The sequence below is a fragment of the Chiloscyllium plagiosum genome, unplaced genomic scaffold (genome assembly GCF_037043375.1).
Source record: "Chiloscyllium plagiosum isolate Xiang-an unplaced genomic scaffold, Cpla_swu_hap1 HiC_scaffold_38, whole genome shotgun sequence".
Taxonomy (NCBI): Eukaryota; Metazoa; Chordata; class Chondrichthyes; order Orectolobiformes; family Hemiscylliidae; genus Chiloscyllium; species Chiloscyllium plagiosum.
In genome coordinates, this window is record NW_028270176.1 from 86,144,165 (window position 1) to 86,288,343 (window position 144,179).

A 144,179-nucleotide genomic window follows, 5' to 3' on the forward strand; every position below is an offset into this window, starting at 1 on the left:
ATTTTATTGCACTGTATTTTCTTTATCAAACTCACGATATCACTTGATCAGCATTCGCTAGACTTGCTGTCTGTGTCATTTCATCTTCATGAACACACTGGCCATGAATTCTCGCTGTATCTTTAAAATACTGCACTTTCCAAATATAGCCTAACTGCAGGTAGTTCATGCCAGTCTCTGTTTGCCACATCCTGTCTAATTATCGGAGACTCAGTTGTGAGGGGGACAGACATGAGACTATGTGGCTGCAGGAGTGACACCAGGATGGTGTGCTGCCTGCTGGGTACCAGGGTCAAGGGTTTCTCTGAGTCGTTACAGAACATTCTGAAGGTGGAGGGTGAATAGCCAGAGGTCAATGTGCACATCAATCCACAAGGCAGAGGTACACAATGGGATGGTATCCTGTGAAATGAGTATCGGGCGTTAGGTAAGAAGTTAAAAAGCAGGACCTCCAGGGTAGTGATCTCCAGATTACTCCCAGTGCCACATACCAGTGAGGATTAAAATAGAAAGATAGGCTGGACTGATGTGTGGCTGAGGAACAAGCGTAGGGGGGCAGGGTTTTCAGTTCTTGGGTCATTGGGATCTCTTCTGGGGTAGAGGTGACCTGAACAAGCGGGAACGGGTTGGACTTGAACCAGAGGGGCACCAGTATCCCCAGTATCCCTTGGGGGGGTTGGGTGGGAGGGGTTGCGTAGTGGGCTGACTGACAATGCACAAGGCCTGACTGGTAAGGCAAATGAGCTCAGACCATGGATTCGCTCTGCGAACTGCGATATTCCAGCCATAACAGAAACATGGCTGAGATAAGGGCAGAGCTGAAAATGTATTGCTGGAAAAGCGCAGCAGGTCAGGCAGCATCCAATGAGCAGGGGAATCGACGTTTCGGGCATGAGGCCTTCTTCAGGAATCCTTCTTCAGGATAAGGGCAGGACCGGCAGATTCGTGTTCCAGGATATAGCAGAATAAGGGCAGGACCGGCAGCTTAGTGTTCCAGGATACAGAAACTATCGGCGGGAGAGAAGGACAAGTAAGTGAGGGGGGTGGAGTTGTCCTTTTGATTTGGGAGGACAAGACAACAGTGTTTAGTGAGGATACACTTAAAGGATCATCAAATGCGGCCATATATTTAGACGTTAGAAACAAAAAGGGGGATGGTAAGTCTGCTGGAATGGTGTTTTTGACCCCTAAATAGCCAGCAGATATGTGCAGAGCAGATATGTAGAGAGGTTGCAGTGACCGATAGGAATATTTAATAGAGTTGTATTGGTTTGAGTTTAATTTTCCCTGGATTTACTGGGCCACCCATAGTATAAAAAGGCCTGGATGGGGTGTAATTTGTCAAATGTGGCCAAGAACGTTTCTCAAATCAATATGTCGAAGGTTGAACTCGACTCAGGCGGGTCGAGGTCTAGCAAGTGAATGAAGTGTCAGTCAGAAAACACTTTGGGTCCAGTGACCACAACTGTCTACGTTTTAACATAGCTATGAAAAAATATCAGACAGGTCGATAGATTAAAGTGTTTAACTGGAGCAGGGCCAGTTTTGGGATAATTAGGCAGGATCGAGCAGTTGTTGATTGTGCGAATTAAAAATTACACAACACCAGGTTATCGTAAAACAGGTTTATTTCGAAGCACTAGCTTTCGAAGCGCAGGTGATCATTCTAAAAGATGAAAGGCTTAAACTAAATTTGTTGATATTACATTCCATTACATTGCTTTCCTGTTTCTATAAATTCTGTGTCTTATGATTGTGCTGCACAACCACCTGATGAACGAGCAGCGCTCTGAAACCTAGTGCCTCCAAATGAACCTGCTGGACTCCAAGCTGGTGTTGTGTCTTTTAACTTTGTACACCCCTGTTCAACACAAGCTCGTCCACGTCATGACTGTCGTCGATTGGGTGAGTCTGTTTGAAGGAAAAGCAACAACTGGCAAAAGCGTGATCTCAAAGTTCTAGGGCCAATATGTCACTGTTAGAGTGAAGGAAAAAGCGGGCAGGTTTAGAGATGTCTGGCTGATGAGGGACATTGAGGCTTTGTCCGGAAAATGAAGAAGCATACAGTGGATCTCAGCTATCCGTATCTTCTTCCAGCCCAAAAGACACGATCAATCTGTGGAGAACTTATAATCTCTCAGGTCCTTGCAGCACTCCCGATCTGCAGAACTCACTCCAATGCCTGTTACTCTCCTGCTCCCGTTCTGAAAAGACTCGCTATCTGTGTAACATCCTCCCGTGGCTATCAACCCCCCTGTCAATGTAAACTCCTCCAGTTTCTCCATCTATCTCCTCATTTCCATAACTTTCTCCAGCTCTTACACTCCATCTGTGGAAACGTCACACTCCCTACAACCCTTCCCACTTTGACCAAACTGGAGGAGGTTACAAATGCTCCCTTACCTATGAAACTGTCTTCAACCTAAATTGCTGTGCTTATATCCTGAAATATCTGCCCAATTCCACACCCTCCATATGTAAATCATCTCCAAAACCTAAGCCTTTCTATATCTATAAACATCTTCAGCCACAACTGCTCTTCATATATCTATTTTTCTTCCAATCTATCTAACCGTCTTGATCGCCATAATCAGCTTAATTCACCTAGAACAATGCTGTCTGTGTAAACCGCTCCATCCTACCAACATCCCTATCTATGCAAGCAACTCCATCCCTCCCAACCTCCCCATCTCCACGAACTCCTGAAGGCCCTACAGCTCTCCGCATTTCTGTAACACCCGGTGGCTCTCTGGTCCTCCCTTCCTGTGAAACCACCTCCAGTCCCCACATCTCATCCAATCTGGGTCCTCTGCTCCAGATCAGACCATTGCTGTCTCTGTTACCTCCGACAATCATCGCAAACCCTTCCTGTTTGTATATCTTCATTCGGATCCCTTCCTATTTGGAACATAGAACACTTCTACACAGTAAAGGCCCTTCGGCCCTCAAAGTTGTGCTGACCTTTTATGCTACTATAAGATCAAACCAACCAACATACCCTACATTTAACTATCATCCAGGTGCCTATCCAAGTCTGACTTAAATGTCCCTAATGCATCTGACTCTATTACCACTGTTGGCAGTGCATTCCACGCACCCACCATCCTCTGTGTACAGCACTACCTCTGAAATTTCCATGAAACATCCTCCAACCACCTTCAATTTATTCCCCGTTATATAGCCATTTTTCACAATGGGAAAGGTCTCTGTCTATCCACTCTATCTATGCCTGTCATCATCTCGTGCACCTCCAACAAGTCACCTCTCATCCTTTTTCATTCCAATGAGAAAAGCCTGATCTCGCACACGCTGTCTTCGAAAGACATGCCCTCCAGTACAGGCAGCATCCTGATAAATCTCCTCTGTAACCTCACTAAAACTTCCACAACTTTCTGATAATGAGGGAACCAGAACTGAACACAGTATACCAAGTGTTGTCTAACTAGGACTCGATAGAGTTGCAGCTAACCTCATGGCTCTTAAACTCAATCACCCTTCTAATGAAAGCCAATACATCATATACATTCTCAACAAGGCTATCAAATTGAATGGCAACTTTGAGAGATCTATGGTCTTTGAATTCAATATTCTTCTGTTCCTCCACACTGTCAAGAATCCTGATGTTTTCCTGTAAAGTTTGTCTGTGGAATCCTTCAATCTTAAACCCTCCCTATCTTGGCAACATCCTCCAAACCCTACAGCACTTATAAACTGTGAAACCTTTTCAAGTCATGATAATCCACCTCAGCTCTGAAAATTTCTTTTATTAGCATGCAACCCTCAGAATTACTGAAGTTTCTTTTTGCTATTGCAATATTCCTAATATCTGCAAAATTCTTCTGTCCTGATATCCCTCACTATCTCTATAACTGCCACCGTCCTTCAGTACCTTTCTGGGGAACATTGCAGAGGAAGGAAGGGTTGTAGAGCCCGAGTCATGTTACGGAGGTAGGAAGGGCTGTAGAACCTGTAGGATGGTACAAATGTAGGAATGGACGTGAATCCTACAGGAGGTTAGAGGGAACGGGATTCTTAGAGCCTGCAGGAGTAACCGGGAATGGGTTGTTGAACCTGCAGGATGTTTAAATTTGAATGTCTTACTGTTTTTGATCGGACTATTGGGCTGATCTCGCTGTCCTATTTATATAAATATTGGCCAGAATGGCTGAGCACAGCTTTAGGTTCCCAGGCTGGGAGATGTGATCTCAGATGTGAATCTATTTGCTGTTCTGACTGTGTCCCTGACAGTGACCTGGTGCTGCTCTGGTACAAAGCACTCTACGTGAATGTGGTAACCTCCAGGTCTATGTGACTGAGCAGAGTTCACCTCATCAAAGTCTTCATTTGGAATGTTCTTTTTCCCCCATTCTTTTCAAGTGGCAGTTTTGCGAGATGCAGAAATCGGGGATTTTCCATTTTGAGAGAATGAAAGCTTTATCATTGGGAATTGAGAAGCCCTCCGAAATAGGATAACTGCAGTCCCAAGACAGGAGACGTATGACTGTTAGGGAAAAAAAGAAAGGTTGGTAGGTATGGAGAACGCTGAATGATTAGAGAAACTGAGGTTTTAGTTAGAAAAAGGAGCATATGTCAGGTATAGACAGGAGAGATAGTGTGAATCCTTAGAGTGGAAAGGCAGTATGAGTATAATAAAGAGGTAAATCAAGACGGCAAAAAAGGGACATAAAATAGCTTTGGCAAATAGAGTTAAGGAGAATCCAAAGGGTTTTTATAAATACATAAAGGGAAAAATGGTAACTAGGGAGAGAATAGGGTCCTCGAAGTTCAGTAAGGCACGTCGAGCTGCAGGAGATGGGGAAATACTAAACAAGCATTTTACATCAGTATTTACTGCAGGGAAGGACATGGAAGATATAGAATGTTGGGAAATAAATGGTGACATCTTGAAAAGTGTCCACATTACAGAGGAGTAGGTACTGGATGTCTTGAAGTGTAGAAAGGTTGATAAATCCCCAGGACCTTATCAGGTGTACCATGGAACTCTGTGGGAAGCTAGGGAAGTGATTGGTGGGCCTCTTGCTGAGATATTTGTGTCATCGATAATCACAGATGAGATGCCAGAAGGCTGGAAGTTGGCTAACGTGGAGCCACTATTTAAGAAAGGTGGTAAGGAAAAGCCAGGGAACGGCAGACCGGTTCGCCTAACGTCAGTGTTGGGCAAGTTGAAGGAGGGAATCCTGAGGGATAGGATTTGTATGTGTTTGGAAAGGCAGTTCTAATTATGGATGGTCGCCATAGCTTTGTACGCGGGAAATCATGTCTCAAGAAATTGATTGATTTGTTTGAAGAAGTAACAAAAAGGATTGATGGGGGCAAAGCGGTGGATGTGACCGATATGGTCTTCACGAAGGTGTTTGAAAAGCTTCCCCATGGGAGATTGGGGAGCAAGCTTACATCGCATGGAATAAAGGGAGAACTGGCTATTTGGAAACAGAATGGCTCGAAGATGGTGGTGGGGGGTTGTTTTTCAGACTGGAGATCTGTGAAGTGGTGTGCCACAACGATCAATGCTGGAGCTACTATTTTCATTATATATACAAATTATTTGGATGTGAACATAGGAGGTATAGTTAGTAAGTTTACAGTTGACACCAAAATTGCAGGTGTTGTGCACAGTGAAAAACGTTACCTCAGATTACATTGGGTTCGTGATCAGATGGGCCAATTGGCTGAGGAGTGGCAGACAGAGTTTAGATAAATGTGAGATGCTGCATTTTGGAAAAATACATCTTAACAGGACTTATGCACTTAATGGTAAGGTCCTCGGAACAAAGGCAGGTTCATAGTTGCTTGAAAGGAGAACCGCAGGTAGATAGCATAGTGAGAAGGTGTTTGGTATGCTTACATTTACTGATCAGAGCATTGAGTAGTGGAGTTGGGAGGTCATGTTGCGACTGTCCAGGACATTGGATAAGCCACTTTTGGAATATTGCGTGCAATTCTTGGCTCCCCCTATCGGAAGGATGTTGTGTAAATTGAAAGGGTTCAGAAAAGCTTTACAAGGATGTTGCCAGGATTGGAAGATTTGAGCTACATGGAGAGGTTGAATGGGCTGGGGCTATTTTCCCTGTGATGTCTGACGCTGACGGGTGGCCATGTAAAGGTTTATAAAATCAAGAGAGACATGGGTAGATACAACGACAAGGGCTTTTCCCTGAAGTACTAGAATCCAGAACTGGAGGGCCTAGGTTCAGAGTGAGAGGGGAAAGATATAAAAGGAACCTAAGGGACAACTTTTTCAGGCAGAAGGTGGTGCATGTATGGAATGAACTGCCAGAGGAAGTGGTGGAGCATGGTACAATTACTGCATTTAAAAGGCATGTGGATGGGTATGCGAACAGGAAGGACTGAAAGGGATTTGGGCCAAGTGCTGACAAATGAGATGAGATTGAGTTAGGATATGTGAGTGGCACGGACAGTTGGACCGAAGGGTCTGTTTCTGTGCAGTCCATCTCTATTACTGTAAATGCTTTCCACTGTCCATTTCCAGCCATACACTTCAATGCTTCCCCTCTTTACCTTGGTCAGTTCTCCTCTCAAACACACGTAAATGCCTTTGGTTGTGATTGTAGGGTGTGCTTAATGGTCACTTTAAAAATCCATCGCTGAATTCCACTGCACTACAATTTCCCAGAGGACATCTCACTGTGACATTACTCCTTCACTCAGCGTCATCACCCAATGGTCGATCTGAGATAGTCGCATCCCTGGCCATTTGCACAACGTGTTCTTCAAAGAAACACTGACACAAACATTCAAACAGGATTTTGGAGAACATCACCTTTGCCAATGTGACTGTCCCAGATTACACAAAGACTGAAGTCTCCCAAAATTATTACAGTGCCTTTGCATTACACAGGAAATCCGTTGATAACAGATTTCCTTCCTTAAAGGATATTGAGCAGTCAGATTAGTATATCGGACACTAACATTAAATTCTGGGTGAACAGTCTGGTGAGAATAACACGAGGCCATCACCTCTCCCACTCGTAGCTCAACCATCACTGAGTACTGATCAATTAATCAAAGCCCTTTCATCATGACCATTGATTGATTCTGAAACTTTCCAGCAGTCTGATGATATCACTCAGTCTCTCTCCATGTGGTATCCCTCACTGTGTGGGTCTAATTGCTGCCTCTGTCAGCGCCTCTCGCTGTTGCAGCTACTCCAGATCCTGAGCCAACAGAATTCTCCACGACAGAGAGACGAGGCAGCACATGCCTGGGATGAAGACTGGGGTTTTCCAGATAACTGTGGGACTCCATGCCAGTCTCCATGTGAATCCCTCACGGCATCAAACTAATTTCCCATTTTGTCTATTTCTCGGTCTCCTGGAGGCAATCAGGATGTTCTTGTCTTAGCCGAATTCCTAACTCCTGTCTCATTTATGACCACATCAAACATGGTTGGTCAACCAGAGACACATAGAGAGGGAGACCTGGAGTCGTCAGTAAATCCTGCAGCCGTCAGTAAATCCTGCAGCCAGTAAGATTACAGTAATTAGATTACAGTAAACAGCACAAGGAGGAGTTAGTGGCCTACTGTATTTACAGCTGGTAGACAGGACATAGGTACAAAACTGGGCAAGGTGCATCTACATTCTAGGTGTCATTTCCGCCATCTTGTGAGCATCCTACTCTCACCTCTGCTGTACTGGTCCTCCCTGAGACATCTCTCACTCACTCTCTCTCTCTCTCTCTCTGTCTCTTTGTCTCTGTCTCTCTCCGTCTCTCTATCTTTGTCTCTCTATCTCTGTCTCTCTATCAGTTTCTCTATCTCTTTCTTGGTCTCTCTCTGTCTCTCCGTCTCTCTCTGACTGTCTCTTTCTCTCTACACCTCTTTTCTTACACACTCACTTTCATTTTCTTCCTCTCATCCCCTCACTCTCATTCTCTCTTTCTCCCACTCACTCTCATTCTCTCTCACACCCCACACTCTCTCTTCCCCTCACTCATTCTCTCACACCCCCCACTCACTCTCAACCTCATCCCTCTATCTCACCGGACTCTCACTCTGCCTCGCTTACCTCTTCCATAACTCTGTCTACGGCTCGCCCTCTATCTCTCCCTGTCTTGCTCTCCCTCCTCTCTATCTATCTATTTTTCTCTCCCTCACTCTCTCTTTAGTCCCTTTCTGGCACTCTCTCTTGCTCTCTCAGTCTCTCTCTCTCTCTCACATTTCCATATCCTTTCCCTCACTCTCACTTGCACCTCTCCCTCTCTCATACACACCCCTCTCGCTCTCTCATCCCTCTCTCTTGCTCGCAACTCTCTCCACTCTCTCTCATCCCCATTCTCTCTCATTCCCATTCTCTCTCTCCCCTCTCTCACTCTCACCCCCTCTCTCTCCACTTTGTCTCTCTCCCCTTTCTCTCTCTCCCCCTTTCCCTCTCTCTCCACTTTCTCTTTCCTCTCCCTCCCCAATCACACCACCCTCTCTCTACCCTCCCTCTCGCCCCTATCACGACACCCACATGCTCGCCCCACTCTGTCTGTCTGTCTCTCTCTCTCAAGACACCTCTCTCTCACGCGCCCTGTCTCTCGACCCGCTCTCTCCCGCCTCTACCTCTCTCTCGCCCCCGCTCTTTCGCCCCTTCTCTTGCCTCCTCTCTCTTACCCCCCTCTCTTGCCCCTTCTTGCCCCACTCTCGCCCCCTCTCTCTTGCCCCCTCACTCTCACCCCGCACTCTTGCCCCCTCACTTTTGCCCCCTCACTCTCGCCCCCTCACACTCGCCCCCTGTCTCCCGCGCCTCTCTCTCGCCCCATCTCTCTCGCCCCTATCTCTCTCACCCCTAACTCTCACGTCTTTATCGCTTGCGTCCCTATCTCTCGCGGCCCTCTCTCTTGCGCCCCTCTCTCTCACGCCTCTCTCTCTCGCGTGCCGCTCTCTCTCTCACGCCGCGCTCTCTCACCCGACTCTCTCTCGCCCCTCTCTCTCGCGCCCCTCTCTCTCGCCCCCTTTCACCCTTCTCTCTCACCCTTCTCTCTCACCCATCTCTCACCCCCGTCTCTCTCACCCGTCTCTATCCGTCTCACCCCGGTCTCCAGCCGTCTCTGCCCTCCGTGTCTCACCCTATCTCTCACCCCCGTCTCTCACCCCCGTCTCTCACCCTCTCTCCCCTCTCTCCCCCGTGTCACACCGTCTCTCTCCCCATCTCTACCCCGTCTCTCCCCCTCTCTCTCCCCCATGTCATCCCCGTCTCTCACCCCCCGTCTCTCCCCTGCCTTTTCCTCCGTCTCTCCCCTCGTCTGTCCCCCTCTCTCTCCCCTGTCGCTTCCCCTCTCTCTAACCCCCTCTCTCTACCCCCTCTCTCTACCCCAATCTCTCTACCCCCTGTCTCTACACCCCTCTCGCAACCCCCTCTCTCTTCATCCGTCTCTCTTCCTCCGTCTCTCTTCCTCTTCCCGCTTTCCACTCCCCCGCTCTCCTCTCTCCCCTCTCCCCCTCTCCCCTCTGCCCCTCTCCCCTCTCCACGCTCCCCGCTCTCCCCTCTCCCCTCTCACCCGCTCCCCTCTTCCCGCCCTCCCCTCCCCCCGCTCTCCCCTCTCCCTCTTTCCCCCTCTCTCTCCCCCTCTCTCTCTCCCCTCCCTCTTTCGCCCCCTCTCTCTCGCCCCCTCTCTCTCGTCACCCTCTCTCTCTGCCCCCTCTGTCTCTCGCCTCCTTCTCTCTCCCTCCCCTCTCTCTCCCCTCTCTCTTTCCTCTCTCTCACTCCCCTCTTTCTCTCCCTCCCCCGCTCTCTCCCTTCCCTCTCTCTCCCTCCCCTCTCCCTCCCTCCTCTCTCCCTCTCTACCTCGCCTCTTTCTCTCCCTCACGCCTCGCTCTCCCTCCACATTATATCTCCCTCCCCTCTCTCTCCCCCTCTCTCTCTCCCACCTCTCTCTCTCTCACCCTTCCCTCTCTCTCTCCCCTCTCTCTCGCTCCCCTCTCTCTCCCTCCCCTCTCTCTCCCCGTTCTCTCTCCCTCTCCTCTCTCTCCCTCCCCTCTGTCTCCCTCCCCTCTCTCTCACCCTTCCCTCTCTCTCTCCCCCTCTCTCTCGCTCCCCTCTCTCTCCCTCCCCTCTCTGTTCCTCCTCACTCTCTCAACCTCCCCTCTCTCTTGCCACCCTCTCTCTCTCCCCACTCTCTCCCTCCTTCTCTCTGTCCCTCACCCCTCTCACTCCCGAACCTCTCTCTCCCTCCACTCTCTCGCCCTCCACTCTCTCCCCTTTCCTTCTATCTCACCCTACCCTCCCCCGCCCTCCCCTCTCTCCCTCACCTCCCTCGCCTTTCCCCCTCTCTCACCATTCCCCTCTCGCCGACCCCTCTCTCTCGCCCTCCCCCCTCTCCCGCGCTCTCTCTCTCTGCGCTCTCTCCCTGCTCTCTCCACCCGGTCTCCCCCCGCTCTCCCCCCCGCTCTCTACCCCCACTGTCTCTTCCCCCACTGTCTCTTCACCCCGCTCTCTCTTCGTCCCGCTCTCTCTTCGTCCCGCTTTCTCTTCGCCCCGCTCTCTCTTCGTCCCGCTTTCTCTTCACTCCGCTCTTTCTTCCCTCGCTCTCTCTTCCTCGCGCTCTCTTCCCCCCACTCTCTCTTCCCCTGCTCTCTCTTCCTGCCGCTCTCTTCCCCGCTCTTTCTTCCCCCGCTCTCCCTTCCGCGCTCTCCCTTCCCCCCTCCCTGTTCCCCCTGCTCTCTCTTCCCCCAGCTGTCTTCATCGCTCCTTCCCCGCGCTCTCTCCCCGCCGCTCTCTCTTCCGCCCGTGCTCTCTTTCCCCCGTGCTCTCTTCCCCGCGCTCTCTTCCCCGCTCTCTCTTCCCCCGCTCTCTCTTTCCCCACGCTCTCTTCCCCGCTCTCTCTTCCCCCGCTCTCTTCCCCCGCGCTCTCTTCCCCCCACTCTATCTTCCCCCGATCACTCTTCCCCCGCGCTCTCTTCCCCCGATCATTCTTCCCACAATCTATTTACCCCCCGATCTCTCTCCCCTGTTCTCTCGTCCCCCTGGTCTCTCTTCTCCCAATCTCTCTTCCCTCGCTCTCTCTTCCCCGCTCTCTCTTCCCTCCGCGCTCTCTTCCCCGATCTCTTCCCCCGCCCTCTCCCCCTCGCTCTGTTCCCGGTGCTCTCTTCCCCACGCTCTTCCTCCCGCTCGCTCTTCCCCCGATCTCTCTTCCCCGATCTCTCTTCCTCCCACTTTCTCTTCCCACCTCTTTCTCTTCCCCTCGATCTCTCTTCTCCGATCTATCTTCCCCCCGTCTCTCTTCCGCCGCTTTCTTCCCCCGCTCCCCTGCTCTCTTCTCCCCACTCTTCCTTCCCCACCCTGTCTTCTCCCGCTCTCTCTTCCCCACGTTCTCTCTTGCCCCCTACTCTCTCTTCACCCCGCTCTTTTTTGCCTCCGCTCTCTTTTCTCTCCACTCTTTCTTCCATGCTCTCTCTTCCCCATGCTCTCTCTTCCCCACGTTCTCCCTTACCTCCGCTCTCCCTTCCCCCGCGCTCTCTTCCGCCCGCACTCTCTTCCCCCGATCTCTTCCCCCGCTCTCTTTTCCTCGCTGTCTTACCCCGCTCTCTTCCCCGCGCTCTCTTCTCCCACTCTCTTTCCCGCTTAGTCTTCCCTCCGCGCTCTCTTCTCCCCGCTCTCTCTTCTCCTCGCTCTCTCTTCCCCAGCTCTCTCTTCTTCCCGCTCTCTCTTCACCCCCCTCTCTCTTTCCCCCGCTCTCTCTTTTCCCCCCGCTCTCTCGCCCCCGCTCTCTACGCCCCCTCCGGTCTCTTCCCCCCGCTTTCCTCCCCCCCGCTCTCTTTCCTCAACTCTCTCCCCACCCACTCTTACCCCAGGTCTCTCTCCCACTCTCTCTCTCTCACACCTCTCTTTCTCCCTTCCCTCTTGCCTCCCATCTTTCGTGCCCCTCTCTGTTGCTTCCTCTCATGCTCCCCTCTGTACTTTTCGTCCTTTCTCTCTCTCTTCTCTTTCACCATCTCTTCTCTCTCGCGCACGCGACCCCCAACCTCTCTCTCTCTCTCTCTCGCTCTCCCTCTCTCCATCTCCCCTCTCTCTTGTGGGAAGTGAGAAATGTAGTTTCTGCAGGCGATATAGAAGTGTAGTTGTTGTAGGTGGTAGTGGAATGTAGTTTCTGTAGATGGGGGTGGGGTGTTGCGGGGGTGAGCGGGATTCTTGTAACATGTAACATACTTAAGACTAAGACTTTAGTCTGATTTGTGAGTGAGTTCTGTTTCGCACAATTGGGAGCTCGTCCTGGATCCAAACCTCCGACCGCCCAACATTCATTGGACGACGGGAAAGGTACACCTCGCCGATTTCGGCCATCTCCAACTCCCTTGTTTGCCGTTCGCGGTTTGGGCGAGTATAATCCGGACTAGGAGACCCTGGAAACAAGGCGGGCACACGCGGCGGGTTCGGTCGGGCAACTCTTGTGTGGTATTTGCTGCAGGAATTGCCGCGGGATGGGGCGCGCCGAAACGACCAGGTAACTCGGTGCACAGACCAAGGTAAGAAAAGAGACCTTTAAGTATCGCCTAAGTGGTCGGGACGTACAAAAGTACGGGGAATTGGCGATATTAAATTAAGCATATATCAATGGAAAACAGCCCGTGTCATAAGGGCGAGTAGCTGAAGGGCTACTGAGGGTGCACTTCGTAACTAACTTATGGCCAGACGTCCAGAAAAACATTCAAAAGCTAGAGGAGTCGTTGTGGGAAGCTCAAAGTATCTGTGAGACACAGTGTCTGTCTGTGTGTGTGAGTGAGAGAGAGAGAGCGAAAAGAGCTGTGAAGCTAGTAGAAAGTTTAACCCTTTGTGATTTGGATTGAATGCACATTTGTTTGTTGGTGATTGAATGTTAACAGTTTAAGTCTCAAAAAGCATATAGAACATAGAACATAGAACATAGAAGAATACAGCGCAGTACAGGCCCTTGGGCCCTCGATGTTGCGCCGATCCAAGCCCACCTAAACTACACTAACCCACTATCCTCCATATACCTATCCAATGCCCTCTTAAATGCCCATAAAGAGGGAGAGTCCACCACTGTTACTGGCAGGGCATTCCATGAACTAACGACTCGCTGAGTGAAGAACCTACCCCTAACATCAGTCCTATATCTACCCCCCCTTAATTTAAAGCTATGCCCCCTTGTAATACCCGACTCAATACGCGGGAAAAGGTTCATACTGTCGACCCTATCTAACCCCCTAATCATCTTGTACACCTCAATCAAGTCACCCCTAAACCTTCTTTTCTCTAGTGAAAACAGCCCCAAGTGCCTCAGTCTTTCCTCATACGATTTTCCTTCCATACCAGGCAACATCCTGGTAAACCTCCTCTGCACCCGTTCCAATGCCTCCACATCCTTCCTATAGTATGGCGACCAAAACTGCACACAATATTCCAGATGCGGCCGTACCAGAGTCTTATACAACTGCATCATGACCTCAGGACTCCGGAACTCAATTCCTCTACCAATAAAAGCCAGTATGCCATATGCCTTCCTCACCGCACTATTTACCTGGGTGGCAACTTTCAGAGATCTGTGTACATGGACACCAAGATCCCTCTGCTCATCCACACTACCAAGTATCCGACCATTAGCCCAGTACCCCATCTTTTTGTTATTCTTCCCAAAGTGAATCACCTCGCACTTAGCTACATTGAATTCCATCTGCCACCTTTCTGCCCAGCTCTGCAGCTTCTCTATATCCTGCTGTAACCTGCCACATGCTTCCTCACTGTCAACAACTCCTCCGACTTTCGTGTCATCCGCAAACTTGCTCACCCAACCTTCTAACCCCTCTTCCAGGTCATTTATAAAAATGACAAACAGCAATGGTCCCAAAACAGATCCTTGCGGAACACCGCTAGTGACGGCACTCCATGAAGAAACTTTGCCATCAACTACTACCCTCTGTCTTCTTCCATCCAGCCAATTCCTAATCCAAACCTCCAACTCACCCTCAATGCCATATCTCCGTATTTTCTGCAGTAGCCTACCATGGGGAACCTTATCAAACGCCTTACTAAAATCCATATATACCACATCTACCGCTTTCCCCTCATCAACCTCCTTCGTCACCTTTTCAAAGAATTCAATAAGGTTTGTGAGGCACGACTTGCCCTTCACAAAACCATGCTGACTATCCTTGATCACATTATTCCTATCTAGATGTGCATAAATCCTATCCCTTACAATTCTCTCTAAGACTTTGCCCACAACAGAAGTGAGACTCACCGGCCTATAGTTACTCGGGCTATCCCTACTCCCCTTTTTGAACAAGGGAACCACATTTGCTATCCTCCAGTCTTCTGGGACTACTCCTGTAGACAAAGAGGACATAAAAATCAAGGCCAATGGCTCTGCAATCTCCTCCCTTGCTTCCCAGAGAATCCTAGGATAAATGCCATCAGGCCCAGGGTTCTTATCTATTTTCACCTTTTCTAGGATTTCCAACACCTCTTCTCTACATACCTCAAAGCCATCCATTCTACTTATTTGTGCCTCAGTATTCTCATCGACAACAATGCCCTGTTCCTGAGTGAATACTGAAGAAAAGTATTCATTCAGTGTCTCCCCAATCCCTTCCGCCTCCACACGCAACTTCCCCCTACTATCCTTGACTGGACCTATTCCTACCCTAGTCATTCTTTTATTCCTAACATACCTATAGAAAGCCTTAGGGTTTTCCCTAATCCTATCTACTAAGGACCTTTCATGTCCCCTCCTTGCTGCTTTTAGCTCTCTCTTCAGGTCCTTCCTGGCTACCCTATAACTCTCAATCGCCCCAATTGAACCTTCACGTCTCATCTTGAGATAGGCCGCCCTCTTCCATTTAACAAGGGATTCCAATTCCTTATTAAACCACGGCTCCCTCGCACGACCCTTTCCTACCTGCCTGACAGGTACATAATTATCAAGGACACTCAATAGTTGCCCCTTGAACAAGTTCCACATATCATTTACACTCTTGCCTTGGAGTCTACTTTTCCAAGCCACACATCCTAAGTCATGCCTCACCGCATCATAATTTCCCTTACCCCAGCTATAATTCTTGCCCTGTAGTACACACTTATCCCTCTCCATCACGAGTGTAAAAATCACCGAATTATGGTCACTATCCCCAAAGTGCTCACCTACCTCTAATTCTAACACCTGGCCTGGTTCGTTACCCAGAACCAAATCCAGTATGGCCTCACCTCTTGTTGGCCTGTCTACATATTGTGTCAGGAAACTCTCCTGCACACATTGAACAAACACTGACCCATCTAACGAACTTGAGCTATAGCTTTCCCAATCAATATCAGGAAAGTTAAAGTCCCCCATAACAACCACCCTATTACTGTCACTCATCTCCTGAATCACCTTCCCAATCCTTTCTTCAATGATTCTAGGACTATTAGGAGGCCTGTAAAAGACTCCTAACAGGGTGACCTCACCTTTCCTATTCCTAACCTCAGCCCAAACTACCTCAGATGGCAAGTCCTCATCCATCGTCCTTTCCACCGCTGTAATACTATCTTTGACAAGCAATGCCACACCTCCCCCTCTTTTACCCCCACCTCTAAACCTACTAAAACATTTAAATCCCGGAACCTGCAACAGCCAATCCTGTCCCTGTTCTAGCCATGTCTCCGTAATAGCCACAACATCGAAGTCCCAGGTACCAATTGGCCAGATTAATAAAATTTGCAATAATGGGAGGCAAGGGGAGTTGCCTGTGTAATGATCGATCTACAATTAACGATAAAGGGGGATATATCCCGCCCGACAGTCGTTTGGGGAAAATGTTGGGTAATTGGGAACACAACTCCCAGACACGGGAGAAAGATAAGGCTACAATGATAAACTGTTGTTGTTTCGTTTGGACTCGAGAAAGTATTAAGGCGCCTGTTTTTTTTTTTTTGGCCCAAATATGGGTCCGATGAGGATTGGCTGTGTCAAGATCTTAATACATATGTCAATCGAAAAGAACCGTACAGTCAAAAAAGGGCCGATTATGCGGCTTGTTGGGTAGGGAGCGCGGGAGTAAAATTATGTCCCATGAATACGGAGGAATCAGGGAAAGAACAGAAAAAGAATAAACAAGGGAATCCACAATGGGATCCCTTAACGTTTTTGCCGCCCCCATATACTACACCCTGGAACGAGCCTACAGCTCCCGAAGTAGAACCGAGTCCAGACACAGAAAGGGGAACGGACTCTGAACTAGAAGATGCAGAATCTAGGGGGCTCAGACTCACTCGAGCCACCACACATAAAGGAGGGGCAGAGATATTGGAAAATGCAAAATTATGCCCCTTATGAGAGGTTCCGTTTGGTGAAGGTGCAATCGGATATGTAAATGCTCCCTTAACGAGCAGTGAATTTAGGGTCTTTGAAAAGGAAATGAAAAGTTTAATAGAGGATCCAGTTGGACTAGCCGAACAATTAGATCAATTCCCAGGGCCTAATTTATATACCTGGGGAGGTTATTTTCAGGGGAAGAACGAGGTATGATTAGGAGAGCGGCTTTACAGGAATTGGAAAAGAAGCACCCAGTTGGGGAAGAAGGGGCCCCAGCAGAACAGAAATTCCCAAATGTTGACCCTCATTGGGAAAATAATGAAATAGAAGATAGGGAGTCAATGCGGGATCTATGAGAAATGGTAATATTAGGAATTAAAGAGGCGGCACCTCGATCACAAAACTTTGTTAAGGCCTTTGCAGTACGACAAGAGAAGGATGAAACCCCTTCTGCATTTCTTAAAAGGCTCAAGGAAGTATTCGGGAATGGACCGCAGTAATCCGGTAGCACAGGGACTCTTAAATATCCAGTTTGTAACTAACTGATGGCCGGACATATAAAAGAAATTACAGAAGTTAGATGGATGGAGTAAAAGACAGATGGAAGAACTGTTACGTGAGGCACAGAAAGTGTAAGTGAAAAGGGAAGACAAGAAGCAGAAACAGAAAGCCAAAATGGCGGCAGTAGAAGAAATAACAAAGAGAATGGGATCAAGGGATAACAGGAATGGTAGGGGAGGACACGAAAGACAAGGATCGGATACCTGGGAAAGGAGGCAACAGGCAGGGTTGTTACCATTGCGGCAAAGTGGGGCATTTTAAACAGGAATACCCGGAATTAGCACGAGAAAGGGAAGCCATTTCCCTAATGACTTTAGAGAAGATTAGGGGAGTCAGGGGTTCCTTCCTCCTGAGACCCACCGGGAAACCTTGATAAATTTAAAGGTGGGACCTGAAGGGGAGGAGGCAGTATTTTTGATGGACACGGAAACGGCACGGTCATCCCTAAGTTTTAGATCTACCGGTGTTAAGTTGACTAAGGGGTATCTTAAGGTTTCTGGAGTAAAAGGCGAAGAATTCTTGGTTTGAAAATTTGTTGCTGGAAAAGCGCAGCAGGTCAGGCAGCATCAAAGGAGAAGGAGAATCGACCTTTCGGGCATAAGCCCTTCTTCAGGAATGAGGATGGTATGCCAAGCAGACTAAAATAAAAAGTAGGGAGGAGGGACTTGGGGGAAGGGCGTTGGGAATGCGTTAGGTGGAAGGTTAAGGTGAGGGTGATAGGCCGGAGAGGGGGGGAGGGCGGAGAGGTCGGGAAAAAAGATTGCAGGTCAAGAAGGCGGTGCTTAGGCTGAGGGTTGGGACTGAGAAAAGGTGGAGGGAGGGGAAATTAGGAAATCAACACGGACGTATATTATAAACCGACTGACTCCCACAGCTCCTAGATTACACCTCTTCCCACCCGGCTCCCTTTAAAAAAGGCCATCCCATATTCCCAATTCCTTCACCTTCGCCGCATCTGCTCCCAGGGGCACCAATTACAATACCGAACAACCCAGATGGCCTCCTTCTTCAAAGACCGCAATTTCCCCTCAGACGTGGTTGACGATGCTCTCCACCTCATCTCCTCCACTTCCCGCTCCTCCGCCCTTGAACCCCGCCCCTCCAATCGCCACCAGGACAGAACCCGACTAGTCCTCACCTACCACCCCACCAACCTCCAGATACATCAGATCATCCTTCGTCATTTCCGCCACTTCCAAACGGACCCCACCACCAAGGATATATTTCCCTTCCTACTCCTATCAGCGTTCCGGAAAGACCACTCCCTCTGCGACTCCCTTGTCAGATCCACATCCCCCACAAACCCAACCTCCATTCCCAGCACCTTCCCCTGCAACCACAAAAAATGCAAAACTTGCGCCCACACCTCCCCCCTCACTTCCCTCCAAGGCCTCAAGTGATCCTTCTTATCCATCAGAAATTCACCTGCACCTCCACACACATCATTTACTGAATCCACTGGACTCGATGTGGCCTGCTATGCATTGGGGAGACAGGCCGCCTACTTGCGGAACGTTTCAGAGAACACCTCTGGGACACCCGCACCAAAAAACCCAACCGCCCCGTGGCTGAACACTTTAATTCCCCCTCCCACTCCGCCAAGGACATGCAGGTCCTTGGCCTCCTCCATCGCCAGACCATGGCAACACGACGCCTGGAGGAAGAGCGACTCATCTTCTGCCTAGGAACCCTCCAACCACATGGGATGAATACAGATTTCTCCAGCTTCCTAATTTCCCCTCCCTCCAACTTTTCTCAGTCCCAACCCTCAGCGTAAGCACCGCCTTCTTGACCTGCAATCTTCTTCCCGACCTCTCCGCCCACACCCCCTCTCCGGCCTATCACCCTCACTTAACCTCCTTCCACCTAATGCATTCCCAACGCCCCGTCCCCAAGTCCCTCCTCCATACCTTTTATCTTAGCCTGCTTGGCATACCCTCCTCATTCCTGAAGAAGGGCTTATGCCCGAAAGGTCGATTCTCCTTCTCCTTTGATGCTGGCTAACCTGCTGCGCTTTTCCAGCAACACATTTTAAGCTCTGATCCCCAGCATCTGCAGTCCTCACTTTGTCCTAGAAGAATTCTTGGTGCCTATTTTTGAACCAACCCTTATCAAAAGAAATGATGAGGAAGTGACAGGACAATTAGTATATATTCCCGAAATAGGAAGTAATCTATAAGGTAGGGATTTGATTATATGGTTAGAGAAAGAGTTGAAATACTTAGGACACCTTATTAATGAGGGCTCTTGGTGCATTAACCCCGAGAGAATTAAAGGGATAGTATAACTGCCCCTTCTAATCACCAAACGAGAATTACGGAAGTTCTTGGGGCTGGTGGGCTATTGTAGATTATGGATAGAAGCATACGCCCAGAAAAGGAAAGGGTTGTATTACAAATTGACAGAATCTGAACATTAAAGACTGTGATGGACAGAAGAGGAAAATGAAAGGTTACATGAGTTGAAGCGTAGTTTACTACAAGCTCTGGTGTTGGCCCTTCCCTCCCTAGATAAACCATTCCACCTTTTTGTGACAGTAAATGATGGAGCAGCCTTAGGAGTGTTAACCCAGAAAGGAGGGCGGAAGAGACAGCCCATAGCTTTCCTGTCTCGAGAGGATGGCCTGAATATATACAGGCAGTAGCAGCCACTGCCATACTGATACAGGAAAGCAGTAAACTTACTTTTGGAGTGCCGCTAATCGTTAGTACCGCCCATCAAGTTAGAATTGTGTTAAACCAAAAGGCAGGGAGATGGTTGACATATTCACGAATCCTAAAATACGAAACCATCCTGATGGAGAGAGATGACCTTGTGTTAGCAACAGACACCTGTCTAAATCCAGCTACCTTCCTATGGAAGGGAAAACCTGTGGACAAACGAGAATTAGAACATGACTGTCTGGATATCATAGAGTATCAAACCAAAGTTAGACAGGACCTAAAGGATATCCCCTTACATGGCGGGGTCAGACTGTTTATAGACGGGTCATCAAAAGTAGTACAAGGAAAAAGACACACTGAATATGGAGTGGTGGAAAGTATAGATTCAGACCACGGTATCCATTTTACTTCTAAGATCCTACAAGAAGTAATGGCGGGATTAGAAATCCCTTGGGAATTCCACACTCCTTGATATCTGCCTTCCTCTGGACGGGTGGAACGAATGAATCAAACCTTAAAGAAGCAATTGTCTAAGCTAGTCCTACAGACTCGGATTACCATGAACAAAATGTTTACCTATCTCGTTGCTACGCATCAGGACTGCGCCTAGACGTGATATAGGCCTCTCTCCTTATAAGATGATGTTTGGATTACCTTTCTCGGGTGGAAGAGGGGAATTACCAACTGTAGAGTTCAATGATAAGTTTTTAAAGAACTATATTGTGGTGCTTGGCTCTTCTTTGTCTGTTCTTAGGAAGAAGGGTCTGTTGACCCAGATACCTCCACTTGAGTTCGCCGTACATCGAATACAGCAAGGTGATTGGGTCCTGATCAAAACTTTGAAAGATACCAAACTGCACCCAAGCTGGTAATGCAGACCGCTCCTAACCGTCCTGACTACTGAAACAGCGGTCCGAACTGCTGAAAAAATGGTGGAGTCATCACACTCGTGTTAAGGGCCCGGTGGATGCTCCTTCCCCTCCAGCAGAGTGGCAAGCTCATCCTACGGACAACCCTCTGAAAATCAAGCTGATCAAGAAGAATGGACTGATATAAGAGACTATTGATATTGGTTGAAAAACTGTATCCCAACACAATTGTAAGTGTTGCATGGACTCACTCCTCCCTGGTAGTTAAAGTATTAGGGAATAGACAGATAAGGGTTGTGAGCTAAAATCAGTGGTCAGCTTTATATTGTCACGATAATATTGGCGTTAGCTGCCGGGGTGGGGGGGGGGGGGGGGGGTGGGCGGCGGGAAAAAATCATTTTACCGCTTTATGTCAGAATTATGCTAAATTAAAGGGACATGTTGACTGTTGGGTATGTGCGGAGTTCCCACACCATGGGGAATCCGGAATTCCTCTCACGGTAATACCCTTACCAAAGAAGAAGTGTACAATGCACAACAATTTGACTCAGGCTCAAATGATACAAAATGGGAATTTGAGAGGGGTAATTATAACTTTGAGGGCTGGTTCCCTCGACCAGCCCCGAAAACGCCGGGTGCTATTGATAGCCTTAAAGTCTCCCCACCGAAAGGAGCAGTAAATACCACTTGTTTCTGTATTCAGAATGATACCGCACCCTTCCGATTAGGAAAATCATCTTGTGTCTGTACCAGCCAAGTCATTGCCACAACCATTCCCCGAATATTAAACGGAACATATTGGGAATGAGGCCTGGACACCTATCTATTTATTCCGGGGGAAAAATACATTCGCGTGACTGAATGTACAGGAATGCATGCATGTTATGATGTTGATAAAACACTGTCTCAAAGCCAGAAAGGCTGGAATGGCTGCTGCTACCTCGCGTATATAATTCCCCACTTGAGGCTGTTAAAAGGAGCCCCAAAAATACCTCGGAATAAATAGGAAAGAAGGCAGGAAACCCGGGAAGTAACCAATGGGATCGGCTCCTCTGGGCTTTGATACCTTTGTATGGGACCGCTCGAGCAGGAGTAGAAATACAAAAGTTGGCAGCTTCCCTGGAATAGTTAGCCAACAATACTGCTGATGCGTTAACCGAACCCCAATCACAAGTAGCAGCCATAACGACTGAAATGATTGCCACCAGACTAACGACCCTTCAGAACAGGATGGCTCTGGATTATATTCGAGCAGAGAAGGCTGGTACCTGTGCAGTAATTGGAGAGGAATGTTGTACGTACATACCTGAGGTCTCCTCTAACATTACTTATATCTCCAAACATGTGCGAGACAAAATCGCCAAGATAAGGCAGGCTGGTAATTGGTACCAGAACGAAAAATGATGGGAATGGGGCAATTGGGGATTGACTGGTTGGGGAAGGTGGTTAGTCAATCTCGCTATCTATGGAATATTGATATTAGTGACTCTGGTAGTAGGGTGCAGTGTACTAAAATGGGTAATGAGCCGACTGATGACATCCCTTGGGGAAAGAACTCAAATAAATCATCAGATGCTTGTACAATCAGCAGGTGATATGCAACAAAGAGAAAGCCAAAGAATGCTTCTAGAGTTCAAGGGACGAACAACACAAAAGTAAAAGGTAAGATTGTGAACCTCATCGCCCAAAAGGCGTACGAGGGCAGACCGTGAGAAATGAATTAAAGGAGACTTAATAAGCCCAGAAACAACAGATATTAAAAAAGAAAAGGGAAGTGAAAAATTTAGTTTCTGCAGGCGATATAGAAATGTAGTTGCTGTGGCTGGTAATGGAATGTAGTTTCTATAGATGGGGGGTGTTGCGGGGGTGAGCGGAATTCGTACAACATGTAGCATACTTAAGGCTAAGACTTTAATAAATATAGAGGGTCTTTTAAAGAATTAATTTTAAAGAAATAGTTTGAAGCTGGGAAATAACTATGGAGTGTTGTAGCTGACAACAAAAGAAGCAGTAGGGGTATTTCACTTATCGTATGATAAGGAAACTGGACAAAAATAACAAGGAACAGAGAATGCAGACATACAATGACAGCCGGATAGCCAGATAAGAAAAACTGAAGAAAAACAAGTGAGGTAACCGACTTATGATAGGATGAAATTAGAAAAGGGAGTCGTGATTCAGAAACTTGAAAACTGAATAAAGAAAGTACACATGTTCTGTGACATACGCATTTCTGCTGGACTGCAGAGGCGTCCGGTACTTGTAAGACTGTAATGAATTGTTCTTGTTTCCAAGGCTTTGTCTCAGGCTGATTTATGAGTGAGTTCTGTTTCTCACGTTCTCTCCCTCCTTCTCTCTCTACCACCCTCTCTCTCCCCTCTATCTCTCTTCCCCTCTCTTTCCCACCCCTGTCTCTCTCCCCTCTCTCTCACCACGCGTTCTCACCCTGCGCTCTCACCCGCCCTCTCTCCCTCCGTCTCTCACCCTCTCTCTCACCCTCCCCTCTCTAGCCCTCCCCTCTCTCGTGCTCCCCTCTCTCTCGCCCTCCCTCTCTCCCGCCCTCCCCTCTCTCCCGCCCTCCCTCTCTCGCCGCCCTCCCTCTCTCACCGCTCTCTCTCTCTCGCCGCCCTCTCTCTCTCTCTCGCAGCCCTCTCTCTCTCACCGCTCTCACTCTCTCGACGCCCTCTCTCTCTCTCACCACCCTCTCTCTCTTTTGCCACCCTCTCTATCGTTCCTCCTCTCTCTATCGTTCCTTCTCTCTCTGTTACTCTCTCGCACCCCACTCTTTCTCTCTTGCTCCCTCACCCTCTCTTGCCCTCTCCCTCACTTACCACCTATTCTCTCTCTCTCTCTCTGTCCTCTCTCTCTTTCTGTTACTCTCTCCTCCCGATCTCTCTTGCCCCCTTCCTCTCTCTCTCTCTCTCTCGAGGTCTTGCCTCCTTTCTCGCTCTCACTTGCTCTGTCTGTCTCTATCTCTGTCTCTCTCTCTCCGTCTCTTTCTCTCTCTTTCCCCCTCCCTCGCCGCTCTCTCAGTCTCACTCTTTCTCTCGCCCACTCTCTCCCGACCCTCCCTCTCATTATCTCCACCCACGTCTTTCTCTCTCTCTCCCTTACCCTATCTGTCTCTTGTTCCCCCAACACCCCCCCCTCCCCCGCTCCTTCACTCTCTCTCCACCTTCTCTCACTCTCACTCCCGCTCCCTCAGTATCTCTCTCTTTCTCTGCCCACTTCCGTCCATTTCTCTTTGGCTCAATCTCTCTCCCTCCCTCTCTATCTGACACACTCTGTCTCGCTGGTTCTTCCCTCTCCCTCTGAACGAGAGACTGTGTGTGTGTGTGTTGGTGGTGAAGCTGCGTGTGGGATGGTGGGGCTGGAATGCGGGAGGTGGGAGGAACGGGAAAATGGAGTAGAGACGGAATTACGGGCGGGAGACAGAGCCGGCAGGAGAGTGAGTGAGGGGGAGAGGGAAGAGTTTAGAAAGTGGGGTTGAGGGTGTGTGTGAAAGAGAGAGGGGGACGAGGGAGATGTGGTGAGAAGGAGAGAGTGTGCAGAGATAGAGAGGGACATCAATAAGGAGAAAGGGTGGGGGGAGGAAATGGGGAGGCCAGGTTGGAGTGGTGGGGACAGAGGGAGTTGAACCCAGTTCCTGAGCTCAGGGTGCAGTGCCCTCCCCTTCCCTTAGGACCAGGACTTGGGGCTGAGTCTGTCTCTCCCAGGTCAGCGTCTCTAACACAAAGACACACAACAACATTGGTCACTCAGCTGCTCGGCACGCTTTAATCAACATTTTTCGTGTTTACAAATGGAAGTGATGGATACAGTCAGTGGGATGGTGTCTTTTCTCACTGGCCCATGAGTTGTGAGAAACATTGAAATGTGCCCTGTAACCCCTGAGGGATAAGGATGGACAAACCAGCGCTACCCTCAGTCTGTTACAATAGCGACAGGCTGCTCCATCACGGAAACACTGAACTGAAATGAGAAAATCCCGGATGGATTGATTAATGAGGAAATTTGATTGATGGATGGATCTGGGTGAAGGGATATTTCAGCACATTCTTCAGCTGCAGCCTAAACTTAGTCTGGGTCACGGCAAAAATCACGGTGTTTGTGCAGCAACTGAGGAGCTGCAGCATGAAGCCCAATTCCCGAACAAAGTAATCGAGATACACAGATCGATACCCAATCAAATACATCCGTCTCCATATAGAATAAATCGTTAACGTTGACCATAACAGGATGAAATTGGCCGAGATCAAAAACAGTAAAATTATGTTTTCTTTCGGTTTCTCATTTCAGTGTCAGACTGAGCGTCCCCATTGGTGTGAGCGCGGAGTCTCCTGCGGGCTCTGCTGGTCACTACAATGTGTCTGACGGTGAGAACATTGAGCAGCAGAATCAGGAGAAATGGGACACACGGGGTTAGAATGTGGTGGAGGAACTCGATTGTGACCCAGACACTGGAGAATAGAACAGCGTTTGTTACATCACAAAACCAGGGGGCGTTCCGCATCTGATACCGAGCCGTGAGCATAAAATACCAGAAAATGTTCTTTAAAAAGCTCAGCACAGTCACTGCTCCCAGAACCACAGCCGCCGTCTTCTCACTGCAATATTTACTTTTCAGCTTCTGGCAACAAATGGCCACAAACCGATCAAAGGTGAAAGTGACGGTGAACCAGACAGAGCAGTCAGCGGCTGCATAAAGCAGGACGGCGTGGATATTACACACGGGGACGGAGTCCCTCAGGAAATAAAATTGTTCCCGATAAACAATGGGAATGTGTCTCAGTATCAGGTCGAGGATAATGATCAGGAGATCAGCCGCAGCCATGGCCCCCAGGTAACGTCTGACACATGGAGACAATCCACAGTCTTTATAAAGCAGGACGGAGATGGTCACTACGTTAACTGTGAGGAAGGAAAACAAACCCATTATCCATCAGCCTGGAGGCAAAGGGACTCGTTTTATTGGGGACCCAGTGAGATTTTCAAATGTGCCCCTGTATTCAGGGATTTATTAAAATAATTCGAGCTGGAATAACAAATGGAAAGGTCAGAATTACTGACAAAAATGTGACATAAACCACACGAAACCCTCCCTCCCCAAACACACAGAGACACATCCATAAGGACAGATGGTTTCTAGGACATTCCCACACACTGGGTCACTCCAGAGCAGATACAGGTCACTCCTTCCCAATTCCTAATACGGAGGGATGAAACGTTGCTGTCCTGAAGGATTCTCTTCCAGTTTCCTGAAGACAAACGGAGTTTGGGAATTTCTGTATTTTGGTCTAAATTGTTGTCGACCCTGTGTCGTGGAGAAATGTAAACGCAGGGAAAACGTATTCAACCCTTTAACTGCCTGAGGGGCCTTCGGAACAGTGTCTCCTTCTTCCTGGAACGGGATCTCTTCCCTTGGGATCTTTTCGTTTGTTCAATTCACTGACGTCCGGCCGCTTACAAACAATGTCAGGGACAGAACGTTCCGTGGAATGTCAGTTATAGAATGTCGGGGATAGAATGTTCCGGGGAATGTCAGTTAAAGAATGTTGGGGACAGAACGTTCCGGGGAGTGTCAGTTATTTAATGTCGGGGACCGAACGTTCCGGCGAATGTCAGCTTTAGAATGTCGGGGACAGAATGTTCCGGGTAATTCCTTGACCTGTCCATGACCTTCCACCCATCCACCCCACCCTCCTCTCTGACTTATCATCTCTCCCCCACCTCCGTCTACCGATCACATTCCCAGCTCCCTTCCCTCCAGCCCCAGCCCCAACCCAACCCCAACCCCAGTCCTAGCCCTAGCCCCAGCCCCAGCCCCCTCACATTTATCTCTCAGTTCCCCAGCTCACAAGTCTCATTCCTGATGAAGGGTTTATGCCTGAAACGTTCATTCTCCTGTTCCTCGGATGCTGCCTGACCTGCTGTGCTTTTTCAGCACCACACTCCCAGTCAGGAAACAGTCCGACACCGTCATACTCACAGGATCACGCCTGATGGGTAATTTAGATTAGATTAGATTACGTACAGTGTGGAAACAGACCCTTTTGCCCAACAAGTCCACACCAATCCTCTGAAGAGCAACCCTCCGAGAACCATTCCCCTACAATTCACCCTTCACCTAATACCTCGGGCAATTTCCCATGGCCAATTCACCTAACCTGCACATGTTTGGACTGTGGGAGGAAACCGGAGCACCCGGAGGCGACCCACGCAGACACGGGGAGAATGTGCAAACTCCGCACAGTCAGTCACCTGAGGCGGGAATTGAACCCGGAACTCTGGCGCTGTGACGCAGCAGTGGTAACCACTGTGCCATCGTGCTCACCCAGAATGTTTCATGAAGCCCCATCCCCATCCCTGGTATATGGGTATATCCTGTCCCACCGGCACAGACCCACCAGTGGTGGGCACACCCTTGGATACAGTCAGGGAAGGAGTTACCCTGCAATTCCCCACCATTGATTCCAGAACCCAGGAAATCTCATGGTAACAGATCATGGTCTAAGAAATTGCCTGAGGATGGTTATCTCCTGCCCCTTCCCCCCATCCCTCCTCTCGGTGATAACTCAGTTCCCCTCAATGTTGGAAACAAATCAGAGGCAGCACTGAGGGAGACAACGACACAGACCGTCCTCTGGGTGTGGGACTTCAATGTCCATCACCAGGACTGTCTCCACAGGCCCACCACTGCCTGAGCAGGGACAGGCTTCAATACACAACAGCCAGGGGAAAAATTCTCATCAAACTCCTTGTCCCAGATGGATCTGTCCCTGACAGTATCTGTAGGAGCAGCCAGCACACAGTCGTGGTGGAGGGAAAGTCTCAGCCTCAAATAGGCATACTGAAGATTTGTGTGTTGCTGAAAAGCACAGCAGGTCGGGCAGCATCCGAGGAGCAGGAAAATCACCATTTCGGGCAGCAGACCTTCATCATGAATGAGGCTGAGAGCCTCCGGGATGGAGGGATAAATCATATTCGGCGTACTGCTCACTGTGTGATGTGGCTCTCCCTCCTGTGAAGTAGGACATACTTCTAAAGGACTGAGCACATGGAAACTGGCCATCCATGAGGCACTGTGGGCTAGTAACAGCTGCAGCATCAATGGCCTTCCCTCCATCATAAAGTCAGAAGTGGCCTATTCACTGATGGTTTCAAAATAAGAAGCAATTCACAACTGCACCGATACTGAAACAGACTATTGAGCCCATCAACAGTTTTAAACAGGAACAGAATGAGGCCATTCGGCCATTGGAGGCTGTTACTCAGCAACTGAAGCAGATCGTTTAATATATCCCACCTGTTACACAGGAAATGGAAGGGAACATTCGGCATTTCAAAGCTGCTACACAGGAATACGGGGCGTTGTGCAGACCACAGCAGTGCATTGATATATAAACCCAGACTAGATATCTGTCCAGAACGGGGAGCTGTGCAGAACACAGCAGTGCACTAATGTGCGAACCTGAAAGAAATATCCATCAGCACGGGGAGCTGCACACACTACACAATTATCTCCAAATCTCTACCAGTTAGTCTGACCAGCACAGCGACCTGTTCAGTAATCACCGTGATTTAATCGGTAAAACAGGAGCAGTTACCCTCCCAGCATGTAGGACTGTGTACACCACCCCAGTGCATTCCTCAGTAACACTGTGTTAGATCACTGCCCAGTGTGGGGAAACTTGCAGCCCATGCTGGAAGTGACTGGATGTGCAACTCCTATCCATTTACAGCTCCATATCTCCATTGTGCCATGACAAGGGGTTGCTGTGGGTGTGAACTTCACTGCCACAGAGAGATGGCGGGGGAATCAGTTTAAATATCCCCACATGGGAGGGGTTTGAGAAATAGAGAGAGATGGGGGAGACTGAGATACAGTGTCATGGAAGGATGTGTTCCCAGGTTTCAGAATGCTGAAATGTAGACACTTCGATAGCATCCTGTAACATGAGCCAATCTTCCCAGGAAAGATGTGAAAAAGGAATATTGGTGTAAGGTGAGATGATGGAGAGTTTTGGATGAGCATTTGTTCTACAGCTTTGTAAATAGGAGTGGTTTCACAGAACCTATGACTCATTGGCCAGATTCTAACAATAATTTGTCTCAGTTCCATTTTCATTGACTGCGACAGAGGGATTGTCTGCACGAGGCTGAGCTAGTTTTCCCCAGTGCTATCTTATCAAACTCAACTCGTTAACTACCCAGCCCACCCCATGGTGTCCCTCTCATTCAATACCAGCCCGATTCCCACACCCATCATGGTTGGAGGTATTTACCATCGCCCGGGTGCCCCTGGATATTCCGTGTCTCTGGCACTGGTCCCATCTTTAAAAGGCCAAGGGGCACAAGGTTGAGCTTTCTTAGTTTGGAACTGCCCTGCGCAGTTTACCCCGAGCATGGGGAATAAGGGGCAATTACACCACAGTTTGTCGACAGGGGCACAGAGGTCCTGGTGGATGGGCTAGTACAGAGGGGTACCATTCTCTTCCCAGAGGGTGCCACACCACCAGACCCACCGAGCATGGTCTGAGCTCCCCACCCAGCTCAGTGCAGTATCTGCGGTCTGCAGAAATGTCCAGCAATACAGGACAAGCATTAATGTCCTTCCCCGCTCTGTCAGGGTAAGGGCCACTGTATTCTCTCTGCTCAATCACACTCACTGTATATCTGTTATAGCACCGACCTCCAAACAAGGCTCCACCACTCCCACTGCTGCATGCAGCACCTTCCCTCACTCTCTCCGTCTCTGTCCCGGTCTCTCTGTCTCACTTACTCTCTCTCTGTCACCCCGTCCAATTTACCCCCCACGTTAATAACACTGCATGGATACAACACTGTCAACAAACTCCCTCACCATATGCCACTATCCCCAGCTACACCAGCACCATCAATAGGGCAACCCATCCCCACCCTACCTCCCTCCCTTGCTCCCAATCCAGGAGAAACAGCCTGGAATAGGACAGTAATCGCCAAGCCGGGTGTTGGAGTGCCCGATATCCGTTCCCTCACACCCCCTCCCCCTGCCATGTGGGGTGGACCCTCGTCCGAGTCGGAGAGGACCAGGACACCTCGTGTGGAGATTCTGAAACATCCACGTCCCACCGACCGAATAAGGAGCAATGTTCAGTGAAGGGCAATTCTCACTTTAAACCCACTGGCAGCTCCGTTTCCCGCCGGCACAACTTAGAAGCCGTGGCCCTGATGCCATCTCCCTTTTGTGTTGAGCTGGTACAAATGGAATCCCCACGGTCTCGGTGGGCAGGAGGGTGGGATCACAGTACATCGTCACCACCACCTCCCAGGAAGGGAGCATGGAGACTCCCTCCTACACCTCCTCCTGTAAACAGCTCAGATACTGAAACCAGTCTGTGATATTTACTGCTCTCCCCTTGTCCTGACATCTTCAATAATCTGCGCGTATATACACGCAGTGCTCTCTGTTCTTGCACTCGCTTTATAACGGCACAGCCTGTTTTAAATCGTCTTTCATTGTCTTTCCTACTATAGTGCATCACCTCAAACTGCTCTGCATTGATCCCCATCTGCCTTACACCTGAATACGACACCAACGTGTCACTGTCCTGTTAGAGTTCTACACTGGCCTCCATAGACTTTACAATTCTTCCAGGTTTGTTGCCATGTACAATCATTGAAATTGTCATCGTGTCACACTCCCCATGAAACAACTGAAATCCTGCCTCACTCACGAGTGTGAGCAAGTGAAATACTGATATATTCCACAGACGGAGCCCAATAATTAGATGTTGTTAATGGAGCAACAAAAGTCCTGATACAAACCAGACTGAGTGAATGAAATATTGACAAACCATAGAGCAATAGAAATCCGGATTGGCTCCAAGTATCTGTAATGACATCAGGGTATTCATGTAATGAAGTTGAAAGTGTGTACCGTACCTTTAAGATAGAGGGAAAGCTGTTCTGAACGGAGAGCTTACAAGTGCCTGTGTATATGACAGGATGGCAGACCCAGAGTGTCAAAGGCAACTGAAAATATGTCACATTTGGCTGTGAAATAGATCCCTCAGATGGTTGCTGTTTGGACAACAATTTGAATCAGTTTAAATAATACACCAGGATTCTAAAACAAAATCAAGTTTGAATTTATTGTTTTTCAAAAATCGAACCAATGAGATAATCCTATGTTATGGATATTACGAATGCAGGAATTTTGAAAATTGAGGACAGAGCAACACAGATTCAAGAGATTAGGAAACACTCTCTATCAAAGGTACCTTTTCCTATGAAACATATCCGCAGTAAAAAGAAAGAAGATGACCCAGGGAGATCTTCTCACAGAAGAAGAGACAAAAACTACAGCTGCTGTGTGGCTTTGAAATTAACATGATGAAATTTTACTAAGCATCTTATTGAAAGAGTATACTGTTATAGATTTGGAATTGGGGAATAAACGGTTAAGAGAAAGGGGGTCCCAGAGTTGTGAATAGTTGATGTAAAATGTTCACTTTCAGAGTTAAAAAAATAAATTGATGTTTTTATTTAAACAGTGGAAGTTGGGAGTTCTCTGTCACACATGTTTTAACAGTTTACGAGGTGAATTGAGCATTTCTTTACGTTTCATTTAAGTTACCAGATGAGCTCAATGCCGTGTCCTAACAATTGCTGTGTGTGTCTCTGTGTGGGGCAGGTGTGGCTGTCTCTGTAGTGCTTAAAGTGATGCAATGCTACCCTCTGCTGGTCTCCACACGCCACTGCACAGGCATTACCAGAGGGTGAAAACCAACAGGGATTCATTCAGAGTGGGTGAGGGAGAGGAGGGCTGCTCACAGCACCATCCAAACTGATGTCTTATCCATGTACTGATCTAAATGTCCTTTAAACGTTGTAACTGTCCCTGCTTTTACCACTTCATCTGGAAGTTCATTCCACGCAGATGCCAGCCTATGTGTAAAATAATTACCTCTCATGACTTCTGTAAATCTTTTTCCTTGCACCTTAAAATATCCCTCAGTTTGAAATCCAACTCGAGGGTAAAGACTTCAGCTTATCTGTACCCCTCATTATTTTATAAACCACCGTAAAGTTACCCCTAAATCCCATCCTCTCCAGTGAAAAATGTCCCACCCTACCCAGCCTCTCCTTTTAGCTCACTTCCTCCATTCTCAACAACGTCCAGGTTAATCTGTACTCAACCTTTCCAGCTTAATAATATCAAGGTCAATAATATCGAAGTGAAGAGTCAAGGTATTTTATGAGAGTAGGGGAGACCAAAACTAGAGAGCATAGTTTAAAGGTGAGAGGTGAAACATTTAAAAGTGAACTCAGGGGCAGCTTTTTCACCCAGAGGGTGGTGTACCTATGGAATGAGCGGGCAGGGTGACCAGACTGGACACAGTATTCCAGAAGATGTCTCACCAATGTCCTGTACAACCTCAACATGACGTCCCAATTCCGATACTCAAAGGTCTGACCGATGAAGACAAGTGTGTTAAACACCTTCTTAACCACACTATCTATTTGAGATGCAAATTTTAAAGAATTATACCTGACGGCCTAGGTCTCTGTTCTACAACACCGCCAAAGACCCTGCTTCTGAGGGTATTGGTCATGCTCTTGTTTGATTTACCAAATCCAATACCTCGCATTAATCCAAACTAAACTCCATCCGCCACTCCTCAGCCCAGTGTGTGATATTGCCACCCCCTCACCTTCCCCGTTTAATTTAAAAATTCCCTCCCCCTCTCCAGGATGCCTGCACACTCCGGGCTTGATTTTCACAAAACCCAGAGTTTGGTTTGCCTCGTGTGGTTAGGGGGAGGTGCGACAGATTGCAGACACAGTCAGTGGGGAGGAGAGGCTGGACAGTAATCATTTAATGCTTTCAGGAAGAGGACAATGACACATGAGAGTTGGGTAAAACCGATCTGTGTTTTGGAGCCAGAAATTATGCTCTTCCTTCGTCTCGAGTGTTCAGTAATAAATATCTATTCGAGACCCTTCTTTGGGGGATTTCTTTCCCTAATATTGCAGACTACAGATAATAGTAATTAAAGATGTTTATAGTTAATTGCGATAGCACAGCACGTGCACTCAACATCCTACAGTTGAGACAAATATCTTGCATTTGTTTAACAATACAAAGTGTTTTTTGTGTAGCTCAGTAATGGTAACCTGATTATAATAAATCCACACCGAGCTGAAAGCTGGCACTTACAATATGACCCAAAATCTGGGAATGGTAGTGTAGTGGGTAGTGTCCCTGCCTCTCAGTCAGAGCTCTGTATTTGATTCCAATTCCTGAATGTATGCAGTAGTGTTCCTAGCTCTGGACTAGAAGGCCTGGATTCAACTCCTGCCTGTTGCAGAGGTATGTCACAGCATGTCAGAACAGGCTGATGAGCAAACACACAGGAGAATACTGTTACAGCTCTATGGGTATTGCTGAGTGATGCTAGTGTCCCTACCTCCGGGCAAAAAGGTCTGGGTGTATATCTCAGAGAGGTGTCTCATGATACATCTGAACAAACTGATTAAAACGGATTTAGAATAGTGATTTGATGGAGAAAGAAGAGGTGTCAGTATTGCATTTCAGAATTTAGGCCCAGAATGATTTGAAACGCAGCCATTCGTGTTGATTGGGGTCACATTTCGCAGCAGTAAAGATTTATAAAATCAGAATGGTCACGGGTAGGGTGAGTAGTCAGGGTTTTTCCCCAGGTTAGGGGCGTCCAAAATTAGAGGGCATTGGTTGAGAGTGAGAGAGGAAAGTTTTTGATGAGGCCTGAAGGGCACCTTTTCATGCACAGGATGGTGTGCATATGGAATGAGCTGCCAGAGGAAGTGGTGGAGGCTGGTACAAATACAGCAAGTAAAAGGCATCTGGATGCTAACAGACCTGCCGAGCCTTTCCATCAATTTCTGCATTTGTAAAAAAATATATTCGTTTTAACACAGGTATTCTGAATACATTAAATATTTTATTTTTTTAATGACGCAGGGCCATGTAAACATATTTCAAATCGGCCGAGACCATTTTCTGCTAAGGGTATGGCTCTGTGCATGACAGCAGCAATGATGCACCTATATGGAGCAGGGAGTGTCATGGAGACATAGTTTAGACAATGTACAAGGAGACCTCACATGTTCCACTTTGGGAGAGGAAAACATTATTGTGTGTTTCAGCTCAGGGAGGGAGAAAATGTAATCTGCTGAGAAGGAACGGCCTATTGCACTCTCTCTCCTTCAATGTTCCTCATCACATCAATATGTGCGAGCTAAAAAAATCTCTACAGTCATCGTTACCATTCTTATTTTTATAGAATCCCTGCAGTGTTGAAGAAGGCCCTTCAGCCCAACAAGTCCATACCAACTTTCCCAACCCATTCCCCTATATTTAACCCAGTCTAATTCCCCTAACCTAGAAATCCCTGGACACTAGAGACAATTTAGCATGACCAATCCACCGAAACTACACAGTTTGTCGTAGGAAACTGGATCAAAAATTAGAAGCTCACACAGAAAAGTGGAGCACGTGCAAACTCCACACAGGCAGTCACCCAAGGCTGGAATCCAACCCAAGTCCCTGGTGCTGTGAGGCAGAAGTTTTAACCAGAGTACTACCCTTCGCGTGATCCCTGACCAGAATTCACTGCAATCTACTCACTGCCTAAAGCAAAGGGAATTCAGCCAAATCCAAATCTGCCGGGGTGAAATCACATTGCTAGCAGCTGTATGAGTACAATATCTTCAGAAGCAGAATAACGTTTTGGACAATCTCGCAATTTTTCCTTCTGTCATGAGTTCCAATAATATCCGGACAAAGTTCTTTCAAGTTAAAATTGCAGTGTGTGTGTGTGTGTGTGTGTGTGTGTGTGTGTGTGTGTGTGTGTGTGTGTGTGTGTGTGTGTGTGTGTGTGTGTGTGTGTGTGTGTGTGTGTGTGTGTGTGTGTGTGTGTGTATGTGTGTGTGTGTGTGTGTGTGTGTGTGTGTGTGTGTGTGTGTGTGTGTGTTTGTGACTGCTTTTAGAAACGGAAATATTGATTATATATTTGAAATACTCAAACAGTTTGCCATTCATCTTTCCACCATAGTTTGAGTAACATTGCTCTGGTTCATAAACGTGCTGTTTTAGCAGATTAAAGAAACTAGCCTGACTTGTTCCTAAAACTGACCCTGACCCAGTCTGAGACCAATATCATCGGCCATATCACAAACCTGGTTAAAGTTAACATTTGTTGTGAGCAGTGGAGGAGTGGGACTAGAAAAGGAAACAGTGACCTAAAAAGCCGGGGAACTATAGACTGCTGAGCCTGATGTCAGTGGTGGGTAAGTTGTTGGAGGAGATTCTGAGGGATAGCATTTACATACATTTGGGAAGGTAAGGGCTGATCGGGGTAGACAACGTGGCTTTCTGCATGGGAAATCATGTCTCATTAATTTGGTTAAGTTTTTTGAAGAGATGACAAAGATTGATGAAGGCAGTTTGGTAGACATTGTCTGTATGGACTTCAGCAAGGTGTTCATTTAAAGAACAAAGAGCAACGAAAATTTACAGCCCAGGAACAGGCCCTTCGCCCTCCAAACCTGAGCCGATCCAAATGTACTGTCTAAACCTGTCGGTCAATTCCTAAGTATCTGAATCCCGCTGCTCCCCACCTACTCATGCATCTGTCCAGATGCATCTTAAATTAATCTACCGTGCTTGCCTCTACCACCTCTGCTGGCAACGCATTCCAAACGCTCACCACCCTCTGTGTGAAGTACTTACCGCGTGTATCCCCCTTAAACATTTCACGTCTCACTTCGAAAGCACAACATTCCGTTATTGGATCCTTCACCCTGGGAAAAAGCTCGTCTCTAACCACCCTGGCTATACCCTTCATGATTTTGCAAACCTCAATCAGGTCACCCCTCAATCTCCTCTTTTTCTCTTGAAAATAAACCTAACCTACTCAGCCTCTCTTCATAGCTAGTATTTCATTCCGATTGGTAGACAGATTAGTAAGTTTCAGTCACATGGGATACCGAAGAAGCTAGTCATAATTGGCTTGAAGGAGAGGGATATTTTTCAGACTGGAGGCTTGTGAGCAGCAGTGTGCTGTAAGAATCAGTGCTGAGTTCACTGCATTTCATCATTTATGTAAATGATTTAGGTGTGAATATTGGGGTCATAGTTAGTAAGGTTACAGATTACATCAGAAAGGTGGTGTAGAAGAGTATCTCAGAGTACAATGAGACCACAATTAGATGGGACATAGAAGCAAGGAGTGACAGATGAAGTTTAATTTAGATAAATACGGGGTTTTGAATTTTGGGAACGCAAACCAGGGCAGAAATTATACACTTAATGGTAAGGTCCTGGGGCGTGTTGTGGAGCAAAGGGACGTAGGGCTGCTGGTACATTGTTCCTTGAAAGTGGAGTCGCAGGTCGACAGAGTGGGACAGACTACATTTGGCACATTTGCCTTAATCAGTCAGAGCATTGTGTATCGTAGTTGTGGTGGAATGTTGCATCTGTACAGGATGTTGGTGAGGCCACTTTAAGAATACAGCGTACAACTCGTTTTTCTGCAGAAATGACTTACACACAGATGTACCAGGACTGGAAGTTTGAGCTTTAGGGAGAGGTTGATTAAATTGAGGTGTTTCCCCCTGGAGTGTCAGAGGTGGAGGGGTGACATTATAGGGGTTGATAAAACCATCAGGGACATGGATATTCTGAACAGCCATGTTCTGCTCCCGAGGATAGGGGAGTCCAGAACAAGAGGGCAGACGCTGAAGGCGAGAGGGCGAATGATTTAGAAGGGAGCAGAAGATAAATGTTTCACGCAGAGAGTGGTGTGTGTAGAGAAATTGCTGTCAGAGGAAGTGCTGAAGGTGGTTACAATCGCACATTTAAAAAGTATCTGAAAGAGGAGGGATATTGGCCAAATGCTGGCAAATGGGACTGGATCAGGTTTGATATCTGATCGGAATGAACAGATTGGACTAACGGGTCTGCTTTCGTTCTGCATGACACTCTGGTTCTATAAGAGGGATGATGAAAAATTGTGAAAGGACCTTTCAAGTGGGAATTCTCTTCACTGGAAGTTTATCGTGCCTCGATGTTCACATTGATTGAAAGCTGCATTAGTTAAATATTTGACAGAGAAGTGAGTCATGCATAATGGGATGCAGACAGAAAAGTGGAGCTGAGACCCCAACCTGATCAGCCACAATCTTAGTGCTTTGTGGAGAAGGCTCAAAGTATCTCATGACCCACTCCAGCTCCTCAGTCCCATGTTTCTGTGTTCCATTCAGCCGCCTAAACCTGCTAGACAGGAACAGTTGGAGGCCAACTACTCATATAACCTGGTGCACAGAAACAGAGGAGACCATTCAGCCTCTCAAGACTGTCACGCAAGCTTTGAAGTCATTTGGGAAATGTTATTGGAAAATCCAGGCACGGGTGTGAAAGAGGCCCCTCATTTCTCTTTACAGAGCTTCCCCTCTCTGCAACTTATGCTTCATTTGTTGGTCATATTGTAGACCCAGATTCACTGTGAATACAGCCACCCAGAGATGGCTCACAAAATCATCTGTTTTTCCTGACTGCAATATTCAATAACATAATATTCATGAAAATAGCACTCACTAACTTTCCAATAACAGAATGTGAGAACATCAGAAATAGGAACAGGTCGTTCACTCCCCAAGCCTGCCTTGCCCTTCACTTAAATCATGACTGATCTGCTCTTGGTCTCAAATCCTCTTTCACACCCAATTCTTCGTTGCCCTCAACTCTCTGACAGGTCAATATCCATCGACCTCCTCTTCAAATAATTTCTAGCTCCCCAAACACTCTTGAGAAGAGAAATCTTCACATTCAATACCACCTGTTTGAAGAAAACACTTGCCGCTCCTATATCATGGCTTATTGATATGAACAAAAGAGATTGGCTCAAAGGTTCAGGTAAAAATGACTGGCCCTGATATCAAGGCAGTGGTTGCCTGCTGTTGACATCAAGGAGCTGAAAAAATGGGCATCAGAGTAAAATCTCCAGTGTTTGGAGTCAAACATGGCACAAAGGAAGATGTTCATCATCTCAGTCCTGGGTAGCTTCCTCTTCACAAACATCTTCAGCTGCTTCATCAATGTCTCCCTGCCCCCACCCTCCACACCATAAGATCAGAAGTTGGGATGGTCACCAAAGATTCCACAATGTTCAGAACGTTTTGTCCCCCGTCAGCTCCAGAACTGGTCTGTGTCCATGTGCAGCAAGACCTAGACTCTATTGAGGCTTGTGCTGTTAAAGTATCAGTAACATTCATGTAACAGCACTGCCTGACACTTCACATTGCCACAGTAAAATAAGAGTTCATTCAGCACCTAACGCTGGTTTTACAGGAATATGAGGAATCCATTCAGCCCATTGACATTATTGGAGATGAACAGGGATAGCCCATTCAGTGCCTCCAGCCTATTACTCAGGAAGAGAAGGAGTCTATTGTGATGGACCAAACCAGAGCCCCTCGAAAATATTTGAAGGAAGTAGTCTCGACTCTAATGTTTTCTAATTTTAAAGGAAATGTAAAGTGCCTGTTCCAGATCCAATGTGACAGGTCAGACTACTCGGTGTGAAGCAAAACACCATCTACTTAAACACGAAAGATGAAATAAAACCAAAGAAAGAGGAACTTAGAATGTAATTCTATTGGACAACTTTACAGAATAATAGATCTAGGAACTATCACTAATGAACTGTTCCAATATAGGTAAATCCCATCAACATAGCCCTTGGCTAAAAGAAATATTCAGACACACATTGTCACAAACATTTCTCCAATCCAGGAATTAAAAACAGCATCAAGAGAAATTTCAGTGAGGGTAGCAGCCAGAAGACATTCACCGAAGCTTTCAACTCTGTGGAGACCCCAATAGCTTCTGATTTTACTGAGAAACCAGAACCCAGAGATCCTAATCTGTGAGAGCTGGCCACATCCATTCAGTCTGCATTAAAATAAACACAAGGCCTTCCTATCTGTTACTCAAGTGGTCTTAACTAGCCAGCTTAGTAATGAGCGCTCAATCTCTCTCTTAAAAGAAACCAGGACAAAATAACCTCTTAAAGCTGCAGCATCGTCACACTAGTCAGTACAATGAGCTGTCACATAGGAACCGGGGTAGCCAGTCGGGCCCTAGGCCCTGTCCAATCAGAAGAGGAAGAAGCCATTCAGTCTGTTGAGTCACTTATGCAGGAACAGTAGGAGGCCATTCCCACCTCAATGCACTTACACGGGGGCAGAATGAGGTAATTTATGCTGATACCGGATGAATGTCTTATGCCCGAATCGTCGATTCTGCTGCTTCTCGGATGCTGCCTGACTTGCTATGCTTTTCCAGTAATAGACGCTCTACTCTGATCTCCAGCATCGGCAGTCCTCACTGTCTCCTAATTGATGCTCTAACATGATGAACAAGTGGAGCAGAGGCTGCACAGACAGACTGCTCCACATTGTTCCTCTTGGCTTCTTTGCTTAAGACACACGTGGACTTTAATGTAGTTTTCTAGTGGTGAGCAGAAACGCCATATGTCTTGTGTGGAGTCTCAAGAAGGCATCTTTCATCTCTGAGAAGACAGCCTACTGTTCTCTATATAGGGCGGAAGCTAGTTGGAATGGCTGTTTCCGATGGAAGGGATTGTGGCTGCTCTTGGGGATTGTGAGCAACCTGATGTTCATTACGGATTCATACGTCGCTTGCACAATAACGTGGAGCGAATCAATTAAGGCATATAAGGTATCAGGAAAGCCACATTAGACTGATTAATGGACTCTCTAAGTTCAAATAATGCTGATCTTGCTCATTTTGATCTTGTTCAGTTCATGTCCTGTTCAGTATAACCTGTATGCCTTACTCTGTCCAAGCCTATTTCCACCCTACGATCTATCTGACCATCCCTACTATGATCTTCCTCCACTGCTCTTAAATAAAGTGTTTCCCTGTACTGAGGTACACGTGACAATAAATCAAACCAATCAATCCTGGGTAAAGTATGGAATTTCTCTCCCTGTCAACGTCTGTTTTGGAAATAAAAGATCACAGCCACTCCTCAATGTTTCAGCATCACCATTTCTTCGTCTCTCACAGCTCTACAGATTAAACACTCTGCTTATTCACTCCATCCGCATGTTACCATTACCCGTGTCTGTGGTAAGGAGATAATTCCTTACAAAAGAGATCAAATCTGTACAGAGTGCCCCAAATGCTCTCTCAGCAAGGCTTGACAACAGCAGGAAGGTAGCTTTACTTATGTACTCGAATCATGTTACAATGAAGGACAGCATACCATTGACTGCACCCATTACTTAGTCATAGTCATAGAGATGTACAGCATGGAAACAGACCCTTCTGTCTAACCCGTCCATGCCGACCAGATATCCCAACCCAATCTAGTCCCACCTGCCAGCACCCGGCCCATATCCCTCCAAACCCTTTCCTATTCATATACCCATCCAAATGACTCTTAAATGTTGCAAATGTACCAGCCTCCACCACTTCCGTGGCAGCTCATTCCATACACGTACCACCCTCTGCATGAAAAAGTTGCCCCTTAGGTTTCTTTTATATCTTTCCCCTATCACCCTAAACCTATGCCCTCTTGTTCTGGACTCCCCGACCCGAGGGAAAAGACTTTGCCTTTTTATCCTATCCATGCTTCTCATAAGGTCACCCCTCAGCCTCCGACGCTCTCAGGGAAAACAGCCCCAGCCTGTTCAGCCTCTACCTGTAGCTCACATTCTCCAACCCTGGCAGCATCCTTGTAAATCTTTTCTGAACCCTTTCAAGTTTCACAACATCTTTCCGATAGGAAGGAGACCAGAACTGCACGCAATATTCCAAAAGTGGCCTAACTAGTGTTCTGTACAGTCCGCAACATGACCTCCCAACTCCTGTATTCAATACTCTGACCAATAAAGGAAAGCATACCAAATGCCTTATTCACTATTCTATCTACCTGCGACTCCACTTTCAAGGAGCTATGAACCTGCACTCCAAGGTCTCTTTCTTCATCAACACTCCCTGTTGATTCAGACCGGTAGGTATAGACTTGTGAGTCGAAGATCATGCTTCCCAAATTTGTTAGAGTTCTTTGAAGAAGTGACCAAGAACGTTGACGGGTGCAGAGCGGTAAACGTAGTCTCTATGGATTTCAGGAAGGCCTTTCATAAGGTACCACAACGCAGGCTGCACTGGCAGGTTACATCACGTGGAATGCTGAGGAAACTGGCCAGTTGAATACATCATTGGCTTGATGGTAGGAAGCAGAGTGTTTTGTGGAAGGATGCTTGTCAGCTTGGTGGCTGGGTCCATAGCTGTTTGCTATCTATGATTTGGTTGAGAATGTACAAGGCATGTACGTTTACAGGTGACATTAAAATAAGTGGCAGCGTGATCAATGAGGAAGGTTATCAGAAATTGCAGCAGGACCTTAATCAGGCGGGGAAGGGGGTCGAGAAATGGCAAATGGAGTTTAATATAGATGTGTGAGGTCTTGCATTTTGAAAACTCAAATCAAGGTAGGAGTTTCATGGTGAATGGGAGTGCCCTACGGGGTGTAGTGGGCAGAGAGACCTTGGCGTTCAGGTGCACGGTTCCCTGAGAGCGGAGTCACAAGCAGACAGGGCAGTGCAAAAGGCATTTGCCACACTGGCCTTCAACAGGCAGGACATTGCGTAGAGTAGTTGGGGATTTTTGTTGCAGTTACACAGGACTTTGGTAAGGTCACACTTGGAGTATTGTGTTCAGTTTTGTCACATTTGTTATAGGGAGGATGTTATTAAATTAGAAAGAGTGCAGTAGAAATTTACAAGGACGTTGCCAGAACTCAATGGTCTGAGAGAGAGGGAGAGGTTGGACAAGCTAGGACCTTTTCCTTACAGTGTAGGAAACTGAGGGGGGACCTTATTGAGCTGTATAAGATCATGAGGGGTATGGATAGGGTCAATGCTCTCAGTCTTTTTCCACGGTTTAGAGAATCGAGGACGAGGGGGGATCAGTTTAATATTAAAGGGGAAGGAATAAAAGGGAACCTGAGGGGCCACTTCTTTACACAGAGGCTGGTACATGGACGAGCTTCCAGTAGATGTGGTTGAGGGGGGTTCATTAACAACATTTCAAAATAATTTGAATAAATATGTGGATAGGAAAGGACTAGAAGGATGTGGGCCAACTGCAGGGAAATGGGGTTAGCGTGGATGGACATTTACAAGTTGGAGTCGAACCACTCTGTTAATCAAATTAACACACCCAGAAAAGATCGCCTCACCTCATAATCTGTTAAAATATGAGTGACACAGATCTCCTACCTTCCACTATTAGGAAAAATTAACAAGTTTATTTCTTAACATTAATAGTGAACACTAAACAACAACCATTCCCAAATACAAGCCCCTCTTTTCTTAACTATTTACTATCTGACTCCAACTCTATAAAATTATGCTGTTCCAACAACCCACATATTAAACATTAGAATCTCAAGAGCACACAGTCTCAATCTTCCCCGCTGTGTTCACTCTTCCAGCTACTGATCTCCCTGGGTCATTTTTTTTTACTGCAAGTAGGTTTGAAATAAACATGCATCGTTGACAGAAGTGTTTCAGATGACCAGTTAGCACTCCTGCTGTTGGATGGCAGTGGCTGTCCGCCGAGTATTCAAAATACTGGGTTCATATACTTGCCATGTTACAATAAGTTTCATACTTTCCAGTTGTCCAAACACTAATATCGATTTCCGTTTGCTTTTGGTATGCTAATCGTTATTTAAACTCTTTGGTTGTATTTGAATTGTTGTCAAAACAGCAACCAAAATTCAGGAATTCATTTCCCAGCTAATGGTGACATTTGGAACAGTCTGACCTTTCGCTAGCATCTGTGGCTGTAGTTTCTATTCAGCAAAACCCGTTCTGTCTTCAAGTGACCAGACACGCTTTCGGCTTCATAAAACCTCCCTCCTTCAGAAATAAAAGGAACCATCAGATTGAAAATATGGCTTCATTTCTTTTCCCTTAATTCTTAATCCCATTATTATGAAGTTCAAAAGTATTAATCTCAGTTATACCATCCATATTAATTCTGCACACGTATATAACACTGGAATAAGTCAAATTTTATCTACACATTTTCCTTTAACTCCGTGATAACACATCTCCTATCACATTTATACGACGCACAGAATGTACATGTTGTAAGTTTAATGTCTGTAACATAAGACCCAATGAAATAGACTCATATTCTGGTCTTTAAATATTCCAAAAAAATGCGAGAGGTTTGTCGTTGTTGTCCACATCCGTCTCCGACAATTTGTTTGTCATATAAACATTAAAATATTGTCAGGGCAGTACGAAACTTAAACTAGTATAAAACTCAATCTTTCTTGTTCAATAATGGCGATTTTGCATTTTCTTTGGTGGATATTGAGTTTTTTCAACACGTAGCCAATTGGCCATTCAATTCCATCATCATCTTTCTGTATCAGTACATTTCCGACCCCTATATACCTCGCATCAAACACAATTTTCAAAGGGTTTCAAATTATTTGGTGCAGTTAAAACTGGCGCGGTAATTAATCCTGCTTTAAAATTCTCAAATGCCTCCCTGCATTGTTCTGTCCACCACAATTCTGTGTTCTCGTTAGTAAATCCATCAGGGGTGCCAATACGCTGCTGAAGTTTGGAACAATGTTCCGATAGAGTCCACTCAGTTCCAAATATCGAACCACCTCATTCTTCGAGGATGGCTTTGGAAATTCCTTGTGTTCCATGGGGTCAACCTTCCATGGCCAATGTAATGTCCCAGGAATGGCCCCTCTGCCTTCGTGAATTCTGTTTTCTTACATTTATTACCAAGTTTGCTTCTTGTAATCGTTCAACATACTCTGCCAAAAGTAACATTGAGCTTTCAATCACTTGCTAAAGATCACTACATCATACAGATAAACTGCACAATTTGTTCATCTGACCATAACTCTGTTCCAGATATTAAATGTGTCTGGAGCATTATTCATTGACATGACATACTCTAATTCTTTTTGTCATATCCAGTATCTTTACTAGATAGTTTAACTGACTCAACATCTTTTTAATTTGAAAGGGGCCACTAAACCTGGCTTTGAAGGGATTTCCTACCACTGGTGGCAATACTAATACGTCATCCCCACAGGAAATCGTTAAAGTTTCAGAGTTTATATCTGCCACCTGCTTCATTCTATATTGTGCCCTCTTCAGGTGCTTTTTAGCTAACTAACCTACTCCATCTAAACTCTCCCTCACCTCAGACACATAATCCAGGTGTGAGATTTCCGACTTCGGTCCTGTCAGTTTATATTTAATTAATTTCAAAGGACCTCTCACTTCATGTACCAATATTAACTCAAAGGAAGTAAAGCGAGTAGATTTATTTGGGGCATCGCTTATGGCAAACAATATGATGAAACGCCTTTATTCCAATCATTCGTGTAATTCTGACCATACGCTGTTAATATTGTCTTCAGTGTCTAATGCCAACGTTCCAAGGTTCCTTGTAATTTGGTATGGGACGCACTTGATTTAAACTGCTGTATGCTGACGCTATCCATGACTACCTTAAACAGTTGAGTGGTAAAATGAGACCCTTGGTCTGACTGAATCACACTGCGTAGCCCACAGTGAGTAAAGAAAGCTACCAACACCTACACCTCCCTTTTTGCCTTAACACTCCATCATGGAATTATCCTTGGAAATCTGGTAGACACATCCAATATGGTCAGCAGATATTGGTTTCCACTTTTATTTTAGAAAGGGGAGCTCCACAATTAATCATAACTCACGTGAAGGGTTCTTCGAATACAGGAATCGCCAACAAAGGCTGGTTTTAATAGTGCCTGTGGCGTACCTAACATTTGACATGCACAACAAAAATTAACCACGTCCGTGGTTAATGCTTCTGTACCTTAGCTGAGTCTGTACACCTCGGTGACCGCCTGCAATTAGTTTATGTGCTACCCGTAACACAATCTGGTGCACCTCAGTCCATTTACCTTCTGCACTAATCTGTAGTGGTCTCCATTTAAATTTTAGGATTTTATCTTAAATAACGTTCGACAATATATTCTAATTCCTTTTGTGTGTGTGTGTGCGTGTATGGGTGTCTGTGTGTGTACAATATATACAAATTTCCTGCATCGTTACATCAAACAGGGTGTGAGTTCACTGAACGTCAACCCCTTTGTTTTTTTCTTTCGTTTTTCATTCCTACTGTAACTTATCACAGTGGGATCTTGTTACTACACAGTCTGGAAAAATCCCTGGGTATTTTTATTTTAATTCCCCAGTTCCCTAGTCTTCCTTTGACTTCTCCACCACAAGGGCTACCTCTCCCACCTTGGATCCTGCTAAATCATTCCCAACAACAAACTGTATTCCTGGAACGGATACCCTGTCACTCACTCACCCTGTTACTTCCCCAATCTAGATTTGGCACTCCAACCTGATGTTACACAAGGGAATGCTTAGTTTCTGCCCCCATTCCACGAGTTATCATTCTTTTGAGTAACATGTCAGAAAGAGTGAAAATACTTCCATCTCTTACTATTAGAGGTCGAGGGAAAGTGAGGACTGCAGATGCTGGAGATCTGAGTTGGAAAGTGTGGGGCTGGGAAAGCACAGCAGTTTGGCAGCATCCAAGGGGCAGGCGAGTTGACGTTTCAAGCATAAATCCTTCATCAGGAAAGTGGGGTTAAATGAGGGGGACGTGGGTTGAAAATTAAATAGGAGAGTGGAGGTGGAGCTGGATGGAAGCGAGCTTGGAAGGCGATAGGTAGATGCAGGTGGGCGGTGATGGTGATAGGTCAGAGAGGAGGGTGAAGTGGATAGGTGGTAGGACAGCTGGAACCCTCAAACTATACAGCATCAACATCAACTTCACCAATTTCCACATCTCTCCTCCTCAACCTCATCACAGATCCAACCATTCAAATTAGCACTGCCCTCTTGAACTGTCTTAATTTCCATCTTCCTTCCCACCTACCCAATCCACCCTCCCCTCCGATATATCACTATCACTCCCACCTATATCTTCTTATCGCCTTCCCAGTGACACTCTCACCAGCCCAGCTCCTACCCTCCTATTTATCTTTCAGCCCCCTTGTCCCCCCGCCACATTCCTGACGATAGGTTTATGCCTGATATGTCCATTGTCCTGCTGTTTGGATGCTGCCTGATCTGTTGTGCTTTTCTGGCGCCTCACTTCTCAACTATTAGAGACTGAGCAGATCCCGTAACTCACAAATTTATAAATTCTTGTCCTCCTTCCCCCACCCCGTTTTTCTCGTTGTAAAGTTTATCCACAGAGGCGAATTCTTTATGGAGAACAGACACTGATTCCATACCTAACCACAATCTCGGCTGTGCATTCCCCTGCAGCTCCTCAGCTCCACTTGGAGTCTCCTTTTACAGCTTCACAAATGCCACTGGCTTAACTTCTTTTACGTCATCTTTTCCCAAAGTGTGTTCCTTCAATGCCCTGCACGGTGTGTCCCAGATTACTGAAGTGAAAACACCTTCTTAAACCATCGGCACTGTAATGTTATGTGTTCCACTCCCTTATAGTGAGAACACGTGAGGCCTTTCACCTCCTTTCAACCCCCTTGGGCTTTTTTTTTCACCTGTGGTAAACTACTGTCAATGTGCTCTACTGTTCACTTTGTAGTGTAGGATCTCACCTTCTCCCAATTTCTATCGCTCACAGGATGAAAATCTTCCCAGAAGCTAAATTTCATCTCATGCACCAATGCATATTTATCTTCCATTTCTGCCGTGCTTCTCATTTCTTGAACTTTCTGTTCATTCATATAAATTCTTACCATCTCTGGAAGTGAGTCTTTAAACTCCTCCAGCAGAATAATCTCCCTTCGGGCCTCACAGATCTTGTCCATTTTTAAGGCCTGCACCCATTTCTCAAAATATCTGTGGTTACTTCTTTCAAACTCAACATCAGTCTGATCTGGTTCCGTCTCTATATTTCTGAACAGCTGTCCATATGCTTCTAGTACCAATCCATAAGCACTCTAAATAGCCTGTTTGATTTCTGCATAGTCTCTTGCTCCCTCATGTAACAGCACTGCACATATCTTTCAAGCTATGCCCAACAGCTTAGCCTGAACTCGCAGTGAACAAGTTCACTGGACACGCCATCTGCCAAGCCAATTTTGCAAATATAATAAAAAAGATTTTGACATTTTCCTCACCGAAATATGGCAATATATTAACATAGTTGTATACATCCCTACGTTCTCCCTTCATCCTGCTAATTTAACTTTTTTACCTAATTCCAAACTTCTGAATTTCAAACTCTCCCTCTCTTTTCCTCTCTTTCTCTTTCCGTCTTTCTTTATCTGCTAACTTCTGTTGCAATTTAAGTTTTTATAACTCGCCTGCAGTTGCCTCTTCCTCTGATACACCAAAGTGCTTGACCATCTCCATTATAATTCCAGCTTTCCTTTTGTTCCTGGTGAAGCTCATTTCTAATCTACTTGTTAATTCTAATTCTACTTCTTTTGTCTTTCTACGCCTCCTTGGCAAATTTGGGAATCATCTTCAAACCCCAGAACCTCTTTAGTAATGTTAAACGCCATTTCTTTTCATTTAACTAGAAGGGCTTATGCCCGAAACGTCGATTCTCCTGTTCCCTGGATGCTGCCTGACCTGCTGCGCTTTTCCAGCAACACATTTCCAACAAGGAAACAAAACTAAATGCATTTATCACCTTTTTTATTTGAAGGCCTAGGTCACTAACTGCCAAGTGATGGAATTTGTTGGGTCCTTTTGTACCCCAAATCTGTTCAAATCCCAGACAACGAGCCGTCAAACGTTATGATGTCAATGTCGAACCCCTCTGTTAATTAAAACCACACACCAAGAAAAGCTCACCTCGCCTCGTACTCTGATAAAACATGAGTGACAAAGTAGTCCCAAATTCCACTATTAAAAGAAAAATAACAATTTATAAGTATGTAGGTTAACTCGATGAGCTGGAAGGTTTGTTTTCAGATGTTTCGTCACCATGACTAGGTAACATCAACAGTAAGAGTCTCCAGTGATACACTGGTGGTAAGTTCCACCTCTCCATTTATAGGTTTTGGTTTCTTAAGTTGGGTGATGTCAATTCCAGTTCTTTTTTTCAAGGGAAGGTAGATAGGATCTAAAATGATGTGTTTAGTAATGTACTTCTGGTTAGCAGGCCATGCCTCGCAGAACTTTCGTGTGTGTCTTTGTTTTGCGTGTCCGAGGATGTGTGTATAGTCCCAGTCAAAGTGGTGTCCTTCTTTGTCTGTATGTACGGAAACTAGTGATAGTGGGTCATGTCTTTTGGCGAGAAAGTGAGGTCTGCAGATGCTCGAGATCAGCGATGGAAATGTGTTGCTGGAAAAGCGCAGCAGGTCAGGCAGCATCTAGGGAACAGGAGAATCGACGTTTCGGGCATTAGCCCTTCTTCAGGGCTTCCTGAAGAAGGGCTAATGCCCGAAACGTCGATTCTCCTGTTCCCTAGATGCTGCCTGACCTGCTGCGCTTTTCCAGCAACACATTTCCATGTCTTTTGGTGGCCAGTTGGTGTTCATGTATCCAGGTAACACGACAACAGGACAGATTGAAATGGAGGAAAAATGGTTTTATGCACACTGTTTAATCAGTGTGTGTTCAGACAAGGAAGATTGTTCATATGTGTACAACACATTCTGAATGAACAACGGAGACACAGTTAACGAAAAATGGTGTACATGATGTATAACATTTATAAAGCATTAACACATTATGTGGTCCTCATCTGAAGTGATATGTTCCCCTTCTCTCAACGTTCCCCATTATCTGGGATTCCCTACTCTTGTCTCTCATTCTTTTCAGAATGTGTGTTATAAATCTTGGTTCTGGTGTCCCAACTTATTTCAGTTAATCCCCTTTCTACCAGGAATTAAATATATTGGCCTGCTGGGTTCTTTCCAAAGCTAGCGTCTGTCACATTACTGGAGAGACAAATTCTGGCATCAGACTCAGCATTTGAACATATTACTCTGTTGTACATGTAGTGTACAAATGACCACAGCACACAGGAATTGCCAAAACATTGAGGGATGTACATTTACTTCTGTCGACAATCTAGTTTTCTCCTTTTTCTTATCTCCACATCTATATTCTGTCTCTCGTTCTCTCTTTTTATCTAGTTAAGAAATCCCCCAATTATACTTCGTGTCCCATCTCTCAAACCCCTTTTTTCGTTTTATGTATATCAGCATCAGTAAAGCCAGCACCAGAGGCGCCCGTGGAGATGACCATCGCTCTTGGGGAGAGACTCAGTCAGAAAGACTGCACTTTAATTAGGGAATGGTCACCTACCTGAATGGAAATGAAGTGTAGGAATAAGGAAAACAGGCAGAGGAAGGGAGCTAACTTTACTTTTGTTCTTCTCTCACGGGATGTGTGCAGCCCTGGCCAGGCCAGCATGTTATATGGATCTTGAACTGAGTGACTGGTTCAGCTGTTCCACAGGACCATAAAGAGTAAAACACATTGCTGTGAGTTTACGCAGACCTGACTGGGGAAGGATAACCCATTGATTTCATTGAAGGACATGATGCAGGCAGGTGGGCGTTTTCTCACAAATGATGGTGGTTTCAGATCAATTACATCAATTTCCTTCATGAGATATCAACAGACTATTATTCTGTGCCTCTAGATTATGTGCAATGTCTTAAGCAGCATGCAGTGCCTGCCTGTCTGACGGATTCTGTGCAGTGAACAAGTTCAACATACTCAAGCGCAATTATTCTGTCATTAATATATAGTTAGAAATGACTTGATAACATGTGTCCAGATTTAACAAAGGGGCAATTGATGGTTTATTCAGAAGATGCACTGAGGTGGAGGAGGAGACGGGGATATCATGATGGTGGTATTGGACAGGATTCGTGAATGGGGATGATATAGAAATGTAGATCTGTGCAACGGCTTGAAGGATTATGGAGATTGAGAACAGTCTGGTTCCTCCTCGCATATTGGTGAGTAATTTGTCATGAGTAATTTTCTCGTTATAATTTGTGTGTAATGGAATATTTCATTAGAATTGAAAATGTTGACGTCCACCTTAAATTTTAAATAATATCGGCAGCAATTCAGTTTAACCTGGCTTAATGAACAGATAGAATGACTTACCAGGAACACTAACTACAGCGAGGATGGGATAGTAACCAGCTTCAATACCCAGCAGAAAATTAAAAATCCACCAAGCTCATGATATCCCAGGCTGGGAAATCCAGTAAAGACCATAGGACAAACTCCTGTCCATTGTTGGAACATTCCACTCTAATGTTCTCAGATTCTGATCTCTCCTCCACCTCTCTCTGTTCGTGCTGTCGGTGAGCTCCTGCTCATACTATGGGATAATTCGTTGAACCGAATCCTTAATTAAGAGAAGAGGCAAATCCTCCCATGACCCAATTAGGATCCACGGAGACTGACATCAATAACATTCGCTGAACTAATGTTAACCTGTTTCAATTCAATCTTATTAAAATTCAAAATAACGATTAATATTTACACATTCTGATAGGTATATGTGAGGGTGACTGAATGAACGAATGTTGGGGTTTGTAGGCCAATACAATTCAATCTGTCTTGGATATGGGAGTAATACTGGAGATTTATCGGAACATGAATATGCTTTCCTGTTTATAAATGGAAGCATACATCCTGTAACTGCTGCTCTGGCATTAAAATACCAATAAAACATGAAGAGAACTTCTATCATCGATGGCCTTGAAGAAACTGTCCCTTAGACTATGTGTGTTTACAACAGACAGCGACATTATGTTAACAGAGAATTGTACCTAAGAGACAATGGGGACAGCAGATGCTGGAGAATTCAGTGTAGGTAAAGTGTGGTGGTCGAAAAGACACGGTTGTTCAGCCAACAACCGAGGAGCAAGAGAGTCAACTTTTCAGTCAGGACCCTCCTTCATGACTGAGGAGGGGGAAGAGGGCAGAGAGCAAATGGGTGGTGGAGTGAGGCGATACGTGGACGAAGGTGAGAGGTGATAGTGATAGGTCGATGGGGAGTGTGGAGCGGTCGGTGGGAAGGAACATGGGCAGGTACGTCCCCTCGAGAGGGCGGACCTGAGTCGGAGAGTTGGTTTTGGGAGGGTGGGTCGGTGAGGGTGGTTTGGAAACTGTTCAATTCAATGTTCATGCCTTTTGTTTGTAGGCTCCCGAGGCAGAAGATGAAGTGTTCATGGTAACAACCTGGTAAATCTCTTCCGAACCTCTCCGGCTTAATAATATCCCTCCTATAACATAACGACTATAATTGCACACAGTACAGCAGAAGAGGCTTCATCAATGTTGTGCACAACCTCAGCATGACTTCTCAACTTCTAATCTCAAAGGTCTGAGCAATGAAGTAACCTTAAACACTCTGCAGCATAAACTTCAAAGAATTACACCTGCGCCCCGGGTGCCTCTTTTCTACATAACTACCAACGCCCAGTATTAGTTGTACAAGCCCTCCCCTTGTTTGATTTTTTCAAAATGCAACACCTCGCATGTATCCAAGTTAAACTCCAACTGCCACACGTTAGCCCGGTGAGTGATATTACTACCCCCTCTACATTCTCCCCTCGGACTAAAACGACACTCCCCTCTCCAGTAGGCCCACAAACAACAGTCTTGACTTTCCCAAAGATCCAGAGCTTGGTTTGCCTTGCGCAGGCAGAGGGAGGAGTGGGTAAGGAGTAGCTGGATAGTGAACAGTTCTCTTGCATGACTTCATAATTTTCGGAAGAGGAAAGCCACATGTTGGAGATTTGAAAGAGTAACCGGTGTTTTGGGCCCAGAATTGTGCTCTTTCCTCGTCTCTGGTGTTCAGTATTGATATCTATTTGAGAACCTTCATAGTGCAGAGTGTGTTTGCAGGATTGCTTTCCCTGATATAGCAGACGACTGATAACAGCCATTTAAACCGTTAATCATAGCCAAGCAATTAAAGATGTTCATAGTTTATCTCAATGGCACAGCGACTGCACTCAACGTCCTATAGTTGAGGCTAATAACGTACTTTTTTCAATCAGAAATGTCCCCTATATAATTTGTTAATGTTAAGCAGAATTTAATATATCCATATACTTAGAATAAGACCCAAAATCTGGGCATGGGTAGACCTTGTGTAGTGGGTCGTGCCCATGTTTCTGAGTCGGAACTCTGAATTCAATTCCAGTCCATGAACGTGTGGGAGTGCCCCTATCTCTGGAGAATGTGGTGTGTATTCATGTCCTGTGGAGGTGTATCACAGCATATTACAACACGCTGAAGAACAAACACATAGAAGCATCATGATGCAGCTTTAGGGGCTAATGCTGAATGATGGTAGTGTCCCTATCACTGCGTTGAAAATTCTAATTTCAAATCCCACAGAGCTATTTCATAATATGTCTGAACAAGTTGATTAAACTTTTTTTTAAACGTACCTTGATGGAGAAGGAAGAGGTACGACTACTGAATTTGAGACTATAGACCCAGGGTGACTGAAAGCGCAGCCAACTGTCTTGATTGGAGTTACATTTACACTTTCTAGAGGTTTCTAAAATTATTAAGGGCATGGATAGGGTGAGTGGTCAAGGTTCCTCCCCCTGCCCCCCCCCCTTCCCCCCCCCCCCCCCCCCCAGGGTAGGAGAGTCTAAAACTAGACGGTATAGGTTTCAGGTGGGAAGAGAAATATTTGAAAGACAATGAAGAGCAACTTTTTTTTTCCTGCAGAAGATGGTGCTTCTATGGAATAAGCTGCCAGAGAAACTGGTGGAGGCTGGAATAATTGTAGCATTTAAAAGTCAACTGGGTGGCTTTATGATTAGTGGGATATGGGCCAAATGCTGGCAAATGTGTGTGGATTAATTTAGAATATTTGGATGGCCTGAACGAGTTGAAGGGTCTGTTTCCCTGTTGTACATCTCTATGAATCATTGATTTAATTAATGAAGGTCTCTTTGTAATCTTCACTTGTTCACCATTATACAAACATTGTCCACTGTTCACCCAAACTTGATGTCATCCGCAAATTTGCGAAATTTGCCTTCTATAATTCTCATTTACATCATTTATATAAATGACAAACAAAAGTGGACCCAACAATTTTGCCTCTGGATCATTGCTGCACACAGACGTCCAGTTCAAACTCAACCATCCACCACCACCCTGTCTCCTGCCATTAAACAGATATACACAGAAACACACACGCAATCACACTCGCATACAGAGACACGGACGCAACCATGTATTTAAGACAAAGGTTAGATTAAAACAACGATTGAGAGTTACAGTGAGAAGGCGGTGAAATTGTGTTGAGAAACACACCAGACAGGATCAAACAGCAAAGTAGACCTAATGGACCAAATGGCCTAATTCCAATTTCCTCTGCTCTGCGTCTTAAGGTGTCAGGATTATTTTACAAGTGTGCAGTAGAAGCTCAGTTTGATAAATACTTGACTGAACAGTCAATTGGACTATGGGATACGTTTGAGGGGCTGAATGGTATATGTTTGTTCCTATTTGCTGTGCCCTTGTTTCTGAAAAGAGGAGTGGACTTGCTGTGATGTTAACACACTTTAAAACGAAAGGAGTCTCCATTTTCCATTTGAGATAACGTTGCTCCGTTCTCCTTTGGATTGTGCGATCTGTGGCATTCTCATCCTCCGGGAACAGTGAAGTCTGGGTCATTGAGGCAACTCAAGGCTGTCCTTGACTGACCTTTGATTGACAGGGGAGTCATTGTTCATTGGGAACTGAGAGGAAAGCTACAATCAGGGCAGCCATGATGTTTTTAAACTGAGCAGGAAGTTGGAGGGGACGAATGGCCAACTGCTGCTCCTACCTCACCCGTTGTTCTATCAATTAACTCCCGAGGCTGTCACAGATGGAGAGAAAGATCCCATTCAGCTAGTTAGCATCATGACAATATAGCAGGGGTAGGTCATAATGCACCTCCACGGGGTTAGACAGGAATAGCATGAAGTATTGATGTTATTTCAGTAACTGACACAGCACAGGAGGACGTCATATAACCATCCCAGGCTGTTACGCAGGAGCATGGGCGCCTGGGGCGGCGTCAGGAAATACAGAGTAGAGATCATTATTCATTTTGTGTTTGGAAAGTTGTAACTAGTGGAATTCTTCAGGGATCTGTGTGAGATCATCAACAACTTACGATCCATACCAATGAATTGGATGAAGGGGATGGAGCTCAGTGTGCTCATACTTCAGGATAGTCAATCAATAAGATGTCAAGTGGAGATAGAGCGTCTGCAATGGAATACAGACAGGGAGAGGGCAAAGCATCAGCAATGAGATACAGACCGGAGGAGGGCAGAGCGTCTGCAATGGGATACAGACAGGGGAGGGCAGATAAACTGCAATGGGACGCAGACGGGGGTAGGGCAGAGCATCTGCAATGGGATTCAGACAGGGGAGGGCAGTGCATCTGCAATGGGATACAGACAGGGGGAGTGCAGAGCGTCTGCAATGGGATACAGACAGGGGAGACGGAGCATCTGCAATGGGATACAGACAGGGGGAGGGCAGAGCATCTGCAATGGGATACAGACATGGGAGGGCAGAGCATCTGCAATGGGATACTGACAGGGGAGGGCAGAGTGTCTGCAATGGGATGAAGGCGGGGGAGGGCAGAGTGTCTGCAATGGGGTATAGACAGGGAGAGGGTAGACTGTTTGCAATGGGATGCAGACGGGGGAGGGCAGAGCATCTGCAATGGGATACAGACAGGGGAGGGCAGAGCACCTGCAAATGGGATACAGACAGGGGAGGGCAGAGCGTCTGCAGTTGGATACGGACAGAGGGAGGGCAGGGCGACTGCAATTGGATACAGACAGGGACAGGGTAGGGCGTCTGCAGTGGAATACAGACGGGGAGGCAGAGCGCCTGCAATGAGATGCAGACAGGAGAGGGCAGAACATCTGCAATGGGATACAGACGGGGGTGGCAGAGCATCAAGCAATGGCATACAGACAGAGGTCAGTTTTGAGCAAACCTTCAGCAGAAAAAAATATTACAATATATATGTGATGGGAATTTTCTGTTTTGGGGAAAAGACAAAACAGCAGAAAATTATTTAAATGCAAGGGGAATGTAGAACTCAATGGTCCTGAGGGATTTGTGTGTCTTAGTACATGAATCACATCAAATTACACTGAAGATGCAGCTAGTGATTTGGAAGGTAAATGGAATTATTCTGTTTCCTGCAAGGGGTGTTGTGTTTGATCTTAGCGTTTTTTTTTTGCATCAGTACAGGGCATTGCTGAGATCACATCTGATGTATCATGTGTAGTCATAATTGTCTTAACTTATAAAAACAAAGTTACTTTTGAAACGTTTCAAATATTTTTCTCTTTACTCATTCTTGGGATGAAGCCATTACATTACAAAGAAGGAACAATCCGGCCTGAGAATGAGAGATGTTTTATTGACCATATAACATCTTGAGAAGAGTGTAGTTGGTGAATACAGGATGGATATTCCTTCTTATGTGGGAGAATGAAATTGGGGAAATAATTTAAGAATAAGCCAGGTTCAAAGGAAAGGTCATTGGACCGAAACATTAAACTCTGATTTCTCTTCATATCTGATGCCAGTCAGGCTGACCTTTTCCAGCAATTTCTGTATTTGTTTAAGAATAAAACATATTCTTCTTAACACAGATATTGTGAAGTCATCAAACGCTTATGTTTACATTATGCAGGCACATATTAACACATCATCAAAACAAGTATGCCATTTATTGTTAATGAATTGATTCTGCTTACGATAAAAGCAATAATGCATAGACCTGGAGTAGAGAATGTGATGGAGTCATATTATTCAGACAATATTCAAGGAGAGCACACATGGTCCGGTTTGGGGTCTGATAACGTTACTGATTTAACTTGGAGATGGGAAAATATACCCTATCTGTGAAGGAACAGTCTATTGCTCCCTTTCTGTTTCCCTACCGCTCATCACAGCAATGCCTGGGAGTGAAAAAATAAACAATCGCCTTTCCCACTCATGGATGATTCCTGATGAGGATTCATTGGAATTTGTCCACTGCCTGAAGCAAATCAATTCAGCCAAATCCAACTGTTTCAGGAAGAAATCCCATTGTCAGAAGGTTATGTGAGATGCATAACTTCAGAAGTAATTATTCAGACTCGATAGTGAGGAGAACAGAGAAGAGATCCTGTGGTTGCAAATGGGAAACCAAGATGATGCATAGCCAACTACGTGTCAGGGTCCAGGATGTCTCAGAGCGGCTGCAGAACGTTCTCACCGGGGTGGGGGAGCGGTACAAATACACAGGTAGAAATAGTGATGAGGTCCTGCAGAGTGACTATAGAGAGCTAGGAAAAAGGGGAAAAGACAATACCACGACAGTGGTAATATCCAGTTTACGTCCAGTGCTCTGTGCTAAAGTGGGTAAGAACAGGACGACATGGCAGATGAATGCGTGGCTAAATAATTGGTTCAGGAGGTAGGGATTCAGAGTTTTAGATCATTCGGATCTTTTGTGGGGCAGAGGTGACCTGTTCAAGAAGGAAAAGTTGTACCTGAATTGGAAGGGGACTAATATCCTGGCAGGCAGGTTTGCTAGTGCTACAAGGGAGTGTTTCAACTAGATTGGCTGGCGTGGGGGACATCGTGGGATCCTCAACAGCAGGGTTGCAAGTGCAAGGCTGGAAGGAGATACCGTAATTACAAACAGTAAAGTGCAGAGATAGGTTAGGCAGGAACCTGACAGGGAGCAACGAATGCCTGTTGGATTGAATTGCACCTATTTCAATGTCAGATGGTTGACAGGTAAGTCCAATGATCTCAGTGCGTGAATAGGTATGTGGAACTGGGATGTTATAGTCAATACAGACACATGGCTAAGGGAGGGACAGGACTGGCAGCTTAATGTACCAGGGTACAGGTGCTTTATGTGAGACAGAGATGGTGGAAGGATGGGACGGGGAGTTTCATTTTTGATTAAGGCGAGAATCATAGCAGTAATCAGAAATAAAATAACTGAAGGAATATCCAGTGAGGATTTGTAGAGGAGCGTAGAAATAAGAAGGGAATGGTGATTTTTTTTTTTTTTTGGATTGTTCCATCGGCCCTCAAATAGTAAACGAGGAATTAGCCGAGCAAAAATATGTAGAGCGATTGGGGAGACTTGCAGGGCCAATGTGATTGCCATAGTAGGAGATTTTAATGTTCGTAACATAGACTGGGAAGGACATAGAGTTAAGGACTGAGATGGGGTGCATCTGTTAAGTGTGTCCAAGAAAGTTTCCACAAGCAGTGTGTAGAGGGTGCAACTCGGGAAGGGGTTAACCTTGACCTATTCGAAGAACTAGGGCAGGACAGGTGATTGGGGTAACAGTGGGGGAGCACTCTGGGACCAGTGACTATAGTTGTATTAGTTTTTAAATAGTTATGGAGAAGGACAGAACTGGTCCATATGTTCAAGTTCTAAGTTGGGGCAAGGCAAATTTTGATGGAATTAGACAGGAGCTGGTAGGGGTTGGTTGGAGGAGTTTGTTTGCAGGCTAAGGGACCTCCTGCAAGTGGGAGGCCTTGAAAAGTGAAATGTCTAGAGTTCAAGGTCTATATGCTCCTTTGAGGTAAAAGGCAAGTTTAGCAGGAATAGTGAACACTGGATGTCAGGAGTTATTGAGGCTTTGACCAGAAAAAAGACGGCGTGGCTCAGGTCCATGCAGGTGGGATCGAGGAAATCCCTGGAGGTATATAGGGGGATACAGGTGTTTACTGAAGAAGGAAAACAGGAGGGCGAAAAGGGGGCACAAGATAACCTTGGCTGAGAAGATTTGCCTGAATCCAAAGAGGTTCTTTAAGTATATTAAAGACAAAAAGAATAACTAAATGCGAATATGACCCCTCAAGGTCCAAACTAGACATGCATGTCTAGAACCGTAGAAGATTTGTGAGATTCTCAATGAATATTGCTACCCTGTCTTTACAGTGGAGAAATACATGAAGACTTGGGAGCTGAACAAAGGATCACGGTGATATCTTGGGTTAGTCAATATCACAGGAGAGGTCTTGTTGGATGCATTAGAATGTATGAAGGTGGATAAATCTCCTGGTCCTAAACAGATGTTTCCAAGAACACGTTTAGAGACAACAGAAGAAATTACAGGAACCTGGTTGTTATTTTTGCATCATCGTTAGTCGCTGCTTAGGGTCCAGAATAGTGGAGGGTAGCAAATGTTGTGACATTATTCAAGAAGGGAAGCAAAGAAAAATCTGGGAACTATAGACCAAAAAGCCTAACATCTATGGTAGGTAGGTTACTTGAGAAGACTCTGAGGGAGAAGATGCACGTGTATTTGGAAAGATAGCATTTGATTAGAAATGTGTTTTTTTTCAGATTCTCGACAGTTTGCAAACAGGCCACTTGGCCCAACAAGGTCATACTGACCCTCCGAACAGCAACCCATCTAGTCCCATTCTCCTACCCTATATTTACCCCGACTAATGCACATAACACTATGTGTAACTTAGCATGGCCAATTCACCTAACCTGTATATCTTTGGATTGTGGGAGGAAAATGCAGCACCCGGAGGAAACCCACACAAACAAAGGTAGATTGTGCAAATACCACACAGAGAGTCACTCGAGGCTGTAACCAAACCTGGATCCGTGGCACTATGAGGCAGTAGTGCTAACCACTGAGCCACCATGCCACCCTTGCTTTTTTAGTACAGTTCAATGACACAGGTACAAAATCTATTCTGCCCTTCACCCATGATTTATGTTCCAAGATCACATACCATGGATAATTTATTCTCCATTGAAAGTGTCATCTTATTATTATTTATTATTGTTTGTGATTAGTAATTTTAATAATTATTATTAATAGTTGTTTTTATACCAGAAACATTGCATTGTTTTGTGAGTGGGAGATTATGCCTCACAAATTTCTTTGAGTTCTTTGATGAAGTGACCAGAAATATTGATGAGGGCAGGGCGGTAGACGTGGTCTGTATGGTTTTCAGTAGGCCTTTAACAAGGTTACCCTTGGTCGGCTGGTCTGGAAGGTTAGAATCGCATGGACTCCAGAGGGAACTGGCAAACTGGGCTTGATCGTAGTAAGCAGAGGGTAATAGTGCAAGGAGGCTCTCGGACTGGAGGCCTGTGACACATGAAGTGCCTCAGGGGTCAGTGTTGGGCACATTGTTGTTTATTATCAATAACAATGATATTCTTGAGAATGTACAACGCATGATTAATAAATTTGTAGGCAGTGTCGTGGACAGTGAGGAAGTTTATAAGAAATTGCAGTAGGAACTTGATCAACTGGAGAGGTGGGCCGAGGAATATTTTTGCAAAGTTAGATCAATTTAGATGTTTCATGGTGAATGGTAAGGCCTTAAACAGTGTAGTTGAACAGAGGGACCATGGAGTTCATTTCCCCCGTTATCTGAAAGTTATGACAGAGGTAGACATGGCAGTGAGGAAGGCTTTTGGCACACTGGCATGCATCGGTCATGACATGGAGGAGAGAAGTTGGGAAGTTATGTTGCATTTCTACAGGATGTTGATGAAGCTGCACTCGTAGTGTTGTGTCCAGTTTTGGTCACATTGCGATCAGAAGGATGTTTTTAAACTGGAATGTGTGCAGACGGAATTTACAAAGATGTTGTCAGGACACAACAGTGAGACATATAGGGAGAAGTTGGACAAGCAAGAACATTTCTTTAGAGCGTAGGAGACTGAGGGGGATCTTATAGAAGTGTACTAGATTATGAGAGGCATGGATAGGGTGAATGGATTCAGCCTTTTTCCCCGGTGTTGGGGAATCGAGAAGGAGAGGGCATCAGTTTAAGGTGAGATGAGAAACAATAAAAGGCAAACTGATGGAAACTGTTTTACCCAGAGAGTGGTACGCAAAGGGAAAGAGCTGCCAGCGGAAGTGGTTGAAGCATTTATATTAACAATATTTAAACGGTATTTGGACAGGTACATGGACAGGAAAGGACGAGAAGGCTATGGGCGAAGTGCTGGGAAATGGGGTGTGTGTGGATGGACCTTTGGGTCAACATGGATCAGTTTGGGCCAAAAGGCCTCTCTCCATGCTGTAGGACTTGAGTGCTCTATAAATAGAACAGCATTCCGTTCAAACTCTCACTTTTCTTTTGGTCATGAGTTCGAATAATATTTGGGCAAAGTTCTTTCAAGTTGCAGTTATTTTGTTTTTCAATTTTTAATCAAACATACGTGTGTGTGTGTGCGTCTGCGTGTGTGTGTGTGTGTGTGTGTTAGTGTCTGTGTGTGTGTATATATGCTGTGTGTGTGACATATTTGCAATGCCCAATCGTCATTCTTTACATCATAGTTTGAGTAATTTTGTTTTGGTCACAAACGTGTTTTAGCAGATTAAAGAAATCTGCCTGACTTGTTCCTAACACTGACCCTGACACACTCTGAGAACTATGGCATTGGCCATATCACCAAGCTAGTTATATTTTCTTTTTGTGGCCAGTGGACGATTAGGACTAGAAAAGGGAACATTGATCCAAAAACATAGTTAATTATCGACTCAGTGAGCCGAACAAGTGTCGAGGAGTTTGTTGGAGGGAATTCTGAGGGATAGGATTTACATGCATTTAGAAAGACGAGAACTGATTTGGGATAGTCAACATGGCTTTGTACGATGGAAAGCATGGCTCATTAATGTGATTGAGTATTCTGAAGAGGTGACAAAGAGAATTGAAGGCACTGTGGTACACATTGCTTACACAGACTTCAGCAAGGCGTTTAATAATATTTCCCCATCGGAGACAGATTACGAAGGTTAGGTCAAGTGGTTTCCAGGAAAATCTAACCAATTGGATACAAAATTGGATTGAAGGTGATGGGTTGTTTTCCAGACTGGAGGCCTATGGGCAGATGTGTGCTGAAAGAATCAGTGCTGAGCTCACAGCTTTTCATCATGTATATAAACGACTTGGATCTGAATATCGGAAGCACGGTAAGTAAGTTTACAGATAACATCAAAGAAGTGGTGCAGAAGACAGTGAGGAAGATTAGCTCAGAGTACAACAGCACCACTGACCGTCAATCGGCCAAGAACTGGCAGATAGAGTTTAATTTTAATATTTGTGATGTTTTGCATTTTGGTAAGTTAAAGCAGGGTAGTTCCTGGGGAATATTGCTGAACAAAGAGACCCCGGGTGCATGTTCATAGTTCCTTGAAAGTGGAGTTACAGGTAGACAGGGTAGTGAAGAACGCGTTTGGCATGCTTGCCTTAATTGGTCATAACTTTGAGTAAAGGAGTTGGGGTGGCATATTGCACTTGTACGGGATGCTGGTGAGGCCACTTTAAATACTGCTCTGCAGCCATCTCCAGCCTCTACGAGCACTTCCATAGAACACAGAACAAAGTACAGTACAGCACAGTACAGGCCATTCGGCACTCGATGTTGTGCCCCCCGTTTATCCTACTCTAAGATCAGTCTCACCGACATGGTTCCTATCACTTTCTTCCATATGCCTATCCAAGATTCTCTTAAGTTTCCATCACGTATTTGAATCTATTTCCACTGCTGGCAGTGCATTCCACACACCGACCTCTCTCTGTCTAAAGAACTTACCACTGATATCTCCCTAAACCTTCATCCAATTACCTTATAATTATGATCCCTTGTGATAGATATTTCTGCCCTGGGAATTAAGTCTCTGGCTATTCACTCTATCGATGACTCTCAACATCTCATACACCTCTATCAAATTACCTCTCATCTTTCTTTGCTCCATTGAGACAAACCCTCGCTCCCTCAAGGTTACTTCATAAGACCTGCCCTCCAGTCCAGGCAGCATCCTGGTAAATTTCCTCTGCACCCTTTCTAAAGCTTCCACATCCTTCCTATAATGGGTGACCAGAACTGAACACAATATTCCAAGTGTGGTCTAACCAGTGCTCTATAGAGCTGCAACATAACCTCATGGCTCTTAAACTCAATCCCCTGCTAATGAAAGCCAACACAACATATTCCTTCTTAACAACCCCATAAACTTGGGTAGCCAATTTGAGGGATGTGTGAACACGGACTCCAAGATCCTTCTGTTCCTCCACACTGCCAAGAATCCTGCCTTTAACCAAGTATTCTGCATTCACGTTCGAGCTTGCAAAGGGAATCCCTTCACATTTTTTCCAGTTTGAACTCCATCTGCCACTTCTCAGCCCAGCTCTTCATCCTGTCCATGTCCCGTTGCAACCTACAACATCCAGTTCATTTATAAAATAACAAATAGTAGGGGTTCCAGAACCGATCTCCACTGGTCCCTTTCAGGGATCTCTCTCCCCTAACTCTCTGTGTAAGACAAGTCCAAACAATCACTACCCTCTTTTTGAAGAAACCATTCTCTGCTTCTACACCATGACCTATTGATATGAACAAAAGAGGGAACACTGAGGTGAGGGAGACTGGCCTAGACATCAGCGCAGTGTTAGACTGAGGATGACATCAAGGAGCCTGAGCAAAATTACACTTAATGAGAATTAATTGTGACCTCTCGAAAGTTTGGAGTCATTCACAACACAAGGGAGATGTTTACCATCAGTCGGCATCAATCATCTCAGCCGTGGGGCATTTCTGCTGGAAAACTTCAGGATAGCTCCCTCAGCCCAGGCATCTCCTGTTTGTCAGCGGGGAATTCCTGCAATGTGGAAGGAGGTCATTCAGCACATTGAGTCCAGACTGACCAGAAAATGGAATATTCACTGAAGTTTACATGATGTTCGAACAAGTTGTCCCTCTTCAGCTCTTGAAGCAATCTGTGTCCATGTGTAACTTGGCCTGGACAACATTCAAGATAGTGCTGTTAACGTCTGGGTTACATTTATGTAACAGCACTGTACATTTCCACAGTAAAAGAAGAAGCACATTCAGCACTGCAATGTGGTTTCACACGAATGTGGGCAAGTCATTCAGCCCAACAAAACTACTGGGCACAAGAGGGATAGCCCATTCAGTTCCTCCTGCCAAGTATACAGGAAAAGAAGGAATCTGCTCACTCCCACATGTCACTTACATGGGATCAGAAAGAGACAATTTCACGCACGGAGTCACTTACGAAGGAACAGGAAGAGGTCATTCAGCTTCTCAAGTCACTAACAGAGGAACAGGAAAGTGTCAGAAATGTTTTAACATTGCAAACAAATAGAGCAGGGGCTGCACAGATAGACTGCTTCAAATTGATCCACATGGCTTAATTACTCATAGTACGTAAGTGTTACTTTAACATGGTTTTCTGGCAGTCGGAATAAAACCAACCTTTTTTTTAATCAGTCTCCAAGTTATCTTCAATCTCCGAGAAGGCAGACCCATGGTCTCCATGGATGTGAGAAGCTAGTGGGAAATGACTAACTGTTTCAAAATGAAGTTACTGTGGCTGCTGACAGGTTTGTGTGCAAAGTGACATTCAATGCAATGTCACACTTGTGTATTCAAGTGTCCAGAGTTCGTTCAGAGCATGTACCTCTCTATCAATCGACGTGGGGGCATGTCCGCAAATGCATGTAAACTAGCGGGAATCCAACATCCTCTGAAAAGTATGGAATTTTCACCTTATTCAGCTGATTGAGACATAATCAATGTCCGTCCGTAACCATCAAGTTTCAGCTTCTTTTTCTCTCGTAGCGCTACGGAGTAAACATACAGTTCCTGCACTCTCTCCACATGGTACCATCATGCCAGGGTTTAGTCTGATAAAATTCCTTTGCACTGTCTCGGTGACATGGAGATCATTATTTATAAAGCAGGCCAAATCTGTACACAATGCAACAAATACTCTATCATCAAAACACTACCATTAAGAAATATATAACTCTGGTACTTCAATCGCGTTGCATGAAGAGCCACATATCATTTACTTTCTGCCTCGTATGAATTTGTTTATGACTTAAGATCAAGGAGATCCAGGTCATTTTCAACAACACCTTTTCCCAATGTCTCACCATTTAATAAACATAAATGGACATGAAGATATTTGTTGTTCCCATCTGATCATTTTTGTACCTTGTGAACAGCTTTGCCAAACACTGATCCATCTGATACCCAACAAGCCTTTAGTCCAACCAAAAACACTACCTTTCTCATATCTCCATTACCCAATTTTTAATCCATATGGTATATATTCCACACCTACCTACCCATGGAGTCTAACATTCCCCACTCAACTGTTTTCAACAATGTCAAGAATGTGCTGAAAATTCAAATACTTCACTCCCATTGATTCTCAATTTCGATGACACAATGGACAATCTCAACAAACCCCAGCAGGTTTATCAAAGATCATTTCTCTTTCCTGAATCTAGGCTGACTCTACCAAATTATATCATTGTTCTCCAAGTGCCCAGTTGACACGTTCCTTATAAAATGTTTCAAAGTTTTTCTGACCGCTGACATCAAGCTATTTAGTTTTCTGTTTTGTCTCTCCATCCTGCTTTAAATGTTTAGGTTGACAATAGCTACTTTCCAGTCTGCAGCATCCTTTATAGAAACTAATCAGCTTTGAAGAATAATAATTTCACTGGCTCTGTTCTCACCTCCTCAATACTCTGGGATGTAGCTCATCAGATGCAGCAACCTATGAAACTTCAATTCAATTAGATTTCCAAAAAATAGTCTTCATTAATTCTAATTTTCTGCAGTTCCTCATTTTTACAAGTCACTCTGTATCTTCATATTTCTGAAAGTTATTTCTGTACCTTTCGCTGTGGAGATGGAACCAATGCATTCCTCTTAGCAGGCAGATGGCTTCGGTCAGCTCGTGTAACATCGGAGAACGACACTTCAGGTATGGTGGATATATTACACATGCCTGCCTGGAATGTTTCTGAATTGAAACAGTTCACTTCACGGTGAGAGTCTGCACAGTCCTGTCCCTGGTGAGAGACAATAGGTTATACCGAAAGAGAGGATACAGCTCAGTGAGCACTTCATTTTTGAAACAAGATGGTTTCACATTTTACACATGAATGGTTGCAGCTTAGTCAAATGTTTCTGGAAATGCCAGAGAGGAAAGTTCAGTTCCTTGCTCCTCCCTGTTTACAGAGCTTCCCTTCTTTGTAGTCTCTGCTCCAATTGCTTATCATGGACCCAGACACTCTGTAAATGTAATATCCAGAGTAGGGTCACCAGACCCTCTGTCTCCCGGACTAAATTCAGCACCTGACAAAACAAACCTGAGAACACCATTCACAGAAACTCCACTGAATTTCTAATGACAGCAGCAAGTCAAATCCCCACACGCATGCTGCACCCATTCAGTGTTGAAAATTTCTTCATCTCGGCAGTTTCTGTTCCTGGCTGAGAAAACCGTTACATCTCTGCACAGTCCCGCAGTAACAATTCCTCTATCGAAAGAAGCAGTTGACACTGTAACATTACCTTTCCCTGTATCTCAGCAACTAGACGGGCAACACCATTATTGCCAATGGAGTAGATCATCACACTCAGAGAAGAGAGACAGAGGGAACAGAATTCACTTTAACCAGGTACATACCTCAATGGACGTGATATTCGGGAATATGGGAAAGGCAGGAATGTTAGAATAACCTCCCATTCTATTTTCCTTCAAGTTCATCATTAGTAATCCTTTTGTTTGCTTTTCCTTTCTCTCTCTCTCTTTTGCTGGACATTTCTTTATCCATTCAACACAAACCTCCCACTCACCCTTCCAACCATCCCTGATATAATAATATTATTTCCCAGTTGCATTGAGTTTTGATAGAATCACTGAACTCAAAAAGTTATGTTTTTCTCCTGACAGAGGCTGTCATGCCTGTTGAGATTCTCCAACACTTGCGGATACTGGAGAATTTTATTTCAGTCTCCATTATCCACAGTTCTTTGGTTTATTTCACCTTTAATGTTGTTGTTTCATGGTATGTCAGCATCACTGGCAAGGGCAGAATGTGTTGTCCATCTTAATTGCCCTTGACTGTGAGGCCATTTGTCAAGACAACATTGAGCCAACTATTTCATTGTGGGTCTGAAGTCACACTTAATGCAGACTGGGCAATAATGTTAAGTTTCTTTACCAAAGACGATTAATAATAAAAGAAATCCTGATCGTTTATGGTTTCCATCAGTGACATCTCATGCCAATTTTTGTCATTCAAATTTTAGTTTAGTCATCTGTTGTGGTAGGATTTCAAACAATGGCTTTCAAGTCATATTCTGCGCCACTGAATTACACCTCCAGTGACATCATGAATCTGATACAGAGTATCAGTTGTGAAGTAACTGTACTGACGAGAACAAGCTTGTGGTCAAAATATTTGTAACTGGAAGAGAGGTCAGAATACAACTGGAGCCATAAATTGTGAAGTTAACAAAGGGGTAGATGATGTTTAATTCAGCAACAGCACTGAGGCAGAGGTGGATACTAGGGATATTATTGAGGTGGGCGTGGGCAGGTTTGACGACAGAGAGAATACAGAGACAAAGCAGTTCAGGGCAAAAGTCAAATTTGAGGTTCTGAATAGTCTTGTTCCTTCTTAGATGTTTCTGAGTGAAGAGTCTGAAATTCATTTAAAGGAAGTGGAGATTGCGACTGAACCTGAATAAAATACTCAACGTCTTTGCGAAATATAAATAACAGAATTAGCAATGATATTCACCATAGGTTATAGAATTGACAGGGAAAGACTTACCAGGAATACCAATAATAGTTAGGATCGGATAGTAACCGGCTTGAATAATCATCAGTACGACTTCGATCCGCAATTCTAACCATGGCCAATCCTGAGAAAGCCCGTAAAGACTATCGGATAAACTCCAGTTCATGTGGGAACACTCCAGTCTATTGTTCTCAAATTCAATTCCTCTCCCTCTCTCTGGAGCTGCTGATCCCTATCGTGTTGAGGATGACGCTGCCCCTGATACTATGGAATAACAGGTTAAAATAAGCCCCTTAATTATGGAAGAGGGAAACTCTCCAGTGGCACAGTTAGGGTCCATGAAGAGTGACATCAATCACAGTCACCGAACAAACAGCTCCATTTAACCCACTTCACTACATCGCTTATAGACCACAAACATACTTGGTCTGCGTTGGGATGTTGACATCACTGACTATTGGGTGAATGGCACATCTCCAATTGTAAAGTTAGAAGTGACGGAGAGAGATAATGCTTTCTCTTCACTAGGATGATGATCCGACTGGCTTATGGCAGGGTAGGAATTGCTGGGCTTCCGAGGCCGTCTGTATCTGACCACCAGACCTGTTACATCCTTTCATTTTTTTATTTATGTTGAACTTTGATATTTATCTTGCCATCATTTAACTGCTTAGGTGGGGTTAGGCATTTTTGAGAGGCTCCTACAGTGGCATAGACTGCGCAGATACCGTCCATTCCTTTTTGTCCTTGCAACCACAGCCGGGTCCTGTAGAGTGATGGTCAAGCTGTCACAGAAGCAGGATTCTTAATTTTACCTTTTGCCAGTTATGTCTTGGGTCTCAGCAGGGTTGGAAGGCAGGAAACCTCTCCAGGCTGCCACACACTCTCCCTGAGATTTCTCTCAGAATTGACTTTTGTTGTTCTTTCCTCCTGGATTGGAGAACTGCATGTGAGCCAATCTGATCCCTGAATTTGTTTTATGACAAGGGTATGTCTCAAGGATGTTACCATATTGGAGTAGTTACTGTGTAATATTTAAATAATCAATTATTATGTTATCTTGTCCAATAGAATTAAGTTTTTGTTGTATTTTGTCTACTGTGTTTGAATATATTGTATTTTGCTTATTGTCGAACATTTTAAGCAAGCAAAATGCATCTGAAACAGTGCACCTCACATTTACCTTTAAAACAAGAAATCCTTTTGGTTGCGACTGCCTTCATCATATATTTTCAGGTGTTTCTGCGCGTTTGCATCGCAAGAAGGACAGATATTCACGTTTTATTTGGATAATTATTTCATGGACAACATTTTATTTTTACAGAAATACAGGGTTTGACAGCGGAATGTGTTGAGCTAAAGGAGTGATAGCTCGATCAGGAATTAATTCGGATACTTAATCCATCTCACAGATCCAGCCCAGAAACTTATACGCCCAGATGAAATATCTGTTCAGCATGGGGCACTGTGCAGACCAGGCTCAGAATAAAATAGCAATGTGTCCAGGATGGAGAATTGTGCAGACCAGAATCATTACAACACAGCAATCTCTCCAGGGTGGAATACTGTGCAGACCAGGCTCAGACAAACCAGCAATCTGTCCAAGGATGGAAGACTGCGCAGGTCTCACCAGGCCATTAGCTATCTGTCCAGCATGGGGAGCAGCACAGACCACACCAGTGCATTGATTCAGTAATCCAGGTGAATCAGTCTGTCTGCAGCCCACACCAGTGTCTTGCTTTATAAATGTGACAAGGTTTCTGTTCAGTATGTGTAGCTGTACAGTGAATAGATCTGTAAACCTGGAGCAGTTACCCTCCCAGCATGTAGAGCTGTGTACACCACCCCACTGCATTGATCTGCAAACCAGTAGCAGTTACCTTCCCAGCATGTAGAGCTATGCACACAACCCCAGTGCATTGATCTGTAAACCAGGAGCAGTTACCCTCCCAGCATGTAGGACTGTGTACACCACCCCACTGCATTTCTCAGTAACACTGTGTTAGATCACTGCCCAGCGTGGGGAAAATTGCAGCCCATGCTGGAAGTGACAGGATGTGTAGTTCCCATCCATTTACAGCTCCATACATCCATTGTGGCATGACAAGGGGTACTGTGGGTGTGAAAATCACTGGCAGTTCAATTCCCTGCACTGACAGAGGTTACCATGAAGGGGACGATCTCTTAACCACACCCCATCACCTGAGATGTAGTAACTCTCAGGGCAAACCACCACGAGTGTTCTCTCTCTCATGACAGAGCGGCCCCATGGTCCTTTCGAACTCTGTTCTATCACTGTTTGCATTTTAAAATGTTTTCTAGATTATCGACTGTGGACAACTGAGAACTATAAACCTGCATATACAGAAAACTGACAAACACTGACGAAATACTTAACTAAACCAGCAACCATCCCAACACACGCAAACGAAGCTGTATCAGAACACTATTGCAACGAGCTACCACACACTGCAGCACAGTCGAACTTTGGAAAACAGAGGAGAACCACTTTTACAACGTATTGAAGATGAACGGATACTCAAAAAATACAGTGCGCCGATTCCTCAAGAACAAACCACGACAAGCAGACCAAACACAGCCAGAGACCCTTACCACATTACCATATATCAAAGAAGTTTCAGAAATGACAGCCAGACTACTAAGACCCCTCGGAATCCTCGTAGCACACAATCCCACCAACACTCTCAAACAAAAACTAACAAACTTAAAAGACCCAGTACAACCCATGGACAAAACCAACGTCATCTACAAAATTCCATGCAAGGACCGCCACAAACACTACGTAGGACAAACAGGAAGAAAGTTAGCCACCAGGATACATGATCACCAGCAAGCCTACAAAAATACACAACCCTCTCTCCCTCGTAGACCGACACACGGATGAATAAACCACCAGTTCGACTGGAATAACACATCTAGCCTGAGACAGGAGAAGCAAAGACATGCCAGAGAATTCCTAGAGGCCTGGCAGTCCAATAACAACGCCATAAACAAACACATAGATCTCGATACCATGTATCAACCCCTCAGAAAATGAACAGGAAATGACATCATCACAAACCCCAGGAACCCCATCCAGGACAAACATATAAATAGAAAGCAGGAGACAACAGCTTCACTTCACTTGGAGGTCGCCTCTGATGATGTTACCTAGCCAGGTAATGAAATGTCTGGATATCAAACCTACAGCTCAGCGAACAAACCTACACCCTAAAACTCAACCTGAGCAATGAACCTTCACAAACCTTGCAACAAGGATATAATTACATTGGAAGCAGTTCAGAGATGTTTCACCCATGTATTCCAGGGATGAAAGCCTTATATTATGGAGAGTTTAACAGGTTATACATAGAAAGAGAGATGATCTCATTGAAACATACAAGACCTCCAGCAGAGTGGATCAGGTAGATACCCACTAGGTAGTTTAATGGTCCAAATTTGTTGCCATTGTTATACAACCTCGACAGTGTGGAAGCAGGACATTCTGCCCATCAAATCCACACAGACAAACCGAATAGCATCCCACCCAGTCCTGACCCCTACCTATCAATGTAATCCTGCATTTCGCATGACTAATCCACTTAATCTACATATCGCTGGGAACTATGGGCAACCTAGCATGGCCAATCCACTCTAAGATACACATTTTTGGACTGTGGCAGGAAACTGGAGCACTGGGAGGAAACGAACACAGCCAGAGGAAGAATGTTCAAACTCCACATAGAGGGTCGCCCAAGGATGGAATTGCACCCAGCTCCTTGGTGATGTGAGGCAGCAGCGCTACCCTCAGATCCACCATGCTGCTCTGTTAGTTCTGTTAATTACTTGTGGCCGACTAAAGAAATCTGCCTGACTTGTTCCTACCACTGAACCTGACCCAATCTGAGTCTTTTATCATCGGCCATATCACCAAACTGGTGATATTTAAGATTTGTTGTGAGCAGTGAAGGAGTTGGACGAGAAAAGGAAACAGTGACACCCTCCAAATTCTGTCAAAACAGGAATGAGGAGAAATTCACAGAGTGGGATTTCACTCAAGTGGGAATTCTCTTTACCAGAAGTTTTGGATGGCTGAATCTTTATATTATATCGAGGCTGGGTTCGTCAGGTTGACCATAGACAGGTGAATCAGGAATAATGGTGCAGGGAGAGAAATGAAATGAGCCAGAACTGTATTTACTGTTGGAGTAGTGTCAAAGTGCAGAATGGCCCACTCCTATCCCTCAGCCCTTTGTTATGTTGTTTCATTCAGCCCTTTGGATCTGCTACACAGGGGCAGATCGAGGCCACTTCGATGCTTAGGTGTAGTTTGGGAAAAGTACTTGGAAAATCCAGGCTGAGTCAGGAATTGACCTCCACCCCAATCCCTCTTTCCAGGCCTTTCCTCTCCGTAACTGCTACTCCAGTTGTGGGTCATGTTACAGACCTTGATTCGCTTTGAGAACACCCCTCTACCCGCTTCCAGGGATGGCTCAAACAAACCCTCTGCTCTGCCTGAATGCAACATTGTACAACACCATTTTCAGGAAAATAACCAGTTACTTTCCAAAAGAATAACATAAGAACGTAAGAAATATGAACCGGACCAGGCCATTCGGCCCCTCAAGCCTGCAATGTCATTTAATCAGAACATGGCTGATCTACTTCAGAGCTCAACCCCAATTTCCTGCTAACCCCTTGTATCCCTGGACTCGCTGAACTGTCAAAACCCAATCCACCCAGTCTGTAAATACATTCAGTGTCCCAGCCCCCTCACTCTCTGGGTTAGGGATTTCCAGACATTCACTACCTTCTGAAATAAGACATTTCTTTGCATATCCCTTATTCTGTATCTCCATCGCAGAGTTCGACACTCTGCCCTGGAATGGATCCAAATTCTCAAAATCTACATTGTCAAGCCCCCTCTGTATCTTGTGCATTTCAGTAATATCACCCTCATTCATTTCAACCACAATGAATAATCGCCTCATCCTTTTAGATGTACTCAATAGTTCAACCCTTTCATCCCAGGAATCCGCATAACGAACCAACCAATTTACTTGCTGCATCAGCATGCTGTCGTTATGTTTCAAACACAAGAACAATCCCAGCCCTTTGTGTGAGTCCTTTCCATTAAATAATAGCCTGCCTTTTAGTTCTCAGTGTCATCCTCAAACTCGGATGTATAATGCACTCAGCTCTTGCCGTCAGGCTATCAGTATAGATTGTAAATAAATCGTGCCATTGCACTGATATTTGTGATACTCCAGCAGATACTTTTTATCAGGAAGATCCATTAACCATGACTCTCTGATTTCTCTGTGTTAACCAACCGTCATCCCATGCTAATATATTAAGCGGCATACTACGAGCTCCAATAATGTGATACCTTTTGGAAACCCTCTGGAAAGCATCGTGACTACCAGCTCCCTTTTATCAAGTCCACTTGTTACATTCTCAGGGATCTCCACAAAAAGCTTTGAATGATTGTACAGGGAAATTATAGACCCCCTTTCACAAAACCATGCAGACTCCATGTGTAGCTTGTCTAAATGCCCTGCAGTCCTTTCCTTAATAACAGACTCTCACAGATTCCCAGCAATAATGGTGAGGCTAAATGGTCCCTGCTTTCAATCTCGCTATTTTCTTGAAGACAGGCGCCACATTGGAGGGTATCTAGAATCGCTGGTTCATTCCTGCAATCCAGAGAGTTATAGATTTTTTCCCCTCAGTACCACCAGTAATTGTGTAACCGCTGCTTTTAAATACAACTATGAATTAGTACTGACCTGTCTACCATTAGTCTTATCTGTTTATTAAAAAAAAACCTTGTTCCTTTTGTTAGAGGCTGTTCAAGAACTTCCCTCCTATGACCATTTTGTTTATATCATTGAAATACTTACAGTGCCTTCCCCCGTGAAGAATAGTGTAAAATTCTGGTGTAAATTATCTGTCTGTTCCCTCAAGGCACACCGTCCAAACGTCCTCAATCTACTTTCCTGACTTCATTTCTACCGACTTTCTTTATATACACGGAACAGCTCGTGCCACTTGTTTTTTATATTTCTTGCCAATTTGTTTACATAATAGCTTTTCTTCCTTTTTCCTCGCTTTCGAGATTCATACAGTCATATCGCTCAAACAGACCCTTTGGTCCAACTTGTCCATGCTGACAGGTTTTCTAAACTAAACTAGTTTCATCTGCTTGCACTTGGCCAATATGCCTCTGAACCTTTCCCATTCATATATTTGTCCAAATGCCTTTTAAATGTTGTAGCTGTATTTGCATCTACCACTCTTCCCCTGGCAGCTCATTCTATACACACATCGCGCTCTGTGTGAAAACATTGCCCCTTCGTCCCTTTTAAATCTTTCCCTTTTCTCCTTAAAGCTACGTCATCTATGTTTGGACTCTCCTATCCTGCTGAAAAGACCTTGGCTATTCACCCTATCCATGCCTCACATGATTTTATAATCTTCTATAATGTCACCTCTCAACAGACTAGACTCCATCTGATACTAACTTCAAGAACAAGCATTTAAAGATAAGCACTGCACATTTTAAACAATATTAAAAATGACAGGGAAACAACACTCAGCCCGAACTGCATAATGTGATATGTTTAACTCCATGTTACAATACTAAGGCAGCATGAAACTCTTACTAGTGCCAATAAGACATCAAGCTCCTGAATTCCTTGGTCTAAAGGGGGTGATGATCTCTAGAGCGAATACGTATCTCTGTCCGGATATATGTAAGGAAAGGAATTCCTATACCACACGGGCAGCGTGCAGGGACCTTTAGCAGAGTGAGATGAAGGCTGAGTATACTTTTGGGTTTTGGATGACAGTGTGATTTCAATGCGAAGGGAGATAGGTGTTTTCAATAAGGTTTACTACAAGAAGGAAACTTTCTGGAATGAGATGTGAGTGGAAGGTCGAGCCACACTGAGACCAGAGACAAAATAGCAGCACAAATCGCACCTTGATGTTAGTGCAGGGAAGGTAGAATTGATGAAAGAGCTCCAAGTGAAGTGGGGGGGGGGGGGACTATAATTTGAGAGAATGTGCTCTGTAATTGGAGAGGGAGAACCTGGAAACAAGAAGGGGAGACGAGCAGGGAAGAGGATGGAGCAGCAATGGTAGGGGTGTCTGTGGGTAATTCAGGAAGTACAGCTGAAATTTATGCCCAGCATCTGCTTCTGCTCCCTGAAATAAACATCATAACCCGGACCTACACTAACGCTTTTTAAATTGTGATTGAATAGTATCCTTGACAGCTTTTGTCAACCATAGGTGGTTCATCTCCTTATCAAGTCCTTCTTTTTGAACAGAAACTATAATTTCTGAGCGTTATGGGATATCTGCTTGAATGTCTGCCCGTGCATACCCACTGACCTTCCTCTGGGTCTATTTCCACATCCCGCTTCAGACCAAATGTGAGACAGAAATCCTCAATTTAGAGGCTGACCCCATTCTCCCAGTTTCTCCGTCTCTGTTATTTCTGTTTGATGATGCCACATTCCAGTGAGCTGCCTCTGACGTGACCTCCTTTTCCTTCAAACCAGAAATCCCCTAACTCTCGTGGACAGGGCTTTTAGCTGTGACTGTGCCATCGCCCACTGTCTGCCCTCACTCCGTCCCATCCTCCCAAGAACAATGATAGATCTCCCCTTGCTCTCACTTCCTACTGCACTAGAATCCACATTCACAGAATCATCCTCCACCACTTCCACCACTACCTGCAGGACAGCACCATCAAACACATCTTCCCCTCCTGTCCAATGTCAGTATTTCTCAGGGACTTCTGTGACACCTTCCATCACCCCGAGCACTTCCCCACTTTCCCCATGGCACTTTCCCGTTCAATTGCAGAAGCTGCAAGAATTGCGCATTCACCTCTTCCCTCCTCACTGTCCAAGGCCCCAAAAACAACATCCAGGTGAAGCAACATTTCACTTGTACTCTTTCAATCCAGTCTCCTGTCATTGTTGCTCACAATACAGTCTCCTTTACATTGGGGAGACCAAACAGAGACTGCATTGTGGAACACTCCCACTCTGGAGGAATAATTCTGACATTGTCATTGCTTCCCATTTCAATAATCGACCTTGCTCTCATGTTAACCTTTCGTTCCTGGGCTGCTGCAAAGTCACTGAAACAGAACCCAAGCTCATATAACACCTCATTTTATACTTTGGCACGTTACAGCCTGTAGGAGTTAATATTCAATTTCATAACTTCACAGCCTGAACCCATTATGGCTGTCCTCCATGTTTCATGCATTCTCCCTCCTCACCTCCCTATGACCTTTTGTGATTGTGTCTTCTTTATGTTGCACTCAACAGAGAGAACCCCTTTCCCCATTCACATCTTAATTTAAAGCCATTTCGCATCATCTTCTCGTTCACCACTGCTAAAAGCCGGTTTGTCGTTTGCCATGCCCTCTTTTCCCCATCACCCATCCTCTCACCTCTCTCAAGGGATTAAAAAGCCCAGTTTCCAATCCTTCCCTGTTCTGAAGAATTGTCACACTAGACTTGCAACACTAACTGTGTTTGAGTTTCTCAAGAAATGAATAGGCACAGAACAAATTTTCAATTAAATAAATAATTATGGATACTGGAAAGAAAAATGCAAATATTATTGGTGAAACTGGGAGCTTTGGAGAAGTGTCACTGGACCTGAAAAGTCAACTTTACGTTCACTCCACAAGATATTGCCAGACCTGCATTGTTTCTTCAGCAATATCTGTTTTGAGCAAGTTCCACAGACGTGTGTCAAAGCCGCTCAAACGCCCTGTCTGATATGGAGCGCTGTCATCGGAAAGTGGACAGTAACATTAGGTGCACACATTCATTGGCTCTGAATCTACATAAGACAGGCATCACTGACACTACAAAGCTCTTACTCATGGCCAGAGAGAGGGAACATATTCACATCAAACACAGATGATGGTATTAAGAGAATGAAAAAAAATCAGATGAATATGTTAAAGGGTTTAAGGAAGGCAATAAATTGGAGACAATAACATCAAGGAGAGACCCTCAGTGGAATGAGAATATGGAAATAGAAGTGCTACCAAATCAGAAACCAGGTCAGGTCACTGAGTAGAGGGCTGATGTGTGAATAAGTCTCGGTGTGAACTGGGGGACAGTCAGTAGAATTGAATTGCAGATATTGTAGCTCAAACGGGGCATTCATGTGGCGCTGTAGATCACAGCAGCAGCAGAATTGTATTCAATCATAATCAGTAACTTATCCCCCAGGATAATCCGTCAGTCTACCATTACCATCAAGCCGATCTATGGTTCAGTGATGACTGTGGGTGAACATGCCAGAGTCAGAACCATGTGTAGCTAAACCTTATGACAACCCAACGTCCTGTACAGTGACAGTGACACACCCTTTCTTCTGTACATAAATCCTTTTAAAATGAACGTCAACACACCATTTACCTTCCTCCACAATGAAACAATCACAGAAGCATGGACTCTGTTCCCTCAAAAAAAAAGCATGATCTATATTAGTCCTAATTTCTTAAACGAGATCCATAGCCAGAAATGTTATGATACTCCAAGTGTTGGTCCAATTGCTGTTTAAAGGTTGTGAGATTACCCATCACAACTACCCTCTCAGGAAGTATATTCCTGACCCAACACTCTCTACGTGAAAAACAATCCTCAAATCCTCTCTAAACTTCAAATCCTTCACTTTAAATGTCTGCTGCTCGTCTTGGTCCTTTGACAAAAATGAACAACTGCTGTCTATCTCCCCTCTCCATACTCCGTTTAACCTCATTCTTCTGAATCACATCCCCTCAGCCTTCTCTGCTCCAAAGTAAACAACCCGAGCTTATCCAGTCTCTCTCCTCTGCAGCCCTCCAGTGCAATCACATCCTTCCTGTAATGTGGTTCCCAGAACTGCACACAGTATTCCATCTTGCCCGAATCACAGTCCTGTATAACTCTTAAAATCTATGTCTCGATTAATAAAAGCTATGCTAACAGTCGCATGTGACGTCTTACCTAACCTATTACCCTGTCCAGTCCCATTCAGGGATGTGTGGCGAAGCACCCTCTGAGCTTCCTCGTGTGCTACCATTCATTGAGTACTCCCCTATCTCGTTCCTTCCTCCAAAGTGCATTACCTCATATTTATCAGGGTGACATTCCATCTGTCATTGATCCACCCATCTGACCATTCAATCCGTATCTTCCGGCAACATCAGGCCTTCCTCCTCACTGGCAACCACCCGGCCAATCATTGTATCAAACATACACTTATTTGTCGCACACTCCCGCCCCCCTCCACATTCACATCTACATCATTTATGAGCACCACAAATAATAAGGGACACAGCACTGACCTCTGTGGTACACCAGGGGACATTGGTCTCCAGTCACACAAACAGCCTTCTCCCACCACCCTTTGTCTCCTGCCACTAAGACAATTTGAATGCCACTTACCAAGTTACCCTTGATACCATGAGATTGTACTTCCTTCATCAGTTTCCCCCGAGGGGCTTTGTCAAAGGCCTGGCTGAAAAACCAAATAAATGACCTCTCTGAAATAAATCAAAAAAATTCCTTCGGTATGACTTGCATCTGATGACTTCACACTCACGACCCCTGATCAAACTTTGAACAGAATGAGTCCAATCAGCCACTCATTCATCTTACACAGCAATTGGAGCAGATCTTTTACAGCTTTTTGCCTATATCACAGGAATTGAAAGAGAGTGTGCGGGTTATAGAAAGGGAAGAACTTAGAATAACCAACTTCACTAGGGAATGGAAAGTATTGGACAAATTATTGGGATTGAAGACAAATTGTTAGAATCTGGTATGAAGGAATTAATAACTGGATATTTTCAAAGTCAAGACACGATCCATGACAGTTAACATAGTATTACTAAGCATCAGTCATGTTTGAATGATTCGACTAACACTTGAAAAAATGTGACAAGCAAGATGGATAAAGGGGATCCTATAGATGTATTATATCTGGACTTCCAGAAGCAATTGCAAAACGTGCCTCAAAAACGAATAACATGCAAGACAAGAGCACATTATGTTAGGAAATGAACGTGCTTGGAGAGAGGATTGGCTAACTAATAAAAGCCATGATATGAAGGTGCTGGTTTTGGACTGAGTTGGACAAGGCCAAAATTTGCACGACACCAGATTATAGTCCAACAGATTTATTTGAAAACTCTAGCTTTCTGAGAGCTGCTTCTTCACCAGGTCTTAGGGAGAGAGGAAGAACTTAGGGATTGGATTTATAAGGAAAAACATCAAAGGGTGTAAACTCATGTGCTTTAATTGAACACACCTAAGATGGCTCTTAAATCTTTAATCAATTAGAATGAAGGAGTAGGTTTTGTTTGATTAATATGCAAGTGTCCGCTTTTCTTTCATGTCGTTGCCTGGAGATACCTTCAGGTATTCTCGATGGAAAGGTGGTGGCCCCTCCGGTCAAACAATGCATTTTAGGCATGAGGTCTTGTTTGGAGTCTGTCTGTCTCTTCATCTGGAGTCAGACTGGGTTCATTTGCAAAGACGAAGGCGATAAATACCACAATGACCAATTGTCTACGAATTGTGTGTATTTGGAACAAAGCGGGTTATATATGCAAATTCAAATGAGCAAGTGCAAATTCACCCCATAAATGTGTATGTATACGCATGTGTGTGTGTGTTTGTGTGTATATGTGTGTGTGTGACCTTTCACCTTCATGCCCTCGCCCACTCACCTATTGTACTTTATGCTAATTCCTCCTCACCCCCACCCTCCTCTCACTTATCTCTCCACCCTTCAGGCTCTTTGCCTGTATTCATGATGAAGGGCATTTGCCCGAAACGTCGATTTTACTGCTCCTCGGATGCTGCCTGAACCGCTGTGCTCTTCCAGCACCACTAATCCAGAATCTGGTTTCCAGCATCTGCAGTCATTTTTGTTACCTACTGAGCTGCCTTCCAGAGCCACTGCACCAGCCGTTTGAACTGTTGTTATCTGTGTACCCTCCAGCTGACGCTACAACACGTCTCATGTCTGTAACTACATACAGACAACGCAGCTTTTCCTTTTATATCTGACAGCCTCCCCGAGTTATAACCCTTATAGTTCCTCACAAAATCGCACCTCCTCCATTCCTACCTGCGCTAGAGAGCTCTAAAATTTCTTTATTCTTGTTTAAACTTCTGATCACCTAAATTCTCTCCCTTTTTAAACTTGTAACCCCGTCAGCTTCTGTAACTCTCCATCTAACTGTAATAAATGACAGCACAGGTTCCCTTCCTTATATCTCTATAATTACAATGGTTGTGTATACTAAATTGGCATTTTTCATCCTCCTTATCCATCTCCAGACTTCCAGCCCCTACAATACCACTATTTGGAATGCTCCCATTCTCTGCACCTCCTCATGTCCTGAGGGTCCTTGAACACTACCAGTGCTCCAAAAGTTTATATTCTCCCCAATTACTGCAAGTCTTCTAACTCTGTAACATCCAACAGTCTCAAGTACCATACAACACTTCCTGACTATCAATTTGCATTTGTTGAAGTCTGCACATCTCTGTAAGCAGCTCAGAAAAAGCCGTTTAGACTCCACAAAGCTCCATCATGAACAAGCCACCATCTCTCTATTTCCTTTGCCTTCTTCAGTGCCTGCAACTCTCGCTGTAACTTCTAGTAACCTCCTTTAGTTGTTGCAGATCTGCCTAGCTCCCCAGATAACCTTTTCCAGCCCATACAGATCGCCCAATCACTGGAACACCCTCTGCTCTGTCTAATCCTCCTCTTTTCCACTGTTTTCCAAGCACAACAGCGATCCTGTATGAGAGAAGTGCGGAATGGGATGTTATAAATCTCAACTGAGGCTTGAGGTCTATCATTACCTGGGAGTCACAAGGGCAGATAACCTCAGACAGAGCAGCACAGAGCGGGTGAATATAAATCAGCAGCGAGGATCGAGGCCGACTGGGACTTGGATTTGGAGAAACAGCAGAGCTGGAGGCTCGAAATCAGCAACTAGTCACAGAGGGAGTGACCATGTGAGGGAGCAACTTGGAGCAGGAGCATGAGGCTAACATTCCTGGGAGTTACAGAGGCAGCAAAGTGGGAAGATATTAATCAGCACTGAGGATCGAGGCCTAATCGTGCCTGGGAGTCACAGAGACGGTGACCCTGTGAGGGAGCAGAGTGGAGTGGGAGCAGATCACCCTTCAGACATGACAGCCGAGAAGAAGAAAGCGAATAAGGGACTAGACAATCGAACAGAAACATTCAGAGAATGTAAGGATATCCTGATATCTCCCTCCCAATTCAGTTTCCTGTTTTGGAAGCTGATGAAGGTGCGGGCTGCTCAGGGAAGGAGGTCGGAGTCATGTCTGCGGCACCACAAGCAGCCTGACTGTACAGGGGGGCAGGGGGGAGAAGGAAGGAGAAGCAATACGCACAGGGGAGTCGGGAAATTGAAGAAGGTGTCAGTGTTTCTGTAATTCCAGTATAGTGGGGTTTAGAATATCAAGGTGTCTGCAGGTCATTCGTCTGGGGTCAATGAGCAGTCAAAGGTCATGTCCATGTTGGTAGGAATGACCTGGGTAGGAAGGGTGAAGTCGTCTGGGAATCAGAATTTAGGGAGGCAGGTGGATGGTTAGCAAGCGGGACCTCAAATGTAGCAGTCCCTGCAATAATCTCAGTGCTGTGTCCAAGTGAGAACAGAACTCGGAGTTTTAGGTAGATGACCGTGTGACTGGAACGATGGTGCAGCAGGAGAATTCCTGGGACATTGACACTGTTTCTGGGGAATGCAGCAACCATGCAGAGTACAACAGATTAAGGGTTTCTTTCTCACTCCATCTTCCACTGTTAAACCTGTTGTTGTAAATTAGTACCAACTGCATATCAAATTATTTTGAGAATCCTGGTAGTTCCTTTACTATTCTTTTTTGGATCCTAAGCACACACCAAGTTATTTCCAATCCCTCCCAAACACCCCAGAAGGAATTCAGTCCCAGCTCTGTCACGTTAGCCCACTGAGCTTGCACAGTTGTATTCTGAAACGCAAGGACTGATTAGTGATAGTCAGCATGACTATGTGTGTGGGAAATCATGTCTCACAAAATTGATTGAGTTATTTGAAGATGTATCAAAGAGGATTGATGAGGGCAGAGAGGTGGACATGATCTATGGAATTCAGTAAGGCGCTTAACAAGGTTCCCCATGGAAGACTGATTAGCAAGGTTAGGTCTCATGGAATACAGGGAGAAGTAGCCATTTAGATCCAGAACTGGCTCAAATATAGATGGCTGGGTGGTGGTGGAGGGTTGTTTTTCAGATTGGAGGCATGTGACCAGTGGAGTGCTGCAAGGATCAGTGATGGGTCCACTACTTTTCGTCGTTTATATATATATGATTTAGATATGAGCATAGGAGGTATAGATAGTCGGTTTGCAGATGACACCAAAATTGGAGATATAGTGGACAGCGAAGAGGGTTACCTCAGATTACAACAGGATGTTGTTCAGATGGGTGAGAAGTGGCAGATGGCGTTTAATTCAGATAAATGTGATGTGCTGCATTTTGGAAACGCAAATCTTAACAGTACTGATACACTTAGTGGCAAATTCCTAGATAGTGTTGATGAACAAAGATATCTTGCAGTGCAGGTTCATATTTCCTTGAACGGAGAGTTGCAGGTAGTTGGATATTGAAGAAAGTGTTTGGAATACATTCCTTTATTGATCAGAGCATTGAGTATAAACGTTGGAAGGTCATGTACAGGACATTGGTTAGGCCTCTTTTGGAATATTGTGTGCAATTCTGTTCTGCATCAATAGGAAGGATGCTGTGAAACTTTAAAGGGTTCAACAAAGATTTACAAGGATATTGCCAGGGTTTGAGCTGCAGGAAGAGAGCAAAAAGGCTGGGGTTTTCTTTCCCTGGCGCATCAGAGACTGAGGGGTGACCTCTGTAGAGGTTTATAAAATCATTGGTAGCATGGGTAGGGTAAACAGACAGGTATTTTCCTTGAGTAGGAGAGTCCAGAAATAGAGCATAGGTTGAGAGTGAGAGCGGAAAGATATAACAGGAAATTAAGGAGCAACTTTTTCACGCAGAGAGTGGTGCGTGTATGGAATAAGCTGCCAGAAGAAGTGGTGGAGGCTGACAGTTATAGTATTTAAAAGGCATTTGGATACTTGACATGAATAGGAAAGATTTTAGAGGATATGGCCCAGGTGCTGGCAAGAGGGGTAAGATGAGGTTCGGATATCTGGTCGGCAGGGACAAATTTGACCGAAGGTTTTGTTTAGTGCTGTTTATCTGTGCCTCACAGCTCAGTGGGTTTCAGTCTCTTCAAAGATAAAACTTAGTCTGTTTTATTTTAGTAAAGCTACAACATTCAGTAGGGCGACGGTTTATATCTTGAAATACGCATCTTATGAAACTTTGATTAAGTTTTTTTAATATAAAATATTGGTACTAATTTATTCTAGACTAGTGTTTTGTAAAGCTGTAAGACTGTGTGCATTTTTCTGGGTCTGTGGACTGTTATGGTGCAGAGATGGCCATTCGTACAGTGATGTGCTCTTCCTGTTGGATGTAGGAGATTAAGGAAAGTTTCAATGATCCTGATTGTCTGCAGGAAGTGAGGATTCAAATCCTGTAGGATTTCATGGATCAGATGGAGCGATGGTTAAAGGTAATTAAGAATTTACAGGAGCCGGGGGTGTGGGAAAGGTGGCAGTTTTAGAAAGGTAGGAAAACTGCCGATCCAGTCAGGTAGATAGGTTTCCTCTCGGAAAGGGAGGAGCGGAGGGCAAGTAGTGCAGGAGTCTCCTGTGGTTATTTCCATCTCAAACACGTATCCTGTTTTGGAAAATGTCGGGGGTCACAGACTCTCAGGGGAATATCGCAGTGACAGCCAAGTTCCTAGTGTATTAGATCTAGTGTAATGTGAGGTATATTCAGTTCCGCGCGATTGATGGTGATAGGGGGCTCTCTAGTCTGCAGCACAGACTGCAATTTCTGCAGCTAACAGTGAGACATCAGAATGGGGTGGTGCCTCCACACTGCCTAAGTGAAGGATGGCTCCAAGGGTGCAGAATATTCTGAAAGGGGAGAAGGATCAGTGGGAGGTCGCTGTACATTGGTACCAATGACATAAGAGAAAAGGATGAAGTCCTGATGAGAGAATATAGCAAATTAGCCTGGAGGATAATAAGCAGGTCCATGTGGGTAGTAATATCTGGATTACTCCCGGTGCCACATGCTCGTGAGAGTATGAATAGCAGGATAGAGCAGATGAATGCGTGGCCAAGGATCTGATACAGGGGAGAAGGATTCACATTTTTGGATCATTGGAATCTCTGCTGGGGTAGAATTGACGTGCATAAGAAGGATGGATTACACCTGAATTGGAAGGTGTCTAATATCCAAGCAGGGAGATTTGCTCGTCCTACTCAGGAGGCATTAAACCAGTGAGGGCGTAGGGGTAAACATAAAGAGATAGTGAGAAAGGAGTTGAGTCTGAGGCTGGTACAGTTGAGAAGTTAGACAGGCAAGGCAGGCCAGGGAAATGCACAGAATGAGGTAGGACTGACAAGGTACAATAGACAATCGGTGCAGGAATAGGCAATTCTGCCCTTTGAATCAGCACCACCATTCATTATGATCATGGCTGATCGTCCACAATCAGTATCCTATTCCTGTCTTATCTCCATAATACTTGATTGCATTATCTTTAATAGCTCTATTCATCTCTTTCCTGAAAGTATCCAGAGACTTGGCCTCCACTGCCTTCTGGGGCAGTGCATTCCATGTTTCCACTACTCTCTGGGTGAAGACATTTCTCCTCAACTCTGGCCTCTCCCTTATTTTTAAACTGTGTCCTCTGGTTCTGGACTCACCCATCCGTGGAAACATGCTTCCTGTCTTCAGAGTGTCCAACCCTTTAATAATCTTGTAGGTCTCAATCAGATCCCCTCTCATTCTTCGATACTCAAGTGTATACAAGCTCAGTCGCTCCAATCTTTCAACTTATGATCATTCCGCCATTCCGGGAATTGACCTCATGAACCTACCCAACACTCCCTCAACAGCCGTAATGCTCTTCCTCAAACGTAGAGACCAAACTGCACACAATATTTCAGGTGCGGTCTTACCAGTGCCCTGTACAGCTGCAGAAGGACCTCTTTGCTCCTATATTCAATTCCTCTTGTTATGAGGGCCAGCATGCAGTGAGCTTTCTTCACTAACTGCTGTACCTACATGCTTGCTTTCATTGACTGATGTACAAGAATACCTAGGTCTCGTTGTACTTCCCCTTTACCAAACTTGACTCATTTTAGATAGTAATCTGCCTTCCTGTTCTTGCCTCCAAAGTGGATAACCACACATTTATCCACATTAAACTGCATCTGCTATGCATTCGTACACTCACCTATCCTGTCCAAGTTAACCTGTATTCTCATAACATCCTCCTCACATTTCACCCTGCCACCCAGCTTTGTGTCATCAGCAAATTTGCTCATATTACTTTTAATATGTTCATCTATATTATTAATGTATATTGTAAACAGCTGCGGGCCCAGCACCGATGCTTGTAGTACCCCACTCGTCACTGCCTGACATTCCGAAAGGAAGCGTTTATCACCACTCTTTGCTTCCTGTCAGTCAGCCAATTTTCAATCCAAGTCAGTATATTCCCCTTTGTAAATCCATGCTGACTCTGACGAATCCTGACTCCAGCATCTTTCTCACCACTGACATCAGGCTAACCGGTCTATAATTCCTTGTTTTCTCTCTCCCACCTTTCTTGAAAATTGGGACAAAATTAGCCACCCTCCAATCTGACTCGACATCTCCTGATTCTGTGTCACCCCCTTCGCAAGGGACTGAACGTCATCCCTCATCAACAGGGCCATCCCACCCCCTCTGCCCATCAGTCTGTCCTTTTGATAGCACTGCATTGCATTTATTTCAATGCAAGAGGTTTGACAGGGAAAGCAGATGAGCTTAAGATATGGTTTTGAATATGGGACTGGGATATAGTGGGTATTACAGAAACATGGCTTAGGTTGGACAGGACAGGCAGCTTAATATTCCAGGGAATAGATGTATGAGGAAGGATAGAAAGGGGGACAAGAGAGAAGGTGGAATGGTGTTTTTGATTAGGGATAACATTATTGTTGTGCTTAGGGAGGATATTCGTGGGAGTTCACCCGAAGAACTTACTTGGGTGGAACTGGGAAATAAGAACAGGATGATCACCTTATTGAGGTTGTCTGTGTGGGTTTCGTCCGGGTGCTCTGGTTTCCTCCCACAGTCCAAAGATGTGCAGGTTGGGTGGATAATCCAGGCTGAATTGCCCATATTGTTCGGGGATGTGCAGGTTGGGTGGATTGACCATGTAAAATTGCCTACAGTGTTCAGGGATGTGCAGGCTGGATGGATTGGCCATGTAAAATGCAGCGTTACAGGGGTAAGGTAGGAGGATCTAAGAGTCAGTGTGGATGTGATGGGCTGAATGGCCTGCTTCCACACTTGGGATTCTCTGACGATAATTCTACTAGTTTTAAAATAGTTGCAGAAAATAATAGACCAGATCTAAAAGTTGGTGTTCAAAATTGGACAAAGGTGAATTTTGACGGTACAAGGCAAGAACTTTCAATATTTCTTTGCAACCCCCAGGAAAGTGGGAACATAAGAACAGAAGCAATAGGAGCAGGAGTAGGCCATCTGGCCCCTCAAGCCTGCACTGCCATTCAATAAGATCAGGGCTGATCTTTTCATGGCCTCAGCTCCACTTCCCTGCTCTCTCACCATAACCCTTAATTCCTTTCCTGTTCACAAATCTACCTTTTGTCTTAAAGACATTCAAGTTGATAATGTCAACTGCTACACTCAGCAGGGAATTCCACAGATTCATAACCCTTTAGCTGAAGAAGTTCCTCCTCAATTATATCCTCAATCAGATAGCCCCTTATTTTGATGCTATGCTCGCTAGGCTGACCCCCCCCCCCCCCCCCCAAAGGAAATTACCTCCCTGCTTCTTTCTTATCTATTTCCTTCTTAATTTTATTTTTTCCAATTCAACCTCCCATTCTTCTACATTCCAAGGTATAGTCTCAGTCTATTCAGTCTCTCCACATACACCAACCCTTTCAACTCCCGACTCAAACTAGTGACTCTCCTGCGCACCCCCTCCAGTGTCAGTACATCCTTGTTGAAGTAAGGAGATCAAACCTGTACACAGTACTCCAGGTATGGCTTCACCAGCACCCTGCACAGCTGCAGCATAACCATCCCTTGAGCAAGGAAGGACAATAGGCCCTTCACCATCTCTTTTAGTCCCTGGGATGCATTCCATCACGGCCATGAGACCCATGTACTTTTGGGCTGTTATCTTTCCCAACACTACCTCTTTACTGAGAATGACTGTTTCCATGTCCTCATCTGCCATTGCCTCCATAGGCCTGTGAAAATGAGACAACAAGAGAACATGGACAGTTTGTTCATGTTGAGGCCAACTCTGGTAGGTGAAGAGAATGCTGTGTGTCTAGAGAAATTTAGGAGAAAGTGAGGTCTGCAGATGCTGGAGATCAGAGCTGAAAATGTGTTGCTGGAAAAGCGCAGCAGGTCAGGCAGCATCCAGGGAACAGGAGAATCGACGTTTCGGGCATAAGCCCTTCTTCAGGAATCCTGGATGCTGCTCGACCTGCTGCGCTTTTCCAGCAACACATTTTCAGCTAGAGAAATTGAGGGTCTGGTCAAAAAGATGAAGGAGGGATATGGCAGGTACATACAGCTAGGTTTGATTGAATCCCTCAGGGTATAGGGGCAGTAGGAGTACACTTGAGGGAAAACAGGAGGGCAAAAAGGATACATGAGATAGCTGTGGGGGAAAAGAGGCTTAAGGACAATCCAAAGAGAGTCTACAAAACACTCAGGACAAAAGATTAACCAGGCAGAGAATAGGGACCCTCAAAGATCAACAAGGCTGTCTGTGGAACCACAGAAGTTGGGAGAGATACTATCCGAGGATTTCATGTCAGCTTTTACTGAAGAGGATATGGAAGCTTGAGACTTTGGAGAAATAAATAGTGATAACTTGACAACTGTCCATATTACAGAGGAGGTTGTACGGGGTGTCTTATACATAAAGCTGAGTAAATCTGTGGGACCTAATCAGGTGTATCCCAAATCTTTGTGGGAAGTTCGGGAAGTGATTGCCAGGCCCCTCGCTGAGATATTTCTATCACCGATAGCCACAGGTGAGGTGCTGCAAGACAGTCGCCATTATTTTAGAAAGATGATGAGGAAAGGTCAGGGAACAATACACTGGTGAGCCTGAGGTTAGTGGCAGACAAGGTGTTGGAAGGAATTCTGAAGGACAGGTTTATATGTAATTGGAAAGGCAAGAAGTGATTAGGGATAGTCAGCATGGCTTTGTACATAAATCACTAACTTGGACTTCAGAAAGACATTCAAAAAGGTTCCACATAACAAGCTGGTTAGCGAGTGAGACACCATGGGATGCAGAGAGAACCAGCTATTTGGATACAAATTGGTTGGAAGGTTGGAGACTGGAGGCCTGTGATGAGCAATATGGTGTAAGGATCGGTGCTGGGTCCACTGCTTTTCATCATTTATATCAATGATTTCGATGTGAATATATGAGGTATAGTTAGTAGGTTTACAGTCAACATCAAACTTGGAGGCGCACTGGACAGTGAAGAAGGTTAACTCAGAGTACAATGGGACTTCAATCAAATGGGCTGAGGATTATCAGATCGAGTCCATTTCAGATAAATGTGAGGTGCTCCATTTTGGAAAAGCAAATGAGAGCAAGAATTATACACTTAATGGGAAGGTCCTGGGGAGTGTTGCTGAACAAAGAGACCTTGGAGTGCAGGTTTTTAGTTCTTTGAAAGTGGAATCATAGGCAGGGTAGTGAAGAAGGTGTTTGGAGTACTTGCCTTTACTGGTCAGTGCATTGAGTGGTGGAGTTGGGATGCCACTTTGCGGCTGCACAGCACATTGATTCAGCCACTTCTGGAATTCTGCTTTCAGTCCTGGTCTCCCCGCTATCGGAATGATATTATGAAACTTGAAAGGGTTCAGAAAAGTTCTGAAAAGATGTTGCCAGGGTTGAGGGTTTGAGCAATATCGGTAGAGGGTGAATAGGCTGGGCTGTTTTCCCTGGAGCATCGGATACAATTGTGAGGGGCATGGATAGGGTGAAATCTCAGGGTCTTATTCCCAGGATATGTGAGTTCAAAGCTTGGGGGCTCAGGCTTCAGGTGTGAGGGAAAAGATTTAAAAGGGATCTAAGGAGCAATGTTTTCCAGCCGAAGATGGTGCGTTTGTGAAATGAGCTGCCAGAGGAAGTGTGGAGGCTGGTACAATTACCCAATTATGCCTTTCAGATGTTGTATGTGATTATCAAAAGCTTAGAAGGATATAGGCCAAGTGCTGGCATATGGGAGGAGATTAATGTAGGATGTCTGGTCAGCATGGACAAGTTGGATCGAAGGGTCTGTTTCTCTGCTGTACATCTTTATGGCACTACTAAGGATGGCTTTCTCTTTTATGGAGAGTTAGCAGAAGATCAGATAATTCTCCTTGGAGCTGAGAAGGTTAGGCATTGATTTCGACCAGGAGCAGATTTTTTTCCAGGATATTTAATTTACAGAGAGACAGGGAGAAATTATTAACGTCACAATTTTTAGTAACTACCTTCAGGTAACTGGCAAACAATGCAGGTTAAAAATGTGAAGATTATTTTACTCAGTAAGTTCTGAGCATCTGGAACAGTTTGACTGACAGCTGGATGCAGATTCAGTAGTTATTGTCAAAACAAATTTGGAATTTAACTTTTTTAAGGAAGGATTTGGAGGGCTACCGACAAATGGGAGGTGAGTTGGGATAGACTGGCACCATCTCCAGAGGGGGAGAGTACAGCCCCAATGGGCTGAATAGCCCCAAACCCCTGTGCTCTGTGTTACTGCCCCATTCACTGTGCATGATGAAGCTCATCCCAGGGCAGAGTCATAGAGACATACAGCATGGAATTAGACCCTTTGGTCAAACTGTTCCATGCCGACCAGATATCCCAACCTAATCTAGTCCCATTTGCCAACACTTTGCACACATCCCTCTACACCCTTCCTATTCACATACCCATCCAAATGCCAAATGGTGTAATTGTACCAGCCTCCACCACTTCCCCGAACAGAAGATTCCATACACGCACCAATCTCAGTGTGAAAAAAGTTGCCTCTAGGGTCCCTTTTAAATCTTTCCCCTCTCACCTTAAACCTACACCCTCTCGTTGTAGACTTCCCCACCCCAGGGAAAAGACCTTGTCTATTTTTTCCATCCATACTCCTCAGGATTTTATAAAGGTCTATGAGGTCACCCCTCGGCATCCGATGCTCTTGGGAAGAGCCCACTCCTGTCACAATGAGGCCCGGGTGATTGACAGCAGTTTCAGACCAATAGGAGAATTGGCGTGATCCTCCAGCCAATGGGAGTGAATTGGGGTGGGTCCAGCAGACCAACACGTGGCCATGAGCTGTTCAGGCACAGTGTCACGGTGAGGGGGGACCCAGTGAGTGTGAAGTGAGTGGGAGAGACTGCAAAGTCTGGGGAAGAAATGGAGCTATTGTGGACTGGGAGGGTTTATAAACGCACGGTTTTAGGCTGCTAGACCTGAATTAGAAATTCCTGGTAAATTAGAACCAAAAGAACTGCGGATGCTGTAAATCTCTCACAACAACCAAAAGGTACTGGAAAAGCTGAGCAGGTCTGACAGCATCTGTGAAGAGAAATCAGAATTAACGTTTTGGATCCGCTGACCCTTCCTCAGAACTGATGTTACTAAGAAATGTCGGTTTATATGCAGAAGGTAGGGGTTAACGAGTAAATGATAGGTAGTGATAGAGTCCAAAGAGATAGGAGCAGTTGGACTAAGGAATGCATAACGATCTGGCTGGGGGAGGGTGAATAGCTGTTTATGAGGGCTGTCAGTGGCTTACCATAGGTAGTGTGTAATAGTAGGCTGTAATAACAAGGGTGTGGGTTAAGAGGCTAGGGCACTAGGACATTGGAGAGTTCAGGACCTAAAAGTATTGAATTTGATACTGGGGCTAGAGGGGTGCAGGTCCCCCAAGTAGAAGATGAGGTCTTGTTCTTCCAGCTTGCGTTAACGTGTGGCGCTGGAAAAGCACAGCAGGTCAGGCAGCATCTCAAGAGCAAGAGAATCGATGTTTTGGGCATATTCCTTTCATCAGGAATGCTAGGATTGGGGAGGGGGAGTAAGAGGGCTGAGAGATAAATAAGAGGGATGTGTGTGGTTGGTGGGAAGGGAGCTAGGAAGGCAATGTAGGTGTAGGATGATGGAAAGAGGGTGGAGTGGATAATTGGAGAGGAAGATGGACAAGTGGAACAATTGAAGAGGGTGGTGTCTAGTTGGAGGGTTGGATCTGGGATAAGGCAGGGGAGGGGAGATGAAGAAACCTTGATTCTGTGGTTAAAGTGTCCCAATGTGGAAGATGAGGTTTTCTTCCTCCAGGCGTCGGGTGGCTGGGATTTGGTGGTGGAGGTGGCCTAGGACTTGCATGTCATTGGCGGAGTGGGTGGGGAAGATCATGTTGTCGGCCACAGAATGGTGGGGTTGGTTGGTGCATGTCTCCCAGAAATGTTCCTGAAACATTCCGCAAGTTGGTGTCCTGAATCCCCAGTGGAGAGGAGACCACATCGAAAGCAAAGGCCGTAATAGGTGAGGTGTTTCGATGTGCAGGATAATCTCTGCTGGATGTGGGAGGGTCCTTTGGAGATGAGGGGGGAGGTGTGGGCACAGGTTTTACACCTCTTGCATTGGCAAGTGAAGGGCCTGGGAGTGCAGGGTGAGTTCGTGGGTAACATGGATCTGAATAGGAATTCACTTGGAATTGTCTCTGAGGAATGCTGAAAAGAATGGAGCGGGAAATATATTTCTGGTGGGATCTGATCGTAGGTGATGGAATGGCGGAGGGTGATGCATTGTATCTGGGTGGAAGGTGAGGACTGGGGTTCTATCCTTGTTGCAGTTGGAGAGGTGTGGTTCCATGGCAGAGGTGTGGCGACTGGTGGCGATACACTGAAGAGTATTTCCACATAGGAGGGGAAATTGCAGTCCTTGAAATACGGGGCGTTTTGGTATGTTCTGGAGTGTTCTGCCAGCTTGCATCAAGCTTCCCTGGAACACTGCAGTAAGCATGAGACAGGGATTTGGGCCAGGGAACAGACTCGTGTGTTAAAGTGACAGGCAACTGGAAGCTCAGGGTCTGTTTTGCAGCAGAACATAGATCATCAGCTGCCATTTCCAGTAGCTCCACTGAGGTGCTGCCAGACACAGGTTCCTGTCCCCTCCATTAACAGCTATGCACCCTCCCAGCCAGATTGTTATCCACTCCTTTGTCTTTCCAAATGTTACTGTCTCTTTTGGGCTCTGTCCCCACCTATTATTTACTCTTTAACCGCTATCCCCTGCAGTCCAAAGATATGCACGTTCGGTGAATTGGCCCAGCTAAATTTCCCGTGGTGTTCATGGATGTAGAGGTTAGGTGCATTATTTAGGGGAAATAAAGAATGATAGGGTCGGGGAATGGGTTTGGTTGAGAAAATCTTCAGAGAGTGTGTGTGGACTTTTTGGGCCGAATGGTCTGTTACCACACTGTAGGGATTCTAATTTTCCCAGCTGTTGTCGGTTCTGAGGAAGGGTCACTGAACCTAGAATCACCCTTGGTGTGTGCAGGAAGAGGAAACTGGAAAGGGGAGTTGGATCCAGTTTAGACTGGGAGGGTTTAATTACACTCTGTACAGGTAGTTAGGCCTGAATTAGAAACTCTTGGTCCCACGTTTACAGCAAATGGGAAAATGGCTGTGGCCCTCAGGCAGTGATGGGTCCTGCGTTATGGCTGCCATCTTTATTGGGGGCAAGGTACAGCGAGGCGCATAGACATGTCCTCTTCCTGGGTGGGTGCGGCGCGATTTGAAGAGGAGCATTTGCACATCAAACACATACCAAGAGAAGTGTTTGCCTTCTCTATTCATCTTGCATTGACTGTGAGCTTTGTTTTGTGAATTCATTTTATAGAATATTAATTGAGAATAATTGAGACAGGGATCTCGAAAGCAATTTTCTATCGTCAGCAGGATCATCAGGATCTGAATACCATTGACATTTAACTGTGGAAGAAGAAATCTGTGTCTGTTCTGTCTGTGGGAAAGTATCTTTTTTTTTCAAGCAGAAAGATGTTCAAATTAGTGGTTGGATCACCCTTGGGGTTTGTGCTCTGTTCTGGGCCCTGAAGCTGAGGAAGGAGATATTGTCCTGAGAGAGAGCACAGATTTATCCAAATTACACCTCGTCTCTTTGTAGGAACTGTCAGATTTGTTCACAGTCACCCACTTCATGATGTTAACCTGTAAAATCCTTATTTTCAATTCACTGCAAACTTCTCATTAAAATTCCTTATGGACTCAAATTCCAGCACCACTTCAGATGGAATGTTCCAGATTCTGACAACTGTCTGTTCATCCAGAAACTGCTGAAGTCGTTGTTGACTCTGGGGTTACAAAGGGCTGAATTGAAAGATGAGATGCAGTTCCTCAGCTCGCATTGAGATGCATTGGAACAGTACAGGAGGCTGAGGGCAGTGTAGATGTGAGAAGGCAATGAAAATGACAGGGCTGCACTGTGGGTGCTGCTTGGCTCAATGTGTGTTTCGGAGTTGGGTGTAAACAGACGGAGGGGAGACAGGGAGAAGGTGAAGCTCAGCTTCAGTTTTCGTTCAGGCCATTCATAAATTCACATGGTCCCACTGGGAACAGCCAGTTTGTAAGTGAAACCTGCTGAGTTTTTTTAACAGTTTTTAAAAGTATAAAATGTCAGCTTAAGTAAAGATTGGGGCTTTTGATTATAATGGAAATGTTTGAAGTGAAGGGAGGTTTCTTGCTCATTTAAATTCTCTTAATGGGAGTAACTAGCTGAATCTAGAGACGCATTGTTACAGGAGCCCTCAGACCCGTGGTATGCTCCTCTTGTACGATGTGGGACATAAGGGACACTTCCAGTGTCCGTGACGACTATGTGTGCAGGAAGTGTGTCCATCTGCAGCAACTGGGAAACTGGTTTTCAGACCTGGAGCTGAAACTGGACTCACTGTGGAGCATCTGTGATACTGAGAATGTGATGGACAGCACGTTTAGTGAGTTAGTCATACTGCAGGTGAGGATTACACAGGCAGAAAGGGAATGGGTGACCATCAGATCAAGTAAAAGGCTCAGGAAGGAAGTGCAGGAGCCCCAGTGATCATTCCCCTTCTCAAACAGATAATGTGCACCACTTGGGATTCTATAAGTGGGGGGGGGGGGGGGGGGGGGGGGCGGAGGGGGGGAGAAGAGAGACAGGTGGGGTGGCCTCTCAGGGGAAATCAGCAACAGCCAGGTTCATGACGCCACAGATAGCTCCGCTGCACAGAACTGGAGGAAGGAGAATGGCAGAGCTATAGTGACAGGGGATCCAGTAGTCAGGGTCAGAGACAGGCGTGTCTGGGCCCACAGACATGAATCCAGGACAGTGGAATTGAACCCAGGTCCACAGTGCACAGACCAATAAAGGTCGGCGTCCCAAATGCAACCTACAGCACTTGGTCACCCTGAAGCTCTACTATCCAGGGTCTGTGCACTTGTTCTGAGCCCTTCAGAGGGATTGAAGGGGATGGGGAGAAAACAGGAACATGGTTGTGTTGTAGCTCTACAATATAACGGTCACCCTCCCCTCTCGGTCTCCCCCCTCTGTCTCCCGCCTCCCATCGTGCCTCCTCCCCACTGCAGGGAAAAGTCCTTGTGTATTTCCCCTATCCATGCCCCTACTGATTTTATAAACCTCTATAAGGTCACCCATCAGCCTCTGACGCTCCAGGGAAAACAATGTATTCAGCCTCTACCTGTACCTCAAATCCTCCAACCCCGGCAACATGCTTGTAATACTATTCTGGCCACTTTCAACTTTCACAATATTGTTTTGATAGGAAGGAGACCAGAATTGCACGCAATATTCCAAGCGTGCCCTAACCAATGTCCTGTACAGCTGCAATATGTCCTCCAAACTCCTATACTCAGTGCTCTGACCAATAAAGGAAAGCATACTAAACACCTTCTTCACTATCCTATCTACCTGCGATTCTGCTTTCAAGGAGCTATGAATCTGCACTCCAACGTCTCTTTGTTCAGCAGCACTCCCGAGGACCTTACCATTAAGTGTATACATCCTGCTAATATTTGCTTTCCCAAAATGCAGCACCTCACATTTATCTAAATTAAACTCCATCTGCCAGTCCTCAGCACATTCAACCATCTGATCAAGATCCCATAGCAATCTGAGGTAATCCTCTTCACTGTCCACTACACCTCCAATTTTGGTGTCATCTTACTAACATTACTTCCTATATTCGCATCCAAATCATTTATATAAATTATGAAAATTAGTGGATCCAGCACCGATCCTTTGTGACACCCCACTGGTCACAGGTCTCCAATCTGAAAAGCAACCTTCCACCACCACCCTCTGTCTTCTACCTTTCAGCCAGTTCTGTATCCAAATGGCTAGATCTCTCTGTATTCCATGAGATCAACCTTGATAACCAGTCTCCCATGGGGACCCTTGTTGAATGTCTTACTGAAGTCCATGTAGATCATTTCCACTGTTTTGCCCTCATGAATCCTCTTTGTTACTTCAAAAAAATTGACTCAAGTTCATGAGACGAGATTTCTCACACACAAAGCCATTATAATATCCAGGACTTAACTCTGTACATTGGGGTCTGCGTCACCCAGTTATGGGTGTTAATATTCTGGATAAAGTTCACGTCTACCAGCTTTGTGTTAGTGACTGTGTATTGAGTCTTGTTAATATCACCCACACAGGTAAGTTCCATTTGAAAGGCTGTCCCCATATCCAGAACCCCTCTCCCATCTGCTCTGTCTCCATCCCCACCATATACAGTAAGTGGGAGGAGCTCATGGAGTTTCCATGTGAGAGAGATTGAGAAAATCTTCCCTTCTTTCCACTAGCCCACCAGGAATTTGTGGTAGTGTCCTTACCTATGAACCAGGAGGATCGAGCTCAGTGTTGAGTAACAGCATCTTTGAAAAGGCTGATTGGAAAACATGCCCAAGCCACCAGGCCATACTGTCGCCCAGCTGTCCCTGCTTGAGCCTCTAAACAGAACCTTCCTGTAGTTTCTCTCCTGTCAGACTCTCCCATTGCTCACTTTGTTCAGGATCCCCTCCTACTGCTGCACTGATCCTGTCCCTCACTGACCTGTCCATCCCCCAGGGTCCTCCACATTCATTCATTATTTACAATCTCCAGCCCTGCCCCGTCCACCCTATTGGGCAGCTGCTGCTGTCAATCACCCAGCTTCGTGTGTGATCTGGACCATGTGCTGTAGGAGGGGAGACCAGTGCATGGGCGCAGTGCTGTCCAATTGTTGGTGTATGTGCAGGGTGGGTCAGTGCCTGGGAGGCTGTGCATGTGTGGGGTTAATCTGTCATTGGCAGTTTCCTCCCTCTGGGAACAGGACCCAGGGAAATGGCCCCTGCCATGATATCGTGACAAGTGGTTGGCTATCAGTGGGGGGAGCATTTCGCAGAAAGTTATCAGAACTCGTGTGAAGATTCAGGAATGTTATGGAAAGGAACACAGATGGGCCTGCAATTAAAGTTCTAATTTGGTTCATCTTAGTTCAATCAGATATGGATTGGCCAGTGTGCAGGATGGTTCTCATCACAGGGTCCATGTGGGGGAAATAAATAATGTTCCAGATTGGGGAAAAAATCAGATTGGTTCTGACCAGGAAGGAAACCTGGGAAGTGGGAGAAGGATTCACCAATATCCAGGAGGCTCAGAGTCAGACTCATTGGTTTGAATAGATTAGATTTCCTACAGTGTGGAAACAGGCACTTCCGCCGAACCAGTCCATACCGACCGTCAGAAGTCTAACCCACTCAGACCCATTTCCCTCTGACTAATGCACCTGACGCTATGGGCAATTTAGCATGGCCAATTCACCTGACCTGCGCATACTTGGATTGTGGGAGGAAACCTTTTTTTGGTTCTTAGTCTGCAGGCAGGAGCGAGGAAGCTGATTTCAAAGAGAAGAGAGAGTCTGTGAGAACTGGGTGTGGAGGAAAAAGGGTGAGGACATTGGTTTGGATTTCAGTTCACAGATGAGAGCAATTGTGAGACTGAGATTTAAAGCTTTGGGCGAACAAAGAAACTACAATTTAATACTCTCACTGTCTTATGAATTTCCATCCTGTGTTAACGGTCGTGACCTGTTTTCTCTATTGTAGGGTTCTGAAAGGGCGGATTTGTGAATGAGAAATTCAAATTGAACTTCCTGTTCGGTTTTGATGGTTACTTGATCCGTGCCGGTCTGCATATCATTGGCCTTTTCATGTGGAAGGAAAGGTGTGTATTCTGTCCGTGGGCGAATATTTCAAATGTCAGTGTGTCTGGAAAAAGTACTGAGACACAGCCAAGTCCATGTTAGCGCGGTGACTGTGGTGAGAGAGTTCATTTGTTGTTAAAAGTCTGAAAAAACATGGCACATTTCCCAGGAACAAATAAGCTACAGATTTGTTTTGTATGAGGACAAGGTTTTAATTAATCATGCAACCAGAAAGAGACCAGGATACCTGCACCATGGAACAAACGATGAAAACGGGATTGTTGTAAAGGAGTTAATTATCGATCATGGCTTGTAATCCATTGGCGTTGTCACGTCAGTTCCAACGCCGTGAGGAAACACTGGAAATGTGTTGAATGTAATGTAGGTTTCAGTTATTAAACTGTAACAAGGTGCAGATGAAATTTACAAGGATGATGCCAGGGCTCAGGGGTCTGAGTTACAGGGAGAGGTTGGACAAGCGAGGATTTGTTTTGTTTAGAGCAGTGGAAACAGAGGGGGGGGGGGATGTTTTCTGGAAGTGTATAAGACCATGAGAGGCCTGGGTAAGGGGAATGCACTCCGTCTCTTTCCCAGGGAATCAAGGAGTGGAGGGCATCATTTTACGGTTAGAGGAGAAATTATAAAAGGGAACGTGAGGGGCAACTGTTTTACACAGAGGATAGTATGTATATGGACTGAGCTGCCAGTGGAAGCGGTTGAGACATTTGGACAAATACATGGATAGCAAAGGGTCAGAAGCAGATGGGCCAAGTGCAGGGAAATGGGGTTCGCGTGGATGGACATTCTAATCGGCATGGGCCAGATTGTGCCAAAGAGCCTGTCTCTGCTGTAGGACTCTGACTCCAAGTATATTTACTATTTCTCCCGCTATCTCTGGTAGTACCCTGGAATGTATTCCATCAGGGCAAATAGACTTGTCTACGTTTAGCTCCATTAGCTTGCCCAGCTCTAACTCTCTCGTGATAATGGTTGTTTCTTGGAACTCACCTTCCTTAGTCTCCTTATCAATTACTGGCATGTTCTTCGTATCCTCCACTGTGAAGACTGACTGCTGTGTACTCATATTCCTGAACCCTGCTGGATAGCAATAACTAGGTACAGAACTCTCAGAGGTCTTCTTTGAGTCTTTATTGATGAGACATGGCAGTTACATGCAGAACACCTCCAGGCAGCATCAGGTAACTCCCCGCCTGTCCGATGTGTCGCTCCCATTCTTAATCCTGATCAAGTTAAAAATCACAGCACACTCCAAAAACTTATATTTCGAAATAAACCTGTTGGACTATAACTTGGTGATTTGTGGCTTTTAACTTTGCCCACCCGGCTCCAACACCAGCTCTTCCACATCAGAATCCTGACAGAGAGCCCCACTGAAACTGAAGTGCCTGTTAGATACCTGAGTGAGCCACGGGGGCGTGGGGGAGGGGGATGTGGTTTAACCACAAAGTGCTGAGCTGAACTCGACTTTTTAACTGCCGTTGCCATGGAGATAATACTGAGAGACAGCCTCCATTCAAAACCACAAACCACAAAGGTATATCTCTATGGTAACAGTTAAGTACTTCAACAATTACAGAGGCCATATGTTCCCCACACAATAGGTTCCCCTCTAGCAGTGTAAACTGATATTCCGACCCTGGGGATAGCTGCTCATCACTTTTCTCCCCCAATTCCATCTCGCTTTCTGTTGGTCTTTAAAGTTTTTCTAATCTCCGAGTTTCTCCTTGGTCTTTGCCAATTTGTATGCTTTCAATTTCAATTTGATAGACTCCCTTATTTCCTTAGCCACTCATGGCAGATTACTCCTTTTCCTACAATCTTTCCTTTTCACTGATATATACTTTTGCTGAGCAGTTTGAAAAGTTCTTTGATATTCCTCCACTGTCTGTCAACTGTCCCACCCTAAAGTCTTTGCTTCCCGTCTGCATTAGCCAACTCCTGCCTCATCCTATTGTAGTCTCCTTTGTTTAAGCACAGGATCTTGGGATTGGATTTAATCTTCCCACTTTCCAACTGTATTCTAAATTCAACAGACTTATCACAAGTCTTTTATCAGATTACGAGGTGAGGCGATGTTACCTGGGTGTTTGGGTTTTCATTGTCAGAGACCTTGGCTTTGTAATAAAGTACAGGATAGATATTCACATCAGAGTATTCTGGACGGTGTGAATGTACTACACAATCTAAAACCATAAATCACTGTCGCCCCTCAGTTTCCATGATTTGGAGATGCCGGTGTTGGACTGGGGTGTACAAAGTTAAAAATCTCAACGCCAGGTTATAGTCCCTCAGGCTTAATTGGAAGCACACTAGGTTTCGGAGCGTTGCTCCTTCATCATGATCCAATTAAACCTGTTGGATTATAACCTGTTGTTGTGTGATTTTTAACTCCCCTCAGTTTAAAATTGCAAAATCATTATCTCCTACATGCTTCCGCACTAAATGTGGAACGCTAATCCAACTGACTATCCTGCATTTTCCGAAAATCGCCTTTGGTGAAGGTGGTGAGTTTTGGATTCAGCTTTCCAGTTATTACCGTAAGAAGATACCACGGGGGAGGTAATGCAGCCCTTCGAACCAGCTCCACCATTTAATACCATGATAATTAAGCTCACCTCAGTCTCAGCTGGATTTTCCCGCCTGCTCTTTCTCACCCTTTAACTCATTGCAAATTAAACATCTGTATCTCTGCATTAAATTTGCTCATTGTCCTGGCATCCACCGCATTTTGAATAGGGAATTCCACAGATTCACAGCACATTGAGATAAGTACCTTCTTCATCATGAGAATAGAATAGATTCCCTTTCGTGGTCCACACCAACCCTACAATGAGCATCCCATTCAGACTCACCCAGTCCCTGTATTTCCCATGGTTAATGACTTAACCTGCACAGGCATGGACACTGTGGGAATTTAGAATAGCCAATCCACCTAACCAGCACATCTTTGAACTGTGGGATGAAACTGGAGCACCCAGAGGAAACCTGCACAGACACAGGCAGAACGTGTAAACTCCACACAGTCGCCTTAGGCTGGAGTCAAATCCAGGTCCCGGACGCTGTGAGTCAGCAATGCTAACCATTGAGCCACCTCTGTTTAAAGTCTGCTCCTCCTATTAACCACCCCATGCCCCAGTTGGCTGAATCTATATTCCTTATATCAGAAAATCAGATTGTGTAAGCAGATGTCTCAGTAAAAGCCAGTGACAGTCCATATATTCTGTGTGTCTGAATGGGGATCCGATACACAACACCCTCCAGTCCACACTTTTCATTCACTTTCCAGAGACAGGGTTCCAATGGCTTCATGGGGACTACAACTCCAACAATCCCTGAAGCAGGGCCCATACGTGTGTGGGGAAACCCGGCACTGTACATGTACAGAATGTGGGCGGGTTTTGGAGCATGTGCTTTGGGTAAATAAACTTTGCGGTAAGTATTTCACACTGTGATTGGCTGGAGGAAGAATGCATCTGTTGGGGGAAGGGGTCAAAGTGTCACCACACCCATGTAGGACCACCCTCCATCCCCAATTCATTGTAATGGTGGGAATCAACTAATGGGAAACAAAGAAGGGTCTGACCCATTCTCCCAGACTGAAGGTTCCTCTTCTGTCCAGGGTCTGCCACCTCCATGTCTGTTTCCTTTTGTTTCATTCTGCTGTTACATTATTGACTTGCATCAACTGAAGGGAAAGGAAGTGAACCCAGAAAGGGTGCAGAGTCTAACCAGGGACGGGAAGTGGTGGCATGGATTTGTTTATCAGTAACTCCATGAGAATGGGGAGGGTGTACATTAGGGGATAGCAGAGTCAGAATGGTGGGAGAGAGTAAGTGGGCTGGAGGGTCACAGCTTTTTGGGAAGAAAGGGGAAAAATATTCCAGAGAAACTAGAATCGTCTGTTCTGAATTTCTAACCTGTACATATTCTTTTATACAGGGTGCTAGATGGTGAAGATTTGCAGACTGAATCAAAAAATCGTGTGCAGATCATGATTAAGTTACCCAGTGTTTGAAGAACCAAAGATAGAGAATCACTCGGCCAAAATCCTGCTACACTCTCCTCCCAGCATTGTCCGTCTCCCTGCGCCAAATGGACTGTGAATTGTACAAGACAGCAGCTCACTACCATCTTCTCAAGGGTAACTAGAGATGGGGAATAAATGCTGGCTGAGCCAGTGATGCCCATATCCTAGAAATGGTTTCTATCTGTAGTTGCTGAAACCCCGTTGATGTTACTGCAGGATGATGAGGGACGGTGAGTGCATCCTTCAGGAGGCAAAACCATCATATTACCCCTGCCTACACCCACACAGTAACACAGCAACATCACTGGAACAAAAGGCAGTGAAGCCAATTGAGGACTTAGATATAATTCTTCGAGGTAAAGTCATGAAAGGGGATTGGAACACAGCAGGAACAGGAGACTGAGCTGGATGGTCAGCTGTTTCCCATTGAATGGTGGAGCAGGATTGAAAGGCTGAATTGTCTCCTCCTGCTGCTATCTCCCAGGTATGTATATAGCCATGGATCCCGGGTAGGAAGAAGTCAGCAGGGCAGGGATTCTCCAGGAGATTGCACGTCCACATCAGTTTTCAGTGAGAGTTGGTTTGATGGATTTTATTTAACTATTGTCTTTTACATTAAAAAAAAACAACTTTGCAAACCTTGTGTTAAAGATTATTCCACATAAATAAAAGTAAAAGAATTGAAACTATCTGAACATAACAGTTTTTAAAATTTCAAGTGCCCTTTAGAACAAAATCATGTCTATTCCCGGACTCCATCACTTTCCAGTTACTCAGGCTCCAGGGAAATATTCCCTCCCTGTCTGAACCTTTGGTTTGATTTAACTGCTTTTTGGTTCTCGTTCTGTGAGCTGTGAAGCGTTCTTTTTCCCCCCTTTCTCCTACCCAGACGTGTTATCACACACAGCTGAGCAACCTTCCCATCATCAAAATCATCATTGCATCATTTTGCTTTTGGTTAATTACCCGTAGTAAACCACCCGTGTAACCAATTGAATATTTATAAACAAGGCCCATGACGGGCAAAGCAAACCAATACAAGTGACAGAGTGAGAAGGGACTAAATCAAAGTAGAGTTGGGGGTGAGGGGGCAGTGGTGGAGATAAAGCACTGTATCCCCTGCGGTGCCCACCTCAATCTGAAGGTATAGAGAGCATTGATACACACCACATGTTCCTTCTCCAAGGACACCCTGCTGTGTAGCCTTTATCCTCAATCAGAGAATAGAATTCAAAGTTTGTGAGAAGATTTGTAGCTCGGGTGCTGTCTATGGGAGGAAGCCAGAGCACCTGGAGAGGAGCACATTATCATGGGGAGAATGTGGGAACTCCACATTGACCAAGGCTGGTCTCCAACCTTGTACGTGGTTCTGTGAAGCAGCAGTGCTATGATCATAATTTAAATCAAAACAGATGATCATTGCTTATTGTCACATTGTTGTTTGTGGAGACTTACTGCCCAGAGAGACACCCAGAGGTTCAGAAAGTGGTAATATAAATTCTGTCAACACCAGCCCAGTTAATGTGATTAACAACCACAACATCAATACTCCAACAGTGTCATCATGAACAAGGTCCACTCCTGACCCTGATGAACAGTAACGTCAGAATCAGAGTCCTGCAGTGATGTGAGAACTCTACCCCACACGGAGCAGGTGGGTGACCACTTACTGGACTTTCAGTTGTCTTGAAGACTCAACAAATCCCTTGTCACACAAAGAGGTGAACACTTCATTCCCAGTGTGAACCCGCTGGGGTCTCAGGGAGTGGGATGAATCACTGAATCCCTTGCCACACACTGAGCATTTGAATGGCCTCTCCCCCTCTGTGGGCTCACTGGGGTCTCAGGGGGCAGGATGAGTCACTGAATCCTCTCTCACACACATCCATCTGAATGGCCTCTCCCCCGGTGTTGGCTCACTGGAGTCTCAGGGGGCAGAATGAATCTCTGAATCCTCTTTCACACACATCCATCTGAATGGCCTCTCCCCCTGTTTGGGCTCAATGGGGTCTCAGGGGGTGGGATAAATCACTGAATCCCTTCTCATACACTGAGTATCTGAATGGCCTCTCCCCTTTATGGGCTTGCTGGGGTCTCAGTGGGGCAGGATGAATCACTGAATCCTCTCTCACACACTGACCATCTGAATGGCCTCTCGCCCTGTGTGGGCTCACTGGGGACTCAGCAGGTGATACATTTGAGTGAATCTCGCCCCACACACTGGGAGCAAGTGAATGGCCTTTCCCCAGAATGAGCTCGCTGGTGTATCAGCAGGTCACTGAGTGAATCCTTTCCCACACACTGAGCAGGTGAAGGACCTCTCCCCGATGGGAATGCACTGATGCCTCTGCAGATGGGAGATTTGAATGAATACTTTCTCACACATTGAGCAGGTGTAGGTTCTAAATCCATTTTATCATTCATGGTGCCTCAGCAGATTGTAAGATCGAGTAAACCCTTTCCCGTACATGAGGCAGGTGAGCGGCCTCTCCACAGTGTGAGTGTGTCGGTGAGTGTCTACTGGGAAGGGTAGGTAATTTCCTTCCCCCAATCCTCACGTTTGCATACCCTCGCCCTGGTCCCGTCATAATGGTGTCTTCCCAGATCACATGACCAGTTAAATATTCGACCACATGCGAAACATGGGAATGATTTCTCTGGGCTGGGAATGCCGCTTTCCCCTTCCTTATTAACAATAAGGATCAGGACCTGCGGAATTGGATGACTCTGCAGTTGATGTGATGTTAAAGCTGAGTTTCCCATCTGGGAACTCTCTCTCTCTCTCTGTAAAACAATTTTTCCCTATCATTATTACACCTCCCAACACCAGCTCTCCCTTCAGTTCTCCTGAACTTCTAAATTTGGACTAATGCAATGACCTCAGTAATGTGCCTTTCTCTCATTTGTCTCTGAAAGTAAATTAGGACCATTTGGAATAACTTTGCACACTTTACCAGAAGAACCCACACCTATTCTATTATCTAAACGTTTTAACCCATGAGAAATTTATTACCTGCTCCAATTACAGTTATAATGCTCTGACCACTTCTACGGAGCCAGTGCAGGTCAATTCTAACAGTTATCAATAAATTGTACCTGAACAGGATGTCCCCACAACAGGAAGTGCTCTGACACTCAATGCCCTTAAGTTGTGTTTTTTTCTTAAAGCCCCTCATGCATCTGGCAACCTGGCAATACAGTTGAAAATATTTTATACAGTAACCTTACAGTCTCAATTGCCAGTTCCAGTCCATGAAGCAGCCAGTTACATGCACCAGTGACTTGAATTCTGACGACAGCATTGCCCTGGCAGGAGAGATTGAAGAGCATGAAACCGTCTTCTCTGGAGTATCTAAGAAACACTTGAAATTAATAAAATTCTTCAAGAGCTCGATAGGACAGATACAGCAAGGATGGGCTCCCTGGCTGGTGTATCTGGAATGAAGTCAGCACTAACTGTAATATCTTTACCCAGCATCCTCTTTAGCTGTATAAATGTTTAAGATGTATTTGCTGCTTTAATTCCACTCTCTTGATCACTCCCGTTTGTAACTGCTGTAGTGTTGGGGGCCATGAAAATTGATAACATTTGATTCAATCCATCCGAACTCCCCTCCGTGTCTGTGTCTCACTTTTGTTCACCGAGACCATCATTCAATCTGACCCCTTCACAATCCCTGCTCTGATATTTCCTTAGAGGGTTCATAATGAAATGTTCACAGAAGGACAAAAGGAGGCTGATTGGCTCATCACCTCACTGAATGCCATTCTTTACCTTTACCCCATAAACCTTCCCATTCATCCTCTTCCAACAACTATTCAATTCGATTCTCTTCATTGTACCTGACTCCACCGCACTCTTTGGCAGTGCATTCCTGACCATAAACTTTCTCTGCATGAAATTGTTTTGTCTCATGTCACATGCGCTTCCTTTGTCAATCCCTTTACATCGGTGCCTCCTCATTATTGATTCTACCATGCATGCGAACAGTTTGTCCCAATCAACTCTCACTGGATCTCTCTTGGAGGTATCTTTACCCAGTATCCCCCGGGATGGTGAATATCATCTCTTCCTGTCACAGGAGACCAGTGCGAGACCATTCAGGTGCTCTCACTGTAGGATTGGGTTCAGTACACCATCCAGCCTCACTGTACTCCAGCAAATACACACTGGGGAGAGGCCATTCACCTGCTCTGAGTGTGGGAAGCAATTCACTCAGATATGCAGCTTGATGAAACACCAACGAGTTCACAAGGAACCACAGCGATTGGATTTGTTTTGTTTGTTCATGGGATCACGACATCACTTGCTGGGGCAGCATTTGTCATCCATTCTGACTGCCCAGGAGATGGTTCAGAGTCAACCACATTATTCAGGGTCTGGATTCACATGTTGGCTGGTCAGGGTCAGAATTAATAGTTTCCCAGGCCCAATGACACGAAGAGTTGATTTCCGGTCTATTATCCTATTTCGGAAATAATAATGAATAATTTTTGCAGTTGAATTAAAAGTGCAAGACCAAAATGGGTTTTATTCTGATTGAGCACGTCCTCCTGTTTTCTCATTTGCTATTGACAATCTCATTCCCCTCACATCAGAACCTGTTCCACTCTCCATAGATGCTGCCAGATCTGTTGAATTTTTCCAGCAATGTCTGTTTTTGTTTCTGATTTCCCAGCATTTGCAGATGGTTAGTTTTTCATATTCATCTTGTCTGTTGCAGAGGAGTTTATTGATGAGTTTGGAGGGTTTGGAAAATTGCAAGTTAGGCCACAAATCAGCCATGATCCATTGAATTGCAGAGCAGGGTTGAAGGGCTGAATGGCCTCCTCCTGTTCCAATGAAAGTTTGGCAACATTTCTCCTCACTGTTCACTTCACCTCCATGTCTAACACACTGTTACTGACTGAACAAACTTCCTTTGTTTGAGCTAAACCTGCTAATGTTCAGTGGTTCTCTGTCTTGCCACCCGGGTTTAACTCTCATCATGGAATGCTGTCTCATATTACTGCGGGAATGCCCACAAAGGACTCAGCCTGGGGTCTGTATCCCCTGGGATCTACAAACCCAGTTTATTTCCTTCTTCCTCTTTTATTCTGGCTATTGAACTCTCGGTTTCAATCCATTCCCCTGACATGCTCTTCAGCATGTCCATGTGGGTGGGCTAGAGGCAGCTGGGATTTAATGAAGGGAAATTGGGATTAGGCGGAAGCACGAGGAGAGGTGACAGCAAAGACCATTTTCATTGTAACGGCAGAGTTTCTCCATGACCCAGTGAGTGGTGAGGCACCTGAGATTGTTGAGGAGGCCAATTCAATCAGGGATTTGGGAAAACACTCAGACACTGACCTACCCATCTGATTGTTAACTCAGACAGAAATACAAAAGAAAGATACACATCTAGATAGCAACTTTGACTTGGGGCAATGAACCATGCTTCAGACCCAACCTCAAGTCTCTGAACCCTCAAAAACAAAGCTTACTACTTATGCCAGGTTGTCCCTCAGCCTCCTCTTTTCTTGAGAAAAACATTTTGAGTTGTTAAGCCTTTCCTCGTGATTATAATCTCTATGTTCCTGTAAGATTTGTGACGAATCCTTTATTATTTTTCTGTTCCTTGTGAGTGATGCCAGCAGCAGAAACAGTTCCTGACCTATGCGGGTTTCGGTTGGTGTATTTGTATTTACAAATTCATTCTCACCCTCACGTACAGTGTGAAATTGCTGTAAAAAAAGGGAAAAGATTGAGTGAGAACCAACAGAAACACAAAGTCAGCATGTCTACCTGAGCTGAATGAACCTGCCGTTAGGAAAACGTGATGACAATCACAACTAGTCACAGAATCCCGTAGGTGCAGAAAGAGGAAATTCTATCTATCGAGCCTGCAATGACCTGCTTTCCCACCCTACCTCCATAACCCCACATTTACCATGGCTACCGCTGAACCTGCACACTACAGGCCATGTTAGCACGGCCAATAGAGCAAACCTGCACATCTGTGGGAGGGTCACAGATTACATCCAAATGGGCAGCATTGCGGATGAAGGTTCACGAATACTTCAATCTGACATAAATGTTCTTTTTAAAAATAAAATCTGGGGGAAACTGCAACCAGAAAGATTTCCAATTATCTCTGGAGGAAGAGAATTCAAAACTCGTGCCATTGACCCAAGGGGACACATTGAAAGTTACAGCGGTCTGGGAACCATCAGAAATGTAACAGGTTGTGAGTAAGATGGGGATGAGACAAGGACAAAAAGACAAAAAGACAGTCTGTCACATGGGGGAAGGCAGGAGAGATTAAATTGCAGAAATGGTCGTCCCTCAAGGCCACGGGGAATGGAGTTAGGGCTGGGAAAGAAACCAGGAAACAAGGTGAGCAACTGTCAAAGAAATACATTGAAAAAACAGATTATAACAATATGGAGGGCAGAGTATGCAGTCTGAAGTTATTGCTCTGAATGATGAGGACAGAATGCTGTAAAGCCTGGGTAATTTTATTACAGCGAACACATACAGGATGGGCCAAGTGGCTTATATCTGTGCTGCAAATTTCTGATAAATTTATTCCGACATTTAGAGTTCAAATCTGATGATGCTCATAAATTCTGAAATTTGACTGGAGTTTAATATTCTAGGGAAATGTCAAATAAATCACATTGATCCCTTTCTGCAGACTTTTGTCCATTGCCCTGCATGTTCCAGCATTTCAGTTACATCCATGTCCTTTTATTCTAATGTGATGCTGGTTACTGCCCCTGCCACCTGTCTCCCACCATCTCCGAGTTAAATGAATTCTTCCCCCGATCTTTCTGAGAATTAGTTTCAATCTAAAACCTCCAGTTACCGACCTCTCTGTTATAAATAGCTCCTTCCTATCCACTCGATCAGGATTCCTCAGCATTTTATCACTTCAATTATATCTCAGCTCATCTTCCTCAGTAAACATCCCCAGCCTATCCAACCTTTCCTCAGAGCAGAAATTTTCCAATTGTAGAAACATTCTGATCAATCTCTTCTGTACCCACTTTGGTTTGATCACATCAACCCTGGAATGTGGAGATCAGAAATGTGTGCTGTACTTTAGCTGTGGTAAAACGAGTGTTCCTGACATTTCCCATGTCACCTCCGTGTTCTTGTGGTTGTCGCTAATACAAGAAGTGTCCTGGCTTTCCCACATGGAACTGGATGTGCACTCCATAGGGCTGCAATTCCCCACCATGTGTTTATTTGTTAACTAATCCTAAATTCACTTCAGTTTAAAACAAGATTATCAGCGACCCACTAATCAACTTCTTCCATTATACTCAAGCCACCTTACTTTTTAAAATCTCTTTAAAATTATTACTATCTAAACACAACAGGCTTTAATTTGCTGATCAAGTATTCAGATGTCTCCACTGTTACAATCACTTGAAGATTATCTTTACCTTCAGCTACATTTGGTGAATTGAACACTGATTGTAAATATATGAATATCAAAAGGACTTGAGTTTTATGATGATTAATCCAGTCTGACATTCTTGTTGGTTAATATCTTGAAGAGAACTGTCCTCAGAGCTCCAGCTGTGCTCTGACTTCATTCACAACTGGATGTGGTTGGACTGCACATCTTAGATCTGTTCTGTTGTTTCCCGGATTGCTTCACTCTGTCTATCACTTGCTGCTTATGCTGTTAGGCACACAAGTAGTCCTCTTTGGTAACTTCATCAGGTTAACACCTCATTTTTAGGTATTCATGATGCTGTTACTAACATGCCCTCCTGAATTCTCTCAGTTGAATAAGGATTGATTCTCTGGTCTGATGGTAAGAGGCAAGTTGGGGAATATGCTGGGTAGTGATTCTGTAAGTTTTGTTGGAGTACAATTCTACTGCTGTTGGTGGAAGGAAAGAGCTATACTCTTGCACGGTAAGCCGTATATGCAAGAAGCTACATGCAGTATCATGAACACTGATAGACCAAGAAATGAAATGCGAGCATCACTGTACAATGATGCAGGATCACAACTGCAGCAGGGGGAGATTAAGAGCCAACTTGACATTGGAGTAGGGAAAGAAGCAGCTGATGAGATTGTCTCATTCATAGTCACAAAGAGACTCTGTGAGATTATTGAACTGTTAGAGGTGAGGGTGGAGGAGGTTGGGGAGATGGAGAGCCCTTCAAAAGAAACTAATCTGCCTGAGAGTTATGGGATCGACTTGATTGCCATGCATTTAATAGAAAGCTAATTGAAACTGTTTTTATCCGCAAATGATAACAAGACAATAGAAACAAACCCCAGAATACATGGTTTAGAGATGGATGTCAATAGCCCATCAATATCCAACTCCTGCAATCATTGAGCAAACGTATGTGTAATTATCCTGTTCTGATGAACCAGAAAACCGCTGTTCACTCTGTGCAGATGGACAGCGATGTGGAGAAGGATTGGCCTAGTGGTATTGTCACTAGACAGTTAATCCAAAGCCCCAGATAAAATTCTGAAGACCTGGGTTCAAAGCCTACTGCAGCACTTGGGGGAATTTGAATTCAATAAAAAAACTCTGGAATTTAAGAATCTAATGATGACCATTAATCGATTGTCAGAAAATCCATCCGGATCACTAATGCCCTTTCAGGAAGGAAGCTGCCATCCTTACCTGGTCTGGCCTACATTGTGACTTCAGACCCACAGCAATGTGGTCGACTCTTACCTGCCCCCTAGGCAATTAGGGATGGGCAGTAAATGCTGCCGGGCCAGCGACACCCTTATCCTGTGAATGAATAAAGGAAAATATAAGTCTCTACCCAATGTGAATCTGTACACGTTCAACGATGTTGTGAACATTTCCAAAGCTACGTTCTCTATATGCAAAACTGTATGAAGTGCCAAAACTATTGTTCATTACTTGGTGTGAGCAAGAGAAAATAAATCCTTCAACTTGTGGTTATGAGTAAATTCACTGGTGTCTCAGCAGGATGGATGCCTGAGTGAATCCCTACCACCCCCCCCCCCCCCCCCCACACACACACACACACACACAGAACAGGTGAGCAGCTTCTTCCCAGTCTGACTGGTTTGGCCAGTTTCCAGATGGGATGGGTAAAGTATTCCCTTCTGGTATTCCCCACATTTCCAGAGTCTGGCTGCACTTGTGTTTTGCCATTTCAGATAAATGCTAGCAAACTGTTACAATCACCGTTACACCCTCCCCCACACCCCCCACCACCCACAGAATCCAGTATAAAGCAGTAAACATTATCTCTTGCTGTGGAGGGACAGCCTGTGTTGGTCTGAGCAGGAACACTGAGCAGATTTATGACAACTTAATCGGTGACCAGAGCAAGTTAAGCAAGTCCAAATAAAATGCATTATAGCACAGAAAGAGGCCCATCAAATCCAAGCTGGCATTCTGTAGCAGAATCCAACATTCTCATTCCCCATCCGTACCCCAAACTCTGCGATTTTATTTCCCTCAGATCTGATATAATTGTTTTTATCAATCATTCATCTTCTCTGCTTGCACCACTGTAATAGGCAGCATGGTCTGCATATTTCCAGCCAATACAGTCAGCAGAGACACTTACTCATCTCCCATTGTCTCAAAACCTCATATCTGGTCTTAATTCTTTTGCCATCACCTATCAAATACAGATATTTTTGTCTGCTATATCTAGGTCTGTTATAATCTTATACAGCTTTATCAAAAATATATTTAACTTGTTTATTTCAAATAAAATAGCAATTTCTTCAAATCAATCCAGTGACTGCATTTTCTTCATCAGTGAACCACTCCAGTAAGTCTACTCCACACCCTGAAGATCACTCATATCTTTCCTTGTGAATGTCTGTTTTGTTCCACAAATCCAGACGACACAAAATTTCTGTACAACAGCAGTAGCTTTATTATCGGACAGCTGGCAAAAATTTCAAAGCATCTCTAAAGTCGCCGAGTGTCTACTTGTGCAGACTCATCTTCACGAATCTCTGCCTTACCCACAGAGACAGTGTATTTAATAAGAATTAGACAAAGGCATATCAGTCACATGGGCGATTGCCATTACATAGTTTAAAGCTGGTAATTATGAATTTACAAAGCTTGATGAATGCCAATGTCCTGTGATAATGTGTGATGGATTACAGAATCTGATTATCGTATTGTTCATGATTATGTGTTGACGGGAAGAGATTAAGGCAGAAGGGTTCTTCCTTCAGTAAATGTGGGATTCACTTACCTAAGCTCATATGGAGGGGAGGTAAGACAATGGGAGCGGGAGGCAGTTTAACAGGGTTGTGCCCAGGACTGTCAGTCTTGTCTGGAAAGAGCATATTCCTCTGTCTGGGGTTACGGGAGAATCCACATGTGTGGTTGCAAGAGGTTCCATTTCGAAGATACCGTCCACCTCACCCCGACTGAGGTGTTCAGTCTGTATTGCAAGAGTACAGGCCTTGTACTCTTACAATACGGCAGTAAGACCTTTGGCATGAGAATGTTTAACCCTTGAGTCGCCAATGCATCCTGAAAGAGAAGCAAAGTATGGAACAGGCCCCTCTGTGGTATTTTAACTTCCTCATCCTGACCAGGAATCTGTTGACCACAATTGGATGCAATGATTGACTGTGACCTAACTAGAACTTTGACAACAGTCAGCATCTTTTCCATGAGTATGTTATCATCCCCTCTATTAATGAAGCCCAGCATCCTATACGTTTACTCAAAACACTTTATGTTCTCTCTCCTTTAAGGATCTGTACACATTGTCCCGCATTCCTGCTGTCCTACTCTCTATGTATGTGCCGTTCAAATATATATTCCCTTTCTACATTGCTTCTCTCAAAATGCATCAACTTACTGTGTGTTCTAAAGAAGAGACATATTATACGCAAAATATTATCATTCTACCCCCTGGAAAACAGAACAGTACAGCACCTGAATAATCGGCCCACCATGTCTGTGTGGATCATGATGCCATTCCAAACTGATTCCATCTGCCTGTACATGATCCATATCCCTGACAACCCATGCCCGCTTATCTGTCTGTCCAAATGCCTCTTAAACATTGTGATTGTTTCTGCTTTTACCATCTCTTAGGCAAGTACATTCTAGTCACTGACCACCTCCTGCATAAGAAACTTGTGTGACACAACTCCGTTTTAACTTGCACAGATGTTGTTGAAAATGCTCAGCAGGTCATGCAGCATCTGTGAAGAAAAATCAGTTAATGTTTCGGGTCCGGTCTCCCTTCCTCAGAAATGTTAACTAATTTCTCTTCACAGATGCTGCTAGAACTGCTGAGCTTTTTCACAAACTTCTGTTTTTCTGTTTTTCTTTCTGGTTTACAACACCTGCTGTTCTTTCGGTTTTCATTCCCTTTAAACTTGCCCCCTCTCCCCTTAAATCTGTGGCCTGTGGAATTGGTAATTTCCACTTGGAAAAAGATTCAGATTATTCACTCTGTCTGTGCCTCTCGGATCACTCAACAGCCACCTCTCCCAATCCAGGCAACATCCTGTTAAACCCATTTCCAACCTCTCCAAAGCCTCCACATCCTCCTTATGCGGTGATCAAAACGGCTCACAATACCACAAAGGTGGCCTAATGACAGTTTTATATTCAGTCCCCTGAAAGAAGAAGGCAAGCCTGCCATCCACCTCTTTCACCACATTCAGGGAGCTGTGAACTTGCACCTCTGTATATCAATGCTGCTCAGGGCACTTCCTTTTAGTGTATACATTCCTCTTACAATGAGCCGCCCAAAACGCATCACGTCACACTTGTCTGAATGAAAATCTATCTGCAATTTCTCTTCATAACCTTCCAACTGATCGCGTCCTTGATGTTTCCTTTGACAACATTCTTCACGATTCACAACTTCTTCACTTTGTGCCATCTACAAACTTGCTAATTAAATCGTTTACATTTTCAGGCTAATCATTTATATGTGTTACAAACAACAGATGTCCCAGCTCTGACCCTTGTGGAACAGAGGCACTGGTCACAGACCTCCAGCCAGCAACATACCCCTGCACAACTGTTGCGGGGAGAAGTATCAAAGAGGAGCCTTGAGTTCTGTGCTGAGCAGCATGACCAATGTTTATTCAGAGCTCCTTACTAATGCATGATGGAAGAGTTCCCTCTCTGGAATTCTGTGGCTCCCCCAGCCAGGTCCAGCATTTTGATGTGTTTCTTTCATACATTCCACTAATATTTCTCCCCTGACCCGATCTCCTGGGTTCGGGATGTCAGCTCGGATGTTTATGAGCTCCCTTTCCCAGTCTCTGATTCTCTGTCCGTCTGCAACTTCCGCTCTCAGCTCATGCAGCTGCTTTGTCAGTTCTTTCACAAATTGTTTCACCCTATCCTTGCCATTGCACATCTCCTGCCCTCCCACTACCATACCCTCTGGCAGCTGCATAGTCCATCCGGTCATTAATTCAAAGGGGGATTGCTCAGTTCCCTTTGCTGGGGTTGACGTCAGTTTCATTAGGATTGTGGGGAGTACACTAACCCATCCCTGCCTGTCTCTGTCAGGGCCTTAGTCAGACTAGCTTTCAGTGTCTGCTTCATTCCTTCTACTGTCCCTGAGCTCTGGGGGTGGTATGTGAGATGGGATTTCTGCTCAGTACCAAACAGGCCACAGAGCTGCTTAACTTAGTTTCCTGGAACGTATGTCCCTTGGTCAGAATCTGCGGGGGAATGCTTCCGCCCACTGAGTAAACCTGTTTATTAAGACCCAGCAGGATTCCCTTCCCTGGGATTGGGATGGGGGTGTACGTAAAATCCATCTGTAATTGTTCCCGTAGGCCCCTGGGTCCCTGCAGCTTCCTCCATTTTATCCTGATTGTTTTCCCTGGCTCACACTGTGTACAGACTACACCCCTTCTACAAAACCTTCTTGTTCCAGAACACCCCTTTAGTTGATCATCCGATATTGCATTTTATCCTGCTCAATATGGGCCAGCCCATGATATGTTTTTAATAATATTTGTCTTATACAGTGGCACTGCTGGATCATCCAGACTCTGTCTTGTCGTATTACTGCCCCACCCTTTTCCCATTCCTGTTTCTCCTGCTGTGGGACTGTTTCTGGAAATGTCATTAAACTTTCCTTTCTTGCTTCTGTAGCTGCTGCCACTGCATCCTCCTCAAATGTCTGCACTGTTTCAGTAAGTATGCTCACCCATGCTCACCAACTACCCCGTTGGTGTGAGGTTTCTACTTTCCTGTGAGCTCTAATCTTCATTATTGCTGCTTCACTGGGAAAGTTAGCTGCTTCCACTAACTCTCTGACCTGTTCTTCATGCTCAATGTGGCCCCCAGACAGGGTGATGTACCTTCACCGAGCCCAGTCATGAACTATACCAAAGGCATGCTGACTGTGTGCATTTTGCCTCCCTCACCCCTGGTTAATGAACGCGCTTCTGCCAGGGCTCGTGATGGTTCTCTATTTCTGGATAATTCCTCACAAAATTCCCACAATAATTAAACAATCCTAAAGTTTGCCTGATCCCTTTACGGTGTGTGGGTAGATAATTTTATCAACATAGTTTTTGTTCCCACTGGGACTGTCCCCTCTCCCTTCCTGATTTGATCTCCCCAATATGATGTCCCAGTTCCGTCTCTCCCTACCTTCCCAGTTGCACTCTCTGTGCGTTAATTTTAAGCCTGGCCTGGCTAACCTGCTCCAATACCCTGTTTAATATCTAGATATGTTCTTTCTCACTGCTTGAGGTGATGAGGTGTTGGTAAGATCAGTGTGACTAAATCCATCAAACACACATCGGTGGGATATACTGGAGTATTGCGGGATCCCTGAGGTAATAGTATCCTGGTGGCCTGTTCTCCTCGGTCAGTAAACACCACTCTCGTCTGCCATTCAATGTCCACAGGTATGGACCCAGACTATTTCCAGCTTCTGTCAATCTATCACTGTCACAATTACTGCCTCCCCTGCCCCAGCTTTGATGAGAACCCGTTTGTGTGGGGAGTGAGAGGGCCCTCGATCTCTACAGGGTCGATAGATAATAACCCACATTCCTGTTTGAGTTACGCACACCGCTGAGTGGGTCCGAGCTATAACCCACCAGATTCTCTGACTGACCCAGTCTCCCTGCAATGTAGCTACTCCGGAGAGGTTGCCTCTCCTTTTCTTTCTGTCCCAGTCCTGGCCGGAGCATCCCCATGTTTAAATTCACGTGTTGACATCAATAGTTGCCATTTTAGAATAAATAGGAGCAACTCCCAGAATGGTCCCTTTTTGAGTTTCACACCTCTATACCTGAATACATTTTGTCATACTCCCGGTCTACATAGGGACAGGTTTATTTCATCCAGCTTCCTGAGTTCCCTCTCCGACTGCTCTTATTTTAGTCATTGAGGGGGTGAGTAGTAAATCCTTATCGGTAACTGATAAAGATGCTCCATATTAGCATAATGCGGTGCTGGCCCCTTAACAGCGCGTCAATAAATATTCATGAGTTATGCATGTGCACATGTGAATACAGGCCACACACAATGTGAACACCTATCTCCCTCTCTCTGCCTCCATTCCCTGGTTCTGTGCTCTTTCCTGCTTCCCTTGTAACATTGTGGATCTGGTTACCCTCCCAGGGTATTCCCCTGTGTTTCTGAGTTTGCCTCAGTTCTCATGGTCCAATTCAGAATGTTGTTAGAATTATCTCCCACTGGGAGTCCCATGTTTATAATTACAGTTAAATGTAGTACCATTTTAAATACATCAAACTGATTTCATCATCGCAGGATGGGGTTTGGTAATCCCCCGTGGTCCTTACACACCTCAGGCTTCCTCTCTGTATTATCCTCTGTATTACCCATGGGTCCCTGAGTCACCAAGGTTATTTTAGCCCATTCAGTCTGTCCTCTTCCCCAGTGTGTTCCTGCAATATCTGTAAATGCCTGGAGCCATTGATCGGCTGTGCTCTGGGGGGAACCGGGTCACACTCGCAACCTCTCATTGCAGCGACAGGTTCTGCTGTACACGTCAGGGCATCTTGGCTTGAAGGAGGGTATGCACATCATCATTGGTGAGACTGTGTACCTCAACTAATTCATCCATATTCTCCCAATAAGACCCATTATTACCATTTCTCTACCAGGCTGGGTGTTCATTCACCAACATCTGTCGTTCAGCCAGGTGAACGGTTCAGGTTTGGTTTCTGTCATTTCCATTCGCTGCCCCTCTCGTCTGTCCAAATTTGAGTTTTGATGCCCAGTGGTGCCATAGACACTGCCTTCCGGGCCTTACAGAATGGTGGGCCATACCATCCATGGCCGTTCCTCTGTCCATGCATGGGAGCTTTATCATATAACCCGTTCCAGTCAGTGTCACCATCCTCACTGCTTTCTGAGGAGAGCGGGGCACTAGGTACCTCCCCCACTATAACTACGATCTGGCCCTTTGGATTTAAGGCTTCACATCTGAGAGCCACCACCTTCACTTGTTCCTGTTTCTCATAATAATGTAACATTCCGTCATTCCTGGAATAAAACAGAACAAAATGTAGATTTGGTTTTACTTGAAATAAGAATAATTTGAGATTCACTCGACATAATTTTCGAGGTGAAAATTCTACTGTCAGTATTTAAGTGAAATTAACGTGATCATACTGTGAAAATAATCCTGGAAATCAACAACCATAAATGAGCTCAATAATATGTGATTATTTGTACCAGTTCTTGCATTGAAAATTCAATGTTATTCAACGCTTGTCAACTGTTACAACATGCATTGTAATCAGAGCAGAAAGTAATGGAAGGTTATCAGAAAAAAAAACAGACTTTAATTTTAGCTTCACTGCAATAATGAACCGAAACAATATTTGGACATATGATTGAACTGAAAACTGTGTTATAGAGTGTCCATATTGACATGAAAAAATATTTTAGTTTGCAAGTTGTTCTGCGCTAGGAATAATTTGAAATAAATTGTGATTATTAATTGAACATCTACAATATATTTTCAAGAGAATAATCAGATGTTTTTGGAGGAAATTAGGATAGGAAACAAATATGTATACCTTGATATGAATAGTTTAAAAACGTTTAGAAATTGACCGGGATTATTTGATTGAGAGAGGCTGCATGAGTATAAAGATTAATTCGCCTTTATCGTTGCATTGTTGGTTTCACTAGAATCTCTTGTATTCTAAACTCTTGTTGTGTGCAATGGACTGTCGCTAATAGCTTAATTTATCTGAGAGACCCTGATCAGGTTTCCTTTGTCTGTAAATCAGGGGGCCAGTGAGCAATACGCCTGTTTTTCTTAGGGCAAGCAAAAATTCATTTCAAAGGAAAGAAGTGGCAGATCACACTGAGAATGGTTTCCAGCACACACCATCAGGAGGGAAGGGTTTTTCCAAAGACTTCCAATCTCTGTCTACAAATCTGATGGTATCTGCGTTTGTCAGTTTGTTAAGGATTCAGCCTCTTTGGTCTGAGCTGTATTCATACAAGCAGTTGTTTCATTATGTCACTGCTTTTTTACTTCCCCTTTTACCATGATTCTGGGAGATTACTTTCTGCAGATTAGACTATTCTGTTAATCAGTAATGTTCAGTAACTCAACATTGAATGGTTTTGACTCTAACAGGGCAGTGGCCTTGTTTTCAGCTAATTATTCACTTTCAATTTCCTGGTTGTGTTGAATGTTTCAGAAACAGGCTCTGGGCAATGTTTCCATTCAGTTGTGTTGGATTCACTGACAGCCATGTGGTCAGTCAGTTTCTGGTGATGATCAGTTTCTCTGTCCTATTTGGCAATGCTCACTTGCTCAGTTTTCACTGTCTCTCCTCAGCATCAGTCCATCAGCTGCTTAAACCCTCCATCCAACATTTGATCCCTCTCAGCGTGACTACTCCAATACAGTCCAAGCTTGTCTCCAAAATTCTATCTCCATTTCCTCATGATCATCTCAGATTCTACTGTCTGTGTCCTTACAGCAAGTTGCGTAAGACATCTACGTCAGGTTTAACCTGATCTGCATTGCGTTCAGAAAGATAATTTCAAAATTTGGTTTGCTGCTTCTAAACCTACCCATGCCTTCACCCTGTCCATTCGTGTAGTTCCACACCTCCCTGAGGTATCTGCACTTATCCAATTCCAGCTGCTTGACAGTTTCTTATTTTATTCTCCTCCCTGTTGGTTGCTTTAGTTTCAGCTGCCTTGAATCCAGGCTTGATAATTCTCTTCCCCTATTCCCTTCAACTCCTCCATTCCATAGGCTCTCCTTAACATCCACTTGTTTGATCAAGATTTTGGTTTCCAAACTTAAAACTCTCCCTTTGTAGATAGGTAACAGCCTCATGGTATCATTGCTGAACCGTTATTATTCTGGGGACCCTGATTCAAATCATACTACGGCAGATGTAGAATTTGAATTCAGTGTAAATCTAGAAATATGAGGCTATTGATGACCATGAATTATCGTCGATTGTCAGGAAAAACCCACCTGGGTTTACTGATGTCCTTTAGGGAAGGAAGCTGCCATTGTTACTTGGTCTGGCCTACATGTGACTCCTGACCCACAGCAATGTGGTTGACTCTTACCTGCTGTCTGGGTAATAAATGCTGCCCTAGCCAGTGGTAACTACATCCAGTGAATGTATTTTAAACAAAGCTCTCAGTCCTGTGATCATGTGAGAGAGAATCAGAAGGTGACCATTCATCCCCACGAGCCTGCTCCACCATTCAAAAAGACCAGACCTGATCTGTTCGTGATTTGCATTCCATCTCCCCCCAAAGCCCCATTAACAAGAATCTATCAACCTGTGTCTTAAAATACTCAATGCACCCACCTTCTGCGGCAGAGAGTTCCAAAGTTGCACAGCCTTCTGAGAGGAAACAAATCTCGTCAACTCTGTCCTGAAAGCATAAACCCAATTTTAATGCAGTTCCCTCTGGTTCAGGAATGACCCACAAGTGAAACATCCTTTCCACATCCTCCTTCTCAAACCGTTCAGGATCTTATGCACTTCAGTCCTGTCACCTCTCACTCTCCCAAACTCCAGCTGAAACAAACCCAGCCTGTCCAACCAATCCACATTTTATTTCTGTCACGCTGGGTGTGAGTGGGGTTGAAATGTTGTTTTATGTTTATGATGCATTGAATGTGTTGCTTCACTGCGAGGGGTCTACAAGTCAATGCCTCACTGTATTACATATATCTTACATCACTGTGGTGTTTCCACCCCTCCCTCCATTGTCTAACGAAAAACAAGGAGAGAGAGAGAGAGATTGAGAAAAGTTATTAGAAAAGTTGTTATCACCTAAAAGGTCTGCAGTAAAGATTGCATTGGAATTGAAGTAACCAGTTGGTAACATTTTGTCATTAATATGAACTAACAATTTATCAACGACTGAGGGCAGGCTTATCAGCTGATAACTTATTTTACCTTACATCCTTCTTATACTGGGGGGGTTATATTAGCAATTTTCCTGTCCTCTGGGACCCGCCCTGAGTCCAGTGATACCTGAAAGCTCACAACTAAAGCCACCACTATCTCTTCAGTTATTGCCTTCACAACTCTGGGGAGTAGTACATCTGTTCCAGTTGTTTTATCTATTTTCAGACCTTTCAGTTTTCCAGCATCTTCTCCTTGGTGATGGCCACCGTACTCATCTCTGTCCCCTTGACTCTCTTAAAGTTTTGGGATATTGCTCCTGTCTTCCACCGTGAGGACTGATGCAAAGTACGTATTCAGTTCCTCAGCCATTTCTTTGTTAGCCGTAACTGCTCTGCCAGCCTTATTTTCCAACGGCCCAATGTCCACTTTTGCCTCTTTTGAACTTTGTATATCTCGAGAAACTCTGGCAATCTTGTTTTTAATATTACTGACTAGCTTTCCCTCATGCTTAATCTTCTCCCTCCTTATTTCTTTCTTCATTGTTGTCCATTGGTGTTTCTAGGCTTCCCAATCCTCTGGTTTCCCACTGCACTTTGCCACATGATGTGATTTCTCTTTTGCTTTTATGCCGAGTCAGCCATGATTGCCTCATGCTCTCTTTAATACGTGTCTTTCTCCTCGGGATAAATGTCTGCTGTGTCACCCGGATTACTCCCAGAAACCCCTGCCATTGCTGTTCCATTATCTGTCCTATTAGGCTCTTCTCCCAGTCAATTCTCTCCAGCTTCTCCCTCATGTCTCAGTAGTTGCCTTTATTTAGCTGTAATAGAGTTACATCTGATTCCACCTTCTCCCTCTCAAACTGCCAAGTAAATTCTATCATATTAGGGTCACTGCCACCTCAGGGTTCATTCACGTTAATCTCCCTTATGAAGGTTGCCTCATTGCACAACACTAAATCCGGTACTGCCTGTTCTCTACTGGGGTCCACAAGCTGCTCTCAAAAGCCATCTTCCAGAAATTCCATAGATTAATTTTCTTGCAATCTACTGCCAGCCCTATTTTCTCAGTACCCCTGCATTTTGAAATCCCCCCGATTACTGTAACCATGCTTTTCTTACATGCTTTTTCTATTTCCTCATGTGTGTTACGCCACAAATCTTGACTATTTCTTGGAGGTCTCTAGATAACTCCCATTATGGTGTTTTTACCTTCGTGAATCTACATTATCTGACTCCAATTCATTTATGCTATTGATTTAACTTCATTTCTTACTGATCAGGCAACCCCTGCCCACCTGCCTGTCTTTTCGTTTGGATGGAAGACTTTGAATATTTAGCTCCGAGAAAGCTTCAGCCTTATCTTTTGCACTGATGTGCAACGGTTTTCCATCATTGTCAATGGGAATACTGGTGGAGCCTCCTCTTCCAGTGAGTTGTTAAATTGTCCACAGCCATTCTCGACTGGATGTGGCAGGAATGCAGAACTTAGATCTGATCTTTTGCTTGCTGCATCACTTAGCTCTATTACTTGCTGCTTATACAGTTTGACATGCAAGTTTGCTGTTTGGTCGCTTCACCTGATTGGCACCTCATTTTTAGGCATGCCTGGTGCTACTCCTGGCATGCTCTCCTGCACTCTCCATTGAATCAGGATTGACCCCCTGGCTTTATGGTCATAGTTGCGTGGGGGATATGTCATGCCATGAGGTTACAGATTGTGCTACTGCACAGTTCTGCTGCTACTGGGGGCCTAGTGCCTCATGGACACCTTGTCTTGAGCTGTTAGATCGTTTCAAAGTCTGTCCCATTTAGCACGGTCATACTGCCACACAACACGATGGAGGTTATTCTCAATTTGAAGGTGGGACTTGTTTTCACAATGTCTATACTGTGGTTGCTCTTACTGATACCGTCATGGATAGATGCATCTGCAACAGGCAGATTGGTAAGAATGAGTTCAGGTATGTTTTTTCCCTCTTGTTGATTCCCTCCCCAACGACTGCAGACCCAGCCTCACAGCTATGTTCTTTAGGACCCAACCAACTCCATCAGTAGTACTGCCACCGAGCCACTCTTGATGGTGAACATTGAAATCCTCAACACAGAGTACATTTTGTGTCCTTGCCATCCTCAGTGATTCCTTCAATTGCTTTTTTAAAATTCATTTGTGTGACTTGGGCATCCCTATTTGCCTTTGAGAAGATGGTGCTGAGCTGGTTACTTGAATCGCTGCAGTCCACTTGTTGTGGGTTTTTGACCCACAATGCCATTAGGGAGGGAATTCCAGGATTTTGTCCCAATGACTGTGAAGAAACAAATATATATTGCCAAGGCAAGATGGTCAGTGGCTTTGAGGGAAACTTGTAGGTGGTGATGTTTCCAAGTACCTGCTGCCCTTGTCCTTCTGGATGGAAGTGATCGTGGGTTTGGAAGGTGCAGTCTAAGATGCTTCGGTGAATTTCTGTAGAGCACCATGTAGATAGTATACACTTCTGCTACTGATCGCTGACGGTGGAGGGATTGAATGCTTGTAGATGTGGTGCCAATCAAACAGGTTGCTTTTTCCTGGATTCTGTCGAGCTTCTTGAGTGTCATTGGGGTTGCACCCGTCCAGGAAAGTGGAGAGTATTCCATCGCACTGTTGACTTGTGCCTGGTCGATGGGGGATAGACTTTCAGGTACCAGGAGGTGAGTTCCTTGTCACAGTACCCGAGTCTCTGACCTGTTCTTGTAGCCACTGTGTTTATGTGGTGAGTCCGTTGAGTTTTTGGTCAATGGTAACAGTGGGAGATGGAGTGATGGTAATGCTGTTGAATGTAAAGGGACAGTGGTTAGAATGTCTCTCGTTGGTGATGGTCATTGTCTGGCGCAAATGTTACTTGCCACTTGTCGGCCCAATCCTGCGTATTGTGCAGATCTTGTTTCATTTGAGCATGGACTTCTTCAATACTTGAGGAATGCGAATGGTGCTGAACACTGTGAAATCATCGGCAAACGTTCCACTTCTGACCGTGGCAAGGTCATTGATGAAGCAGCTGAAGATTGTTGGGCCGAGGACGCTACCCTGAGGGACTCCTGCAGAGATGTCCTGGAGCTGAGATGACTGACCCTCCACAACCACAACCATCTTTCTTTATGCCGGGTATGAATCTAACCAGCGGAGTGTTTGCCCCCAGTACCCATTGTTACCAATTTTGCGAGAGTTCCTTGATGCCATACTCAGTCAAAAGCAGCTTTAATGTCAAGGGCTGTCACTCTTACCCCACCTCTGGAATTCAGCTGTTCCGTCCATGTTTGAACCAAGGCTGTAATGAGATCAGGAGCTGAATGACGCTGGGGAAACCCAAACTGGGCGTCACCGAGCAGGTAATTGCTGAGGAGATGCTGCTTGATAGCACTGTTGCTGAGCCCTTCCATCACTTCATTGATGATGGAGAGGCGAATGATTGGGCAGTAACTGGCCGGGTTGGATTTGTCCTGCTTTTTGTGTGCAGGACATAACTGGGCCATTTTCCACATTGTCGGTTAGATGCCAATGTTGTAACTTACTGGAAGAGCTTAGCTAAGAGAGCAGCAAGTTCTGGAGCATACTTCTTCAGTACTATTGCTGGAATGTTGTCAGAATCCATAGCCTTTGCAGTATCCTTTACCTCCAGCCACATTTTGATATCACGTTGAGTGAAACGAATTGACTGGAGACTGGAATCTGTGATGCTGGGACCACTGCAGGATCCCGAGATGGATCATTCACTCGGCACTTCTGACTGAAGATTGTTCCGAATGCATCAGCCTTACCTTTTGCACTGATGTGCTGGGCTTCCCCATAATTGACGATGGGGATATTTGTGAAGCCTCCTCCTCCAGTGAGCTGTTTTCATGTCCACCACAATTCACAACTGAATGTGGAAGGACTGCAATTCTGAGATCTGATGCATTTGTTGTGGGATTGCTTAGTTCTGTATACCACTTGCTGTTTATGCCATTTGGCACGCAAGCAGCCCTGATTGGTAGCTTCACCAGGTTGACACCTAATGTTTTGGTTTGCCTGATGCTGCTTCTTGCATTCCCTCATGCAGTCTGCATTGAACCAACGTTGATACCCTGGCTTCATGTTCATCATTCAGTGGAGGGTATGCCAGTCATGGGGGTGCTGGAGTACAGTCCTGCTGCTGTTGATGGCCCACAGCGCCTTACCGATGCCAGTCTTGAGCTGCTAGAATGGTTTGAAGTCTGTCCCATTTAGCACGGTGATAGTGCCGCACAGCACGATGGAGGTTATTCTCAATGTGAACGCAGGATTTCATGTCCACAAGCGCAGTAGTCACTTTTACCAATATTCTCATGGACAGATCCTGCTGCAGCAAGCAGATTAGTAAGGATGTGGTCAGGTATGTCTTTTTTCTCTTGTTGGTTCCTTCACCACCAGCCGCAGACCCAGTCTAGACGTTTAAGCTCCAGCATTAGTTATCAAGTGATTACCATCACAATAATTGCATAATAATTTAAATCAGTCTGGCTAACAAGTATACTGAGGTTGACATTTTAAATTAATTTATTGACTGGTAGGGCAAATAGTACAATATATTCTTTTTTTCAGGATTCAAACAGCAATTATTAAGCCATTGGTATTACAATTATTACACAATGCTGGAACTTAGTCTTGCAGACAAGTACAGTGGGTTCATATTTGAATTTAATCCATTGTTTCCTTGTACCAATACAGTAAGATAAATATCCATTTTATTTCAGATCAACACACCTCCAAAAGAATCAATCATTTCTGATGAAACACGCATTGTAAAAACCTGATTTTTGCTCATTTGAATGATCGCTGTAATCTCAGCCCTTTAAATTTAGAAAACCGTAATTTTCCCTGCAACAATTCCTGTTCATTTCTGCACATGGCACAGTCACATTGTAAGATGAGATTTATCATTATTCTGAAGTTCCCTAATAGCAGTTTGAAAATCTCTTTGTTGCTAATATATAATAATTGTTCATTTCAGCACATAGAATGTAGAATAAACCAGCACAGCACAGACCCTTTGGCCCACGACATTGTGCTGACCTTTTATCCTACACTAAGATCAAACTAACCTCCATACCCTTCATTTTACTATCATCTATGTGCCTATACAAAAGTCACTTAGAAGTCCCTGATGGATCTGATTCTCTGACCACCACTGGCAGTGCATTCCACGCACCCATCATTATCTGTAAAGAAACTATCTCTGACATCCCCCTAAAACGTTCTCCATTGACCTAAAAATTATCTTTTGTGATCAGCACATCCATCCTTGGAAAAAGTGTCTGGTTATCCACTCTATCTATGCCTCTCATTATCTTGTACGTCTATATCAAGCCACCTCTCATCCTCTTTCACTCCAGTGAGAAAAGCCCGTGCTCCCTCAACCTTTCTTCATATGACCTGCACTGCAGTCCTGGCAGCATCTTGGTAAATCTCCTCTGCACACTTTCAAAAGCCTCCACATCCTTCCCAAAATTAGGCGAGCAGAAATGAACGCAATATTCCAAGTGTGGTCTAACCAGGGCCCTATAAAGCTGCAGCATAACCTCCTGACTCTGAAACTCAATCCCCCAGCTAATGAAAGCCAACACACCATACGTCTTCTTGAGAACCCTATCATCTTGAGTGGCAGCTTTGAGGGCACTATGGATATGGTCCCCAAGGTCCCTCTGTTCCTCCACGCTGCCAGGAATCCTGCCTTTAACCCTGTATTCTGCATTCAAATTTGAAATTCCAAAATGAATCACTCACACTTTCCCAGGTGGCACTCCATCCGCCATTTCTCAGCCCCGCTCTGCATCCTGTCAATGTGCTATTACAACCTTCAACAGCCTTCCATACGATCCACCACTCCACGAACCTTTGTGTCATCGGCAAACTTACTAACCCACACTTCCACTTCCTCATCCAAGTTATTTATAAAAATCACAAAGAGCAGAGGTCCCAGAACAGAATCTTGCAGAACATCACTCGCCACCATGCTCCAAGCTGAATAGTTTCCATCTACTGTCACTCTGTCATCTGTGGGCCAGCCAATTTATTATCTGGACAGACAGGTTTCCTGTATCCCATGTCTCCTTACTTTCTGAATGAATCTACCATAGGATCCATATCATACAATTTGCTAAAATCCATATACATCACATACACTGCTCTGCCATCAATGTGTTTTGTCACATCTTTAAAGAATTCATTAAGGTTTGTGAGGCATAACCTGCTCCCTGCTGACTATACTATTCCAAATAATCATAAATCCTGTCTTTCAGAATCCTTTCCAGTAATTTGCCCACAACTGATGCAAGACTGACTTGTCTATAATTTCCAGGATTATCCCAATCCCTTTCTTGAACAAGAGAATAATGGTTTCCACCATCTGGTGGAACTCCAATGGACAGTGAGGATGCAAAGATCTTTGCGAAATGCACAGCAATCCCTTCCCTTGCTTCCCATAACGACCTTAGTTTCATCCGTTCTGGCCCAGGAGACTTATCTATCCCCATGTTTTGCAATATTTTCAGCACATCCTCCGTCTTAACATCAACCTGTTGGAGCATATCAAACATTAAGGACCTCCCATACCTCTTCCAACTCGTGGCCCACGTTCCCTTCACTGTTAGGGGTACAAATGTGGAATTATGTCTCAGTACTGAATTAATGTAACGATATTGCAGTCTATAACGTCTCAATTACAGTGGGCGGCACGGTGGCACAGTGGTTAGCACTGCTGCCTCGCAGCGCCAGAGACCCGGGTTCAATTCCCGACTCAGGCGACTGACTGTGTGGAGTTTGCACATTCTCCCTGTGTCTGCGTGGGTTTCCTCCGGGTGCTCCGGTTTCCTCCCACAGTCCAAAGATGTGCAGGTTAGGTTAATTGGCCATACTAATTTGCCCGTAGTGTTAGGTAAGGGGTAAATGTAGGGGTATGGGTGCGTTTCGCTTCGGCGGGTCGGTGTGGACTTGTTGGGCCGAAGGGCCTGTTTCCACACTGTAATCTAATCTAATCTACAGTGACTATCAAATTGTATTTTAACTGAGGAAAAAAATTTGAATTGATTTGGTTATATTTCACTTCATGCTAACAATAAGAGTTTCCTTTTCTCATTCGTAAAACTTACTTAAAATTCATCTCACTTTTATATACAGAAAGTAGAATTGACATCTGTTTGTTCCTTTCTTTATCAAAGACTGTTAATTTTGAATTTGTAGAAGTTGTGCATTCTTGGAAGGAAGAGAAATTGTCTTCAGCTGAATATTCACATTGAATGACTGATGCATTTTTTAAAAAGTCAACGTACAATTATCACGCAGTCAATTTGTCGTTTGAAGAATTGTCATGAGAGTCCTATTTACTTAAGAACATCATTCCTTTACTCTATTATTAATGTAAATTACTATTTCATTTCCAGTCCATTACACACACAAACTACCTAATTAATTCCCACTCCAATTACTACAATAAACAGCTGATTAGTTTTCATTTGAGTAACCACATTAAATATGCCAATACAGTCCTGCCCGTCCTGGGTGGGAACATTTTCAAAGGAGCTTGTGGAGCTGTGGTAGTGTCTCTACAACAAGACCAGGAGGCAAGGCTTCAAATCACACCTTCAACTGAGCTGTATCAGAACAACTCTGAATGTTGATTAGAAAATACCTAAGCACAGACTTTTCAATCCAACATTAGATCTGCTTCTATCTATTATTCGTTGCAATAATCACAAAATCTGATTGTTATTTTTGTCTCATTACCAAGAAATATGTGTGCAGGTATCCCCCACTTTGAAAAAGTTTGTTTTACGCCACTTTGATTTTCCAAAATAATTACCTTAGTACGTGTTTTCACTCGCTGAAAGAAATCCGAAGCGGATTTTAGCTTTTAGGAAATTGGAGGATTTTTTCCCCATACAAATGAATGCTTTTTCTATTTACACCATTTCAGCTCATGAAAGGTTTAATTGCAATGCTCTACTTTCGGATATCGGGGGATACCTGTATCTAATTACGTTGCTTATAAGTTCCTGAAGAATATTTGAGAATGTTGCAGAAATGGCACAGACTTTGGGTGGCACGGTGGCTCAGTGGTTAGCACTGCTGCCTCAATTCTGTGTGGCAACTGTCTGTGTCGAGTTTGCACATGCCCCCCGTGTCTGCGTGGGTTTTCTCCAGGTGCTCCGGTTTCCTCCCACAGTCCAAAGATATGCAGGTTAGGTGAATTGGCCATTCTAAATTGCCCGTAGCGTTAGATGGGTTAGTCAGGGGTAAATGTAGGGGAATGGGTCTGGGTGGGTTTCTCTTTGGAGAGTTGGTGTGAACTTGTTGGGCCGAAGGGCCTGTTTCCACACTGTAGGGAATCTAATGTAATCTAAAGTTTAAAATGTTTAAATCCAATTGATCATTCTTTTTTGTTTGGACTTGCCCCTTTGAAAAAATCGAAACACATGAAACATTACTCTTTCATACTATATATTTGAAATAAAGTTTATTTCTTCTTCAGTAAACTAACAAATCCCACTACCTATTTCTTGTCAGTCAACTGATTAACTACTTCGTAATTAAATATTGTGATTCATCGAAATATTACTCTGTCCTTTCATAAAAATGATTTTTAAATTATTGTTCGATTTATGAATTGTCAGAAAATTGTTTTTTATTTTTCCATTTACCTGTTCATTTTGACTGTAAGATTAAAATACTTTGAAAATATTGGAGTGTGTTCATTTGAAAATAAGCTTTTCACATCTCTCACATATCTTGCTTGTTGCATTGTGGATTAAGAATGGTGGAATTCTGGTTTTCTGGTGGAATTCCAGTAAAAGCCAAACATTTGTTGACTTTAACTAAGATCTTAACACCCAAATATCAATATGTTGTTACGTCATATAAAATATATCAATGTTATTGAAATCAATACTCACACAAACTATTGCACATAAAGCCCCACAAAGGTCTTCTTGGCTATAATGCAAGGTTACAGGAATATGGAAGGGAGATGAGTTTGGGTGGGATAATCTTCGGTGTAGTAGTGTGCACTTGATGGGCTGAATAATATGCTTCCACGCTGAGGGAATTCTATAATTACTGTTCAGTATAGCAATCTGAGTAAGTATCTTATTGTTCCTGAGATCAATAAACCCAGTAAACATTTGGTTGTCAGTCCATCCAAAAAATGCAATTGATATCTTATATTGCAATTCAGTAATTGCATATGATTCTTGTTGCTTAAAGCAATAGTCATACTTTATCATAAATTAACAAGGATGCAACAGCAAAAAGATTGAAATGTTGATAGTTCTCATTTGTAGCAAGTTTTCCAAACTGCTTTCCAGTTCAAATATCACAAAAATTGTGCAATTTTGCCTGAGTACAATCATAGATGTAAATATTGTGAGTTCGTGTCCATTAAAAAAAATTATTTGCCTATTCAGAGCAAATACTGAAAGTTGCCACTGTAATTTTAATTTACTGTGTCTTTAATTCTGTAAAACATTCCTGTTAATTGCTCCTCATTTTCTTTCTAACTCGAATTTAAAAGTCAAAACATTGCTCATAGTAAAATTATATGTATTAGAAATGAGTATTCTCTACAAGGAAACAAATGGAAGGATATACAGAATTATTGAACAGCCTATACAATGGAATGAAAAACAATTCCTTCTAGTATAAACTTTGCAATTCATCAATCCTGCCAAAACACTCTAATTCTCAATTTATCGATCTTAATGTGTATCTAATCAATGTCAGTGTAAACTGCATGAAAATATTGAATCGTTTTATTTGTTAAATGACTAAAATAATTATTACTTAATTGTTATTACAAAAGTGAATTATATTTTAACTATCCACTGAGGTCAAATGACCATCGATCCTAAATTGGACATTCTCAATTCACCCAAAGCTGGACTAACTGGGCTGAGCAGAAAATTCGCTAAACTCAATGAAACAGCAGCTAGTATCAGATGGCTGCGGAGAACAGTGGAAACCCAAGTCAAAGAGATCACAAAGTTTCAGGGAGATCCAGTTACAACCAGCTAAATAGTTGTGTATTGGAGGAGTTTCATCCAGAGTTGCTGTCATCTTGACTTCCTGCCAGTGGCTCAGCACTTTACACTTCTCCACCATGGCAATATTAAAGGGGTTGGAGTCACCCTGCTGGAAGCTTTCAATCCAGTTCATGGACATAGTAGGACCTTTATCACTCGACTATTAGTCATTTCCAAACCATTTAAAACCGCTTAACATTATTGAAATCAATGTGCACACAAACACTGTGATACATAAAAACACATGACTGTCTTCAAGGCCATGTAATTACTGTTCAGTGGAAAATGCTTCGTAGGTAACATATGCTTCGGTTGTATATCCACAGCACACATCTGGTTATCACCCCATCCAAGTCATCTGCAAGAGATAATTGACACACTACATGTTGATCAGATTGATAATCACTCTTTAATAATAATGCCTGAGGATATTAATATTAAAATATATGTGATGATATCCCTGAATATTTGAAAGATTTCCAATAATTTTCCAGTGCAAACATCAATTATAAATGTGTAATTGTGGCTGAGTACATCAATACCTGCAAGATTTTAAAACAAATCTCCATGAAAATTACTCATTTGTTTATTCAGACCAAATATTGAAAAAATCCTCTGTAAATGGCAGTGACTGTATTTTTATAGGATACCCACATTCCTCATCTAGTTATTTTTGTCCTAATTGTGACTTGAATGTCTAAATATTGATGATATAAAAAATTGCAGGAAATGTACTATTTTCATTGTGAAGAAAAGCAGAGAAAGGAATTCTTAAATAACTGAGAATTATGAACCAAACAATACTGATTAATAATCCCTCAATGTCTTTTGTTTTTCAAAACATCACCATGTCATTTTAATCTTCAATTCACTATCTTAATGAATGTCTAATCAACATTAGAGCAAACTAATTTGAAAATATTTAATCATTTAATTTGCCAGACCTCTAACATTAATTATCAATTTATTGCCATTCCAATAATCAGACAGTAATCTTGTTTAGTCTTTGTGACAGGCATCGTGAGATTCACATTTTAGTTTAATCCATTGTTTATTAGCATCAATATTAAAATGAAAAATTGTAATCATTCTTTCCATTATGCACATTCTTAACACATTTGGAAAAGAACCCATGATTTCCCATCCACCGTTCATAGTAAACATATTATCCCTTCTGATGTGAATGCGCAAAATAATCATGAAATTAATATTCAGTCTTATTATTTAACACATGTCAGATTGCTATTCACTCCAATAATTTCTGTGCATTTCTACACATCACACAGTTGCACAGCAATATGAGATTTCTTGCCAATTTAAAGTTTGACATTCACTGATTTAAATACAAATTATTTCTTGTTTCCAATATTTAATAATTGTTCAAATACAGTAGATCCAGCTTTAAGTTTGGAATCATGTTTCAGTACATCAACTGATGTACACATATCGCATGGTATCATTGTACAATTATAGCAAATGCTGGTTTTTATGGTAATAGTGCCATCCTAGTTGATTTTTAGTTCAGTAATGGGATGCAAATTGATTTTTATTTTAATAGTGGAATCCTGTTTGACTTGCTTCGATTTCAATTCAGTACAAACATTTATCTTGTTTTGAATGCCATATCCAGCTCGTGATAAAAATGTTCTAAATTTCCTGTGCTGTTTTTTTGTGCGAAGTGAAGTCACATAGATTTGCTGTTCAGTTCAACAAATTTAATCATTTTTGAATTCTTGAAAGTCCTGCTTTAAAAAAAAAGCAAAAGAGGAATGTGTCCTTCAGCTGATTAATCACATTAAATGAATGTTTGCTTTTATGGATCATGTGCACTGCAAACTTACATCAATTAAAAATACATGTTCCTTCAAGTAAACCAATAGAACGAAATACATAATTCTTGTATCATCTGCATTTTTGAGCAAAATTACTGAATGGCTCATTTTTTCTTCAATCCATTAATATATTTTATTCTTCAGTTTACCGATCTTAATGAACATCCAATCAACATCAGAGCAAAGTAATTTCAAAATATTTACTCAATTTATTTGTTCAGGTTAACAAAAATAATTATCGAGTCATTATCATTACAATAATTGTGAAATAATTTAAGTTTGTCCTTTGAAGGTTATAGTGAAATTCATGAATCAATTTAATCTATTCTTTAACTTAATCTATTGGAACAATACTATAATATGAAAATGCCTTTTTCTTTCAGGTCAACTATCCCATAATGGAATCCACAACTTACCATCCAAATCTCATTGTAAATACAGGTATCTGACTTTTGCTCATATGAATGATCACAGTAATCTCACCCTTGTAGATTGAGGTTTTCACTGCAATAATTTCTGTTCATCGCTACACATTGCAAAATCACATTTCTGATTCTTCTAACTGCACTAACAGAATTTTGAAAATCTATGTGTTGCTAATAGCCAATAATTGCTCAGTTCAGTAATGGGTGTAAATGTGGAATTATATCTCAGCATACGAACTAATGTGAAGACATTGCAGTGTACAAACTCACAATCATTCTGAATATCAATTTATATTTTAACCATGGAAAAAGAGTTGAATTGATTTCATTATATTTCACTTCAATGATCATATTTATTTGTATTTCTCATCACAGACTTTTTTAGATGTTACAAAATTCTTTATAATTCATGTCACTTTTTAAGGTCGCAAAGTGAACTTAAAACCCATTTGCTCTTTCCTTTATCAATCGTAACAATTTGTGTATTGAAGAAACGGAGATGGATACAGCACGAAAACGGGCCATTCAGCCCAACTTGTCCATGCCGACCAGGTTTTGTAAACTGAACTAATACCATTACCTGCATTGATAATGACCATTTCTTGTTTCTGTTCTTGTTTCTGATCTACAGCATCTACAGATCTTTCCATTTTTATTTATAATTAATGTTAGAATTCTAAAAAAGAAAACTGTTTCAGTGCTTTCAAAGTAGCTTACTTTGATGTTGATTAAATATTCATTAAGATCAGTAAACAGGATTAAAACAAGGTAACTAGGTTGATAGAAAACTAATGGTCATTATCAAACATTATCAAAGACTGTAAACTCTTTACGACTACAAAGTTCTTAAAATTTTGGAGGAATTTAAAAGCAGCATAATGACATTCATACTTAATTCGTGACCCGAAGCAAATAATTTGGAAGTATTGTGATCATTAAAATGAACAAAACTTACAAGTGGATTTAATGTTAGAGTGAAAAGCAATTCGGTAGATATTTATATATTTTCTCATCAAACTTCAGAGGTGCTTTGATAGACCTCTGTGGAAGGTGGGAATTGAATCCTGGTCTACTCGTAGAGACATTACCAGAGCTCCATAAGAGTTTTCCATAATGTTCCCACTCAGGAATGGGAGGACTATAATCACATGTTTACTGTAGATACTCTCATGAAAACTGCTCAGATATTTATGAAAATAATTGAACTGGGATGGAATCAGATACTTTCTGTGTGTAATGGACTGACAAAAATAATAATGTTGGAGCTAAACAACAATGGTTTTGATTAAATATAAATCGTGTGATAAATCGCAGAAAGTTGAAGGGAGAATCAGTGAAGACTAACAATAAATCAAATGATTCAATATAATTCAACAGTTATTCATTTACCTAAATGAAACTTAAACTGCATTGCAAAGGTCATCAATTGGAAATAATGTATTTTTGATTCAATATGACTCCTCAGCTGAAGAAAACGTCCCTTATTTCCACAAATTTGTGATTTGTACCAATTCAAGATCCACTGTTGAAGAAAAGAACAAACATATGTTAATTCTGTTTTGAATACATAAGTAACCCATGAAATTTAAATGCTTTTGAGCCTGAAAAATATTAAACTCTTATTGTAATAGTTAGAAATATAGAAATGCTAGCGTAATTGTGAAAACCAATCAATGCAAGAAACCATAGAAATGTGCCTGTTGGAAATCAAAAATAAAATCAGAAATTGCTGGAATAAAGCTCAGCAAGTCTGGCAGCATCTGCAGAGAGAAGCAGAGTTCATGTTTTGGGTCCAGTGACCCTTCATCAAAACACATTTTTGTTCACAACCAATTCACTTCAGCACAGTTTCCACTGTTGAAGCGGAAATCAATATTCACAATGATCAGGAGAATATACAATTAAAAAGTTTACATCAGTTGATGAAACGAGCCATATTTTCACAATGTAGCAAACCTGGATGGAAAAAATCTAATAGTAGATATTGGAAATAATTAGATTTTTAAAAAACTGTAAGTTGTAAACTAAAGAAATTTGACATATCTCATTGTTATTTGACTAAACAATCAACAGCAGTTATTGGAGTGAATTGATTCGGCTGAATAATAAGCAATGATTATTATGAGTATTCAAATAAGGTAAAAATGTGATATTTTCGACAAATCTAGATGTGAAGTTATTTATAGTTGGCAGATGTGTTAACAATGAGGACGCTTTTGCGGAAGGTCAGTCAACTCAAAACATTAACTCTGCTTTCTCTCCATTAATGCTGCAAGACCTGCTGACTATTCCCAGAAATTTCAAGTTCTTGTTTCTGATCTACAGCATCTACAGATCTTTCCATTTTTATTCATAATTAATGTTAGAATTCTAAAAAAGAAAACTGTTTCAGTGCTTTCAAAGTAGCTTACTTTGATGTTGATTAAATATTCATTAAGATCAGTAAACAGGATTAAAACAAGGTAACTAGGTTGATAGAAAACTAATGGTCATTATCAAACAGACTTATATTTTCATTCAAAAATGCAGGCGATTCAAGAATTCTCTCTTCTTTCCATTGTATTTCTTGGAGAGAAAGGTAATTTATAATTTGTCAAATTTTAACCGCAATCAGTGGTTAGATGTTTGGGACAGAATTAGACAGAACGTGAATAGATAATGAATGTGATTATCCTTTTTAGTGAAAGGTACAATCCATGACATTTGGTAGAAAGAAGAAATGTGACACACTTGTAAATATTGTACATTGACAAATAATTTGGATAAAAGCTTTAACATTTCTGTATCTTCAAATCACTTTTTCATACATTGAACTAAAAATTTAAAAACAATGTGCATGAATTGGGAAAGAAGAAAAGGTATTAAAGATGACAGATCAGCTAAAAGCAAATTCTCTTTTTCCAAACATGTGGTATTTAATGAAATAATTGGAAATTTAATGGATTTTTAGCAAGAACGACAATAAATGTGAACAATCAAGTGAAATATAATCAAATCAATCTAACTACGTTTCCACCCATGAAATTGAATTTAGCTATGTTTGGGAGATTGTAGAGTGCAATGTGTCTTTGAGTCAATTGATGTACTAAGCCATAATTCCACATCTACAGCTGGATATATTGGAGTTAAACCTGTTCGTTATTCGCTAGAAAATGGTTTAAAATAGCTGAAAACAAATTTAAGAATAATGAGAAAATTTGTATTGCAATGTGACTGTACGATATGTTGGCGAGAACTGAAATATTGTTGTGAAAATTCATTAGACTTCTTTTAATTGATAAAGCTGATTAATAATCCTTCCATTAAAATGAGTAGTGAGATGAAAGAGTATGAGATATTTACTATGAGTGTTGGATGAAAAATCTTTGGTTGATTCCTGGTGTGTTGACCAGAAAAAAATGTTAATATTTCATGATGATACTGGCATTAAGAAATAATGGATTAAAAATAAAGGGGGAATCTCATGATGCTTGTTAGAAAGACGAAATTTCATTAAGGTGTGATAGTTAAAATAAAAAAAATCTTTATAGAGAAGGCAATGGCTTAGTAGCATTATTGCTAGCCTGTTAATCCAGAGATCCAGATGATGTTCTGGGGACCCAAATTTGAATTCCATCACGGCAGGTCTGACTCCAAACCCACAACAACGTGGCTGACTCTCAACTGTCCTCTGGGCAGTTAGGAATGGGAAATAACTGCTGGCCTGTACAGCGACACCCTCATTCTGTAAAGGCATATAATGTTAGAACTCAACAATTAAAATGATTCAATATTTCCAAAACGGTTTGCTTTGATCTTGACTAGATATTCACTAAGAGTGGTAAACTGAGGATTAAAATATTGTTTCTTTTTAATAACATTCAGAGATTATTGATCAGAATTGTTTTGTCATTCAAGAGTCTCATTTATTCAAAAATTCTATATTTCCCTTATTTTCCCTCGTCCTTCCACAGGATCTGTACTGGGACTCTGTTGTTTATGGCGTACAAAAAATGACTTAGATGAAAATATAAATGATGTATTAGTAAGTGTGCAGACAATGCAAAGGTTGGGGGGAATAGTGGATGTGTGGAGGGTTACGAAATATTACAGTGGGACATAGAAAAGCTGCAGATATGGGCGGAGAAATAGCAGATGGAGTTTAATCCATGTAAGTGAGAGGTGCTGCTCTTTGAGAGATTAAATAATAAAGAAAAGTATATGGTGAAAGACAGGACCCTGAATAGCTTTGTTGTTCATGGGAATCGTGTCATTCAAGTCCCCGTCTCCCTTAAAGAGAACATGTAAGTAGATAAGGTGGTAAGATGGCATTTGTCATGCCTGTCTCTATTGGTGAGCAAATTGATTACCAGAGTCAGGTTGTCATGTTGCAGCTTTATAAGACTTTGGTTAGGTCATACTTAGAGTACTGTGTTCAATTGTGTTCACCACATCACAGTAAGGATGCAGTGGCTTTGGAGAGGACGCAGAGGGTGCTTACTAGGATGCTGCCTTTTTTATAGGGTATGAACTATAATGAGATGCCAGAAAAGCTCAGGATATTTTCTCTGGAGCAGTGGACTTTGAGGGGAGACTTGATCAGATCAGGCAAAATTATGAGATGCATAGATAAGGTTAACAGTCAGAATGATTTTCTGAGAATTGAAATGTCAAACACTAGGTGGCATGCACTTAAGGTGGAGGGGTGGGGTGGTGCATGGTGGGGACTTCAAAGGAGATGCAAGGGGCAAATATATTTTTACAGAGAGTGTTAGGTGTCTGGAATGGACTTCTGGGGTGGTGGTGAAGGCAGATACAATTGGAGCGTTTAACAGTCATTTATATTGGCACATGAATATAGAAGGACGGAGGGTTATGGGCCAAGGGCAGGCAGAAGGGAGGAGTTTCATTTGGCATCATGCTCGGAATGATGTCATTGGAAAAGTGTCCATTCCTGTGCTGCACAGGTCAATGTTCTATGCTCATTTCAAGTGCAATAATGTGTAACTCACATGACATTTAATATAATGAATATTTAACCGTGACTGTCAAAATTAGGAATAAAATAGGAAAACAACAAACTTGAGTATAATCGAAAGATATGGTCAATGACATTTACAGAGGTAATTTTTTCATTTTTTGTTCTGAATTAACAAATATCTTTAAGGCATGTGTTTAAAATATTTGTACTGAGCCATAATTTTTCACTGATAGTTTGACTAGAAACCTGTCAGAAAACTTCTGAAATTCATATCTTACCTTAATCCATTATTTCTTAGTGCCAATACTACAATAAACTGTGGCTGTGTGGAATGCTCTGCCACAGGGGGCAGTGGAGGCCCGCTCTCTGGATTCCTTTAAGAAGGAGTTGGATAGAGCTCTCAAAGATAGTGGAATCAAGGGTTATGGAGATAAGGCAGGAACAGGATACTGATTAGGAATGATCACCCATGATTATATTGAATGGCGGTGCAGGCTCGAAGGGCTGAATGGCCTACTCCTGCACCTATTGTCTATTGTCTATTGTCTAAACCAAAGCATTTTATTCATGTTCATAAAACAAAAGCATTAATTTTCCATACAATGCTCATTGGAAATAGCTGATTGCTACTCATATTAACAGTCAAAGTAATCACAGCGCCATCCATAATGAGATATCTAAAGACATTTTATCCAATAAATACTGTATATTTATACATATTGCTTGTTCAACTAGCAATGTGAGATTTCTCATTAATATTCAGCTCACTCATAGCATATTAATAATTTAGTTATTGCTAATATCTAATAGTTGCTCAGTACATTAAAGGGTATAACAGTTGAATTATGGCTCAGTACATCAACGGATGAAAAGGATTTGCAGTGTTCAATCTCCCAATTATTGTGAATATCGATGTGTGTTTTGAATTGATTATATTTTTCTTCAATGCTTAAATTTCTGATCAAACTGAGTGAAATATTTTAATGTGAAAAAATAGTACAATTTTTGTGAGTTTTTTTGTGTTAACAAGAAAAAGAATTTACAGCTGTTTGCTCTTTCCTTTTTCAATAAGAGTAAATTTTGAATTGTTGAAAGTTGTACAGTAGTGGAAGGAAGGGAATTTGGCTGCAACTGAATAGTCACATTGAATAACACTTTTTTCTGATTTCTTAATGTTGCAAAGAATTCTGATTGTCTTTTTATTATAAGAACAAATACTTTAAACATATTGAATCGTTTTATTTATTTAATGAATTTACAATATCACACGATTATGTCTACATGTGTTTCATTTAATTATCATGATATTAATTTTTAAGTATGACCATCTGTGCTTTGTACCGTTATTATTGTGAATTACTATTTCATTGTTAGTCCATTACACACAGAATCAGGCATATTATCGCAATGAATCTTGTTTAGTTTTCGTTCGCATAACCACAGTGAGGATGTGACAATACTCCCACCATTCGTTGATAAGAACATAATGAAAGGCTCTTGTGGAGCTCTGGTAATGTCTCTACTACAAGACGAAGAGGCGTGGATCGAATTCCCACCTTCAGCAGACATGTGTCAGAGCAGCCAAGAATGTTGGTTCAAAAATATCGAAGCGGAGACTGAATTGTTTTTGAATCCAACATTGGATTTGCTTCTACCTGTTGTTCATTTCCATAATCACAGAACTCTGCGATTTATTTTCTTCAGGTCACTAACAAAACTATGTGTCTCATTAAAGTATCTGAAAATTTTAAATTTGATAACATTGTAGTTTTAAAAACTTAAACTATCTAAATAATGATTTTTTGTTTAAAATATCCTACCAAAATTAGGGATGTGTACGGTGGGTCAGTGGTTACCACTGTGGCTTCACAGCACCAGGGTCCCAGATACGATTCCAGCCTCGGGCGACTGTCTGTGAGGAGTTTGCACATTCTCCCCGTGTCTGTGTGGGTTTACGTCTGGGCATTCCGTCTTCCTCCCACAGTCCAAAGATGTGTAGGTTAGGTGAATTGGCCATGCTAAATTGCCCGTAGTGAAAGGTGCACTAGTGAAAGGGAAATGGGTTACTCGTCGGAGGTTCGCTGTGGACTTGTTGGGCCAACGGGCCTGTTTCCACACTGTAGGGAACTAAAAAAAAGAATCCAATTAGGATCCATATGGTGAGCAATAGCATTTTACTGCCAATCAGCTCAGGAATGTTCACATATAATATATTCTCTGAATTCAATCCTGCAAAAGAATTTCAATAAACATTTAACACATAAACAATATGCATTTCAGAAAATCACGTACATCAGTCCTTTTTCTGAACTATGCAAGATAAAAAATTGATTTCTCCTTCAGTAAATGAAACATATGTCATTTCCTATTGCCCTTCAGTCTCTTGATTACCTTTATTATACAACAAAATTTGTAATTCATCTCATTATTGCTCCATCTTTTGATCAAATTAAATTTCTCCTTCCACTTCGATTGATGTACTGAGAGCTCATTTTACTTCCTCTCGCCTACTTATATTCAGTGTGAAATTAAAATGCTTTGAAAATATTGGTGCGTTCACTTGAAAATCGAAGTTGCAAATGTCTCACTGATCACATGTTGTTTTTAAATGTGATCTACAAAGGAATTAGAGTAAATTCTTACAACAGTGGCTTTAATTATGATCTTTAACACCCAATTGTTAATCCATTCCTATATCACATAAAAAAATCTCAATGTTATTGATATCAATGCTCACACAAAATGGCACATCGAGCCACACAAAAGTCTTGATGGTCATATAATTAATGCTGAGTAGAATCACCTGAGTAAGTTCTTTCTTATTCCTGAGAGCAAGCACCACAGTAAACATTTACTGATCATTCTATCCAATGAATTCAATCGTTACCTTATATTTCAGTTCAGTAATTACACAGGACATATGCAGTTAAAACCAATAGTAATTTTTTTTAAATTACAGATGGCTGAGGACGCTAGCACCAACATATATCGAGATGTTGATGATCCTGATTCGTTACAAGTTTTAGAACAGGTTCCCAGTCCAAAGTTGGCAAAACATTTCATTTTAGCTTAGTACAAATACTTTGTACTCATGTCTATTAAAAAAAAATCTTCATCTGCTTATTAAAAGAAAACACTGAAAATTGCCACTGTAAATTTTATTTATTGTTTTCATTCATGAAAATACTCATGTTAATTGCTTCTCATTTTCTTCTGAATTCTGATATAAATGTCGAAATACTGACCATAATAAATTATATGAATTATAAAGGAGTGTTGTCTGCAAGAAAACCAAAGGAAGGAAGTATGGACTTCTTTGTAAAACAGCTCCACGTTTGGGAAATCAAAGTGTACACATACCCTGCACAAAGACGACATGACCATGTTCATGGCCATCTAATTACTGCTGTGTAGAACACTCTTCTGAAGTATCTTATTGTCCTTGAGCTCAATAAGCACAGCAAATATTTCGTTATCATCCCATTCAATGGATGCTAGATGTTGATATTCCTGAATATTTCTAAGTTTTCTCATTGTCCAGTCTAATCATCACTACAAAAGTGTAATTGAAGCTCGTTATATCGATATCTGCAAACATTTTGGAGTTATATACATTAAACGTATTTGTTTCTTCAGAGAAAATATTGAATACCATTCTTCACCATTCAATAACATTGACTTTCATTCTGTAATATTAATTTTCCTTGCCTACTTATTTTCTTCCATGTATTAGCGCAAATGTCTAAATATTGATGATACATAAAGTAACTACAATTATGAATTATTTTTCTTCAGAAGCAAACCCGAGATAAGAAAAATAGAATATTGAAAAGCTGAGAATTTTGAATGGCAAAATAATTCTGATCAATGAGTACAGCATATCTGAGGTGCTTTTTACACACCATTATTCCAACATTTTTATTCTCAGTGCACTGATTTTAATGAATATCTAATCAACATCAGAGCAATCTTGTTTAGAAATATTGAGTTATTTAATTGTAAGACTTCTAACACTAATTTTCATTTCATTGTCATTCCAATAATTAGACAGTAATTCAGTTTAGTCTTTGTAACAACATCATGCGATTTGCATTTTAGTTAAGTCCATTATTTCTTAGTGTTTCATATTACAATGAAAAACAGATTATTTATTCCAGGTCAACACACCCACTAAACAAACAATGACTTGCATTCCAGCACTCGCAGTAAATACCTTATTCTTTCTTATTTGAATACGCTCAGGAATCATGACGTTAACGTTCAGACATATAAATCAAGTCATGTCTGATTTCTTTTCACACCAATAATTACTCTTCATCTCTACACATTACGTAGTTACATAACAACCTGACAGTTCTCATCATTAATATGGTGCAATGAACTTTTTGTAATCCAGATTGTAGCCAAAAAATATTTTAACATTGTTCAAATACAGTATATCCAGCTTTAAGTATGATATTATGGCACAGTACATCAACTGATGCAACCATATTACATTGTAGTTTCCCATTCATTGAAAGCAGTTTTTTATTGTAATATTGCAGTCCCAGTTGATTTTTAGTTCAATAATGGAATCCTATTGGTTTTTCTTTTAATAGTGGATTCCTGTTGACTTGCTTTGATTAGAATTCAATTCAATACAAACATGAATTGTGTTTCAAATGATCCCACTAAGACCTACATCTTTTACATACTAAAATTCTTTTAAAATTTTTATGAAGTTTGTTGCATGCAAGAAAAAGTGCAGTTACATCCATTTGTTTGTTCGTTCAACAAACACACTAAATGTTCAATTCTTGGAAGTCCTACTTTTTGAAAAAGGAAAGTTGTCTTCAGGTAAAATATCACATTAAATGCCTGTTTCCTTTTTCAAATCATGTTCTTCAAAGTGATTATTATTTTAATTTTAATTGTAAAAAAAGGATGCTTTGAATTTGTTGTTTTTTTAATTTTTATTTCAACATTATTTATCAATGTGCAATAATTACACAATTGTACAAATCCTTTTTAAACCACATGTCATTCACTGCATATTTTATTCACTATAAATTCACTTTCACTGTCAGTTTATTTTCTTCCTAATTATGACACAATTATCTAAACATTGATCAGAATAAGAATTATATAATTTAAAATAGCAGAGCTCTACAAGGAAATCAATGGATCAAAATAACATGCTTGCATTTCTTCCATTATTGAGCAAAAAGAAAATTTTGTCCAATAATCACTGAATGGATCTTTTTTTGTGTGTGTGTTCGGTCTTTAAACCTGTATTGTATTCCTTTGTTTACCAACCTTCATGACTATCCAATCAACATCGCAGCAAAGTGCTGTTAAGATATTGAATCACTTTATTTGCTTCCATTACAACATTAATTATCCATTCATTATCATTGCAATTATTACACAATTATTTCAATTAGTCTTTCTATCAAATGTTGTGAGATTCACATTTTATGTTAATCATTTGTATCTTAGCATGAATACTACAATATAAAATCCATTTTTTCAGCTCAACTATCCCACAATGGAACCAATGACTTCCCATCAAATACTCTTTTTAAATATCTGATATTTACCCATTTGAATAATCACAATAATCTCAGACTTTAAAATTCAGAGAACTATAATTACATTTTATTGGAATAATTCCTGTTTGTTTCTATACATTGCTCAGTCACACAACAAGATGAGATTTCTCATTATTCTTAAACAGACTGATAGGATTTTGACAATCCAACTGTTGCTAATATCTAATAATTGTTCAATCTAGTATGATATATCAATGTGGAATTCCAACTCAGTATCTGAACAAATATAAAATTATGGCAGTATATAATCTCTCAATCATTGTGAGCATCTAGTTTTATTTTAATGATGGCAACACTGTTGAATTGTCTTTCAAATCAACATGAGTTTTTAATCTGTCGTTCATTCCAATAATTACAATGCTATTTGTTTTCTTCAGGCCACATAGAACTGCTGGTTCGGTATTCCTTCGAAAATATTAGAGAATGTTGCTGTCTTAAAGAAGAAACAGTTGAAGTAAGGATATTCATCAATTCTTTTTCCAAAAAGCTTTGCTCAAACAACTAAAACATATAAAAGCTTATTCTCCATGAAAAGAAAATCAATTTCTTCTTCAATAAAATAATTAAATGTCATTTCCTATTATTCATCAATCAGCTGATTTCCTGCATTTGTAACTAAATGTTGTATTTTTTCTAATATCTTTATATCCTTTACTCAAAGTTATTTTTAAATTATTGTTTAGGTTATGAATTGTCTGAATTTTAAAAAAAATTCACTCACCTATGTACACTGAATGTCAGATTGGAATGTTTCGAAAATATCGGAGTATTTTCATTTGAAAGTTGACTTTGTGTAACTCTCATTTATAGCATGATGGTTTAAGTGTGTTTCCAAAGCAATGCTAGCTTCAACATTTCATTAATTTTAAATAAGATCATTGACACCAAATTATTCCATCTGCATTATTGAAATCAGTGCTCACACAAAACACAGCACATTGGGGAACACAGAACTTCATGAGCATCTAATTACTGTTCAGTAGAGTAACCGAAGTATTTTATTGTTCCTGAGAGCAATTACCACGGTAAACTTTTGGCCCTCAGTCCATTCAATAAATGCAATCTATACCTTACATTTCAGCTCAGTTATTAAACACAATGTCTGCTGCTTAAACCAACAATTACACTTTTGAATGAATATTGACTGAATACTAAGAAATAAATCTATTTCATGCTGAAAATCTTTTACATTTTCTTGTTCTTTCCTGTGTGCAAGAGAAAGCTCATGTTGCACACATTTTACTGTATTACTCAACAACACTAAATTTTGAATTTTTGGCAGTCTGCATTTCTGGAAAATGGGAAGTGGTCTTCAGCTGACATGTCACATTAAAGACTGCTTCTTTAATTCATGCGTGCTGCAAACTGTTTATTGTTTTTGTTTCATAATTAGAAAACTGCTTTGAACTTGTTCCAGTCTTGTCATTCTTATTTTAATGTTATATGTCAATGTACATTGATGACGTATTTATGAAAATTCCTTTTTCAGTCAAATGACATTTAATGTAGCTTTTGTTCAGTGTAATGTTCACTTTGACTCTATGCATTTTTCTTCCTAATTCTGACACAAATATATCAACATTGATAAGAATAATGACATAATTTTAAATAACAATGCTCTACATGGAAACCAATACACATATTTTTTTCATGTTTTCCCTGCATTTTTGAGCCAAACAAACTTTGTTCAACATTCGGTTAATGGTTCTTATTTTTCATCTATCTTTAAAGCCAGCTACTATATTTTAATCCACAGGGTGTTACCAGTCTTAATTAATATCCAACCAAGGTCACAGCAAAATGCTATTAAAATAATGCTATCGCCCCATAGAAAGATAAGCAAGAGATACCTTTGTATTATTTACATGCTACATCTTTCCTAGGGCAATAATCAAACTAAAATACTTACAGCTGAGAATGCTCATAGTAATCAATTCCAGCCTCGGGCAACTGCCTGTATGGAGTTTGCACATTTTCTCCGTATCTGTGTGGGTTTGCCCTGGTTTCGTCCCACAGTCCGAAGATGTGTAGGTCAGGTGAATTGGCTGTGCTAAATTGCCCATAGTGTTAGGTGCATTAGTCAGAGGGAAATGGGACTGGGTGGGTTACTCCTCGAAGGCTCGGTGTGGATTTGTTGGCCCGAAGGCCCAGTTTCCACACTGTGGGAGATCTAATCTAAAAAAATTCAAAGCATGTATTGAGATGATGCAAGTTCACGGTATGGGCAATCCAGCTCAATCACCCACACAAAAATGTAATTGTGACTCAGTACATTTTGATCAGATCCCCATTAAACTTAATCAGCTGTTTTTTTTTCCCAGAGACAATATTCAAAGCAATTTCTCTATAAATGCCGTTGACTGTATTTTTCTGATACCTATGTTCTTTATCCACTTATTTTCTTTGTTATTCTGTCATAAATGTCAAAACATTAATGACACAAAAATTGCAACAATTACATATGGTAATTCTACAAGAATAGCAGCAACACGAAGCTTAGAATTCTTCAATAACTGAGAGTTTTAAATGACAGCACAATTCTGATCCATACTTGCTACGTGTCAGTTTTTATCGAACTCATCATACCAGTATTTTAATTCTCAGTTCACTGACTTTACAAAATATCTAATCGACATCAGAGCAAACTCGTTGGGAAATATTGTATAATTTACTTTGTCAGAATTCTAAAATTAATCATCAATTCATTGTCATTCCAACATTCATACAGAAATTTAGTTGATGTTTTGTAACATGCATCGCGAGATTCACATAATAGCTGACTCCATTATTTATTAGGGCCAGTATTCGAATCCCTCCGCTGCCATTTTCGTTGATCAACTCCAACGACACAGCCTTATTTTAATGCTGTTTCTACCCCGGTGTATTTCTGTTTAAGACATAAGGAAAATGGTATTGCTTCCCGGGGAATTAACTGTGGTGTGGGGAAGTGTCTGTGCTGTCATGATCGTGTTCGCCTCCCGCACGGAAAATCGCAAACAGCTCTAGTGTTGCTTTACGTTCCAGGCAAGTTGAGTTTTTACTCGAACCGAATGGAGACTGTTATTTCATCGCGGTTGTGAAACAAAGTCCTTCGGTGACTCAACTCGTCGTTATTTGGTTTTCTGGCCAATGAGAAAATCGTTCCAATGAATTTCGTTGTCATATGATATTTAATTTCTCTGATTTCCTTCATCTCCGTCCTGGAGACATCGGAAGGGAAAGGTAATCTATTCGAGGCTGTGATTGGTGAAATTCATTTTTTTATGGCCCAATCTTATTATGTTCCTTCTTTCT